The sequence below is a fragment of the Filicampus tigris genome, chromosome 16, assembly GCF_054856515.1.
Source record: "Filicampus tigris isolate MCC_2025a chromosome 16, RoL_Ftig_1.0, whole genome shotgun sequence".
Lineage (NCBI taxonomy): Eukaryota > Metazoa > Chordata > Actinopteri > Syngnathiformes > Syngnathidae > Filicampus > Filicampus tigris.
In genome coordinates, this window is record NC_141232.1 from 11,674,181 (window position 1) to 11,778,782 (window position 104,602).

Genomic DNA, 104,602 nt, shown 5'->3' on the forward strand with positions numbered 1-104,602 from the left:
AACAGAGTCATGTCGGCTCAACATCCATATTTCTATTGTAAAGCTTTGTACTATTCTGAGCTAATCTGTTTTATTTATGTTTTACACGACTTGCCAACTTCATTGGAATTGGAGTTTGTACTTACAATTTTATAAAAAAAATAAAATAATCAACAAAAGAAGCATCCATCCACAACAGTAGTGTTGGCTCAGCATCCATATTTCCATTGTAAAGGTTTGGACTATTTTGAGCTGTGTAAAAATGATCACTTTTTCCCAATTTGTAATGTTCGACAATTTGTATAAAAAGCGATTTTCTTCTAACACTCATACATCAGTTGACACAACCCAATTACGCGACCTACCGCCCCACACCCCGACAACTCCCACACCCGGCACCCCCTCCCCATCCCCAACCTAATTTGGCCATTTATCAGTGGTTTTGAATAGGCATTTGGAGGTCCAATCAGATTTGAGGGCTGGCCGGGATTTCAACACATGCCTCCATCTCATCTCTCTCCTCTGACTAAAGCTGAAGCAGCAGTGAAGTTGAGGGCACTTTTGTGTGTAACATACCAGAAACATCAGCCTCAGCCAAAAGCAGGTGAGCGATTCATACTGTGTAAATAATAAATGCATAATACAATATGTAAATACGTACTTGAGTAAATTTGAAAAATTCCTCATCATTTGAAAAATCTGAATTTTTACTTCACACGCACACACACACACAAAAGTTTAGATAGTTGTGGGCTTGGTGTATGAATGAGTAATAATTGTATATTTTAATGAGTAATAATTGTATATTTTAACAATGTGTTGTTGTGGGAAAAATTCTATTCTAGCGCTGTAAATTTATTAACCAACTGTCAAACTGAGTAAAAATACATATTGCAGTTTATTATAATTCTCCTTAAACTTGTACCAGGACTTGAAATATTTTGTCGTGACAAACACTCGCCAGCCAGACACCGGGTGTACTTGTGTCTGCGCAATGTTGTTGGTTTGATCACTTCCTTTCAATGAAGGGCCACGGATGCTTTGCGTTGAGCAACATCTGGTGCTGTTATATTCCCACACATCAGCTCACAGTTGTAACTAACTATGCGTCACCGTGTCAGACTGAGTCACGTTTGGGGGAAATGAACTTCAAAGAAGGTAACGTTTTGTTCCAACTACTCGACTTCACACGTCATTTCTCGGATCCGGCTTCCTTCCTCCAGCGCACGTCTAAAGCCGGCGTGAGCCGGTTTATTGCTTCTTAACTGGAGCAAACCTGTTTATTTCCTAGACCCGCCTTAAGTGGAATGGCCCCTTTGCAGAGTTACGTAAAGGCATCCGCCATATTCAATGTGGCAACTCTGCCCGTAAATTGCAAGTCAGTGGACTGAACAATGAACTTTATAAAGCGACAAAGTGTACAAAGTTAATGCCTCTCATTCACCAACTCAGATGCACACTGCCATATATGGGAAAGACACCAAAAAATATGTCTAACTTTCAATCTCAAAAAGTATACTCATATATTTCAGTATTCGTTGAATACTTTGGTCGCTGTAAATACAACATAAAACGTTCTTTTTGGTGTTGTTAATATGAATATTTATTCTGTGTCTCTAATACCCAGATCCTGAAATGTAGACTTCATTGAAAATGACAATTTTCTCAAAAATTTGCATAACCATTTGTACCAGCATACCTGAGTGTACATAAACATTCACCAGCACTAAATGACAGCGCGCGTCTTCTACAAATGCGAATTAGTGCACTCGTAAAGGCTAGTCGCGTGAATAAGCTTTTCTTTTGCCCTGTAGATTCTACTCTATATATGTATTTAACCATCTGCACATACATAGAATATTATTATTTCCGGAAAAGAAACCGAGGACTTAAAAAAAAAAACACTATACCATATTCAAAGGAAATATAGCAACTAATGAGACCAATACAGAATTGCAGGGGGTTTATAACCATATCACATATTGAGATAATGGGAAAAGCCGTAATCCTTCAAAATTGCACGTCGCATGAGTAAGGTCTTGCGTGCTTCTCTGAGCTGCACGCAACCGCTTTCTGAGCTCTGCGCGTTCATGACGGAGATGTTTGCGCGTCCGCGTTTGAATACCAGCTCGAGCCGGTAAAGAGCTGCCAAAACAGGCAGGAGTACATTCACTGCCTGCCAGACCGGCGACTAGAGGTGCGGACGAGAAGATGCTAAAGTCTCCGCATTTGTCATTTACGCCAAATCGTTGAATATCGGTTCATGTCTCACCTGGAGCGACAAGTAACCTCGTTCGGAATGAGATGTTTTATAGGCATGCTCGAGTGCGACTCCTCATCATTACTGAGTAGAGCCGCAAAGCAATGAGGAAGAATCTGTGTTAGTCCCACCAGCAGGCTCTGTTCAAGCGCTATTCTCCTCCGGTCACCTCACTTTCCGGTAAGTAATAAGTTATCTTCGCGACTGCAGTTGTTAGATGCTTCTGGTCTCAGCCGGCTGCTATCTCACCGCGGACCGCTTTGTTACTAGTGTTCGTGTGGATGTATTTTGTCTATTACATAGATACAACGTATAAGAGCAGAGAGCACGGTACACACCGGCGCCCGCGTCGAGGTTTATGATTTGTGGGTGCAAAATGAAGGTACATATCCGAATATCTGTCATTCAATAACAGCAGAGGACAGTAAGTGCCGAAGGCTGGTTCGAGTCATCCTGTATAGCCTGCATTCATGGTCAGAAACCCCTGGGATGCCGCACACTTGCATCACCATTCCCCCCTGCACTGCGGATGTCCTGACCACATGGCACACATTGCTTTAATGGCCGCATTGGCAAAACATAACTACATGAAATATCAAATAAATTTAAAAAATATATAAATACACGAAATTAAAAAAAAGACTAATGATCTTGTGGAAGCATATTCTGCGTACAAATCCTGCCACGACACCCACTATGTGGTATGCATCACAGTACATCCATGACCAAAAAATGGCTTGCTTTAGCAGACAGAGATAGATAGACAAGACAGATAGGGAAATTTACCACAACCTAGTAAACTATTTTTCCTGCCCATCTATCTTCTGCCTTCAATGTAGCTTTAAAGAGAAAGTCAAGTAAAAACATTTTCAATGTATTTTCTATGCGCCCCTGCTAGTCAAAACACAGTATTCTGATTAATATTCCATTTATGGAATATGAATTAAGCAATGAATAAATAAAGAAATAAATCCACCTCAGTATTCTGATTAATATTCCATTTATGGAATATGAATTAAGCAAAAAATAAATAAATCCATCTGTGTTTACCCATTTCTGTTGACTGAAAATGATCACACAGTGCCAAAGGCAGCCTGTGATACGGCTCAACTGTATTCTGGGTTTGGTCATGTGATTTTCGCAAGCTGAGTCTTTAGGCCGTGTGATGTCATTTTCAGTCGACAGCAAGCGGCAGTACAAAGCAAAATGGCCGCCCCATGAGATGGGTGGATTTTTCTGCTTGAGTCATATTCCACAAACTCAATATTAATCAGAATATTGGGTCTGGACTGGTGGGGGCACATAGAACATATTGTAAATGAATGTTTTTGCTTGACTTCCACTTTAAGATAGCTGCTTGGATTTTGGCCCCCTAGTGTTGGTCACAGTTGATGTAAAAATAAAACATCGTCATGGTAGTAGATTCCATTCACCACGTCGATGACATTCTTCAGATCTTGGCAGTGATGGGCAGATTAGTTTCCAGTTAACTCCCTGTTCCATTCACAACAGTTGGAAAATGAATGAACGGAAAAACTCTAAACACATCAATTACCGTACCAGATAAATGGGTATCATAATGTGATACTTTGAGGTTCCCAAAAAAGCAATGGATGGCTCAAATGAGCATAGGTCTTTTCCACAAGATTTTTAAGACGTACATTTTAAGTTTCCTGGGAACATCTTTTAATGGGTAAAATGTTATTGCGGTTTATCGATCAATTGTAAACTGATTTGTCCCCAACCCAAAAATAAACTTTAGCTTCTCTTCAAATGAGCAGTGTATCTTTTGTGAGCTAATTCAGGCAAGGAACAAAGAAGGAGAGGAACGGGTGAAGATTTGAAATGACTGTAACAGAGGTGTATTATTAGCCACATGGAGTTAAATTCCCTTAAGTCAAATTGATTTGACCAAACTTTAATGCATCACCAGCCTACACTTGATAAAATGTTGTATTTAGATATAGGTGCCTTGTAGAGTAATTTGTGCTAGCTACTGCCTCTCAGTCATGCTCTCAGTTTAGCTTCCCAAGGTAAACCTTCAGTCATTAACAATCAAAACGTTCCGTACTTTGGCACACAATAGTTAAAGTTGAACGCTACCCTGTTTTGGATACTATGATGCTATCTGGGGACATCTTTGTAGAATAGCTTAATGAAGCACTGCTGAGCACGGAAGACATTTGGCTTTAATGTGACATTTTCAGCCAGTTTTTCCACACACATTTCCACAATGTTGTCCTGTGTATTGCAAATATGCTTTAGTGCCCCATGATTGTCTTGTGGGGCAAGGAAACAAATTGCTCGATTTAATCAGTATTAATTAATACGTCAATATTCAAAGCTGATACCATCAATTGGTGTTGATCAGATGTTACATTGGTTAGCCAAGGCTCACTTTAGTCTTGTCCCATGATGGTCCAGAGAAAATAGCTAAGTTGTGTTTTTATTTGAAAAATTGTTTCTTTTCTCGTTGCAGTCATGGAGGGTTCGAATTCCCGTGGTTGCCTGGGGGCAAATGTGTACCCAGAGGTGCCTGAAGGTGGCTGGGGCTGGGCTGTAGCTTTCGCCTTCTTCATGGTGGAGATCTGCACCTACGGGACCCTCAAGAGCCTGGGGATCTTTCTCCAGGATTTGATGGAGGAGTTTCAGGAGAGTAACAGTCGGGTGTCATGGGTCATCTCCATCTGCGTCTTCATCTTCACTTTTACCGGTGAGTTATTTGTGGGTGGAATGCTTTGTTGCTCTCTTCTGGCATTTAAATGGAATTCATCAAAAATCCAAAGTCTGTTTAGGTCTATCATGATGAAACAGCAACTGGATGTTTATAAAATGTATCAAAATGTCTGTTTACAAATCATTAGTAACTTAGTACATAAATGCTGATTAGTTTCGTTGTTATAGTTATCGTCATTATCGTTGTAGTGACTCATACATTTGGTAGAATTTTGTCAAGTTGTCGTAGTGAACGCAACATATGCTAGTCAAAGTATTAAATGTAGAAATCTCCATAGCAGCGCCTCTGAGGATGCCGTCAGCCTCCGATCTTGTAGCAGTCAGTTGCTGTTGGAACGAAACAGCAACCTCCAATTCGGTCATCGTCATCTAATTCGCAAGCTTGGGAATTTTGTGACCGAAGGTTTCGGACGAGATAGGAAGGTGCTAAGCCGTGCGGTATTTTGTAGGTAACCAGCAAAACCTTGAAATCGCATCTCAACTGGACTGGGAGCCAATGCAAATTGGCTAATATCGGAGTAATATTATCGACCTTTCCCGTCCTTGTCAAGAGTCTTGCTGCGGCATTTTGGACTAAATGCAGACTTTTAATACTAAACATGGGAAGACCAGAGAGCAAAACGTTACAATAATCAAGGCGAGACGTAACAAACGCGTGGATTAAAATTTCTGCATCACTATTCGACAGAATTGGATGAATTTTAGCAATATTACGGCGATGGAAAAATGCAGTTCTAGTAATATTCTTAATGTGCATTTGAAAAGACAGAGTTCATGGTTAATTTGCATTTATTTTATTGTAAGCCTAATTTATAAAACCAAAACATTTGATGCATGTATAATAAATATGATCTTGTTTACTGTAATACGGATTAATTTATTGCTTGTGTTTGTTATTGCATGGGAAGAGGATCTTGAAAAGATGCGGTGCCGGAATGTTTATACACTGAAAAAAATTATGGTTGAATTTACTTAATTTTATTTTGTCAAGCGGCTGCACAAAATAAAGTCCTGTGACCAGAGACATTTTTAAGTAGACTATACATCTGCTTGGTAGATTATATTTCATGCAACCACTAGAACAAATCAAATTCAGTAAATTCAACAAACTTTTTTCAGCGTACTTTTCATAACTGCAATCAAAACGAAACAGAACAAGAGTTTTTTAAAGTGTGAGGATAAAAACATATTTCAAAAAGTAGGCTGAAAAAATAAACAATCCAGTAAAGTACAGATACTTCAGTAAAACAACGAATTATTTGTAGTTTGTTACTTGACAACCCTTGAAACAAAATCGTTCTTTTGATCTCAAGCACTATGAAGGTAATTGTCAATTCAGTCACCGTGCTGTTTCTTACCCGCAGCCCCCCTGTCCACCATGTTGAGCAACCGCTTTGGCCATCGCACCATCGTAATGATGGGGGGCTTCCTCGTCAGCTTGGGTACCATCACCTCCGCTTTCACCAAATCCATCAACGAGATGTACATCACCATTGGCGTGGTCTCAGGTAATTCATCTGAGCCTCTTTCCTTTGCAGCCATCCCTGCATCCAGCTGTGTCTTCTGTTTGTCCGTCCCGCCATGTGACATTTGCAGAATGAAGGCTGTACTGTTGCAGACATGTCTTGTCAAGTGGCTGCACAAAATAAACCTTGTTTATTTTGAACCAAAAGGGACTTTTAGCAGGGTCAACAGCCAAATGCGTTTCTTCCAGAACTGTCCTGTGAAGGTGTACTTAAGTGTCTATGAAAGGCGGACGCAACTTCTGCTGAAAATTATGACACGAAACATTTTCAGATGTAATACATGGACTGCATGAAAGTAATAGATTCAAAATTCCTTTGTAGATGATGAGATAATTGGTGAAATGAGATGTGGATGTGAACTTTTTTTTTTTTTTTTTTTGACAGAAAGCACTGCTAGCTCTCCCACCCTGACTGCCGTGTCTACCTTTTAACTGACCACAACTAACTCGACCATCCCTTTTCTCTTCTCTCCCCGTCTCTTTTTTTTTTTTTTGTCTTTACATGCCTTTATTTTTCAGCTGCTGTACTAAAGCTGAACCCTCACAAGCAACCCACCAGCTCCGACACAGGAGTGACCTGACCCCCTGACCTTTGACCCAACCCTCTAGCCATGCTGTGTTCCTACCATGCGGGCCAGAGGCTGTCATGTCCCCTTTTTCTTGTCTCCTGTTTGTTTACAGGCTTTGGCTACTGCCTTACCTTCCTCCCAACTGTCACAATTCTTGCCCAGTACTTCTCCAGGCGGCGAGCCCTCGTCACCGCTGCTGCTTCTTCCGGAGAATCTTTCGCCATCTTTGCATTTGCCCCAGGTGAGCATTCAGTGAATCATTGCTTTCAGATGCTAAGACAGAAACGATTTTGTCAATAATATTGACATTTGTATGTCTGTTCTTTCTGAAATAATTCTAATTGAGACTGCGACCATCATGGTGGCATACGCGACCTTGTTATCTGGTCGCGTTCGTGCAAGTACATATATTTTAATGCTTCCTTCCTGCACTGTATTGTGATTAAAATCCACCCTCTTTTATAGTATCATAAAGTTTCCACATTGTGCCTACGCCGACCAGATCCATTCATGCAACAATTTGGTGGTTAATGTCGGCATATGTGCACACATCCGCACTGTTTCGCGCATCCCCGGTGATGAACACGCTGCATGCAAGCACATTTACAGTAGAATCCAAATGGGGACACCTCGTGAAAGTGAAAATAAACAGAGATCCTGTGTTTTTGGTAACGTTGGACTGGAATAGCAACATATCTTCCCTTACAAGCACTCCTCAAAACCGCTGTGTTTTGCTGGTCCACGTGTGGTCGTGGCATTTATCTTATATACGTTGAGTCCACACGACTGAAGACCAAGGTTATTCTAGTTTACAAAAATGAATGAAATGACTAAGGCTAAAACAGGAATACAAAATAAAATATAAAACTAGCTATAATTCTAGCAAAATATCCTTTGTTTTTTGCCTTTGATAATTTCGTACATGAGCTTTTAGCGTTGATTTTACATGTATTTATTTCTGTATTACTTTAAAGCCGAACTGTCGTTCATTACACAATATGATTTGAAAAACAAAATAAAAACAAATTAACAGAAATAAAAACTATTATAACAATGTTAAAGATTGGTGAGAAAATCGCCTCAATCAACCTCCGCCCTCTACGTATAATTTATGACACTGACGTCCCCACAAAATGACTGTGAGATTGTCTCTGTCCACACTCTTGTGAATGAAAGACCGTCCAATATACTGTTTGGCCACATTGAGGTTGAACACGCATGCATAAGGTAGCGCGTGTTTCTGTATATAATGCTAATGCTAATGAAAAAATATCACAGAATCACTAATAGTAGGCTTGTGTTTAGAATTTGTTGTATGGTGAGAAATTTGGTAGCACCTGTGCTACCAGTGGAAAAGTTTGGAGTGAGGGTGTTTTCTTACGCATTATAATCTGCACGGTGCAATAGTTGATAGCATATCTGCCTCACAGCCAGCAGGAAACACTCCAGCTACTCTGAATCATGAATTTCTAGCATGCCATTGCTTTCATAGACAAAAGGATGGAGAGTGACCAGCTAGACAACACCCATCCCAAAACGAAAGAGAAAATGTCCATAGATGGGAAATTCAGGTCCAGAAAGTAAAAACCCTGCCACAGTTTGTCTTGAGCCGCAGGTGCTTCTAATCAACTTAGCTCATTTACCTGCCAGTTGAGTAGAAGCACCTGTGGCGAAAGCCAAACTGTGGCAGGGTTTTTACTTTCTGCACCTGGACTTTATTTCCCATCTTTGAAAATGTCCATTTTTGAATATGAATGCTTGACTCGATAGTCACGTACTAAACTCGAACTTGGATTGTGTCCTCACAGCCTTCATGAAGCTGAAGCAGCACATTGGGTGGCGGCACTGTCTCGTTGTCCTCGGGATTTTTCAGTCTTGTATTATCGGTTGTGGCCTTCTTCTTCGTCCAATCATCATCCAGCCAGAGCTTGAAAATGAGGACAATGAAGTGGTCAAGCAACTCCCCGTGGAACAACTGCAGGAGGTTTATGATCTAGAAAATGAACAAACCAGAACCTCCATCAGTTCGGGAGTTTCCCAGCGCTCCGAAGACTCAGGGGTCATTTCCCTTTCTGCCTCGAATGTGGATTTAGGGGTCGCAGGAGCGGAAATGAAGGTAGAGTGGGAGCTGCAGGACCGAGAAGGCCAGGAAGTGCCATTGTCCCCGCCTCCCTCCCCATCGAAGTTGTATTCTGAGCCAAAAGTGTCAGGCCCTCCCGTACCACCCCGATCCAAACTGCTGGACTTCTCCGTCCTGAAAGACGGTGCCTTCATTTGCTACTCGCTCTTCGGCCTCTTCGCCACTCTGGGCTTTTTCGCTCCTCAGCTCTACATCATTGAACTGAGTAAAAGCCACGGCGTGGAGCCCAACACGGCGTCCTATATGCTTTCCGTGATGGCGGTGGCTGAGATCTTTGGCCGTCTGTCCATCGGGGTGGTGCTGAACAAAGTCACTTGCAGAAAGACTCTGGTGTTGCTGTGGTGCGTCGTTTTTTTGTGCCTGGTGCTGGTGGCCTTCACCGTCGTATGGGACTTCTGGGGCCTGGTGGTCTGCTGTGCCATCTACGGCTACTTCCTGGGCACGGTGGGCTCCACGCACATCCCCATGCTGGCCGAGGAGGACGTGGTGGGCATTGACAAAATGGCGACATCTGTGGGAGTGTACGTCTTTATTCAGAGCTTCGCTGGACTCGCCGGGCCACCTCTAGGAGGTATAACCTTTGTTTTTTTTTGTCAGATCGCAATTGACCTTCATCGCTTGGCTGTATTTCCATCCTAAAATGTTCCTTTCCCTCCAGGTGCGTTGGTGGATATCACAGATGATTACGGTGCGGCTTTCTACTCCTGTGCTGTCGGGATGGGGCTCAGCGCCATCTGTCTCGCTCTGGTTGGTCCAGTCAAGTCTGGCCTGTGCCAGAAACAGAAAGGCGTACTTGTGGAGGAGGGGGAGAAAAGTTTGCAGGACAACGACCCGCCAGAATTTTTGGAGGTGGACTTGGCGGTGGAGGACAGCCCCATCAAGAAGCCTAAATCTGGAGACAACGCTTGTATAATATGAGCCCAGAAGAGCCTGGGCAGATTAAAAAAACAACAACAAATCCGACACGCAGCCGGAGGCCGCCACATTTCCATCACCTATCCACAGCTGCTGCTCGTTTCCAAACTCAGGTGTCGTTGACTCCGACAAGCTTGAAGCTCACAGACCAAAGACAACCATGCCGAGCACGTGGTTTAAAATCTTGGTGGACTCTTAACACATCTCCATGACTGCTCATATACAATTTTCACAAGCTTCTGTAGCTCCCACCAGAACAATTCCATTTTATTTATACAGCGCGAAATCACCGCCGAAGTTGTCTCAGGGGGCGGGTCAAAAGCCACACTCCTCACACATCAAGAGACCACCTCAACCCCGCACGAGCGAGCACGAAGCAAGACTTCAATTGTTAAGGCATGCAACCTGTCTGCATGTGTGATCAGCGAGACTCAGTTGTCGGCGCAGAAAAGACTGAAGAATAAAACCGCGCATCAGGTCTTGTACTATTTTAGCTACCTGAGTGCACATGATGCAATGAGAAGAAAAAAAAAGAAGGTCAGATGAAATGTCATCTATACACACAGCCTGACTGACTTCTCTGTGTTAAATGTGTTACACTTCTTCAATCACAGCAATATTGCATCACTTAATTGTTGACTGAATCAGGGAGCTCCTGCTCGTCTTTGAACTCGTTTTAGGTGATCCTGAAGGCAGCGTGTTCACTTCAAGATTTCGCACGAGCCTTACAAACGTCATCACCTTAGTTCTTGTTGTTTTTGCTAAAAGTCATTGATTTTTATCTTGTTGTTCTGACTATTTATTGCCATGAGAATGACCTTGTTACACAACAGCATGTGTGTTGGAAAAGCGATGATGAAGACAGTGGACCCCTGCAAATACTCGTAGTTCGGGACCAGCGGATCCACTTTTTTTTCCCGCAGTATTAAAAAAACAAACAAAAAAAAAAACATTGTTTGGGCAACTCCGTTTTTTGTAGAATTGGGATATTTTTAATGCGTTTCAAAGGCTGTCAATTAGACTCCGATTTTCACTATTCATGGACTGACCCGGTCTCTATCCCCCACAAATAGCGGGGGTCCACTGCAATGTAGATCGAAATGCTCTGGTACATGCGGAACGAGGTGGGCACGCATGTTGTCTTATGCAAAAGTGTGAAGGAAGTGTCTGCCAGGATAAAGACGATGCCCCTCCTTTCTCATGGCAGTCTCATATGAAGTTCACACCCTCACTTGAAGTTTAGTCCACAAACCCTTCTTTAGTCGCTGTTTACCTTTTATTTATACTGTTTCAAGTGATCATTTGTTCATTTTTAGCGCCAGTCCTTTTTAAACACTTGACAGCCAGCTGCCTGTTATGTATTGATTTCATTGTATTTTAGTTTTTTTTTTTTTTTTAAATAAAAACAAGGCAAAAGTTGAGAATTTCATGGATGGTGGGTTTTTTTCTGTTTTTATTTTTTGATCCAGGGCTGCCTAAACGCAGGGACAAAAGGGGGCAAGGCCCCTTAAACAGCTTGCACACTCAAATCCGTACAAGCTTCCTCAACTTTCTTTTTAATTCTAATGAATTACATCATATTCTGTGTTTTTATTAAATTTATCAAAGCAACGACCAATCATGACTCAGATTCAGAAAAGAGGTCAGCCGTGTTTGGTTGTTGCGAGCAGTTGTGATGTCATTTTCAGTCGACAGAAGACAAAATGGCTGCCCCCAGAGATGGCTAAAACCGAATGAATTGACACTTATTCCACAAATGCAATATTTATCAGGATGCCCTGTTTCAACTAGTGGGCTTGCATAGAACATATTGTTGAAAAAAAAGTTTGTGTTCACTTCTGCTTTAGGTACATACATTATTACTATTTTTTCCTGATTAAAGTACACATTAAAGAAATTGTTTTAGGGGGGAAGGCTGGAAAGGATTAACGGCACTTAAATTGATTTCAATGGTAAAAAATGATTTGAGATACAAGAGTTTTGAGTGGCGATCTTAAGGCACAACTGTATTCAACATCAAAGTAATTTGATCTTAATCCATTTTAGCTCCACTGATTCAAAACTGAGTTCAAGATGTGGACTCGTAACAAACAACAAGCGACAAGAGGACGACGTTGTAAAGTCATGACACGGTATCACATATACAGTAGCCTTTTTGTTTGCTGGTCTACATGGATTCCTAATTTAGGGCAGCGGTTGATTTCTCAATAAATCCTACATTTATAATTATTAGACTAAATGGAATAGTGATTAAAATCAATTATTTTTGGAACAGCATTGGACGATGTTGCATCCCTCACATCCACCACAAGCTCCAAACACGAATTATTGCACAAATGATACCATCTCAAAGGTTTGTTTACAAACCCAAATGATCATCATTCATGGTGGAACGGTATTTCGACTTCAAATAACTTCAAAAAAGATGGGCCCTTTATCTTAATATTATATTGTACAACATTTGGAGGCAATCACTACAATCAAGTAATATTTGTAACTTTCCATGATATTTTTGCAACTCTCAGCAGGTATTTTGACCCACTCTTCATGAGCAAACTGCTCCAGTTGTCTCAGATTTGAAGGATGCTTTCTCCAGACGGAATGTTTCAAATCCTTTCACAGATGTTCATGAGGATTTAGATCAGGGCTCATGGAAGGCCACTTCAGAATAGTGAAATGTTTTGCAACATCAAGTGTGGAAATTATTTTAATCTTTTTTTTTCTTTTTCTCACCAATGGTGTCCTGCTTGGTTGTTTCCCACGAAGTCCACTTTGGCTCTAACAACGGATGGTGAGTTCTGACACTGATGTACCTTAACCTAAGAGTTCACCTTTAATTTCTTTGGAGGTTGTTCTGGCATTTTTTTCTTGGAGTTCATATTGTCCATTTCTCCAATTTGTCATCAATTTTCCTCTTGCGGCAATGTCCAAGAAGGTTGGCTACAGACCCGTGGATCTTAAATTTCTGAATAATACTGCATGTGCAACTGTAGTCTTTACCATTAGTCATTTTTTTTAAGCCTTCACCATTATGTGGTGTATAGAATTTTCTTCCTAATTTCCTGAGACAACTATCTCCTTCACTTCCTCTGGTCCATGTTTAGTGTGGTACACACCATGTCACCAAACAGCAGCGACTCCCGTTTAAGAAGGGAGACTGACTGATTACAAGTATGAAGACACCTGTGATGCTAATTAGAGAACACACATTGGTAGACCATTTCTTTCAGGTATAATTATTTTTTTTAATGATCTTTTCCAGTAGTTCCGTACTTTTTGTCTAGTACTAATTCATGAGTTTGTTGTTGTTTAATAATTCTGTTGAATGACAATTTAAAAGCAGTCTGATTTTCATGTGTTAATTGTACATTTTCATTTATTATTACTTTTGTCACATTCAAGTTATTTCTGTGACCACTGTAAGTTTTTATTTCATTAAAAGAGGTACGAAACATTTTGCCCATGTGTGTAACTGTAGTTCCTGATAGCAGAGAGGGCTTTAATTGAAAATATTTTTGGTTTGTTTTTACAGTCTCGGAAATGAGTCAGCTGCTTCAGTGAATGCCTCTTTCACCATCTCTCGTCTTGGAAGGACTTGCTTCACAATTAAACGTAAGATGTAGTTTCAAGATATTTTGTTTCTATTTTATTTCGTTAATGTAAATGTTTAGCGTTATTGCGATAGTTTTCCATCAATCCAGCTATGTCAGCGATTTCGGCCGTGAAGCCACGTAACTGACCTCGGCCGTGAGTGCGCGTGCACGTGGGCCGACGTCAGGATACGAAGCGGAAATCAAGGCACTAAACCTGAGGACGCGTCTTTTATGTTGCCTCTTCGCTGTCATTTGTGTGCTGCATGCGTCCTTGAGTGAGAACAATTAAAGTAAACGATCGCGCAGCAGTCACATGCAGCATCGGCCCCGTCAGAAGGATGCCCTTAATAACTATTAGTGGAAACGCTGCGTTATTCGGTACAAACATATGCTTGAGTTTCTACTGAGACAAGCTAGCAGGCGCAAGAAGTCCACGTTTCCACGGCAACGAGACGCCAAACGATTCAGCGCATCAGTGCGAGGGCCTTTCAAAATGAATTCTAAGTAAGAAAACTAGACCAACAACTTGGCGTGGACTCTCCTGTGGTGATTTGAGGAGCAATTGCATGTTTTGTTTTGGTTTAGGTTTTTTTTTGCACTTCTGTTGGGATTAAAAAGAGACGTATAGCGTCATTATTCCAATTGATGCTAAATGAGCTCGACCTAGCGAACGTCGGAAAAGTTGATGTGCTGGGTTTTGTTTCCATCTCTACTAGAAATCCCAAAGATCTTAAGAGTACCGACGTTCAACCGGCGAAATCTGGCAAGTACATCAGTTGATACGAGTTTAGTGCACGTCAGGCCAGAACATCCCGTGCGTGTGTTACCTTCAAGGACACCCTTCATCCAGTGGAAAAATGCAGTTTCCACCTTAAATTACTTGATAGGTAGCAATATTTTCAATCAACTGTTTGTCATAAATTTGCATATGTGTATGTGTGTGTTTTAATGTCGCAGGTGGGAAAAAAGGATACCATGGAATAAAAGGCCAGATATCCCAAATCCCTGGACTGTCCCCAGTTATCAGCACAGTCAGTCAGGTGGCGAAGATTGGGAAAAGGGTTGGAGTTCTTGACACTGATTCGGAATACGTCAAGCTTGCAAAACAAGGGGGCCACAAGGGTACTGACATCTTGCTGAATTACACACTTTAGGATCATATACTAGTCTGTGTGCACTATATTGCCTTTGTTGGACTATTAAAGTTGTTTCAACTAATACTGCACTTTTGACCTACTAGCAACACGACAAGGACAAACAAGACACGACAAATGTGTCACTGTATTAATACATAATAGTGCTGTCAAAACGCTAATTTTCAAAAAACTAACCGCAAAATTTTCCATAATTAATCGCGATTAATCTTGTTTTTCAACTACCAATTATTTACAAAGCTTGGAACTGATATTTACTTGAGTAAAATCTTGGAATATGGAAAACATTTGAAAGTATATTTTGGTTCAAAGACTGTTCTAATAGATTTCTTTGAACCTTGAATATGATTCTTTTCCTGTAAAATACAATTGCTGAACAATACACCAAAGACGTACAACTAATATGGTATTTGAATTTGGCTTTGCAAAGTGCGCAAATTATTTTGAATTTCTCCAATGAGCCATCGAGCACCGTTTTAAAGTGAAACTACGTAAAAGTCTGTTTTAGCGACAGCAACTCTCTAAGTTTGGCTACAAAGACAATAGAATAGAGGGAAGCTATAACTCAAGTTATTTTTTTAATGCGTTATAAAATTCAAATTAATCTCCATAGTTAACGCTTTAACTTTGACAGCCCTAATAGATAGATAGATAGATATCGATGTTTTTTAGGCTGAGATGAATTTGGCTTTTTACACATATGCTTACATCCTCCTGTCTTTGCAGGACTTCTGTACTTTGATGAAGCATGTGCCAACAACAAGCCCGACTCATTCGACTCTGCAGATACACTCTTGGACGGTCCAATAGAAGCTCTTGGTAACCAAAGGTGCATGTTGACACTTAAAAATACTTTCAAGCACCATTAATGACCCTGTTCATTTTGGGTATGATCTTTTAATATCAATATCTTACTGTGTTTTTACCAATAGTGTCATTTGCACAAAAGAGAGGAAAAGCCCGAGAGCTTCCTCACAAAGGCCACTACCTCCTTTTTGGACAGACAATATGTCTGCATGGGAGCGGGATGATGGCAGCCCTCGCAAGGAGAAGGTAAATATCATTGCACACACCATTAAGTTACTAATATAGAATATCAATGAAGTAAATATACTAGTCCCAAATGTCTTGAGGTATGCTGACATTTCACATGATGTCATTTTTGAGGCAGTTGGATGACAAAAGATGGCCTGATCAAACTAATACATTTGCAATTGTCCATATTGACAAAGTCAAATCTCCATCAGATATCAAGCATATTTTTGAATTTTTTTTTTTATAAATAAGTGGTCGTGCCATGCTGATAAGACACCTGAAGTCAAAAGACAAATTATTTGAACATAAGCAGGTTCCACAAATAATTTTAAATGTGTGCATTTTTAATGAATCACACCATCCCTTTGTCCTCCTAAAAACAAGTAACATTTTCTCACTCTGTATTGATATTGTTTGCACCACAAAAGCTCGTGTTTCAACCGGGCTGTATTAAGTGTCTTTCTCCCTCTATAATATTGTCATGCATTTTACATTGACTAACAATCCCTGCACCCATGTAGAGACTAGGGAAAAAAACAAAGGATGGAGACGACCATGACCCAATACAATAAACAGTCCTTACAATGAGCTATTAAGACATTGTGACTTCATGTTTTGCAGAAAAAAGTTCCTGACAAACAGTTGGTGCAATGGCAGACGTCCAGTCCAGAAAATACAGGAAGCAAATTCAGGAGGACGTAAGTATTTTTTTTTTGCTCACAAGAGGGCGCTGTTGCACCGTAACAGTGAATTCATTGTTCCAAGAACAGAGCGGTGACAAAGACAGTGTGCCCCAGTGCTCAAAAATTCACATAATATGATGGTTCTAACTTCGTAATATATTTGTTCCCACAGTGTATCTATCAAGAAAACCTCTCCCGTCAACATGTCAAAGCTGTTGAGTTTTGGTTACGTCGACGAGGACAAAAAAACACCGGCAAGTGAGACTGAGTCAAATGCAACATAATCGCCTGACTCACTCACAATTTAAAGTCTTTTTAATAATGTAAAGGCATTTATTTTTTATCATGTTGCTTTTTCGTGTGCATCTGACTCACAGATTTAATAAAAAGACTTGAAACCAAACTGAAGTAATTTTGTGAAGGAAAAAAAAAACGCGCTGTAAATCTAAACTACAATAAACGCGCAGAGCAGGAGTGTCCAACTCATTTTTGTCACGGGCCACATTGTTAGTATATACAGTAGATTTCCAGTAGACAACATACAATTGTTCAACTATTGTTCAAGCTACTGTAAGAACGTAACAAGAAAATGCTTGCAATATCTCAACATTAATATTTATTACAAATGACAATTTGAAATTTTGATGGATTTTTAGCAAGCCCGGAAGATGCTTGATTTTACTTTTTTTTTTTTTTTCAGTAGATGTAACTGGTAGTAGCTTGTGGTAATTGGTTTCATTCGAGAGTGATCTGTGCAATCGCACTATTAACAGTCTGTAGCAATAGCAGCAACGAGTGGCAAGTAAAGAGTTTACACACACACACACAAAAAACAACAATTGGGTTTTAATAAGGAGCAAAATGGTGAAACAGCATAAGTTAGACTGTACAATGAAAGGTTGTCTATTTGAAAAAAAATCAGCCAGGAGGAGAAATGTATTACAATTATTTGATATATGAGGACATCAAACTGCCGGTATGACATTTTAGAAAAAGTACAAAAGATTTATGATAATCAGAATCTGCAAAAAAGAGGCACTAAACATGAGCAGGTTACATTTCTATGATGACACTGTCACTGACATGAAAAGACTAATCAGATCTTACACTTGCTCTCAATGGCTGAAAAACAAAACAGAGCATCTTCACTTTAAGCCAGAATAACAAAATCCCTAAACAGATTTGGAAAACGTGTTTTGATTACTGTTTGTGATGGACTGTATTGGACTAGGGATGGGCATAATAGTTAAGAATTATGTTGATTATAAGGAACTGATTTACACCTTGAAGCAGTGGAGACAAAAAAAATGTCTTAACTGAGGTACTAAGTACAAAGCGTTTATGATGGCATGCACATTAATATGAACAGTACTTTTTTTTTTTTTTTTCCCCCCTGTACATTTATGCTTAATTTTCCCCCAAATTAATCAAGGAAAACTAATCAAATACCCTTTCCTAGTTTTTATTAGACCAGTTTTATAGCACAGTAGTTCCTTCATTGTCCTATATAAGAAATGTAAACATGTATGAATGTGTTTAAATGTTCAAATCCTGCAAAATTTTTACCAAAGATGACATTCCAATAAAAAGTGACAGTCCAAGCAAGCGTTACAAACAGTACATGTGGCTTTTTAAGACATGTGAGCAGTTTCTCATAAAATTCCAATTTAAAATCTTGCTTCCAACCATTTTGACCACTTCAATCTTTTAATCATGTCTTCTTGGCCACGTTGTACAGTCGAGCGCATTATTTTCCCAGCTATTTTTATTTCCTCATGGAACCTCACTGGTTGAAAACAATTTTGTACTTCACCTAACATGCATAGCACTCAACAACAACTACTCAAGTGAACAAATGGAATGGACGAAAGCGGATCCCTGAATTCTAAATCATTTGCAAGAAATTCTTTCACATGTAACGCATAGACGATTTGGAGTTACTTGACAGTGTGCAGCCACATTTTGTGATGCGTAGATGCAAATTCTAAGTGTTAAAAAGGTGTTACTTATCTCATTGTGACTTTGTGCTGTCATGCATGTTAATTAGCCCTTGTCACTAAATACGATTATTTGGATGAGAGAATGATGACAACACAGACACTGACGCAGTATGATGAATTTTTAACGGTAAAACAGCGGAACCTTGGCACACAATGAAATATATAGTAAGACATGTCACTTCAAATCCTAACATTACTGTTAATGACTCATCATCATAATCATCAAGTGGCACCTAAAAACTAAACTTCAGGTGCCAACATTTGTTAAGAAATGACAAAACAGACATATTTACAATGTGGATGGCTGTTTGGGCTTATAGAAAAGTAGGCAGCGAGAGAAGAAAAAAAAAAATGATCAGACATAAGATGCTCATTTGTAATATACATCCTGGCTTTAAGCCTTATGTTTGCAACTTCGGATGCATGGAAGGGAATAAAGACTTTAGAGCTCAAATTTAAAATGATCAGAAAAAATATAAAATCAATGCCAGCCCCTCTGCAATATGACTGAATTTTTAAATAATTATTTCTTCACACAAGACTACTTGACCACTTCTCAGTACCAATACAACACAATGTTCCAAGATGCATCTTGGAATCTTCAACATTCACGCAGGGATTGGATTTACGTTTCGCCCAAGTTTAGTTGGGGAGTACAAACTGACATTATTGACCTGTTAACCCTAAATTTAAAATAATGCACATTATCTTGATCACATTAATAGTTTTGATCACAACCTTAAGTCACAGTGGAACCTCCAAATTTCGAAATCAACCAAAATGCATTAAAAGTTGCACATTAAAACTTGATCGGTTAATCAAGCTTTTATCATGGTGCAAGTTTCACTTGGGCTGGATTTTTGACATTTGACTTTTTTTCAAACTGACCCAAGCTGCAGACTTTAGGTTTGAGTGTTCACATCTGATGTGGAAACTTCACATTCATCCAGTTGAAGAACACACAGGGCTCGCTTTAATCTCGCGTCTAGCTCCCTTTCCTCTTCACAAGTTTAAGGCCAAAGTAGATGGAAAAAAAAAAAAAAAAACATTTTTGAAAAGGTCAGAGTTTGAAAAGCTAAAATTGAGCTCATCATCTATTAAGGAACAAGAGCCAGAGATGCAACTCAAGCTATGTTTACCTTTGTATTATAGACAGCCCAGAAAAGCGGGCCTTGGTCCTCCAACGTCATGTCATTGGTCCCTAAAAAAAAGTAACCGGTATCTCAATGCATGACATGAGACATGCTAGCTTCCAAGTCTGATGTGCATATTAAGTGGCCGGTAATCCAGATCTTAATAACGGGTGACTGCATGTGAAAAGGAGGCATAAGTACGGTTGGCTTCAAATCAGAATTAAGTGGTTCACAAAGTGCCCTGAGAAACAGCAAATCAGGAAAAAAAAAAAAATCTGCACTGGACAGTTTGACAAAGTGGTTGTGTCTGTGCTGTTTCAACAGTCCCCCGAACCCATCCCACTTCCACAGCCCAACAGCAGTTAGAAAACCAAAAGTGTAAACCCTATAAAATATAAGTTAACGAAAAATGCATAGGTACATATATGTGTTTGGTGTTAGGGCAAGGAACTAAATGAATTAAAAACTACGCTACAGATGACAATGACAGTGTGTGGTATGTATGTAGGCCCTCTTCGTTCCTGTACACTAAAAATCTTCAGGCCAGCCCCTGTGATGCAATCAAGTGCCGTCTGAAAGCAGATAAAAACGCATCATGGAAAAAATGTGGCTTTGAAAAGGCAAGCGAGACCTGGGGGACGGAGGCCCTTCGGCGGCCCGAATAGCAACGCCGAGCGGAAACGCGGCCGCCCCGTTGCGCGCCCTTTCAACAGTGCTCAAAGCAGCATAGGAACAAAAAGCACAGAGTGAGAATTGGCGCCACTCAGGAGGAAAGTAAGGCGATCCATCGGAGAGCGGCGATTGGGTGGGGGGCTAGAGGTCATTTACAGTGGTTTGAAGAGTACATAGAGGCAAAATGGCAGCTGTTAGAAGTCACAGTGAATATGCTGAACAAGGCAAAGAGGAAGCAAAAAGGGGGAATGTTGGTAGTAGTGGTGGCTTCGATTCAGTCTATAAGAAAGGGGCGGGGGGGCAATGTCATGAAAGGAGGCTGGATGGGCGAAGGACAACAATGTCTGTTCTCCTTACAGGCTGAAGGGCGCGGTAAGGAAGACGGCACCTTAAAAGCCCCACATTTGTCTGTCTTCCTCTGGTCCATGTTAAGTGTGGCACACCCGCATCTCCTCCTCCACCTCCCCTCACTGCAGCATCAGCTGCTTGAGGTTGTCATGCAGGATGGTGTCCTTAACGTCGCGGAAGACCAGGCGGATGTTCTCAGTGTTGATAGCGGTGGTGAAATGGTGGTATAAAGGCTTCTGCTGCTGCTCTCGCCGCTTTTTGCGAAAACACTCCACCAAGAAGGCCTGGACATCCGCCAGGCTTTTGGGGTCGCCCGAGAACTCGCCAAAGTAGTCTTTGATGGAGACCTGCTTCACCTTTTCCTCCAGCAGGTCCGTCTTGTTCAAGAACAAGATGATGGAGACGTTGTTGAACACTCGGTTGTTGACGATGGTCTCAAAGATGTTGAGGGATTCGCTCAGTCGATTGGTTTGCCTGTCTTCCATCAAAACCTGGAGATGCAAGCGTGCGTAATTGCGTATATGGTTATTGAGGCCGACGGTTATTGCGATGATCTTGCTGCGTCACAGGGGCGGGCATTTCATTTTGCGCGCAGTCCACAGCCCTATCCATTGGCGGTTTTACGGGGTGGCAGCTGCCACCTTTTCCTTCAGCAAATGTTTTGCCACCCCGTTGGCAATGAATCTTTCAATGTTTTCATGAACAGTAAAAATATCGATTAGGACTTGCGTGTTCATGCATCACACTTTTGATTGGAACAAACTCTTTTGACATGTGCGGATTGACCAAATGTGCCAGAAATAGTAGTAGAAGAAGAAGCCGGAGTGACTTCTGTGTCAACAAAACATCACTCTGTTCATTTCTCCTTTAAACGTTAGCTTTGTTTTGCGTATTTTTCCCGTTTGCGCTGTTATGTGGAGTTAACACTTCGTGATGGAGTTTCAAATGTACCAGTTCAGCCTTGTGCCCGCCATGACTTTTGCTAGCTCTGCTTCTGCTAGCTTCCGGGAATAACAGAAAAGCATATAATAACGTCACAGACATGCGCGGTAAAGACGGTTTGTTGCGAAATTTCGGAAAATACGCGTTTTCATGCGCGCTGATCGGATTATCAATCGACATGAACCACCCCTCTCGTTGAGGATAAAATCTTGATCGGAATGGGCTCGATCGGGTTAGAATATTCCGAATGGGGTGTGTACATGAAGCATTTTTATTCCGATCAGGTTTTTAATCTGAATAAATGTGTCCATGTAAACGTAGCCAGTATTGCCTGCAATTTCAGTTGCACCATCATGTATAAACATGTTTATGATTCTACAAAACAACAACTGTGACTGTTTTACAATTTCTGATGTCAAAAAGTGCAATTGGCATGCTGATTAGAGATTTTGGGGGATTTTTTTTTTTTTTTTCAAAATTAAACATTGCATTGTTTTCAGTGTCTCTATCTGAGACAACCTCAACACTTTTTGAAATAACGCTGATTAACATTCTCATGTTTTATGACATCTCTACTCGAAATATTTGCATACATCCCGCGGGAAAAAATAGCCAACAACAGCAATCGAGTAATTTAGAGACAAGTAGTGAGTGATCATGGTTTGCTAATCTCATTTTGCAAGAAATGATAGATGCTGACTTTACATGAGCAACAGCACATTTCATGCTCAGCTTCATTCGGTAATTTGGTATTGATTCAAAATGTGACCAAAGTGTGAAATGTTGGCCAATGGCTAATTAAGATTGATTTATTTTAGGTTACTGTTAGGAGTAAAATAAGCAGAAATGAAGACACACAGATAGACTCTTGATACATATATACACATATGGCGTCAAAAGCCAACATATACTGTACAGTTTGATGCAACATGTGACCCAGACTGGAGCCAAGTGTCAATCCATTATCTCAGTACACATATTTAGTGCTTATTTTTAGAAAATGGCGGGTTGATTCCATCCAGTTAGACATCAGGAAAAGGACTGAATGTTTTTGCTTAGATTTAACTTAACAGTAAACCAGGAACGGGCTGTAAATTAGCATGCATCCTGTAAATTAGCATGCATCCTTTGCCGTAGCCTTTTGTGTCGACTTTTTATGTGACTTGTTCTCTGAAACTGGGCAAAGCTGTGAGAATGCACCCTTGAATTTTAATGCCTCGTGGGATATTTCTGGTTCATTTGAGTTAAGATATATTGGAACCTCTGAATTGGGTTGTTGAACGTGAGTTCAACTGCAGTTCATCAGACCGTCTATTTTCTATCTGGATACCAACTCTCCCGTTCAGGGCTGCGGGGAGTTGGAGCCTAGCCCAGCTGACGAGAAACAGGCAGGAATGGATAAATGTGGCATTTGCATTCATTTCAAATGGGAAAGATGATTTGAGATACAAGTGGTTTGAGTTACGAGCGTGGTCAATTGAACTTATGTCTCAATGCACCGCAGTCATTTGTTTTTGTCTCTTAACAATAGTTAACTCCTTTTTAAACCCGACAGTTGATAATGACCAAGGTTAAAGATTTTGATGCTGAGCTTGACTCTGGAACATATTTCAAATTTTTTAAATTGGTTTCAAAATACACACAAATTGAAGTTTGACCAGCATCCCATAGTCAACAAAAGAACTGCGAAGATCACTCACCTGATCATATTCAGAGGAGGAGACAAGGAAAAGGATGGAAGTGACTGAGTCGAAGCATTCAAACCAGCGCCGCCGCTCTGAACGCTGACCACCTACATCCACCATTTTGAAAGGCACATTTTTAATCTCAAAGTCGTACTCGTGGATGCCCTTGGTGGGCTTTCGGGCCAAGAGGATGTCCTGCTGGCTGGGGAGGTAGTCCTGAAAGGAGAAAATGACATTTACATTTCCGTGTCCGTCAAGTTTCATCGGTGATGGGCAAGAATATTCCAAGGGAAATGATTGGAGAGCTGTGCAGTCTGGATAAAAGTGGTGCCTTCACTTCTTATATTACTTTGTTGATGTCCCCATTTAAAACTCAGCATTCCTAAAATACCACAGAGCATAAACAAATGACGGGCCTTAGGAGAGTGCGTGTGAGTATCATTGCATTCCAGACATCATTGGCACAGATCATACTGATGTGCAGTGTATTTATGTGAGCCACAATCCAATTAAACATTCAATTTTGCTTTCAAAACCCACTTTCAGTGCATCTCAACATCCGCTGGTCAAAATAAGTCGCCATTCTATTATGGAAACCGTGGTTGGAGCTTCTGATGAGCCCTCTCTCCACCTCCACCAGTAACCTGCGACAATGGGATATTTTGGATGGAGCCCATGGTTGTGATGCACCACATACCGGTAAGGGATTGTCTGCTCTGATCCACTGGATCGAAATCGAGTCTGATCCAGGCCAAAATGACTGGATTGGTATCAGATCGTTTTAGAGCTAGTCCGATCCAATCTATAAACCCAAACTATATCATAATCCTCGATTTTACTTTACGCGATTTGCTAGCAGGCGTCTACGTTTTCGTCACACTGCACTATAACTACTTCCTGCTTCCGTGACTAAGAATCATGGGAAATGTAGTTCTATTATACTGACGCAACCTACGTGTAGTTGCGCGGTGAACAAAAGCAAGTGTGACACGGGGCGCTGCCCACTATTTCATGTCCGGTCGGAACCTAGCATAAAAGTGCTAAATCTAACAAATGAACATACGGTACAATTATAATAAACTATTAAACACATGCTTTACAAAGAGAATGCACCTTATAACCCAGTGCATAGGGATGGATAATGATATGATTTTAACAATACTACTAGTTTGTTATATTAGTAAGGTACATCAACATGAATATTATTGTGAAGAAGCCACATACAGGTCAAAATAACCAAGTGGGCGTCTTCGAGTAAGGCCCATGTGGCAATGACTACATGACACCGGTGCGCGTATCAGTCTGAAATGTTCCCACACATTCATCACTTTGTCTTTTTTGACTCATTTTTTTTTCCCGATCCATCAACCACTTGCCAAGTCAACTTTTCAATATCTATGTGTGAGGCAAATATGAAAATGCAAAATGCCAATACAGCTCAGGTTTTATTTATTTATTTTGGATGCTCTGTATACATTTTCCATGCAGGGGGGTGAGAATAGTGCACGATTGTGCATTCGCATAGCTTAGAAGGAACATTGTGTGGTTAGCCACCCCTTTTCCACTGCTTCTTACTGATGTTTACATTTTTGCCATGGTATCGTTTCAGATCACTGAAACAAGTGAGTGCTTGCTGAAGTTATCATTTAAGTTCATGTTCAACTGGTCATAAATCAGAAACAGTTACCAACAAGAAACCTAAATTATTTGATGAGCCAGTGATGGGAGGGAGTGATTATTAATCAAAGATGAAGCAACATTTCCAAGTCAGCATCTTGAATTGCTGTTCTTTCTGACTAATTGTCTTTGTACATTTCCATCATGTGGTCTTGCTTTGACACAATGCAGCTTTTCTGGATTTCATTGCATGTGACATCCTATTTACAGTATTATTTTTAGCACCACCACATAATAGTTTCCAAGAAGGTGAAGTACAACTAGATGGTGACAGAATTAGTCAGAATCGCACAGTAGGGCAACATTATGCTTATCTATTTTGTGATACCAGGCGAGGCAGCAATTTTCCTTATATGTGACTTGCTGCTCAGTGTTTTTTAATTGAATATAGTACCACTTTTTACAGTTTTCTTGTTATGTTGAAATGTCACTACAGAACAATATGTGCAATGACTCATGCAATCACTAATGATTATGGTAAAATTAATGTAATTTAACAGACAATTGACCTATAACAACCTCAGAAATTATCGACAAAGAGTAATCAAGAAAGCTTAATCTTCTTTACTTGAGGTTATTTGTCACATGACCACAACCACACTTTGTGTACTTGACTTAAAAGCTAAAAGCATTTGTTATGCACTTCCATTTGGTTGATACAGATCACAAGTGCGTTTTTCTTCTAACATTATCATTCTATTTTTAAGGACGTGTGTCAGTGTATACTTAGGACTGCACTAGCAAGTGGCATTCATTTGAGAGACTTTCGAGACTTACCGACTGGCCGAGCTTTTCCAAATTGTCCAGGAAATACCTGACCGACTCCCCCTGGGACGGAGGGAAAAAGAGTGGGCGTGAATAAGCAATTGTCTTTCCTGAACATCTTCACAATTTCCCAATGATTTTATATTTCCAATTTTAGCCTGTGCTGAGGGCTCAAATACTGTGAATTTGAACATGATCCAATTAATCATACATGAAAAAAAAAGCAATTAGCGGCAATACCAATTGTGGTTTTCATGTTAGCAACATTATTATGTCCTGCACGGTGGAGGGAAGAGGGGGATTTGCAGCGATGAGTCCCAACTAGGAACAGCTAAGGAGTTAGCTGGTGGTGCTCATAATGTTAGCAGCAACAAAGTTCACAAGGCTCCAACAGGGCACAACATGCTGAGCGGACCTTTTTTAAAAATAAATAAATAAATAAATAAATAAATAATGATATGCCATATGAATAAAACGTAAATTTGGGCAAGTTACCAATTGGAATTCTCTGCGACGGTCATAGGCATTCTGGATTCCCTGGTCAGTCCAGAGGGCCCGAATCGATGGCAGGTAATGCTGAAAAACTTTGGGTTGCACCATACCATGGCCGTGGGCCATCATAGACCGGGTGTCAAACGCCATCAACATATCCCCATGACGCTGATTGGACAAGTTGCCCCATGGGATGTGAAGCTTCTCTCGAGCATCCACTAAGACTCGAATACCTGGAATGAGAAAACACTTGACTAATTCTTAAGATGAAATTTAGCATCGCGTCCAATGACAAGTACTGTAGCAAAAATCAGCGTATAACTGATGCCCATTAAAAATGCACTGGGAAAAAAAAAAACGTACAGTGTAACTTGTTCTCGCACTGCATAACCATCATTTGCTCCGTGCATAACACAATGCTGCAAACTGAAAACTATTTGTATCCTTCTGTGGCTAGGGAAGCTGCATTAAGTATGTGGAAGTTCTGCCTCCACATCCGCAATCAGCCTATCACAAATGACTGACATGCAGCCTAAAAGAAGATAGAAGAAAATAGTTGCGTTTCAGAGTACGAAAGTCCTGTTTGTTAACAACAGCATATGGATGTAAATCCTTAGCAATAAAAGTAGCGTATACTGAATTAGTTTCACCCTAAGAGTAGTTTTGAAAATAATTTTTCTAGTGTTCAATGGTTATCGGCAACAAAAAGTTCACAAGGCTCCAACAAGGCACAACAAACTAAAAACTGTGCGAGGTTGATATATTTATTTATTATTATTCAAATGTCTCCTTTAAATGTGGTATCTGTGTGTCAGCAGTGAATCAGACAACTTAGTGCAAAAAGAGATACTACCAAATTCATGATGGAGACTGACATTAAGTTTCCTATTATTTGGTGTAAACATCATCAACTGTGTCATTTCCCCTTCACGCTGAGCGGGCCTTTCCACCCTCTCAAATAACACTTCTCTATTTGCTCTTTTTCACAGTTAAGTAAGTTACTTTTACCAAACAACTGACTGTGTAAATGGGAAGAAATGTAACTGTCAATTATGTGCCTTGAGCTTCCAACCTATTGAAATTCACTTCTAGAACAATTTTGCAGAATTTCCTTAATTTTAACCTTTTGTCAAGAACATTATAGCGGGACCCGTTACCGTAGTATATTTTATTATACTGTATATTACCGAGTATTTAACATTAAAACATAAATAAATAACCGTGGACTAACCAACGGACAATGTGCGCACTGATGAATCAAAACGCATCCTCTGGTCAAATGATTTGAAAATGGCAGATCAACGGCAAGTGGCCAGATGTTACCTCGTCCGATTTCATGAAAGAAACTGAAGACAGACAAAATGATGTTGATGACGATGAGGTGCCACTGCCACGTGTAGTGGCAGGTGGCGTTTTTTCATTTTTGAAATGGGCGGATGTCACCTACACTGTAACATGTGTGCATATTTATCTTAGAATCATATAGTGTATCATAGATCTTTGTTGTTTATTGTAATAAATATGAATTGCTTTTGATTGTTGACAAATATATTAGAAAAGCACCTTGAAAAAAGAATTTCATCTTTGCAATAATATTGAGGTTTTGGAGTGGGGGGTTAATCGGCGATTAGATTATTTTTCAAAACGTAACGCCCCCTTCCTTTTTTGTTTGTTCTGCATGCAATACGTTTTTTTAACTGATGATATGAATGCAATAACTGATTTACAACGGTTCCATCTTTATCTAAGAATCGATTATTTATCCCACCCCTAATGATGAGCTACACCACTCAAAGTCAGTAGTCCAGTTGTAGATTAATGTCCATGTTGACGTGTGGTGATAGTTTCAGTAAACATACGTCATTGTGTTAATGATGATGTCATGTTATCTGTCCGCATGGATAGGTTTTACGACACCCATCGTCACGTACAAATCACGTATAACATAACAGAGATAGAGGACACCGTTTTATTGTGGAGATCTTCAATTGCACGGGCTCAGGTCACGACAGGTTCCCCCCACCCCGAACCCACCGAGGAGACGAACACAAATAACATGGGCGTTTCTTGCTAGCTCGTCCAGCAAAGCCGAGAACAGAGAGTGGCCCCGGTCATCTCAACGTGCAGTTAGCATAGCTTCCAACTTCACCATCTGTGTTTACACGCGAAATCGACTACAACGTGTGGCAAACAGACCAACAACAACTCGGGAGAGGTCAAATGTATTGGCGTAGTCTTACCTTTAATAACATTGCTATAAATAGTGGCTCTGAATTCTTCTTTGGCCCTCTGATCGAAGTCCTGCCCATGAATAATGCGCATCTGCTTAAGGAAAGTAGACTTGCCGCTCTCGCCTGCTCCAAGTAAGAGGATTTTAACTAGCCTTTTAACGTATGTCTTATCTCGAATAAGACACTTATCGATCTCTTTAGATTTCCGCAGCTGCTCTGCCTCGCCGCTGGTGAGGAGACAGTTTGGGAAACAGACAGATAAAACAGAGCGGGACGGCAGAAAGTCCGCCATCTTTGAAACAACTTCATCGATGCACACAACGAGGAAGACTGAGCGCAGCCAAAGCGACTGCCACTGCTGCATTCAGCGCCATCGGAATCCCCATACTCACCCACAAACCTTCAATGTAACTAGGATTTTTTAATGCCACTTATGCTTTGGATTTTTTTGTCTGTTTTACTTCCATATAAAATCCACAAAAATAAAATCATATGACAAAAACTGAGTTACCGTACTCTTAATTCAGGGATTCTCAACTGGTGGGTCACGAATACTTAGTAAAAGAAAAAAAAACATGTATTCAGATTTTATTTCAGAACAGACTTGAGATGTATCAACAGCATCAAGAAACTTGTGCTCTATCTAGCACTAGTGACTGTAAAAAAAAATACAGTGTAATAGATATAATAATATAATAAATACAGCCTTTGTCTGGCGGACGTCATAGCAATATGCTTTTGGCGTTATGTCAAACTAATTTGAAACTGCGTTTAAAATGTAACATACTGTGCATGTATTTTCAACGGGTATTTTTTTTACATAAAAAATTATTTATTGTTCTTAACTTCTATATAATGGGTCGCAACAATGGGAAGATGTGGGGTGAACCATGAATTTGGTAAAGTAAGTAACAATCAGCCGGACCATGACCACAATCCACCAAATAATTCATCTGTCATGTAATATCAAGGACAAAATATTGTGTTACTGTAATTGGCTTCATGCATTACGTCTGACATGGAAGATTTAAGAGACATGAAAAGCACCCCTGGTCTTTTTAGATTGCACCACCATTTTTGGTTCTAATTTTAACGATAACGTTCGTTAATGAGTGTTTTGTGGCATACATCTCTATACATAGCCACCAAAAAAAGACTCACATCAGGTTTCTCTTGGTGTCTACACATTTCATAGAAGACCTGTTGCGACAGGCTGGAGGGATGAAGAGGCTTTCTGCGGTTAATTGGTGGCTAAATCCTCCCTTCCCTTCTGCCTAACAATCGCCACGCAGGACCAGTGTGTTAACGTCTACTACATGCATACACTTAAAGGCAACTTTCCTAATTATTGTTGTTCATTATTGTTCCTCATTGTTTTCAAGGAACGTGTTTTTCTTCAACGACAAATATGACAATCAGAACAGCCCGTCCAGACCGAGTACAGCATTTTCGACGTCTGCATTGTCTCAAAAAGGTAAGTGTTTGGCATAATTAATTTAATCAATTGTATGGTGCGTTGGTGCTTATTTAGCGTATAAAATGTGCTTTTTTTTCTCCAAAGTCATTGTTTTTATTTCATTATTTTTAATGTTTTTATTTCATTATTTTCAATAATTTAACAAAATTACTATGAATCTACAAAACAACAAATTAACTTCATAGTGAATGAACCAATAAAATATTAAATAGCCTTCACTGTATTAATCCAGAACTCAGATGTGAAATATTTTCCAGTCGTGCCTCAAAATAAGAGATCCCTTTTTTTTGTCGAAATATATTTGTGGTTGTGCTCTGAAATATTACCTTTATATGAAATGGTGTCATTTACAGTTGGATGCCATTGTGGTTGAGATGCAGGACCCGAAAAGTGGTCTTAAAGGCTCCGAACAGAAACTCAACGTCACCACCATTCCACATGTCATTGCTGGTAAGACACCAAAAGTCCAATCTTAATAAAAAACCTTTGAAAACACGTCTAAATGTGGCATAAAAACCCTCGTGTTATTGTTGTAGTCTTTTCTTGTCAGTATAATTTTCGTCTCATAAAATTATATTGACAAAATGAAAAGGTGTTACATAGAATTGAATACAAAATACAACGAAATGAAAGAACTATTATTGGGCAGCATAACCTATAGAGTGACATATCTATGAATTAATAGACAGCTGCAGGGCCTGTTTGATCATCATCAACATTTGCGTTCACATCTGTCGAAGAAGTGGAAAAATCTTTTAATAACTGCAATTATGGGGGAATAAAATATGTGATCTACCTTTCATGTATTCTAAGATGAGAGTGAGCACAAGCTGTCACGACTGTCCAAGCTCCTAGCACAGGCTATATAAGGAAGGCCTCAATTGGATGAGATCTAGACACTTCTTTAGAAGCCAAACTGGGATTTTAATCTGGCCAAAGATCAGGGGGGAAAAGGTCAACCTCGTCACACGTCACAGCCACACATTGTTATCCAAAAAGAATGGATTTAGTCCCTCCTATCGATAAAACAATTTTAACACGCAACAAAGTAAAAACGTTCGCTTTCTGTATTTTTGCATTATTGCTGCATTCTAGCTATACAGTACACCTTCCCCACTGCTCGTGAGCCAGTTCTTAGGTTTTAAGTGTACCTTCTCCAAACTGCATTTTCAGTTCCGCCTTTCTTGGGAATTTTGTATCAATCGATTTGAGATTTCATTAATGTTCAAGATAAGCCAGACCACACAATAAGCAATTTTCATTTATTATTATTATTCATTTAATTATTCATTTATCTTCAGTTCTTGTTTGGCATTATTTTCAGTATTATTTTCTTCTTCGCCAATTCAGCTGCATTTTATGACTCAACTTTTTTCCGACAAAGACTGTGTTTCTCTGAGTTCAGTCTATTTGCTGTTTGTTTCGTATTTTGGCTATTAACTGTCTCCACACAGGTACAGACATCATTGCCTGGATTGCAAACAAGATGAAGATCACCGTAGAAGGTGCTTGTAATGAAAAGACTGTCGGTAGCCCTTTGCAATTCCACCTGGCAGTTTTACCTGAAGGAAAGGTGCACCAAAGTAAATTTGATGCTGCACTTGAACCATTTGGAGTATCAGCATAGTTTTGGTCTCTTTTTGAAGATAACACTTTGAATTTTTCTTCTCATCTGTCAGAATCTTTTTAAGTGCTACTGGCACCGAATTATGGACGTTTGAATACATAGAAGGCCGTGGGTCGTCCGTGGGTCGGCCTTCTTTTATGCATTCAAACTTCCACAATTCAGTGCCAGTTGCACTTAAAAAGATTCTGACAGTTGAGGATATGCCGATACTCCAAATGGTTCAAATACAGCATCAAATTTACTTTGGTACACCTTTAGTTCAGGTAAAACTGCCAGGTGGAATTGCAAAGGGTTTTTAAAAAAAAAGGGTTGCCATATCCACCTCACATCGATATTTGTCACCCCGCTGTTTGTCTTGTAGAAGCCCAGGCCTTTGGCACCATGTTAGTGGCCTATGGTTACATCTATGCTCTGCAGAACCACAAGAAGCTGGTCATGTGCAATGACAGCAGTCTTTACCGGTTCCAGGTAAACATGCGGCTCAAGATACTCGACCAAGTTGCTCATGTTCAAAATCCTTGTCAGTTGACAAATGGACACAAAAAGAGATTGGAGTGCACTGAGGTTGGTGTGCTTGTAAAACAGTATGTGGGTGGAAATGTAGACTGGGTTTATTGTTTTCCAACATGAAGGAATAAGCAAGCATGCCGAAATAGGCCATTAGGAAATACTTTAATGAATGAAACCGGTCGAATTGAAGAGGAGCGTTTTATTACCCGGCTTTGTTCAGCATTGGTGTCAGTGCTGAGAGTATTGCCCCGCAGGCTAAAATTGATTCATAGCGAGGACAATTCCAATTTAGAGGTGCCCAATGAGCCTCTGCCAGCCTAACATTCGCTGCTCCATTTATGATATTTGGAAATGTGTTATGGTTCGTGGAGTATTTGTATGTTGTCTAAAAAAAATACATACAGGTAGTGTGTATTTTTCAGTTATCGTTCGCTAATTTAACAGACATAAAGCTGTTAAAATGCGTCCACCTGTTGCCGGTTCAGCTCTATCTGTTCTGTTAGGATGACCCCCATTCTGCAAAGCTGCGTCAAATCATTTTCTTCTTCTTCTCAATACCAGCCATTGTGCCATGTTATCAAAGCGGCAACAACAACAGTCAAAAATAAATTTTTTTACTTTTTACTTTTGTACTTCAGTACATTTATCTTTTAAATAAGTACATGAGTTGAATCAGTCCTCCTACTTTTACCAGACAGGCATCTGTACCGCTATGTAAGTACAGCGCAAGAGTACATTTGCTCCAAATGTCTTTAACCCGTCGCCAGTCGGCTTGAACCAGTTTGAGCATAGCTAAATAAGATGAACGGAAATAAGAGCCAAAGTTGGCTAAAGTTAAAATAATTACACCCATTACATGTATACAAGCGACTTCTAATGTATGCAACCGAGCATGTCAACATACTGACTGACAGCCATCTCATTTGATTCTCAATGCTTACCATTCTAGACTCCATACTTTTGGCCTACGCAGAAATGGGTTGCAGATGACACTGACTACGGTGGGTGAACTCTGTACTTTACATTGAAAATATTCAGTAGCTCATTGAGTGGCTTGACTTAAGTAACCGAAATACAACTACCTGATGTTACCTATATGTTCTAATCCAGATCAATACAAGCAGTTGTTGAAAATATGTTCTCATTATTTCTCGGCTTTTAGCCATTTACCTGGCAAAGAGAAACATCCGCAAGAAAGGCATGTTGGAACCCTATGAACAGGTACCGAAAGCAACTTTATTATATAAGTGCACTGATTCCAATAATTACAAAGTGGCCACTTGGATTTAAGGACAAACTGTAACCAAGTGACACAACTCAGCTTCTGGTCTGTTGTTCTTGACTTTGTTATTATTGTAATGGGTCACTACACAGAGGTGACTTTTTTAACTCCTGCATCCATTTTCAAAACAGGCACATTATAACCGCTTGCATCAATGGCTATACCACAAGTGGGACTTTATCGTGATGCAGGCCACTGAGCAATACAAGTATGTGATTCCATCTTCCAACTTATTTTCACTGTTTGGTTCAATTTGTTCAAAGACAAATATGAACCCTATTTTCATGATATTTTTAAATCAGAGACGCACGTCAGCTTTTCTAGATTTTTTTTTCTCTAATTCCTAATCTGCTCTTTGTTTCTCGAGCACATCAGGTTTTAATTAAAAAACATGAATGTAATATAATGGTGTATTCAGTAATATTTATGAATTAAGGGTTATTAGGGTCTTCAACAGGCGGAATGTTTTTTCTGAAACGTCATAGCTGTAAATTACAACGCATGGTAAAAATTCATATTGTGCAAGCTTTTAATGGTCAAACTCAAAACCCCAAAATGAAAAGATCTGAAAAACCTGATGTGCTCGAAAAAAAGTTATTACATTTTTCATATCAGTGTCCAAAATACATTTAGAAACACTTAAAACATCTCTGATTAATATTTGCCGTTGACCAGTGTTATCAACTATTGACGGCCTGTGTGGCCACTGTAACACTGCCACCTGTTTGTTTTATATATGTTAGGGCTGGTAGAGAGAGAAAGAAGCCAGATCGGGTTGTGTTTGATTGCCAGGAAAGAGCTTACTGGATCGTGAACAGGCCACCGGTCAGTGTCTATATGTGTGTTTTGTATAAAAAAAATTAAAAAAAAACAGCATGAGTGACAGATCATTTTACAGAAAGCTTTTTTTTTTTTTTTTTTTGACAAATGTTTTCCAATCGATGTGTCCAGCGTCGTACTCATAGTGCTTTGGATGTTGGGCCGGACCGCCTTATTGATCCCAACACAGATGAGGTAACAGGTCAGTTTTCACTCACTCACTCACTCACTCACTCACTCACTCACTCACTCACTCACTCACTTTCGAGTTTACAGTTAATTGCAAAAATGCGGAAAAAAAAGACTTGTGTGTTTTCCTCCATTACTGTTGCTAACGCATTTTCACACAAGTGACCCTTTTCTGCTCACACTAATTCATTCACTTTGTTTTGTCCCTCTCTTTTCTTCCAGGTTTCCTTTCATAATGATGACGGGTGTGAGAGTTTTCTGTGTTAACTATACAGTTGTGTGAATTCCCATCTATGTAAATACCAGATCACATAGGGAAATGCAGTCAATAGAATTCCATGCCTGTCAACCCCGGGGTGTTCTGAATCTTACGGGAGTTGTAATTTGCCCTTACATATCTGTATATAATCTTACACATTATATATGATTTTTTAATGGCTGCTGTCACGTGAATGGAAATCTGCGATGTGCAGAGTACATGTTTGAAAAGGTGTTTCCACCTGTACAAATGACGCCGAAAGTGTACAACTTGAGAAGTATGGAATTCCAAATCATTCTTCTTAAATGTTCTTACAGTAGTTTAGTGATCACAAAATGTGTTATTGCTCAACACCCTGCATCAGTTAGTTGTCTGTGTACCAATTCAAGTCACGTTTTCCCTTTGTCATATAACAAATGAATTTGTCTTTCAGAAAATCACATTTGACCAATACAGACGCATGGTAAGTATTAAGCTGTGGGTATTTACAAAAAAAAAAATAAGAAAAATGCCGTTATATTCTGTCCCAAGAGATCATTGAAGACAAACCCTCATTTTCAGTGATGTCAAAAGGAATTAGGACATAAAAAAACAAACAATAGAGCAAATGTTATTATAAACAGATTCAAAAGCTAAATATTTCTCAGTCATTTTACTGTATTGAAATGGTACATGGTGACAGTTGTGTTGAGTTTGAGTGTCTCTTGAAGAGTATTCCAGTATCACTTGTCTGCGGATAACAGATCACTTCATATCCTGAAGTTTTGTGTCTACATTATAATTGTACAAACGCTAAATTCAATTTTGTCTTTTATTCTAGAATATGTTCTACCAACAAGCCATCATGAGGTCAAAAGTCAAATCTAGTGTGTCGCTTGGAGCGTAAGTTCTTGAAGAATTAATTATACTTGGATATTTCAAGTTTTAATTACCTACCACCATTAACATCATCAGGGGACAGATTAGTTTATCCTCACAATAGAACGGGTACCATAATATTTTAAATTGGATCAGTTTAGAAACATCTATACAAAATATACTTTTGTAAATGTACATTTTACTCATCTCCTAATAATTTGTCTTAACAGATTGGTCAAGTACATTACAACCTACAAAAACCATGATCCCTTTCTGGCACCCTGCTTACCCAGCAACCCCTGGCAGACTGACAATGACTCATATTGGAATCTCAATATGAGAAGGTGAGAGCATCACAGCATATCTTATGTGATACATGCTACATTATGTAAAAAAAAAAAAAAAAAAAAAAAAAAAAAAAAAAAAGGGTATAAGGCACGTTTTTGCAAACAGGGTTGATGTACCGACAAAAATGCGAGTGGAGCGTTGGTCCTTCAGCTTGTTTGAGTTACTGACTGATCTGCGAGGCAGGGACGACTTCAAGATCTTCCTCAAGAAAGAGTTTAGCGGTATGTTATTACGGACCATTTCCTTAACCCTTTCATGCATAGTGGTCACTAAGTGGACAGCTATTTAAAAGTTGCTTTCGCCTATATTACCGGTAATTAATCTACATTTTTAAAAATATGTTTAACCCTTTCATGCATTCATTATGATTTAATGTTATTATTAAAAATATAATTATATTTTTTAGTTTAATTAATATAGGCGAAAGCAACTTTTAAATAGCTGTCCAGTGTCCACTGTAGTGACCACTTTGCATGAAAGGGTTAATATTGGTTTATGTGAGTGTTTTCCAGTTACTTGATGACTCCTCATTCGCAGTGGTTTCTATGGAGCACTTTTGCTAGCATTTTAATACTTTATTAAATTGTATATTGTAATAGTGGATTATATTAATTCTGCTTATTCTAGGAGAGAATTTAGCCTTCTGGGAAGCAGCCGAGGAGCTGAAGTGGGGAACTGCAGCTTCCATGTCAAGTAAAGCTGAGACCATCTTCAAGTAAGCCAAAAAAAAAAAACCACACATTTTGGAAGACATGAGAATATATTGAAGTCACATGCCAAGCAAGTTTAAGAAAAATGGAAAAAGTTTGTTCTGATAGGACTGTAAAACTTCCTAATGAGTTTCAAATTAATACTCCAGCAATTAAATTGTTTAAAAACAAATGTGAGAAACGTAGATTACTCTAAAGTGAAAATAAATGTCTTCTAAATTTGAGTGATTAAAAAAAAATCTCCAACTACCGGTATATCAAATTAGGCTTAAAAATTGTGAAAAATCAAGCCTTTTTCTCTGCTCTCAAACACTGTGGGCATGCATGTGCTGAAACCGTAATCCTCAACTGTCAATCAAATACAGTCACGTCTAGCACCTTTCTCATGTCTACCCATCGCAACATGTCAGAGCCATAAAAATATATCTGAAAGCCTCGGTGGCTGGACTATATCCCAACATGTCATCGCAGGGATTTTTGTGCTCATGCAGTTCTCAGTGCATTTATTTGGGAAACGCCCTTTTTAAAATGTGCCACGCTGCCCCGGCTTGCTCGGATCTGAGAAAATACCAAAACTTAAGTCTCGCCCTCCCCTGCGCAGATTTACACCAAAGAAAAATGATCAGTCGCTTTTTCATTGATTGCCAATTGGGAATGGAAAGACCTAATAACCCACAGATTCATCACTGAAGTGGCATTTTCATCTGGATTATTATATTTCAGGACCTTTCTGGCCCCCGGCGCTCCCCGCTGGATCAACATTGATGGCAGGACTATGGGTCTGACTGTGAAAGGCCTGGACCATCCTCACCGCTATGTGCTGGAGGCTGCGCAGACACACGTCTTCTTGCTCATGAAAAAGGTGACCACATCGTTTGTGTCCTTATGGCTGCATGTAGTGTTCCAAATACAATGCACTTTTGTTAAGCGTTCATCATGCATTGAGATATTTGACTTGTAATGTTTTTTAAAATTTTTCAAAACAAATTTTCGATTGCACGTAACCATACCTATGCACATGTCAGAGCAGCATTGCACTTGTGAACCTGAATGCATTAAAGTCTATTGCAAATGAATAGAAAAAATATCACAAATGATGTTACTGTTTGTTGCATGCTCACTGCTTACCACTCTTCAGACGTGTAGCCAATTTTTGCAACATGCAAGTCCAAAAATTTGACACATTAAACACATCTCTACGTAATGCAATGCAGTTGTACCACTTCTACCAACCGACACAATAAACTCCAATATATATTTTTTGTCTTGGATGTCATTAGTTTTTTGGTTTTCTTTGTCACGGGCCACTTATCTCATGCGCTATCTTTCATATAGGACACTTTTTTCCGTTATCTCAAGTCACCAGTGTACAAGGACATCCAGAAGAAGGCATTGAACCCGGAGCTTCATAACTTCAGGTTAGTGAATGGAGTAACCACATTGTGTAGCATTAATAATAATATAATAGAATAATAAAGTCAGTTACATTTGGTTACAATAATCCTGTTTCTATTTCAATGTAGTCCAGCCCAGTTAGATCAAAATGCTCAGAACCGAAGCCCAGGTATCCATCCCATCATCCTTTGGAAGCAAGAAGAGGAGGAAAAGGCAAAAGCTGCTGCTGCCTCTGCCCCCGTCGACGTCAAGGCCATGATGAGTAAAATCGACAGAAAGAAATAAACAAAAAAAAATACTTTTGTGTTGGCAAATGGTGTACTAGCACACTGAGTACATAAATAATTTCTTTTAAGTAATTGTGACATTTTTTGTAATTGCACTAGTTGCCTATTTAGTGGAACCTGCAGGTTCAGCAGCAACAAATCCATTTGGTGTTGTTGAGATTAATTACACTACAAAATATACAGGTAGTCCCAAAATTATTATTCATATCCTGGCTAAATTTGAGTCAACAAACTACTTTGTTTGGTGAATATCTACAATGGGAAAAGTGGCAAAATACTGCATTAAGAGATATTCATTTAAAAAAAAAAACCTACTTATCAGGTTTAACATATTGAACCCCCGTCGCAAAAATGAGTAATTAAAAAAAAAAAACAATGAAAATGGCAAATATTTGTATTTAAGATCTGGATTCCTTATTTAAAACACTAATCAAAATTGTGTCCGGTATGAATAGTTCTGTGCTTATCTTGTGATGGTAGACAGTATCCTACGTTGGAACACTGTGAAATTGCCATCAAAATGTTATCAATTGTCCGTCTTGATGCTTAAAGATACAATATATATATTCTTTACAGTGCAATACAGTCAAATTGCAATATATGTTCAGTTTTGTGGTGCATTGAAGCTCCAAAATTGTAAAAATTGTATAAAACTTGATCTCTATCGGTGAAGTAGAGGAAAAAGACCACCGTCCTGTTTATATTTGTATGAATGTATTAGAAACGCCAACATTAAATATAACACATTGTCATTCCATTTGGTGTCAATTTTATTTAGTATACAGTCCTGCCTCATTTTGCTGTGGACATATGTGATGATCTGCTTAGTTGAATGTTGAGCTCCTTAGACAGCTTCCCCCATCAGTGAATTGACACTGAGCTGAGCAAAGCACTTAGTGTATGCAAGCAGTAAGTACAAGTTGGAGTCTTAAGACTCAAGAGGCTTGTTGCAGCTCGCCAACATTAAAAAGGGAGGAGCATGTTTCCAATCCAACAGCTAAAAGCATTGTCTCTCTCTGTTTTTTTTTTTTAAACAAAAACCCGGGATTGTAGTCGATATAAACGCAATAATTTTGAATCTTGTAGAAAACTATCTAAGTTCAGTTGAAAAATTCAAACGACACAAAAAGGAAATATTTCATGATTTTATTTTATTTTTAATATCACTTTGATAATTCAGCTATTAAATCCCCAAATTCCTCATCTCAAGAGATTTTATATTACATAAGAAACAAAAATAATTTTACTGCAGAAATTTGGTAGGAAATGGCCTTCTGCACAATTTTTGTGTGTTAAACATAACATGTTTTAGGGTGAAGCTTTAGTTCATAAAACCTATGGCAAGAACTCAGTTGTTGGAATGGCCAGAATTTTCCAGCAGTTAACTTCAAATGATGAATCTACTTAATTACATTTCATTAAAAATATACATTTTTAGCTGTATAAAAAGGCAGTAGCGACAAGGGTGCATTCTTAGACTTGTAGTATTAGTTGTAGGTGTAGCGTTGGCTGCTAGGCTTTTATGGAAGTAAAGACCGTGGGGTCAAATACTTAAAAAAAATTTAAATTAAAAAAACTACGCTACAAAACGATAATTTAATTCATTAGCCTTAGTAATACACACTTTGCATTTGTGTTTTAGGGATGCAAAATGAAATCAAAATGCAAAATCAAACAAACACTCTCAAAGTGGTGTTAGGGTGAATTTCCAAACGCACCCCTAATTGGCCAATAAAGATGATTCTGATTCTGAGAATAGAGGTTTTGTAAAATATTATTTTGTCATGCCAGACAACCAACTGAGTTTAAATAGAGATTGAGAGGTTGTGTCTTCTTCTTCTGCCATCTGTCGGAAGAGGCTGCCTGGCCGGAAGCTTTCCTGACTGTCTGCTGACGAGGATGGAATAGGCTGCGAGAGGGAGCAAAAAACATCTCATTGAAATGAAAATCAAATCTAATCCCGATTGCTGCCTTCCCATTCTAACTGCAGCAAAGTGAGCAGCTTTGCTGTTGCAAAATGCATCATAAATGCACTGGACTTGAAGAATTCCAAATGTACCGTATAGCTACACAAGCACAACAACAAAAATCTATGAGAGTCAACTGTGAACATGGCAACACCAATTAACTGTACAAGACCCACGATGTGTTTTGGATTGGATGAAAACATTTGATTTTGATACAATGTTTTTTGTAAACCAGTGGTTGATTATGTGTGGCTGCAGATCATGATAGCCTCGAGTTTGCCAACACATGGAGCTAATTGACGAGCACGGAACGATTAATAATAACAAAGCATAACAGCATTCCTTAGTTTCCATTCATCTAATCACAATTAATTTTGAATTAATTGCATGATGAAACGCTGCAAATGCACCAAAGGAAAACAGCCCCTTGACTAACACTACAGCCAAACAAGCACGCAGACTTGAAGCCACACTGATGAACTTGCCTGGCTGTCTCGCGCTCAAAATGTCTGGGAAAGTTGAACAGACCACATTTAAGCGGGATTAAACACAACAATGAAACAATGGCCAAAAATGAAGCCAAACCATAAGTGACAATGTTCCACAGTGTGCTCAGTTCAACTGACAGAGCAGAGCTGTTACTCACCAACTGGTGTGGTTCACTGGAGCATTTGATGACCGACTTTGATTTACGCGTATCAGACATGCTGAGAGGCAACAACCCGAACCTGTGGAGGGCAAACCGATGGGAAATTGGGTACAGTGCCACAGGCTGATCATCTCCATACAACAGCAACATTATTGCATCAATTGATTCAAAAGGAGGCCCAACCAAGTATTGAGTACAGACATACTTTTAAGATGCCTAAATTGTGTTAAAAAAAAACATCCTTTTTAAGGAATCGGTCTTATGAGATTTTTTTTTCTGAGATAACGGATTTTAGACTTTCATTATCTGTAAGCCATGGTCATCAAAATGACAAGAAATACAAGCTTGAAATATTTCCCTCTAAAGTTGTGCTTACAAGTTTACATACATACAATGATCAATAAATTTGAATATTTTAATTTCACAGTGTCAGCGGAAGTTTCTTGTCAGCACTCTTTAGGGACTCTGTTTTTGAAATTGATACTCATTGCAGGTCTATGTTCATATGACTCAGACCTGATTTGAGTGTTGGCCAGTGGAAGGATGTTGTAAGGCTCCTGAGTGGTGACGCTGCTGCTCCGCGGGGCAAATTGCTTCTCCGAGCCAGTCACCAGCCCAAACAGCACCTGAAAACAAACATTCCATGTACAGGACATGAGGAAACAAATGCCAGTAAAGGTGAAGTCAACACGAGCATTTTTTTTTCACGAATATGTTCTATGCAAGCCCACTAGTTGAAACAAGGCATTCTGATAAATATTGCGTTTGTGGAATAAGAGTTAATCCTCCCGTTTTTAGCCATCTCAGGGGGCGGCCATTTTGTCACTTCTGCTGAATGAAAATGACATCACCACTGCTCAGGGCTCAGGTAACAGCCAATCACCTTTAAGTCGACCTTTTGCTATGTTTATTGATGAAAGTACAGTACCGATGTTCTCTGGGACAGACGACTGAGGTTTGCATTCAATGGCGGTGTGAACACATCCAGGTCAAAAGGGTCAATGTGGCTCTCTAGCCAATCACAGACTTCTTCCATCCTGAAAGACAACACAGATTTGAGATCCTTTTTGGATTGATGAAATTCTACTAGTGCCACTGGATAGTGAAGAATAAATTATTGTGATTATGAAATATGAAAAGGGCTTTGACAATGTGCATTTTTGAAAAGTCAGGGTTAAAATGGACAGAAACCCCAGCGGATGATATTGACGTCGATGTTGCCTTTGACATCTACTCTAGTATGTTACCTGTGGTCTTGGTGGGACTTGGAGGTCTTGCCTTCTTCCATATTGGTAGACAAAGTGGTGTTAAGATAACGGAGGTCAAACATCATCTGCAACGCTCTGTTTTGAGTCATTGGAAATGCCCCTTCCTGAAAGGAAACACCCACTTCGTCATGAATGACTTAATTCAGCTTCTAATTCCAGCGTCATCATTTTGAGAACTTTGTGGGAGTGAGTCACCCTGGGTTCTCTCTGAGTGAGGCTTTTGTAGTGCTGCAAGGCTTGATCCAGACAGGCTTGCAGAAGCTCCTGCAGGGTGGGTTGCGGCAGTGCATGACCACCCACCCTGTTCACCTCAACACACAGGTCGAAGAGCAGCGACTGGACGAACAAAGACGGCTGCGGAAGGTGTAAACGTCAGAATCTTAACTTACTTAAAATCTCTTCAATGGCCTCAAATGAAACTGAAGGCGAAGCTGAACGGCCGACCTGGACAGGAAGACGGATTTTGGATGTAACACTGCTCCCTGACTCTGCCTCCTCTTGGATCTCGAGATCTTCCCAGTTTGTTGCATTTATCAAGATGGCGCCAGCGGAATCTGCATGAAGAGCTGTTCGAAACTTCTCCAGCAACCTCTGAAAAGTCACAGGATGGCAGTCAAATCCCAATTCCACAATTTAAAACAATCGGCTAGGAAAAGCTATGAAAACTTTAATTCAACTGTGCTATATTACACCAACAAGTGTTTTTAAAACTCATTCACTGCCAAAAACGTTTTTAGATGTCTTTTCACAGTCCAGCCATTCAATCCCAGGAACCTTTTTTTTTTTTTTTCAAACGTTAGGGTAAAAGAGGGTCTGAAAATGTCTGTCAGTTAATGAGTTAATATTTAAGTCTTGTCATTTAGCTAGTGGTAACATCTGCTATGATGTAGTCCAGTTTGACACCACAACAACCACGTTGTGTCTGGTCCGTTACTGTCTTCATGAGGATGCAGAAGTACACATTACTGCAGTGAAGTAAATTTGAGCTCCTACGGCACATTTGTGCCATTAAACTTTCGTTCAATGCTGCCTATCGTCACACTTTTAAAAAAATATTTATTTTTTTAGCCCTAATGCACCATTCTGTTTCCTTCTAAACTCCAGCCCCGCTAGACAATTTAATTTTGGGTAGGCTGTTCACAAAATCAGTCAAATGACAAACAACAAATCAATAACTAATCTACAGTATTGGTTCATTCATCATACCTCTAATGTAAGCATTAAAGAACTAAACACATCTATAAAAGATCATTTTTGGCATGTGCTGACTTTTGAGAGAGTAGAGCTCCAGATGCGGTAGGCTTCCATGCTGCAATTGAGAAGCTCCTCCTTCAGTTGTGCCCACTTGGCCTGAGCAGCGCTGACTTGGGGGGCCACCTTTCCTCTGCCCAATTTCTTGCTCTGCCTCGGAGTCAATTTGGCCGTGGCCTCGCACCCGCTCTGTTGTCCCAAAATGCAGTGTTTCAGATTGGGACACAGTTCCCCCATGGACTGACACAGCCTCGCCATGAAAAGGACTGAATTGAGGCTGGCTGGGCTGGGATCTGGCGGAACTGTAGCCAATTCCGAACGGACGGCAGAGAGAATGTGGCGAACGCAGGCCAGGCAGCCATCTCGTAGAGCCTCCTGCACCGCTGGCGTGTCTGTGAAGCGGTTGAAGGAGGATGCTGACGAGCCCTCAGTCGTTCCTGATGATGGGCTTGGAACTGATGTGGAGTCAGAGCCTGTAGAAAGAAAAAAAAAAAAGATATTTAAAAGTTTGCAGCATCAAGAAAAATGTGTTTGCGTTGATTTCCGCTTTAAAAAAAAATAGAAGGACTGATTTTCAGCCACACACCTGCATCCCTGGACGGAAGGTAGTGCTGCAAGTCATCAAGCCGTGCTTTCAGCTTGGCGTCCATGAAAGCGCAAAAATTTTGAACGCAGGGCGTCAGGGCCTTGGTCTTCATGGCCAGACCACTTCTTTGCTGTTGCTCTCCTCTCTGTGCGACACTGACCCAACCCGCATCACTCGGCAGGTCCCCTGGCGACTCCGACCACAAATAGGAAGACACGTCTATTTCATACTGGGCCTCCCGGCTATTGGTGGTCTGTCCCTCGAGATCCTTCACAGCGGAGGTGAGGAGCTTCACTGAGCTCATTGAGATGTCTTCCGTTTCTTCTTTGGTGATAGCCTTGCGGATCATCAATCCATACAATGAAATTCCACATCCATTTTGGTCCACACTTTTATTATTATGAATGCCAACCTGCAAGCGTTGAAGGAAGAGCCGCTGAAGGAAGTCATCCCAAATGGCCAAGCGGCGCTCCAGCAGCCGCTGGCACACCGTGTTCCAGTGCTGATTGATGGAGTCGGCGGAGAGGAGGTCCCAGACAGCGTCTCGAATGGCTGCCAGTCCCTTCAGGCTCTTCACATAGACCAGAAGGCTACCAACACCATGGCAGATGTCCTCCTTACATCTGAAAGAAAATGTAGTGCTTTATGTCGAGATGCATATTCCCCCTTTTTATTGCTTATGTTTTGTTGTGACAAATTTGACCGACTGATGCTTACGTATCAATCCACTGCTGTAAGGTGTCCCGCAGCTGCTCTCTCTGGATTGGCTGCGCCAGGGTGCGAAGTGTCGGCTGGAACTCCGTGACAGAGAGGGGCAGGTACTTGAAACAGCTTCCTGTACTTGTGTCTTCCTGAAGCACGTTTTTACCTTTAGCTGAGGAGGGAGACAGACTTGCGGTAGCCGTGTACCAATTCAGGGATTCATCATTCAGCATTTGTATTTGAAGGCAGGTGACATCAGAAACTTAGCGTGATGGCTTTCCCAATTAAATGGCTGCGGGTTTCTTTTTTTGCAGGATGCCCTGCCTACCAAAGTTAATAAAATCGTGCCCACCTGAGCAATTGCTTTTTTAAATGACGATGTGATGTCCCACTTCTGAATTTTTTTTCTTAAAAAAAAATAAATAAATAAATAAATAAATTTAAAAAATTAAAAAATGACAAGTTTCCCAATTTGATTTTTGGTGTTAAAAAAATTGAATATAGACAGACAAAAAGAATAGACATCTAAATAAGATAAATACTGTGCCTGGAAATAAAAGCCAAAATGTTGGATATTCACAATATAGAAACTTAAGTGATCATCTAGACTTCAAGGCCATGATTGATATTTAGTACCTGCGGATGCAGAGGAGGTAACATTTTCCAGGATGGAAAAGAGCAGACCACAGCTTAGGTTTGTTTCCCCAGGCATGGGCCCCCCCTCAGGGTGCATGTAGAAAACAGCATACGCTTGGAACAAAGTGGTCACCAACAGTTCCACTAGGCTGCACACTTGAGCCTTAATACCGGCACCTGACAAAATAAAGATTAAGTAAATAGACATATTTTGAAGCATATACATAGGATGGATCACAAGTCTTTAAATTGCAACATTCCTAGCTAATTCTAATTCTGCTAATTTTTGCCAGCCCGTCAAAAGGGTTTTATATATTGTTATTTAGCAATAAGTTAGCGATTTTCAGGAATGAAGCTAAAACAAACGTGTTGTATTTAAACATACAAAGTATGTAATTATTTTTGTTGTGTTTTTAGTTTGACAGTAAACTTCAACTGAGTGTGAATAAATAGCTTAAAGCACATTCAGGGAGTGCAGACGTCTCAGGCTTTCAACTGCAAGGAACGAAGGTACATTCATGGTGCTTTTAGGAACCTGAATTTCCATACACACTGCGCCATGTGGCATATTAATCGTTTTTCCTCAATTACAGTCTGATATTTTTGTGATCGTGAGAATCCAAACCTGAAATCACAATTTAATTTTAAAATATGATTTGAACATTTGAGCGTCATGTACAGTATTTTGTGTTCAATTATAGTACTGTGTTTGTCCTTAACATTCATGGCACTTAATTTTTCACACCATGGCATTCTCCCAACGTTTTTTTCCACTAACCCTTTAACCAGCTAAGCTAACCCTTTATACCGTGAAGATTTCGTACCATGAGATCGATATTGTTGCATGCCTAGGTTTTAGCCATAGTAAGAGGGAAACATGCTGTTTACATACAGTATGTTATACTACCATGTTGAGGCTGATCGAGCAACTGATGGATGGAGGCCTTCCGCGCCAACAAGAAATCAGCGAGTGCCTGGCGTGGGGAGCTATCCTCCAGCAGCATGGTGGACAGGAGGGCCTCGGCAATGGCCTGGTCAGACACTGCCCGACCCCGCAGCAGAGACTTGCTGTCTAAAAGAATGGTGGACCTGGAAGAAGAAGAAAAAAAAAATCACAACTTGGCTTATTCATAATAGTTATATGGCAAAAAAATATTTGCAGTCTCATGAATTCACCTTGGTTAGATACGTGTATTCATTTGTGGATATTTGACCAACAAAGCAAACTATTTATCGGTGTAAATGTTGGCCTGTTTTGACAAAAGCATTCCTATTTTTCTCTGTGAGGCAGGGCTACGGCATCTTGGTTGCCAAGGAAGTACAGGTATGTCAAAGCGACACATCTAGACTGAGAGACAAACTCTGGACATCAGGGTGGAGCTAGATTTAGAAAGACGACATTACAAGAGTGTCCCCTCTGCATTTCAAATTATCTGGAAGCCATTTTTAAAGGTAATGACTTAAGATAAGTTTGAAATGATACTGAACATTTTTGGTAGATCATAGTTTGTGTATTTTTACAGTATAAACTAGAACTAGAGGCAATTATAAACCTTTTTAGTGGTTATTATTACATTGGGCAACTCTAGTGCAAATTAGCCTTTGTGTCAGAATAAAGGTAAATGATCAAGCACCTGAAGTGACCAGTTGTGGCTACTTGGCGGACAAGGATAGGGAAGCGGGCTAGGGCAGGACTATAATGACCCCCTGTGGCAGATTCCAACTGAAGAAGACTGTGCAGACGGCAACACAGCAGGTAGAGACGAGTCGCCTGAAGGTATTGGGAGGCTTCCATGGCACTCCAGATGCGCTCGGGAATCTCCAAGAGGAGCTTGATCTGAGAGGCCATGGTGTAGAAATTGTCCTGCCACTGCCTCTATTAGACAAAGACACATATATGTATGGATGGATTTGAAAGCATAGTTAGAGTGGTTTCAACCTTTTTCATTTTTCTCAAGTCTTGTTATTTGTCCAAACTTCACTGCACAATAACGGATGTTCAATTGCATATTAAATGCTTAGCTAGCAGAAAACCTCCCAAGCAAGTAAAACATGTAGTTGCTCCACTAATGATGGGATAAAACGCTGCATGCGAAGTGCCAAAGGGAGATATATCGACTGGCGAAGATTTTGTTTGGTTGTTTATGATTACATTTTTAACATTAGTTTGATTTTTTATGTACACTTTGTTGTACACGGTTGAGGACAAAATTATTAGCCCCCCTATGAAAATGGAAGTTTCTTCAAGATTTCCCCAAGTAGATTTTTTTAACAGAGCAATGAATTGGAACTGGAAATATTGAGAAGGTGAAAGGAAAAATGTGTTGCTCTGTTTTAACGTACTTGGGAAATACTTTAAAAACAATGACAATGACTTGAATGCTTTTATTTTTCGCTTTGTTTTACTGTGCTTTCTGCAGCCAGGTTGGCATTGCAAATTATAATCGGTTCTCAATGTCCTATACCTAAATAAATACAGGTTAATAAATGAGTCGTTCTACTAGTGCTGAATAGTCTCACTACAAAAAAAAAACAGCGCACTAGTACTTGCATAAGTATGATGCTCAGTTTGCCATGACAAGGTTACAGGAGCTGAGAATGACGACTAGGTTGATAGAGATGTTTTATGGCATACTCTTTTTGTGTCAGTTTCAATTCTGTCAGAATGTGTTCGTTTCTAAATGAAGTTACTCAATGTTTGTGTGCAGCAAATAAAAAACAGGGGAACACTAGGTCCGGTTCACCTCTGGAGTGCGGCTGTTGACGCAGGCTTTGCCTTGTTTTAGTCGGTGGCAATACTGATACATGTCCTGGATGGATTGGACAACACTGGCTGAGCTCTGCCTCATCTCTCCGATGGTGTCTGCGGCGTCAATCAGGTCCCGGTAGCGCTCCCCCACCATTTGCCTCAGTTCCTCCTTCTTCTGCTCGATCTCGCCGCGGACTTTCCGCTCTATGCCGCGGATATCCTCGGTGCTGTAGCGCTCGAACAGGACCACCGGGTCTTTGATCTCCGATATCCGAAGAGACGACGCCGGTTCATCAGTCATGGCTCCTCCAAAACAACTTCACACAGCTACGGGGAAATCTAACCCGGAAAATGAAAAACGCACACGTCCGCTCCCTACGTCAGCAAGGTTGTAGCCATTCATAATTTTTAAGTCCTTGTGATCTAGTAGAACGTCATCAGTCCCAGCCCGAGTACTGTTCTTATTGAAAGTACGAAAAAAACAAGAATGCACTGAATGCCCGGATGTTGTTTTGGCTGCTAGTGCTAGCTTAAACCAAGGACGCACGGGTTAGATACTTGTGAAGGCTTGGCTCGGAAAATATCCCAAGATGCATTCCGTGCCTGTATCACGGAAATACGTCAGAGTCTTTGAGATGTGAAGTTGTGAACACGTACACAACACGGACTTGAGAATAACATTTAAAAATATATATCCAACTATTACGTATATCTCACGTTTTGTTGATATTGATAACAAGTGTTCTTTTTGTAGAGCTGAACCTGAAAAAAACACAGGCTAACATAATTTACAAGATTGTAAACATATATTTATCTCTATGTTTTTACATTAAAATAGTTATTCTAAATAACTTATTTGGTGAAATGCTTTGAAGATAAGACATGTCTTTATTTATATAAATCAAATAAATTATGAAAAAAAGTTTGCTAGGTCAAAATACGGATTCAGTCATATAGTTTACATTCGCTTCGGACACTTTGAGAATGAAGCAGGGACTGTATGTCTTTGTACAATATTATGGAGTGCTATTTTTCTTCATTAAGTATACATTACAACATTTTCTGTTGTTTTTGAGGGTGAAACTGGAACGGATTATTGGCATTTCCTTTCATTTCAATTAGAAAGGATTTACAGGAGTTACTAGTGTGGTCATGGAACAAATTCAGTTCGGACCTCAGGCACCACTGTATCCTATTTCGCCTGTTCATCAAATAATAGACACCTGTATTTCAGAATATTTTTTATATGCGGCGCTGTAGCGCCCTCTGTTGACGCCACTTATGCGGCATCAGTGCTGAGGTCTTGGCAAGTGACTCCCGCAAAATGGCGAACACGTTGACCTGATACGGCCAGTTGACGAGTACCGTATTTAGTATACGTCTATGGGCCAACCAGCTCGTTGAATTGAGGCGTCGCCTACGGTTATTTCTTGCTCGGATTCCATTTTTAATTTATTTATCACTGTTGCTATTAAGTACAATTAATTGCTTAGAGCAGTAGATGCACTGTTTAAACATGTTATATAAAGGAGGGAATATTGACCTAACGTAATTTTTTTGCGCCCAACGTCGCACCTATATAAAATTATTGAAAGAATTGCCTGGCTTTTCTCCCACGCCTGCTCTGCAATAGCATCCTCCAAACTAACTGCTGGTTAAAGATTTACTGCTCTAATTTCTTTAAGGCAGCAGAGGTGGAGCTTATTGTGTCAAACAGGTGAATCAGGTAACTTTAAACACGGAAGGAAATAAAACAAAACAAACCACAGCTACCGGTAAGCAGATCTTCTATTAATAATGATTCCTTTATTTGTATATATTGAAACTTCAAGTATATTACGATGAGTTCAATTATTTCATGACCGTGGTTGAGTGGTTCCGTTGAGCAAGTAGCGATCCACAAATGAACCGCGACTATAGTAGTTACTACTGTTACATATCTATCAAATACCGCATATACGATGTAGAGACGCTTTCTCTAGTCTAGAATAGTCCCAAAGCCCGTGATCATAAATTGAGTTTGTTTTAAATATGTGGATGCAATCTCCCTCCAAAAGTCTTGCAACCGCGAGGTCAGGTCCTTTAGTTTTTGTAGACTGAAAACATTTGGGTTTGACATAAAAGGTGATTGAGACAAAGGATCACCATTTCATACAGGCTTTGCTGGCGTTTCCTGGTCCACTGTCCACTTTGGATTTATTACAGAACAAATCAAATTCTAAAGACAGGGGCGCAGCCATCATTTCAGAAGTGGGTGCGAGGGTCACATTTTCAAGCATAGTTGTTGTAGGAGTTGTCTCAAGGCATCATCAAACACAAATTCAGTAAAACGTCATTTTTGCTAGCAAGCTTTGTCACAGAATGGGAAGAAAACGAGGAGATTTTAATTTAAAACAAATTCTTTAAAAAAAGTAATGGTGTTCAAACTGCTATGAAAACTAGTTTCAAGTGTCCACGGATAAATGGCATGGAAAATACTTGTGGAACACAAACAGAAAATGCATGACTTGATCACAAATACAAGTGAAATGTTACAATTGACCCCATGTCCCAGGTGATAGGACTGAAGGTGATAAGGTTGCCACTATCGAATAATTTTAGAATCGATTATTCCATTGATTAATTGAATGCTTGTGTCCCATGATGCAGATGTAAATAAATACCTGCAAAGGATGAACTGCTGCTCTTGTCTTCTAATCATCTTTGGATGTCAAACCCAAATGTTTTCAGTTTACAGCCGAATTATAGGAATTGGCCTCACTGTTCCAATACCTTTTGTGCAAATTGCATACCTGTACACTGCATTATATCTTAAAAATGACTACTAAACCATAATTGCATTGCATTGTGTTGCATGTCGCAATGTGTAAGAAGACATTTTCAGTGAGTGACAAGCACAAATGCCATTAGGCAGACTGCACTGTGTGCTCCACAGAGGAGGGTGAATGAAGTGAAACCATGAAAACTGACAATGATTTTCATACATATGCCTATTTTTGTTTGTTTGTAGCAAAGCAGTACCATGGGACAGAGCAACACCCAAGAAGACTTTGAGAGTCAGTTCAATGATGTGATTTCCAGACTGGAGTCCAAACAATTGTTCCAGTCTGAATGGGACATTGGATTTGTTATTGTCTTCTTAGTCTTCATTGGTGAGTGACGGTTTTAACTATTTTTTCGTATTCGCGGGCCAGCCTGGTGAATAGCAGGGTTTCACTGTATAGTTACCTTGTAATATCTCCATTCACCATGAGATGATAGACATGTCTTAGTTGTAACAATCCGTAAAAAAAAAAATGCTTCAAAAATAATAATTATATCTTATAGGACTACATTCAAGTGTGGTGGAAGCCATTCCCCCCCAAAAAAATTCTACCTCTCTGGCTGCACTGCAAAGTTTGAAATCCTGATGTGTTGTGTGTGGTGGCAGGTTTGGTTGTGTTGCTGGTCCTTCTGGTCCTCATACGCTGCTGTTGCTGTGATGAGAAGGTGAAAACACACTGAAAGCGCACGTTTTGGGTCTGTCTAACAGATGGTGGAAGAAATACAAGTTCGACCAATAGAAATGCAATGAAATGTTCACTTTCTAGTTCTGAAATTAGTATGTCTTCACACTGAATTACCGGTACACATTATGTGTGAAGGTATGGGTTATAAAAAAAGAAAGTGTGATAAAATGTGTTGTTGCTTTTTCTTTTCTATTCCAACAGCCTAAACGTCACAAAGTTGGAGTAGAGAACATGTGTTTGGAACCATGACAGCTGAACGAACAACACAACCTTGAGTTTGGATCAACTCTTGTGCTTAACATTTCAAAATATGCTTTATATTTAACACCCAATGAAGTCTTGACTTTTGCTTATTTTGTTCTAGTGATTTTCCAACCAATTATTGTACCTGCTGTGGTTTTGTCCAGTTAGCTTTTCATTTTTTTTCAGTTAGCTTTGATTGCACTTTATTGTGTTGAATAACATAGTTGATTCACGTTCTCTTAAATTATGTTTAATAAAATATAAAGGTACTAAACCTGAGTCCATTCTTCTTTAGTGTACTCCTTTGCATAGTTTATTTCTTTTTTTTTTTTTAGGAACAGGTGTAAGCAACAGTAGTGGCGCATGTTTAACTTTGTTTACAATTACAATTCCATTACATTGACACATTGCAAGCATTAAAATTCCATATTTCAAAATACAGTCTCTTTTTAAAACAAAAAGGTATGGACATTTGTAAATTTTAACAATCTTAGCTGTTAGGGCTCTACCCCAAAACAGTAGCTGTGATCAAAACAACACTCACATTTGGTTAGGTAATGAGACATGGACAATTTACGTATTTTTTTAATTTTTTTTTATTGCACAGACATTTTCTCATATAATCATTGCTCTCAAAGTAAATAACACTTACTGGAATGATTTTGTTCACAAAAGGCCATTATCTCAGAGGGCGTTTTGACACTGCAGGTTAGACAAAGGTGAAAATAAAGTTCTCCTGTTGATTTCTTTGACGGCATGGTTGTAGCTTTTGAACCCTTTCAAATATTTTATCAATGAAACCTATGAACTCCAATGTCCAAAGGGCCGCTGGGACAAAGGCCTATTGAATGAGTGTTTGATTCGCAGGGAATCAACAACATACGTGCAAAACATTTAAATAAATAAATATATGCATGGTTGATTAGCTTATTTGAACAACAGGAATGTGATGAATTACATCCAATCAGGCGATTAATAACAACAAAAAAAAGACACATTGATCTTAATGCTGTTTTTGTAATTATATTCACATACATGACCTTCACCACTAATCACGTTTTAAGATTAAAACTGACACACCAGTCACTCAGCACAGATATGCCCTCTAGTGTTGTGAAGGTTCGAAAGATTCTTTGTACAAGATCACAAAGTGTGCGTTTCACACAAAATCATGCATTGGTGGTGCATGTTGTAACAGTTAACGGTTGCACACATCTCGTGAGTCATTCCAGTTTTACTGCACACTTTGGTGTAAATGTAAAGCCGGACTGCGACTGCTGCCAAAGAACAATACACCACGGCAAAACTGCATGTGGTTTCATGAATGCAGTGAAAACACGGACAGAGGGCGACTTCAGCTTCCCCTTTGCCTGGTAGAACATGTCAACGAATGTTGCCAGAGTCCCAGTTTACACACAGACCCGTACAAATGAAAATAAAACAAGATTTACAACCATCCTGCGTGGCTGAGAAATTTTGGAAACATTCTGTTGGTCAGGTCAGTCTCATGGGAATTCAGGAGAACTGACCGGAATTTGGGGGTAATTGGTGCAAAAGTGACAGAATGTTTTTGTAGAAAATGAAAATAAGTAGTGTCTTGAAAAAAAACAAAACAAAAAAAAAAACGCAACATGACAGTAGTTGGGACTTCAGTACACTTGCTGTGTGTAGTGCATGCAGCGCGTATGGCCTTTCCATGAACAGTCGTGTGTTTTGTCAAAGGGATTGAGGGATGCGGACTGCAGGACAAAAAGTCAACCAAATCAACATGATATTTGTCCTTTGTGGGCCAAGATAATGCTGCAAAATATTTGTATGGGTTCCCTGTAATAGACTAACCTGCTTAATTTGTTTATTTATGACACCCATGAATTACTGTAAAATTCCCTTAATTCTCAAGGAAAGTTTGCTGCTTTGAAAATTCCCAGAATTTTGCAAGTGATGGAATACATGAACCCATATCTGTGAATGGAAAATTAACATTCCATAACATATTTCCCTTTGCACTATTTTCGCCTGAGTGCAGAGATCAGCGCTCACCACAAAAGACCGGAAAGAACCAGATGATAAATCGTCACAACACTGCTTGAACATAAAAAAAAAATAACTAAAACAAACAAACAAAAAAAGTGACCATACATTCATGGAGAGGTTTCAGTCATTCCTCTGAAATGCAAAACACACGAGAGGAATGTCGGTCCGCTGGAAAGCACAAAAGGGAAAAGGCAAACACGTCTGTCGCGTTTAACTGGCTCCCGACGACCATGCAACACTTGAAACAGAATGGCTGGCTTATAAATATCTACCAATAAATAAGAGTGTATCCTTCACACTTGTGTGGTTTGTTTGGATCAGATGTTGACTGTGAGGTGATTAGAAAGGTCTGTAGTTCCAGAAACTGGAGAAGACAGAAATCTGCAAGTACACCAGCACAATCTGTTAGTTAAACCTCTCTTATGCCCCATGAAAAGTTTTGAAGTGATTTATTTTGGTCTCATTATTATTATTTTTTTACATCACAGAAAAAGGCATTTGAACACTGGAGACTTTTTATATCCACTGCGGACAGACAGATGGAGTGGATATAAAGTCGACACACCCCTGTTCAAGTGCCAGGATTCTGTGATGTAAACAATGAGACCACGATAAATAATTATGGGATTTGGTGTGTAGACTTCTTATATGTACTGTGGTGAGACAGACAGAGCGTATGTGAGGTACAGCAGAACATGAAAAATTGAAGACATGTTTTTTTTAGCTGTAAAAATAACTAGCAAACGCTCTCAGCAAGAGACACGCACCTTGTCTTTGAGCTGCTGACAAAGCTGTAGCGAAATGGTGAAAAACACCAGCGTATCATTTAGCCAGGGGACGACACACTCCACCTTGTGCACATGGCTCACCTCAAACCGGTTGTTGTTGAGCTCACTGAGGAGGCGAGAAGCAACACCATAAAATCCATTCACAATTACATTACACAATACAGAGCAGTGCTCATAAACTTTGAACAATGCTTAAAGCGGAAAGTCAACCCAAACATATTTTTTTCAAGAATATGATCTATGCAAGCAAACTAGTTGAAACACAGCATTTTAGATTAATATTGCGCTTGTGGAATATGAGTTAAGCAGTAAAATCCACCCCTTTTTAGCCATCTCAGAGGGCAGCCATTTTGTCACTTCTGTCGACTGAAAATGACATCACAACTACTCAGGGCTCAGGTAAGGACCAATCACGGCTCAGCTTCAGAAAACAGGTCAGTCGTGATTGGTCGTTACCTGAGCCCTGAGTAGTTGTGATGTCATTTTCAGTCGACAGAAGTGACAAAATGGCCGCCCCCCTGAGATGACTAAAAAGGGGTGGATTACCTCTTATTCCACAAAAGCAATATTTATCAGAATGCCTTTTTTCAAGTAGTGGCTTTGCATAGAACATATTCTTGAAAAATATGTTTGGGTTGACTTCCCCCTTTAAAATAGTTGATCAGACACATGATGTAGCTGTAATTGTAATTTTTTCCCGCCCAACTGCCTATTGTACGCTACAGTTTAAAGACATTTGCATATTGCGTTGTTTGGTCCTCAATTTCTGTTGATGATCCAATTCCATCCTTCTCCAAAAATGAAAGTTTACTGTATTGCAACGTATTCCTTATTGGTACTTTGTGTACATTTCGGAGTACAGGATCTCCATATTTTCTTAAGCTTGCATTGCAAAGGAGAGAGGTGATCTTGGAGAAATGCCAAGGAGGAGGAGAATCTGCGGAAGCAGATATACCATCTTCTAGCCTGGCTCACCGTAGACTAGCCGAAAGGATCAAACTGGCCAAAGCAGACAGCCAGGGCAAGCTTTCTATGCCATCCCTTTAAGTATGCCTGAAGCCTTCCTGGGGGACAACAAATCATATATTCTGAAAACTACAGAGCAGGAGTTGCCAGATTTGATCAAGAGCAAGCTAAGTGACAGCCAAACAGAGAGTACATACCAAATCCTCCTGATTAAACTCCCTTAAAAAAATGTACAGCATCTAAAACCAAATGAAGCTATTTTTGGATTGGTGTTGTCTATTGTCTAAGTAATTTTGAACATCTTGCTCTCCACAAAATTAAAGTTAGTTCAACTGTATGCGACAATTTGACTTTCAGATTGTCTCATTGGGGTCGCCACAGCGAGTCCCTTTAATGATTTATTTGGCATAGTTCTTAAGATGGATACCCTTCCTGACAAAATTAACTATTTTTAAATCCGGGTTTAGTGAGGAATCGACTTGGATTCAAACCTGCACGAAAGACTGTCGCATGTACAACGACAACGGCAAAATTGATTGATGGAATTACTTGTTAGAAGACAACAGACAAACGGATACGTTTCATCTTACAACATGGCCCCGGGATTGTGCAACACAGAGCTTCCAGATGGCTTGAAATTCTATCAAGAAGCAAGAAAAAAAAAAATGACAATAACGTTACAGCTGACGCAACTTCATGCGGTAGAGTATTTAAATGCATCGTGTGCTCAAACCTTGGTGGTGTTGGGCGGCAGCACGTGAAGCTGGTAGACGGTGAGACACAATTTGCTTAGGTTGATGTAAAAATTCACCATCACGTCACCAGGCATGGGAGGAGTGAACATTTTCTGATGGACGGATATATCTTGTTAGGGGGTGTTTATCTTGTGCTCCTTTGCAAAGAATTGTACGTTGCAGAGTCAAACATAATAGTTAACACACTTATAATATTCCTCTCTATATTATAGCAGCCTCAATTTGCTAATTGCATTTCTGTCTGGCCACAATGAGGTATTAACTAGGAAGTTTACCCAAAATTATTTTTTTCAAGAATATGTTCTATGTAGGCCCATTAGTTGAAATGGGCATTCTGATGAATATTGCGTTTGTGGAATAAGAGTTAATCCCCCCGTTTTTAGTCATCTCAGGGTGCGGCCATTTTGTCACTTCTGTTGACTGAAAATGACATGACAGTTGCTCAGGGCTCAGGTAACGACCAATCACAGCTCACCTGTTTTCTGAAGCTAAACCATGATTGGTCATTACCTGAGCCCTGAGCAACTATGATGTCATTTCCAGTCGACAGCGGTGACAAAATGGCCGCCACCCGCGATGGCTAAAAAAACGGGTGGATTAACTCTTATATCACAATCATATCCTTGAAAAAAAATGTTTTGGTTGGAAGTGGAAACGGTTTGCACCATCAGTCCACTGGTAGCCAATTCAGGCAGTGTCATGGACGCTGGGGTGGTGAGGCGGTTTCGTGCACGCGTCAGCTGGAGCATCACAGCATCCATTAGCTACAACAACAACAACAGAAAGGTGAAATTAGCATCACAACACAATATTCTAATTCATGGCGATGCATTGTTATTAAGGGCAAACCTTGTTTACTTCTGCCCCTGTTTTGAAGTCATAGTTCTCATCATGGCTGCTTAACAACTGAAGAGCCTGAGTGACATGGTTTCGTGCATCCTGGATCTGATGCAGGGAAAGACACATGCAAAGATGGGAGAGGGATAAGGTGGCTGTAAATTTAGGGAGAATCTTTCCCTTCTGTCCCAGGAGCCAATTGCAGTCAATCCCGAGCTGACTTGGGACGAGAGGTGGAGGAGCCGTATTACGCCGAGAAAATCCTCGCAAAGACGGGGGGAGCATGCAAACTCCACAGAGGCAGGCCAGAGCTAACATAACTCTTGCCACCGTCTGGCAGAATGTTTTAACCTACTTTTTGTTCATATTTGCCTTTGGGCAAAAAAATATCTGGCTACTTATGCTTTACCGTCATTGGGTTTTAACTCAACCAGAGGTTGGCAGTTTTGTCATTTAATTGTTAGTGTTTTCCAACATATTTGGTTTGTTTTGAAAACCCCATTAATCACTGTAGTAATCATCCTGTGGAAGCAAGCTGTGGATGAATTATTTGGCTTGACATTGTCTATGCCTGCTATCAAGTATTTTGAAACCCAAAAAGTGTTGTTCCATCTTAGTCGGGGAGAGGCCAAAAAACGTTGGGGACCCGGTTAGGTGCTATGCAGCCCGCCAACTGTCGATGCTGTGTTATACAACCTTCAAACTATGTTGGGTTTGTTCCGGATGTATGCAAACGTCCTTACGCGAGTCTACAACACTTTGTATGTACTTTGACGATAATGCTGACTTTAGATAGTGCCTCAGGAGACGAACTACAGTATGAAACTGGATACTTGCAGCAAGTAAAGAAACCATAGCCATGAGCAGTGCTCTACGATGACTTATTAATGATAATTAAAACATCTAACATACAATCTTAGTATTTTTCCACAAACGAGGCTGCAATTGATTACCATTTGTCTGGTTGCTTGACCATGTTTTTCAACCTGTTTATTCAAGAGATATGAAGGACAATGTTATCAGAGCTGTTACACTTTCAAATGATTAGCGAAATCATTCAAATATAAAGAGATTAACCACTTGTAAGTAAGCAAACATTTTTTTATGATATACTGCAAATCCTAATTGATTGAACGGCCAAATCACATGTAAAGGTACATCTCAAACTATTGTGGAAAACCTTTTTTTTCATGTAGTTCAATGCAGAAAAGTGAAGCCCAATAAATCAATTTCACACAGATTAAAATATTTCATGATTTTACAATTTTGATAACTGTAACTTGCAGCTAACCAAAACCCAAAATTTTCTCCCTCCAGCAACGTGACTTAAAAAAAAAAATATTTTTTTTAAGAAAAAACAAATAGAGTAGTAATAATACTATTAACAATTAAAAAATTGCACCCTATGACACACACAAATATTTTTCTTCACTGTCACATTATTCTCGTCAGTCAATTAACAGGTTCATTAAACTGTAGATTCTCTTTTGAAAAGACTCATATTTGATCAACAAAATATGACTTAATATTAATTGCGATTTGAGGAAATGTGATTTTTTTTTTTTTTTTTTTTTTAAACAAATACCTAAATTGTGCAACTTGCTTGGGAGGAAAAACATTGAAATAAAGTCACTTGAACAATGCAGTTTAATCAAGCCAGATATACCTGCTGTAATTTCCACTGCTTGTCCTCCCTGAACTGGAAGTGTAGCAATTGACTACTCTTTGCAACCTTCAGATTGATATCCTGTTTAAAGTAAAAACAAACACGGGAAACGTTCAGGCGAAACAAATGGTTCTTTCATTTTTACAGACAGATAACACAGAGCAGCTCAAACTCACCGCCTGAGTCAGAGCCTCTCCCTGTAGTGTCAGCACTCCTTTCACCTGATCCATGCTGTAAAACAACACTTTTTTTTTAGTTCAAAACCAAAGTGATAAATTGGTTCACGTGGAAGTCATGACCTAAATAGACAGCACTGAGTCATTACAATAAATGTTAGCTGGCCTTACGTTGAGCTGCCCAGGATGAAGTTTTCCTGTTTGAGCTGACTCTCCAGGCCAGGTGTCGGCATGGTGAAACGTCGTGAAGCCTCCTGTAAAGGAGCGAAACAAAATGCAGACATCAGGAGAGAGTCAGGGGATCAATATTGATTGCTGATGACTTTTGACCTGTGCAATGCACATCCATCCTAAAGTGTCAATAAAGTGATGGTTGACGTTTGACTTGTAATCCTGACCGTTATTGTAAAAACATTTTTACCGCTAATGCAATACCTTATTACATTATTGGGAATTTCTTACATTTTCAGGTGGGTCTTTAAACAATTCATCAATTATCAAAAATAATCAATTAAGTCATTAACTGCCAGACATTTTCGGACCCTATATTACCCTAACATTTGAAAAAAATACAAAAACATATACGTTACATAAATTCCTGGGATTGAATGGCTGGACTGTGAAAAGACAAGTAAATTCGTCAATGGCAGTGAATGCGTTAATTTGACAATTGAATAGTTGTCGATCAATCGTTGCACCTCAATTTTCCTAATTCAAGCAGTCAACATTGCTGGAAGCACAAGATGTACACTGTCACATTCTGACATTCGTGCATAAAAAACTGGCACATGCACCCTTATATGGGCAACACTGTAGTAAACAAAAAAAGATGGACAAGGACAATTGCCCTCTATGGCAAGAGTCTTGCGTCTAGACTAATGTGTGCCATGTGATTGGACTTGCCTGCAAAGCCTGAGTCAACTGGCCATCACTCACAAAGGTCTTTTAGAATTATGTTCTGAAAACAACAACACGATCTATGCATGAAGCTCACATGCTAATAAGACGTTTCTCTATGCTGGAGGAATTTCTCAAATATACATCATGATCATGTGAAACTGCGCCTGACGACTAATGGATGCCGTAAGCTGACAAATAAGCAGAGTAGCAAAGAAAGGAAAAAAATATATAATTCCTCATTGGTAGTAACTTGATGACTAATGACTAAGTTCCTGTGTTGAGTGCCTGTTTCACAACTTGTTTTTCTGCCTCATAGTCGAGAGGTCCTGTTTGAATCCGGCACATGGATTTATGTGTGAAGTTTGCATGCGGTCCCTGTGCTTGTATGATTTTTCCTCAGATGCCTCCCACATTCCAAAAACAAGCATGTTAAAGTAATTTAAAGAGTCTAAATCACCGGTGTCTACCTCTAGCTGGTGTGCCAGATCCGGCCCTGGACGTCATTTTGTGATGTACGCGAAAGCTTGATGGAAACTTTGCTTGACTTCAATTCAAAAAGTAGCACTCCTCCCTATCAGGTGTGCACACCTTTGCCTGATTGGGTAGACGTGAGATACACAAGTACAGTCACCCCACACAGTGGGTGTAAGTCTTACACAGCCCTGTTCAAATGACAGGATTTTGTCATGTAAAAAAAGTAGACCAAGAAAAACTATTTCAAAACTTTTTGTGGCCAATGGTTCAACTTTGGCTTCAAAATTTTGAAAAAAAAAAAAAAAAAACGTGGTGAAAATGTGTTTCAGTGTGATGAAACCAACGCTCAATTTTTTGGGGGCATATTGTTATTTCAAAACATAACACTTTTCATTACCCACAAAAAACACCATAACTACAGTGAAACATGGTGGTAGCAGCATCATGATTTTTTTCTTCAGCTTGAACTTGGGCGTTAGTCAATTATGACTAGTTCCAAATATCGGTCAGTGTTAGGCACAAAACCTCCGTGAGTGTGAGTCAACTAGCCTACTAGAATGTCTGAAAATTATTTTGGGTAATCAGAGGAACTTTAAATTGTGGCCGGTGCCAGCACGGTCCCTTAAAATTGCAATTTGAACAAACATTGTTAGCTTATCAACTCTTACCTTGAGGACATCCTGCAGCTGTTTAAGTACAGCATGTACTTCTTCTTTAAGAAGCCAGTTGAACTCCTCCTCCTGGTATAAATTGAATAAGACGAACAGCAAATGAGACGTTACAATGGAAAGTGACAGTATATTTTATTTGGACAGTGAGGCAGTCACACTAATGTGATTCAACAAAAAAACATGATACCGTCAATATTTGTCATCATTAACAATATCATAGAACATTGTTAGGGATGGATCTTTTTTTTTAATCTGCTTCGGTTTTCCTGTAACAGGATTTTGTGTCATCATGAACCCTTGACCTATTTTTGTCAAGGTCAGTGAGGGACAAACTTTCAAGCACCATTTGCACATTAGGCCTTATGGGTCTGCCTTTGTATTCTGAATATTTGAAGCAAAACTCTTTAGATGTTACAGAGATACTGCATTCTGAAGTTAATACACCACATAACTTGATCACACACTTGTTTGAAAAAAACTTAATTTTTCCTTTGAATTAGGCAATTGCATTATAAAAAAGGGGGCGATTTTATGAACTTCAAATTTGGATCTCTCTGGAGTGGCTTAATCAAATTTGACAGATGAGGTATATATATTTTTCTGTTAAATTGTGGTGCATTTTGATGAAAACATTTTAAATGTGATTTAATCATTTTGGAAAAAATGTCCAAGTCCCTACAAATGAGTCTGTCTCTGTCTGCATTTGCTAAATGCAACGTTCACGCTCGGGGGGAATAAAAACAGCACGTCACGAAATGTAATTGAATACATATTGCAGTTCGTCTCAACTAATCAGAGCCATTGCAGTTCTTTGCGCTGCAGAATAAAGGGTCGTGCGCATTCAAAAGGAACAGAGAGAAAGCGCAATGTAAATTCTCCTTAGTTTGTCATTTTGCTAAAAAAAAAAAAAAGTGTTAGTGATATTGTTCAGTAATATTTGACAAAAGTTACTCGCCATTATACAATAATCACATTTTTAAAGTGTTTTTTTTAAAAATATTACTTATACTCAAGTGATTATTTGGAGGAGTATTTCTTACATTTACTTGAGTCATATTATTAACAGAACTATTGAGTAGCTTTTTTGCTGCTTATCTCTTCTGACTGCATGTTACATTATGGTGTGCCGTTCTAACACTTCCATTACAGAGTGATGTTATCATTTATTTCTGATGTAATTACTGGAGGCGCCCGTGAAAGTGACAGAAGTAAGATAAAAATATTGTGTCTGTAAAAGCCCTGACTCGAGTTACTGGCCACTAGGAAGTGTGACATGTCACTTTTCACACTAGTTCCACGCTTAATCCCACGGATGTTAGGTTCGGTCGGGCCCGCCGCCAGCACAACCACAACACACAAGTGACAGTGCAAACTAGTGCAAAAAGCCTAAACAGCACCTGCATTCTATTGCGCTTTAGGACAGACCCGACTACATTCTAAACATGACCGTGCACAATTGCAGCAAATTTAACATTGCATCACTCATTTGGTCAAACGATTGCGAGTTTTTTGCATTTAACAAATCCAATGAATTGTAATGAGTGAAATAGCTAGCTTCATGCATTCGCTGCCTTGCAGACTGACAAGACACATCATTTTACCAGAACAGCTCTCTCCACTTGGCTGGCAGCCGTCATCTTGGGTAGTTCCGACAGAGATCTCTGAGGGTTGAGCATGATGAGCAGGGGGAAAAAATACCACTCCGATGAACACCTTAGTACGATCTTAACTGTCCCCCTAACGTGTACTGTATACGATTTCTTCCTAGCTTTAGCAGATGAGGTGCTGCCTTTACGGGCAGTGAGAATTCGAAATGGTCTGGGAGGGGGGCACCGTCACTGGAAAACTGACGCCTCTACACACAATGACAACAAATTACACGTGAGCCCCAGTAATGCACGTGTAAGTGTAAACATCACAACGTGACTTACTTTCAGTAAAATAGTTTTATTTTCAGTTTATATCTACATTTGAATTTGAACTAGATAACACGGTTTCCCCAACTTATTATAATCAGACAATCTCTGGACAAAGGTTGCCGTTTGAAAACTTACGATTCACAATAAATATACATCACATCGGAGAGACAATTCGATGAATCCGACAAGACGAAAAACAAGTTATTCTGGAAATTGCGGAGAACCCTGAATGCAACATATCACGGTCACACGTTCAGAATTAAGTGGCCCCGCCCATTGATCCTTATTAGGAAGACTTCCGCAGTCCACCAGTGAACATTATGCCTGTGCTGCAATTCGAAGGGTCCTGATGGAGAAATCAATCACGATGTCAGACCAGAGGCAGCCCGAGGCATAAACTTACTACGTGTGTGTTTAGTGCACAAGGAGGCAGCACTTTTTGGTTTTGGCTTTTTGTATGAATGTTTACTTGTATCTTATGTCAAAAACTAATACACATACCACAAGCATTCTTTGTTTTCAATCAAACAAGTTTTATTACTGTTCGTGTTAATGTAGTGACCCATCCCTGCATTCTCTTTTTACCACCTGTCCGCGACCCACCCATAATAAATCTGCGATCCACTTTTGGATCCCAAGGCAACCACTATTGGGTTTTTAGTCATCTGTAGTTATTTTCAGTTCTAAGTGCATCTCATAAAAGGACTCTGTACAATAAATCCTGTCTGTAGAATTCTTGAGTTACATATTCATGCTGAATCATTAAATGGTAACTGACTTGCAAAGAATGCGCACAGCAATACCTGTATAGTGCTGCTTCCTCATTTCAGGCTATATTCTCCCATTTGCCAGAAAGATTGTTACATTTTTAACAACCTGAACTTTGTGCAGTTTTCATACATGAGTGTTCTTCCATCTGACACACCCACCACATGAACGATGGGAATTAAACACCAAAAAGGAATGATTACCGTATTTTTCAGACTATAAGTTGCTCTGGAGTACAAGTCGCACCAGTTAAAAATTGCATCCGGAGGAAGAAAAAAAAACCACATGTAATTCTAGAGCACAAGCTGCATATATTTTCTTAGGGGGTGTAACAAAAACAGAGCCCAAAAACAGTAGACCTCGGACTGAAACCAAATATACCCTGTTCCCTAATCGCTTTGACAACGAACATGGCTTCTAAATTTCTGCATCAAATCCAACTATGTAAAAGATTTTTTTTTTAGTTTCAAAGGGCTTACCTTAAATAGATCCCACATCGTATTCCTGGTCAGTCATTGTGCCTTTTCGTCGTATAAATATTAAATTAAATTCCATGCCGTTCCAGAAGCCGTATGCTGAACTAGCGATATGTCACACTTGGTTGCCATTACTATTACTTCCTCCATTTCTTCTCTTTTTGTTGTTGGAAACTACTTTTGGTCTATTACCGCCACCCTCCCATTCAAGAAGAAGCATGGGAATGCCGCATGCGGTACTGCAGCAAAAGTATTTGCCAACCGCCAAAAGAAAGAATAAACCGAAATAATAAGAGGAAAAAGAAGAGGAAGACGATGAAGAGGATGATGACTGGGTGTTTCATCTAAAAATGTTTCACATGAAAAGTTAGTGAAAGTGTATTATTTCGTCACACTGTTGCCGTGGCGATGTGTTGTTTGCAAAGAAAAATGACGCCGTTTAAACCTGAGAGAAACCTTTTTAGAGCATATGTGTCAAACCGCGGTCCTCAAGGTCTGCTATCCCGCTGATTCAAACGATCAGGATAGTTATAAGACTCCTACGTAGCTTTGCGGTGATCTGATCATTATTTTTTGGGGGGGTGGGGGTTATTGTCCTACGTGCCAGTGCCCCAATGTGCAAGTATCCTAACGTGGCCAGGGTTGCGAGGTCCCTTTATAGCTGCTCGCAGCTCTAGTTACATTAAGATTTTTTTTTTTTTTTTTTTTTAGAGGTGATAAAAGTGAAGTCCAGTTCAAGAGCACTAGACCGACCAATGAATAAGAGCTCTGTATCCAAATGGTGTAAAAGACCACTATTTGAGGAAATAAAAGTAACACCAAAGAAAACAATACTTCTGTCAGTAATGAGGAGAGGATTTATTAAACAGCACAAAAGCCTTGATAATTTCACATGTACAAATCATAAATATCTCCAAAATCATCATAGGTCGCCGTCATTCTTAAAACTGTTTCCAAATTATTGGCATGTGACTTGATAAACCAGATTAAATATCAATTTACACATCTGCAGTATTAGGACAAAACATTGTTAGTAGCTTTGAAGAGTCAAAATAGTTTATGCCAGTATTTGAAGATATAAAACGTTTTGTACTCAAACCCATGGTTCTATTTACACTTTGCTTCTAAAATTTCCTCAAACTGTGCGTGTGGAACGTGAACATAAAACCCTCCATGTTGAAAACTTACTGAACTTGATAAGGAAGTCAACAACAACAAAAAAATCTTTACAATAATATGGTCTATGCGACCCCTTTAGTCTAAACACAATATTCTGATTAATACTACGTTTGTGGAATATGAATTCCCGGTAAGTACAAAAATCCATCTGTTTTTAATCCATCATACCCATTTTGCCACTTGCTGCCGACTGAAAATGACATCCGGTGCTCAAGGCTCGGGTAACAACCAATCACGGCTCACCTGTTCTTTGAGTTTGGTCATGTGACATTTGCAAGCTGAGCCCGTGAGATGCATAAAAAACAAGTGTCTTTTGCTGCTCAATTCATATTCCACAAACGCATTATTAATCAAAATACTGTGTTTAGACTAGTGTGGTCGCATAGACCTTATTGTAAAAACATTTGAGTTGACTTCCCCTTTAAGCATGTTCCTCAATTCTGACATTCACTGAGTGGCGAATGCTTGATAACATTTTGAACAAAATATTTTAGTGACAAGCCAACTTATTTTCAACCTTTTACAAACCCTGACAAGAACCCCAAATTCATTATGTTAGCAAGCATTCACCACTCAGTGAAATACAGGCTTAAACCTGATACTTTTGTGGGAAAAAACAAAACAAAACAGGGCGTTATGGAACTAAACATGATGTGTGTTGTTCTGCAAAAAGCGATAAGATATTCGAATGAAGTCCTTCTGCCATCTCTGATTTGTGCGGGATTATTAGCACATCTTTTTTTCTGTCTTTCCATCATTAGCAGTAACCACAACAATAGATTTTTATCAATGACTTAAGCATCTGGTTCCAGGCCCAGATCTACAAAATAACGAAATGTACCAAACTAGCGAGCTTCGGCAAGGTGTCTGCTTTAGGTAGGGTACCAGTGACTGAACAATGACGACGTTAAAACAATAATTTGCTGCTAAGAATATTTCATTTATTCTACAGCTTTCAGTCAGTGAAACGATTCTCAGTCATATAAAACTTTTTCATCAAGTTTTCCCTTTCATTTTTTCCCCCCCGAATGGTCCAATGATGCTTTGCAGAACATAGAACGTAGACCATCATTCCCCCTCAAACGACCACAAAAAAAACTCTCCTGGTTGACATTGGGGCCATCTCATTTAAAATACAACTCAAAAGTGGATTCCCCTCACTCCAGGATAATTAATATGTATAAAATAAAATAAAAGAAAAAAGAAATGAGAATTCCGAACTAAAAAATGAATCAAACGTGGAAATCTCAAGTCTTAATGAGAACATCGAATTCTAACTGCATTTTAAGGCTGTCGCCCATATCGTAGTCAGGAAATGCAATAACCCTCCATGTAAAAGCTTCAATTCTCTTTGTCAAATACAGAAATTTGCCCTTTACAAACTACAGAGAGGACCTCGCAAATAAATAAATCCAATGAAAGAGTTGAGGGAGTACTACTTTAAGGCAATGCAGTGGCATGTTTTCTGTTTCCCTCTTGGAATTTTAGATAAAGAAAAGAGTTGAAGTTGTAGACGACAAACTTAAATTAACTACTTCGCGCATAAAAATATTTGGGGTTACGCATTCACAAAATGACCGCAATGGCATATGGCTGTAACTGGACAACCTGCTCTTCAGTGGTTCGGGACACCTCCATCACACCCTCACAAACAATCTACTTTACTTTCACCACTAGTCTGATGTCAGAGGTCTGATAAGATGCCTCCACTTGCAGTAGTACAACCTTTGTTAGAGCAGTAATCACACATCTTCCCCTCAGTTAAGTCAGTGCAATGTTCAATGTTTCCTATAATGAAGAAATTGCAATCCCATCAGTGGTGGGCATATAACCAAGCCGGCGCAATAATGGAATAACTGCAACTGAAATAAAACTAGAATTAAAAATATAAAACTTGTTACATCAAAGGGAAGGGGGGGTAGAGGGGGGGGGGGGGGGGCAATTATCAATTATGAGGGATTAAAGACTGTGGTCCAGACAGTAAATCACACCTCAATCTAATGAATGTAGGCTCTGTAGACTGCAGAAATATCATTGTCTGACTGGTCCAGTGCCTTGGCCCTCTTGTACACCTGGAGGGAAAACAAAGATGAGTTTTTTTTTTTTTTTTTTTTTTAAGCACAAGGTCAGAACACACAAGAGGAACAATTCTAGAGTAGCTCCATGAAAATAAACCCCACACATTAAGACTCATTTCATGCATCTCTTCTCTTGCCTTGCAATTAATTGTTGTAAGTAAATAATAAAATGGTAACAGGCTGTGTCAATATTTTTTGGAATAAGCCTTGGGAAAGCACTGTGGGATATGGACACAATTTAATATCCCAACAGGTTATTTTCCACCCTGATAATATACACTGGGTACGGAAAGTATTCAGCGCCCTTGAAATTTTTCGCTTTCTGTGTCATTGCAGCCATTTGCCTAAATTCAAAAAGTTCATTTTATATTCCTCAATGTACACTCATCTTGACAGAAAAAAAATGAAATGTAGACAATTTAGCACATTTACAAAATGTAATAGTTTGGACACCTCTAACCCAGCAATTTATTTCTTTATCTTTTTAGGCAGAAAAAAAAAAGAGTAAACAAGAATACGGACAGAAAGAACAACAGACAACTGAAGTAAAAAGTACCTCATTGGCAGCTGCAGCCATCGGGGTCGGATGGTTGGCCATATCACCCATGGAGATGGCTAGCCTTAAATCCTTCTGAATGTGCTTCAAATAGTAGTCTGGCTTAAAGTTGCCTTGTAGGATATCTAGATAAGTCCAATAAGAAAAATCACAACCCAATATTGTTTAAATAAATGTCAATTGTCACGTACAGACACATTTCAGCACAAATATGCCATGTTTCAAGAATATGCAAAAACATGCTGTTGTCTTTAAACCCTCATGTACTTTACATACTTTGGCATTTCTGGTCCACAAAGGTGCTCGCCATCTGGCCCTGGCAGAGGATGTCCAGGAAGGTCTGTTGTGATTGGCCAGTAGCCTGGGCCAGAGTGAGTCCTTCTGCAATGGTGGCCATGAAGCTGCCCTGAACCATGTTGAGGATGAGCATCATTCTTGCTGCGTTCCCTGCTTCACCTTTTAAGTAAACATTAAAACAACAAAATATTAGAGAGAAAAAAAAATACACCCGATTCAAATTCTCTTTGCTGTTGTTAAAAATTAATTTTCTCCCACAATTGCATTGTGCTGGTGGAAAAAGTTTTTGAAAAGTTTAATCTTGGTCTCTTTTTGTTTTTAAATCACAAAAACCTGGCCTACTGGCATTTGACCAGGGTCGTGTATACTTTTAATAGCCACTGTTTCACCAAATTCTGTAAGCCGCAACTTCCCCCCCTTGCTCTTAATCTTTTTAAAAATGTATTTTCTATTTTATCAAAAGGTATTCTAATTAGTATCCTTATAGTATTTTTTTGAATTAATACACAAACCAAATTCAACATTGTTTCATATCATTGTTTTTTAATGAGGTTTTAAGTTTCTGCCGAGGTATAGCTTCAGTTCCAGTATTAAGATATTTTATGCAGGTATAGTATCAAAGTCAAAATTTTTGTATCGTGACAATCATCTCATCACGTGAGCAGTTGTACAGTGAATGTGGCGTATTTAGGTTTTAGTACAAAAAAATTACATCCACGCATTTAACTTTGACAAAAACAAAAAAAATTCAGATCAATATCGATCGATCCTCGAGGTTGCAGTTTTGGTATCGGGCCACCCCTACCTCTAACCCGCCTTTAGCATAGGTTACTCCTAACTATAATAATTGTTTACGCTTCTATTATTTTGTGGATGCATCTTACATACGAGTTAACGCCACAGACTGCATTTTATGATATATATCTCTAGCGGTCAAATTGACACAAAATGAACCTGAAGATGGTTGGCATCATTCCACCCTGCATACCCAAGAAGAAGGAAGTCTTGCCCATGGCCTGAAAGCAGCTGCTGCAGTCCTCATAAACCGTTCGGTCGCCGGCTGCCAAGATAACCAACATCCCGTCATTAGAGAGCTGCTGGCTCCCGGCCACTGGAGCCTCCAGGAAACGTCCACCCCGTGATGTGATCACCTGATAAAAAAAAAAAATGCAAGCAACAAATTAAATTAGACCATTTCAAAGGTAATATCACCTTTTGGGTTAGTGTGACTGTAAACCCAATGTACAATATTCTGTATATAAACACCAAGAGTTGAAACACCTGCGAGAGTTCTGTAATGGTCTCTGGGTCAACTGTACTCATCTCAACATAGCACTTGCCCGGCCTGATTCCTTGCAGCACTCCACTGGGACCCAAAACCAACTGGATCAAAACACACGAAGACAATTGTACTTGCGAAATCAAGACCATCATCATTCCAGGAAGACATTTGTTGTCAAACTCACATCTCGGGCAGCTTTTGGGTCAGAGACACAAGAGAATGTGATGTCACACATTGACGCCACTTCTGCAGGAGTCCGACCCAACCTGGCACCTTCTTGGATGAACAGGTCACACTGCAACACAATTTATAAGAAAAACAAAAAACAAAGCTACAGTTCCAAGCTGCTTCACCAAACACATTTTTAAATTGAAAATGAATTAGTTACTATGAGAATTATTTTAGCATTTATGATTTCAATTAATTTGCTTCTTCTCGCGCACTGAACGAAGGAGCATGTGCCACAAGAACTCTTTGTAGATGAGCTGGTGAATGGTCAGACCCACATTGAAAGGAAAATCTCATCGCTAGTAGTTTGGGTTTGAAATATATATTTTGTGACACCAGGAATTGTACGCATGAATAGTAATCAATTTGTTCTGTAATATTGTACCTTTTCTGCTGTGCGGTTCCAGACTGTGACCACATGACCCATTTTCAACAGGTTGGATACTATGCCGCTACCCATCAGTCCCAGACCAAGGAACCCTATCCTGGAGGTAAAAGAGAAGAAGAAAATTGGTCAAACGTTTGAAAGAAGCCATTGGTTAAAACTTTAAGTCCAAGGACCCTTTACAGGGGTGAAATTCTTTCAAGGACACAAATTATATTTTCTAGTTTAAGATCTCAGGTTTTGTGCACTAATTGGAGATACCAAACCGCACAAAGGGATGAAAACTCAAGTGTTGGAGAGGATTTATTGCCATTTGTGATGTGCCATTTGTGAATTCAAAGCATCATTTTGTTACATCATGATCTCATGAATTTAACTGTGCTCAAAACATTCCTCGCTGGCATTTTAGCGGGACAAAATCTCATCAGCCACATATAATCATGGAGTAATTGCAATTTCTATTTTTACATTGCATGTTTTATATAGCCCTCCATCCATTTCCTGTACCACTTATCAAGCGGAGCTTAACCTGGTGAGATTACAAATCAAATTTGCAAGTCATTTGGTTGATGAAATTTGGCACATCACGTAACACTGCAGTGAGGTTTGTTAATACCTTTTATCTGTTGGTGTGACGCTGCCATTGATGGCTGTGCTGTCTGCCGCTTGAATGGATGTTGACGCTGTGTCCTGCAAAATCAAAAGCCACACAAGCAGTCATTTTTAGAGTGACCGAACATTGGTTTCAAAACCAATAATAGATGTATCACTTTCAAAGTCTCTAAACAATACCTCTTCAATAATTTTTAGGCGCTTGCTTATCGGTTCCATGGACGAGGCAGGCTAAGAGAATAAAGGACAATACAGTCATGTATGAAGGGCTACACATATTTGACACAGCAGTAAAATAGTGTGGCTACAATCTATGCCGGGTTTCTAAAGAGCTGGACGGGTCGATTGACAAAAATGTGAACAATGTGTATAGTCTTACCTTCTCAGACTGGCTAAGCAAGAAGTGATGAAAATGTGGGTCATCCTTCACAGGCTGCAACAGAACAAGGGTTTAGTTGGAATGTGCGCTCTCTGAAATGTACCTGTAACTGGAGCACATACTCAGCACAATGCAGCATAATTAGGCAATAGTTGCTCTTCTGTGACATTTCATTAGGAATTGCCATTTTTGTTGACCGCAGAAAGCAGAATGCAACGTAAATACCAGAATATCCATCCATTTGAGTTATCGCGTGTCCTCATTTGGCTCACACCAAAAACAATTTAAAGTGACGTCTATGTAAACATTAGAGTCTATAATTAATTCAGTCAGCATGCTTGTTTTGGGAATACGGGATGAAGCATGAGTACCTGGAGAAACCTCATAAAGCCTTAGGAGAACATGAAAACCGCACACAAGAGGGCCTGAAGCACGATTCAAAGTGCTAACAACTATCCCACAACACACAGAATATTGCTGAGAAATACACGGAAAAGAACGTCAGCCAACAACAAATGGCATATAGAGGATTACGAATGTTTCAAAAGAAATTCTATTAACATTTTGGGGAGACAGAGACAGACTTTTGTTTAACATTGTGAGCAGGGGTGCACAGAAGCTTAAGTTGTCAGAGCTAGAAAACAACTGAGTTCAAAATGCAAGTCACTATGTGTGTGTACTTAAGTGGAAGCTCAAGAGTAAAATTTGCATGTATTTTGTTTGTGTTTTATATTTGTAATGTAAATATATTGTTGTTATTTTAGTTCTTTTAAGTTATGATGAAAGTTAAGGTTTGGTCGATGAATAAATGCAAAATTTTGAAATCAATTTATTAATTGTAATTTCGATATCAGTCCAAAATATTCAGGATTCATAATTAACATTTTCACGTTACTGTAGGCTAAGCTTGAAATACTGTAGCTCCTATTTAAATTTGTCTTCTTTAAAATATACAGTGTCAAAAATAAGTAGCCGGCATCTAGTGGCTGATACTATAATTATACCCTAAATAGACTAGCGTTAGTTATAACTATACCAAAAAAAATCTGCGAAATGGCAAGAACCGCAAACCTGGAATCCATGATCTACGGGGGTTTGCTGTTGGAGTTTGGTGAATGCACATGAAATTTGCAGGGTTTAGTACCCCCAATGAGATTATGAAGAACAAGTGTGGTGTCTTCTTTACGGACAAACTAAGCTAACTCTGGTGTGGTTAAAAGTAGGAATGCGTCAAAATGAAAATTCCCGGCCAGAACTGAGCTGAAATCTGAAAATCAGGAAAGCAAAGTCAAAAAACAAAAACACCTAAGAAATTCCAATGCCACAAAAAATTGAATAAAATAAAAATTCCTCGGTTGGAACTGCACTTTGCCAAAATTTTCTATGGATTTCTTTTCCTGCCAATGTGAAGAGTTTAAAAAAACAAAAAAAACAAACCGCACCAGGCCTCTTTTGTACGTGGATAAGTATCTGCTATGTATCTGATGTGACTACTGTCTGAAAGCTCAGGTGGTGTTTATCGGAGGACAGGCAAGAAATGTCATGCGAAATGCAAAGACGGTTGGAGTAGCAGAAAAAAAGTCAGTGGCGAAAAATATAGTTAATATACGGGCGTGTGTGGGGGGTGGTCAGTTCAAGCACAAAATCCTTGAAATTGTGCCACAAATGCATTAAACTGAGACCTATACACGCCACCAGATTTACTTCCGTAAAACACTGCCACATGACATCGTATTTAGTGAGCAAATGTGTCACTCGATGTAGTTTTGTGTACGTGTCACTTCACAGTTGCCTCCCTTTCACATTACAAGTCGCATTTGTAGGGTGAACACCTACATAAAAAGATCAGATTTAACATAGTAAAAGTAATTGGACAAAATGCCCTGCAGCGTCACCGTAGCCGAGCCTCTCCTTGGCGGCCATCCAATCTACTCACCCCAGACCAATGTCTGGCTGCCGCAGTGGTCGAATTTTGGCTGTGGGCTCATTTCCTCATGTCATAGCACCACCTCAGCTCAATTTGGCCAGCCGTTGGCAAATGCTTGCGTCACCACAACATCCAGTTTTGGCTGTGTTGTTTCAGTGGCGCAAGTCATTCAAACAAAAAATGAAAATGCACTTCTGTCCATTTTTGTTGACCAAAATTTCCAGACATTCCTCGTTAAAAAGGACACTTCACATTCATGTACAGTAACAACAAGCAGCTGTATGGGAATAGTTCTAATGAAAGCTTCCCGTTAACAGTCACAAATACAGTGATTTTGGAGGCAATTCCACGACAATACACTCATTTTACAGAAAAAAGGGCTCCCTTAACTTTAGCTGAAGCTAATCTGTGGGTTCAGCAGTTAATAAAAATACTACCGTCCTTACTAAATGAGAACATCAGATGGGAGAAAAAAATGGTCACCCAACTGTAGAAATTAGAGACTGAACAGTCCATGCTTTGAATGTTGAAAATACCATTGAGACCAAAAGAAATGATTCAAAAACAAAACTTTTTTTTATGTGCAGGCTCTGGAGTGAATTTGATATTTTCAAATGCAGCTACCCGTAGCGTGGTACGGTTTTATGTCAATGTTACGTCACAAATGCTGTCGAACAAGAAGAGGAATCTTTTAAACTATATTTTTGTCCATGGCCATAAACTGCTGAAGCCACATATTAGGTTCAACTAAACCCTCGAGCAGTGATTCTCAACTGGTGGGTCGAAACCTAAAAGCTGGTTGTGGATCCATTATGGGTGGGTCACACAAAAGTTAGAAAAAAATATATAGGGGTTTCTTGGTTTACGATGTAGAATATTCCTACTTCTTTTCTTTCTTCTTTTTCATACAAATACTGAACTTATTTTAATGATGATTACTATTGTGTTAGTGTGTGTTTAAAATATATACTATACCTCATTTCAAATTTTTTTTTTTTTTTAAACAATATATTTTCTGTATTCTTCTCAACTTATATAAAAGTGGGTCGAACCTTAGTGACAATAGGAAAATGTGTGTCCCAGGGTGACAACAGTTGAGAACCACAGCCCTAGAGCAGAGCTACAACCCATGCTTTAAAGATATTAAATGCTTGGTGGTTAAGTAAAATATTTTCTCAAACAACTGAAACAAATCAGCCATTTTAAAGCCTCGACACACTAAAATGTGTCCAAACCAAAAGGGGAACCAAACAGAATCAGTGGTCAAGTGCAAGCACCAAAAGGTCAGAAGGGAAAGGTCTGCATAGTTGTTCATTAAAGCCAAGGGTTAAGTAAAAGGTAGAAGAAGGGCAAGGCAAGGCAAGCTAGGTGGGAAGTAGGGGTGGGATGGGTTCACCTACACTGCTTTCCCATTTGAATCCAGGTGCAGCCCCCAGCCTCTCAATAGTGGACGGCTCAGGGTCAGAGTCAGTTAAGTCCTTTAAGGAGGAAAGAGACACACATTCACCTTAAAAACAGAGGGTGAATTTGCTGAGATTTCCAGGGGGATGCTGCCATCATCATACTTCACTGTAGGCATTGTGGCCTTTTGGTAATAAACAGTGTTGTGTTTGCATCAAGCATACCTTTTGGAATTATGGCCAGAAAGTTTAACCTTGGTTTCCACGAACCACAACAAATTAGCCCCATGTGTTCAGGACATTTCCAGTGTATTTTGCAAAACGTAACAGGGCTGGATGATTTTCTTTTTAAGATAATGCTTCCGTCTTGCCACCCAACCAGATAGCCCAGACATAAAGAATATATATGTATAAAAGAGATTCTTGTCCTGTCATGAAATTGTATGCATGTACATGTTATAGGTCACATAAATGGTGGTTGAAATGATTTATCCTGGTCTCTTTTTCTATCACAGAAAATTGGCGGTTGAACAGGGAAGTACCGGTATATAAACTATATCCACTGTACCTCTCGGTGCATCTGCTATGTACATTAAAGCAAAACATCTACAGTGTATGGAGGACGCGTAATGTGATTTATCAAATCTGAGATGAGCTGCGCTGACTGTTTGCATCTTTAAAATACTAGATCTGAGGCAGTGGCAAATCAGCACAGTGGTGGCAACGTATATAAAAGCTTTTAACATTACCAGCTTCCCCTAAATTATCAGTGTGATTGATTTATTATCTGTAACTCAGAAATGTTTAACTCTTTCACTTATACTTCAAGCTGTTTTTCTTTTTATTTAAATGGAAGTCAACCAAAATTCATCTTTATAACATGTCGTATGCGCCCCCACTAGTCTAAACACGGTATTTTGATTAATATTGTGATTGTGGAGCATGAATTAATAAACAGCCAAAATCCAGCTGATTTCGTCCATCTCAAAAGGCGGCCATTTTGGCTCAAGTAATGACCAACCACAGCTCAGCTGTTTTTTGATTTTGGTCCTTTGAAGATCGCAAGCTGAGACATTATTGGGCATTATCTGAGCCTCAAGCAAGTGGCAAAATGGCCGCTCCCTGAGATGCATAAAAACGGGTGGGTTTTGTTGCTTAAATTTTATTCCACCAACGCAATATTAATCAGAATGCCGTGTTAAGACTAGTGGGGGCGCATGCAACATATTGTAAATAAATATAATATAGTGGCCTTACAATCCAGCAAGTGGGTCAAAACTTTGTCTCAGGGGGCCGTTTGCGCCCCAGCGTTTGTTTTTTGCAGCACACGTCATACATTAAAATTTACAATTACAGTGGACCCTCCGCATACTCACCCACAGACTTGTGCATTTTATTTTCAATTTTTTCTTATTATTTTTGTAATTTGGTTCCGCCCCCATGAACATAATTACAGTATTAATAACATTATAAAAGGTAATTTGACCAAATGTTTTATTTTAGAGGTGTGCATCAAACTGACCCTTAACCCTTTCAGCCATATTTTTTGCACAATGCGCTAACGCAATTCATTGTACACTTCCTCGTCTATCTGTGCGCTAATTTCATCTATTTGCATAACTCCTTCCACAATGCACAGGAATTTCGTTATGCAGATGCTTGGGAGCACCTGGCTTCTGCGTCTGTTTGCGCGTGCAAACAAATTTCCGTCGTTTTTACACATGGACCACTTTAATTATAATAGACACATCATACCCAGCAACAGCACGCGTTGTTAGTGCGAAAACGCAATTCAGATCTGGCTATTTGGGATAGTAAATCAGGCCCCTACACAGGATGCCTATCTATGATGACGCCAAACAAATCAAAGAAAGTCACATTTTACTTACCATAGTGCAGTACAGTATATTTCTGTTTCTTATACTTTATCAAGGCAGCTGCCATATTGATGATGTAGCGAGCCGTTTACATTTCATATTAAAAGGAATGGACTATTGCAGAGGTCTGCATTATGTGAGTGTATTTGTGGTGTAAAGCTCAGTGTGGCTCCTCAATGAATTATTGACAGAACAGACATTTTTCTTGTCCTATTTTGTTTGTGTCTTACTGACCTTCTCAGAGGGGTCCCTCAAGGCACTGAGATCCTCATCATCCTCATCCAGTATTTTTAGAGGTTTTTTAGGAGCCTTCTTTCCCTTGGAGTCTCCTTTACCTTCAGAGTTCTTTAAAAAAAAAGAAAGATAATTCAGATTTTATTTACTGACATGCAGCTCAACATTAGACATTTTTACATATTAGAAATTGTAAACAGCAACAACAAAAATGATATGTTAGATGTAGCAGTGTGCACCACATTGGGAGATGCCTAAAAACAACCATGACTACTCTTGTGCTGCTTTTCCATTAACCTGGTTCCACATCAAGATGGCCTTGCTTGGCCCCAAGTGGTCGCCTTCCCATTAAACTTATTCGGGGCCGAGTGGGTGCAATGGAACCGCTGTGGGGACGCATGCACCGCTTACATGGTGAAATTCAGTTGAATGAGCGGTTTCCAGCCACAGAGAGGAGCCTCACCGTTCCCCTGGCGCGATGGTCATGGCCACCTCCTCAGAGATGGAGGCTTTGGGTGGTCGCTGGAGAGTTTCGGATGCCGAAGAATGAGGGATGACGAGCCGTTGACTCGGAGAGGCGGCTCAATGAATGAGACTGAGCTCTCCATTCAGAATGAATGAGCGCTGGCTGCGAGCTTTGCGTGCCGCTCACGAAATCACCATCGTACTATTTCATCCATGGTACATATGAAATTGTAAATATGGCTCAATGTTGATGTAAAAACAAAATATGTGTACTGTAGATATTGTATTTTTGTTTCAAAGGCTCTGTCTCACTGTCTTAAACCCGTAAAGCCAACATATCTGAAAGCTCCTGTGCATTTGATGGCTGTACTTTGCGACATCGCCATATCATGCAACGTCAATTCATATTTGAATCGCCGCAAACTCATTGGCCGAGACACACCACTTGGGAAATAGAGTGTGCACTGTGCAGCTCAGGTTCCAACATCTGCCCCCCGTGCCTGTTGTAATGGAAAACCAAAAGAGGCAGTGTGGTGTGGTGCCGGGCCAAGGGGAGTGGTGCTTGGGACTAATGGAACAGCGGCATTATGGATTAAAAAAATCTGATAATTACAATTTGTACTTCAGTTATAATTTTTTTAAAAACTTTTATCAGGGTTCACACTTACCGGTATATCTGTAGATGGCATAACACAAGAAAGTCCCAATATCTGGAACCACGTCATCTTGATTAACGGTTAAGGATCTAATACCATATGGAGTAATGGTTGAAAAGTACTTTATAAATATCCCGAGAAATGTAATCATTTGGTTATCACTCCTTGGTTTTCAAATCCGAATCTTGCATGCCTGAGATCCAAATTAATTTGATGCACTTTATTTTTGTAAATATTTTTCAACAAAATGATTTGCCATATCATGAGCCTACACTGTAAATTTCGTAAAATACATTTTACTCAAAAAAGACTATACTAGGTCCCAGTAGACAGTAAAGTATTCAGCGTAAAATTCTCAAAGTAAATTATGAGAATAGAGAAAATCAATATTTTACTCTCAAATATTCAGTGTAAAATTTACTTTGAGAATTTTACTCTGAACAGTTTACTCTCAAATTTTACACTGTTTAATAGGACCAAATACAGTCTTTTATAATGTTGATGCTTAGAATTTAGCTTAAACAGCGATCTTCACTCAGTTTTTAAGTTTTATCATAAAAGTCCCTCACCTGTTCTTTCCCCTTTAATTTTTTAAGGAAGTCTTCCACTGCATCAACAGCCTGCTGGAAGCGCTTGCCTTTGTTTATTTTGATCATCTCCTCTTTGTGAGCATGATAGGGCTTCAGCTGCTCCACTTTGATCCAAGCACTGAAAGAGAAAATCATTCAGATAATCATTGTCATTTGTTGAAGATGGAACAGAGAGCTCAGTCAGAATATATACCTATGTTTACTTACTGGTCTTCAGTTCCAAAGAATTTCACAAAATGGCATTTTTTGCCCCTTGGCTTTTTCAGATCCTTGGGCGGGCTTACAATCTATTGAAAATAAAAATAAAATATACATGTCTTGAAGACCAAAAGTTACATTTATCATTTGTTTTCAGTGAAGCCATAAATACATGCTTTTGCCATCTTTATTACTTACCTTTCCCGGCCATGGTGGATAGCGGCCAAGTTTCCCCCTGAAATTTAAACAAGTATTTAGCCACTGCTTATAACTTATGTACGGCAAGTAGAAAGTATAAAAAAATACTGCCGAGAAATCTAGTATTGTAATAAAATGTATATGTTTTAGGATGCTAGACGGAGCAAAAACATTAATATAAACTTGATTACTTTATTAGAACCAAAGGCTAGTTCAGACATGGTATAAAACTTACTGAATCAACAAGGTAAAAATGAACTCAAAATATTCTTTTTAAAGTGCGTTTGCTCACATTTAATTAAACGTTCGTCAGTTAATAAATAACCCATGATATTTAAATTATATTTGGTGAGAGTTGTGTTTGTTCACAAATACGACGTCAGATGTTTGAGGAATAAAATCCAACAATATTTTACTGAACAGTTCTCGGGTCAACTCCATGTTATTCTGCGTCAGTGTACCATTTTTTCCACAAGAAATATTCAAAACCAGCACTCCGTGTTGGAAATTGTATGAAGGGTTAACATTTAGCAACATAAAGACTCTTTGTTGTAAAATGTTCGGTTCTTTATGTCCCTTTTGTTCGCTGCTTTACTGTGCAAGCCCGCAACAGTGGTGGATCATTCGCGACGAGGAACGCAAACAAGTGACACCAGGCCCGCGTTGAGAGCAGCTGGATATACACATCCACAACAATCATCCATAGGTCACAACAAACTATGGGAAACACGAGCAAAATGTTAAATGTTCTGGATGGAGCAAGTCGGCGGATAATAGAGTTTCCCGTTTTCACACCTCCGTGCTAACCTAGATTTCCGCTGAAGCAAATGCGCTACTAAAGCTCGTCTTCGGGGCAGGAAATTACACAACACGCCAACTCCAATATAAACTTGAATGGATAGAGAGTGATTTGCGTGTTCAGAATAGTATCCACAAAGCTATATTTAATAGGGAAACAACTCCATTATCTGAACATCTGCTAGTTTTTCGCTAACGTTAGCAAGGAGCTAGCAACGAATGTTGAGTCAGCTTGGCTAACAATTTTGTTTTGGTTGTCCATCAAATAACCAACTAGCTAACACTTGAAGCATTTACAGGTAGTTAGTGCTTAATCATGTTCAATTTTGATACACTAAATAAAAGTAAATTAATGAATGCAGACACCATTGCGAGCAAACATCCATGTTTTGACATTTAAAGCATATCTCACCACACTAGATCGCCGATTCTCAGATGCACCGTCGCCATCTTGCAACTCTAATAAAACGTCGCAACGAATGAGAGGAAAAGACAACACTTCACACACCCACTAATCACGAAGCCAAGCCCCGCCTTTCTTGTCCACGCAGCACCCGCCATTGGCTGAGACGCATTCCACTCGTTTTCCAAATTTATTCTAATTTTTTTAGTTGAAGTCTGTTGACATTTTGTTTATAGTGGAATTGTACTGGGATGTCTAATGTTTGTACATATTTTGTTGTTGTTTTTTTGTTAATTTTGTTTCCATTAATTGTTCATTGTTAAATTGACAAAGAAAATGTTATGGAATTGTTAAATTGAATATTATGTCAATAACAAATAAATTTAAAAAATTCCACTCGTTTTCCGGTAGACGGTGTCATGTCACGTGCACAAAATAGAAAATAGGGAAACTTGGCTTGCACACTTGCAGTAAAAAGTAGATATAATTGTCTAAATACGGTGCAATGTTCGTAGCATTTGATATAATAAAAGCAACACGTTAAATAATATGATAAATGACAAAATGATGTCCTTAACATAACCAGGGGAGTTTAAAGCACTCACACTCTTAAAGACTTGAAAAAAATTAAAGTAGATTACTGATTCGACTGTAATTGGATTAACAAAAATGCTCTGAAATGTTCTTAAGTATAAAAGCATTTTTATTGGCATTTATGAACAATACGATAACATAGCACAACAAAAAAGGTGAGGGTTTTTTTGTGCTAGAGTTGGTTCAGGCCTCGATGCTACCCAATGTGTTGCACACCTTTGCTAACTTTATGTACCTCACCGAACTGCGAATACTCTCATCTAGTGTTTGCGCAAATAGCGAATGTTGGTTTGCCCTCTGGCTTCATAAAGGTTGCCAAGATGTTCCCAAACAGTTTTTACTTGTGGCAAACAGTTTTTCACAAAGAAATGAAACATGTTCAAAATAAATTTGTGACAAGCAAAACATCAGCATTCGCTACGTGCACAAACATCCACAAGCAGTCGTGGTTCAGTGAGATACGGGCTTTAGATAAAGCTGTGGATGGGGTATATCTTGTTTCTCCGAATCCGTTGAATCATCGCTGTTACTTGTTACAGCTCCTTGGTTCATGTTCCTCCATGTCTCTGCTGTCATTGCTGTGTTATTTGGCCTCATATTATCATAATATTTAACATAATGTATTAGATTACAGATTAGGCAGCGTACCAGTTACCGTGTGCCATATGTTTCACCTGAGCAACTGTGATGTCATTTTCAGTCGACAGAAAGTGGCAAAATGGCCGCCCCTGAGATGGCTAAAAATGGGAGGATTTTGCTGCTTAACTCATATTCCACAAGCATAATATTAATCAGAATTCCGTGTTTAGACTAGTGAAGGCGCAGGGAACATGTTGCAAAGAACGTTTTGGGGGTTGACTTCCCCTTTAAAGCGGAAGGATTCAGAAAACAGGTCAGCCGTGATTGGTCGTCGTAAGCAGTAGTGATGTCATTTTCAGTCGACACAAGACAAAATGGCCGCCCCCACAGATGGCTAAAAACGAGCGCATTTTACTACTTAATTTATATTCCAGAAACACAAAATTAATCAGAATGCCGTGTTTCAACTAGTGGGCCTACTGGGAACATATTCTTGAAAAAAATATGTTTGGGTTGACTTCCCCTTTAAGTATGTGATGATATAGGGTTGTGTAATAGGTTTTTAAAGACAATAGGATGGCTCCTCCAGCCAAAACTGCAGTGAGCCACCCAATATGTTCAATTAGGTTATGTTTAACTCATCTTTTTATTTCAACATGTTTGACAGTGATCTAGCGATTTAAAGGAGATGGAAAGTTAACATTCGTTGAGTTAATTTCACCATCACAACAACAGGAGTCTGCAGAAGTCGAGGATCTCCCTTTTCCTCTCCCTGCTGACTCCTTAATCTACAGTACTTTGTTACAGCTGTGGTTGTTTTTCAAAGTGCTTTATAAACAAAGGTGAGTTGAGTGTCTCAAATGGTATCCGCGGGCACTGTTAAACTATGAATGGTTCATTAAATCAAATATGGACCCCTTTGATCGCTTTGCGGATGCTTGGATAACTGTAGCAATTATTAACTCAACGGGTAATGCGCCATTCACACTAACATTACTTAAAACAAGCAGCTACCAAATTAATTATATTTCACTGCATGTGCTGGGCATCACTTTTTGGTTCTTTTCCAGTATAACATTTTTCTTTTCACATAACGGGTTTCTGTAAGTGCATAGCACAAAAATGAATTTGAGTTTATGAGACACTCTTGTATGTGGGGTTTTCTGCCTACTTATGCTAGCTCTAGATGCTCCCTCAGTCCAGACAAATATATACGTAGGTAAATGTCATGTCCACAAAGTATTGCCGTCACCCCTGTGGGACAACAGAATAGAAAATGAATAGCTGGATAGTGTTGCCGACCACTTGTGTGCTATAACATAAATACTCTGATCACAAATAAAAACAAGTTTTGATCAATTCTAATTACACACAAAAACACTTCTCAGTTTAACTGGACTTTTATTTAGGGATAGGCATAGTATACATTTTCTTTCCTGGAAAATCCCACAAATGATGGAAACATTCCTGTGTCCTAATGGATTGTATTTGAAAATCAAAGAAAAAAAGTTGTGTACCCTTGTACCCAGTGTAGTAAAATAAAGCTCAGCAACAGGCATTCTTCCAAGACCATACTTAATGGTAATTTAATTTGGTTATAACTGCATTTTCATTTTAATACCATAAAATGGAATATGAATAAGCAAATAGTGCATTTCGTAATAAAGGGGGGGATGCACCACAAAAGCAAAGTCAGGAGCTAGTAAAAGGCAAAAATCCTTTAAACAATCTAACAATAAAATCACATTTTGTTGCATGACACCTGCTTTTGTAGATGAATTTACTTGCTTTTTCCCGACACCATTGCACCAAACTCCTGGATGGTTAGTTGCTTGTTCATGTACTGTTGAAGGTGAAGATTTGTGATGTGCCCAAGACTCAAAGCATCATCAATAGAGAATTTTTTCCCTGATTTCCTGTCATGGAGTACAGATGACTCTCCCTTGGGGCCCTTGACTGTGATCTCCTCCCAGTCACATTCCTGGCTTTGCAGGTTGACAAACATCTTCCAGTCGATCAGCCCCAGTTTGAAGGCTTCCTCTGGTCGCATTTCTTTCCCTGTGTCTGGGTCAATAACAACAATAGACCTTCGCAGATGGCTCTCTCTTTGTTCTCTCTTCATTCTAACAGCTGACAGATTCTTTTGTAGCCTCTCTATCTCCTCATCCTTTTTTATGGTGATGCCTCTGAGCTCTGTAAGTTCTCTCTGTAGAGAGTCGAGCCTCAACTCCAGGTTCTTTCCATCCTCTCTTGGTGCAGACTCGGTGATAAGTTGGGTCTCTTTGCTGGTGATCTCAATCTCAGAACGGAGCTTGCGGATTTCATTCTGCAGTCTTTGGTTCTCGTGCTGCAAACGAGTACTTTCATCTCGAATGTAGTCCAGCTCCTTACTTGACTTGGTGTTGGAAAATTCAATCTCAGAGAGCCTGGAAGTGACAGTTATCATCTCTTGGTCGAGTTCTCTCTTTCTCCTTTTTTCCTCCTCCAGTGTCCTCTTGAGGTTCTCAATCTCAAGCTCAGCCTCAGGATCCTTCTCAACCTGGACCTTCTCGGTGCGAACAATTCTTTCTTTCACATCCATTTTCTCCAAGGTGACCTGCTGCTGGATCAGCGCATTCAGTTCTTTCTCAAGCAAGATGCGTTTATGCTTCTCTTCATCCAGCTGAAGTTTTAGAATAGAATGTTCCTTCTCTTGTTGGGGATCCTGCTGCAGGACTACCTTTTGTTTGACGGTCACCTTCTCACGATTTTCTTTGTCTCGCATCTCCAGCTCAGTAAGTCTGACCCGAAGCCTCTGGATTTCCAGTTCAGCTTCACGTCTTGCCCTACGTTCACGCTCAAGTTCCTCCAACTGCATTTCCAAGTCGGCCTTCAGTCTCTGCAGTTGATAGAGCTCTGCTTTCAGAGAATCCTTCTGTCTCTGCTCATTGTTAATGTTTTGTAAGAAAGTTTCACACTCTGATCGGAGTAGAGCATCCTCTTCCATCTTGACCACTTCCTGCTGAACAAATTTCTCGCGGACCTGAGACAGATCTATCTTCCTCAATCTGATCCTTTCTTCTTGGGATGACCTTTCCCTCTCAAGTTCGAGACGTTTCGACTGTTCATCAGCCAGTTTTCTTTTAAGGATCTCAACCTCCTCCTTAGTTTTGGGATCCTCTCTGTACTGCAGCACTTCATTGACAACCTCTTTAATCTGCACTTGAGGTTTCATTTCTTTCCATCTTTGAATTTCGTCATTCAGTTGGCGAATCTCCATCTCAGATTTCTCAGTCTGGTGAGTTTTGTCAACAATTTCATTGCGAAGTCTCTCAAGTTCTCTTTCAGTCTGTGGATCGGTCTTGTACTTGATGACCTCTTTAATCATCTCCTTGACCTCCACTAGAGGTCCCCTGTTCTTGAGCATGTTCAGCTCATCCTGCAAAGATCTAAACTGGATTTCTGCATCTTTATAGCGCCTCTGCTGTTCGACAAGTTCAAGTCGGAGATTGGCTACCTCGTTCTCAGCTTTGGGGTCAGGACGGACAATTTCCCGCATCTTCTCTTGGATCACAACCTTGGACTTCTCCTCCTCTAGACCAGCAATTTTTCTTTGGAGGTCAGTTTTTTCTCGTTGGGATGATCTCCGTTTGGTCTTCTCATCTTCATATTGCCTCCTAAGGTTTTCCACCTCCCTTTCCAAGGCAATGTCTTTCTCTACTTTAAGCACCTCCTTAATGGAAATCTTCTCCTCAGCCATTGATTTCTCCTTCTCCAGTCTACGGAGTTTCTCTTGAAGAAATTTCAATTCATCCTCCAATTGCTTCCTTCCGTCAGTTTCTTTTTGTCTCCTGTTCAAGAGAACTCTGTATTCTGTTTCGAGTTGAGGGTCATTTTGTACTTTTATCACCTCCTCTTCTTTGATAACTTCCTGCTCTTTATTCTTCTCCTCGGCCAGAATTGTCACCTGCTTTTGTATCTGAATAAGCTCATTATCTTTAAGCAACTTTTGCCTTCTGAGCTCGTCCAACTCTTCCCGAAGCTTGCGCATTTCCTCTTCCTGACCACGGTCTCTTTCAATTCTGAGAACCTCCTTCACCATGTATTGCTGCGCTCCTTCCTTGACCTCGGTCTCAAGACCACGCAGCTTCAATTTTAGTACCTCGAGGTCATTCTCCAGAACATGGGTAACCCGGCGTTCCTCTGAAAGCTTCTGTTGTACCTTGTACACTTCCTCGTCTAGCTGAGGATCGGGAACTTTTTTGATGAGCTCCTTCTTAACAATTGTATCCTGAGGCTTCTGTCCTTCTAGGACATATATCTCAGTCTGGATTATCTCAATTTCTTTCTCTAACTGCTCCCTCCTTTGGATCTCATCTTGTAACTGCTTCTTAATTCTCCACAGATCCCCTCCAGCATTAACTGACTGGACATTTGTAGAATGGATCAAAGGGATATCTGGTTGCTAAAGAAGAAAGTATAGAGTAATGTTTAATCCATGCTAAAAGTATTTATATTCATGATGATATTTATGTTAATTATCATGCAGAAATTCACCTGGTTGAGAAGGCTATGGGCGAACTCAAGATTTAGAAGTCTTTGCTTGTTCAGAGAATTCACCTCAGTATATTTGGACTCAATAGCAGCTTCCTGCAGAGGGAAAAATAAAATGTCATTGGAACAAATGCAGTATGAGGCCTTTTTGTGTGTACGTGAATGCATAGGCAAGTGTGTGCCACCACAAGCAAACAAGAAGCATCGTATTGGTACACACATTATTATTGAACTAGTAATATTTTCCATATGATTCTGGAGAACTCAAAGCTGATGTACTTGCAGGGAGCCAAAACTTATGTAATTTTTGGACAAATGAATTGAAATTGGATAATTTCCTGCAACACCCTAGATGATTTCTCACACCAAACTAGGGGTACCACGACATTCTGGTTGGGAATCACTGTTTTAACAACCATGCATTCATTAGTGTTTGATTGAACTAACACAAACTTTGGCAAGGTGCCCTACCTCTGCTTTGACTACCAGTGCAGGGGATTCCATTCGGCTCCGCTTGTACGTCTGAGGTACAAGTCCATCATCAAGGTCAAGTATGGATCTGAACTTCTCAGTTTCAGTCTCATAGTCCTACAAAGATCCATCGGTAAGGTTCAAACCATTACCATATTGTTTTTCATTTGCGTAAGCTATGACTGGTGTGAAAAAATCTCTTACTTTGATAGCTTGCTGGTAAAGTCGACCATTTTTGGAAAGATTGTTCAAGTCGGGTTCCTTTCTTGCAATGTCAGACAGCAAGTTCTGCAGACAAGGGAGTAGAATAGTAAGTCCTACTTGTACTGTTTGTAATCTTGTTCCACAGTGAAAAATGTGTTATCATAGTCAGGTTCAGTGGCAAATAGCGCTAACCCTCTGATTCTTAAGTTTGATCTCCAGTTGCTTTATGTCATCGGTTTCAGATGGCTCGTAGTTTGGAATACGAGCCAGCCAGTTGTTCATGTTGTTATAATCATTGCGATAATTATTGTGTGACATCTTAGCCCTCTGCAAACTTTGAGACCTGTGACATAGTGTAAAGAAGAGCAATAAACGGTATGGTTCGAAGGTTGAATTTCTGAATTGTCTTTCTCATTAGGACACTCTGACCTGGTGTCGAGCTGATTGTTCAGGATGTTGAAGCGCTTGTTTAGCTTCTGGACATCAGCTTCCTGCCTCTCAATGTCAGGACAATGCTCTTGGAATTTTATGGCCATTTGGTCAGCGCTGCCTTTGGCCAAACGCAGGTTCTGCTCAGTCTCGTTGACTACTGCCCTCTTGGATCTTAGATCTGAGGCAATATCCTGTCAGTGTAGACAAGGGACAATAGTTAGGTAGACAGCTATGTTGAGAAAAGAACAAAAAACAGACAAAAACCTTGGTTGGGAAATGATCAAAAAAATGAATAAATCATTGATAAAAAAAAAAATCATCTTTTTATAAAACATTTGCAAAATAGTAATTATTTATTTTACTTGTCCCATTACTTTCAACAACGAAATAATCTGCATGGATAAAGTACAGAACACTCTTTGTAGCACACAAGACATGGTAAAAATACAATAGGTAACACTGTATCTTTTGTCTCTCTCTTCCTGTTTTTTACACTATGGCACAGGTAATGTATCTGTCTTGTAAAATGGAAGATTAGTCTTTAATCTTACTGCAAGCTCGCGCTGAGCTTTCTCCAACGAGGACATGTCAGAAGGAGCAACATCCTCCCTGGCCAACCTGTTCTCATAGCCGGACAGCAAAGACTTTCCATTGTGAAGTGAAGCCTCCAGCTGGTTAGAATTCCTCATTCTAAAGGAAAGCAGGATTTAATGGTTAGCTTAGTGAAATTTCAAACAGGCTAAAAGAGGACTGAAAGGAACACAATCATATCAACAATGCTGCTGCAGTAGGTGAGATAGTGAGACATAATTAGTGTCAATAATTTAGTAAATAATTTTGTGTCGTACTTTTCCTGAGAGGACTGAAGAAGCTGCTCTAAGTAGTTGTACTTCCTGTTGACATCATCTGCTTTGTTATGAAGGTAAGGAGCACTGGGGCATGTTGAATTTGAGACCAAAAAGTTCTTTGCGTCTTGTACTTTGGAGGTCTTTTCTGGTTCGATTCTATGAACTGCAATGTCAATATCCTGGAAAAATGGACGAGTTTGTGGGTTAATAATTATTTAGAGGTAGAATGGCTAACAACAATTAAAGTCCTGTAATTACCCTCAAATCCTGCAGGCGGTCACCGCTATCCTGGAGCGGCTTCTTCAGCTCCAGTGGTGGGCGTATTCGAGCTTGAATGGCCCTCTCTTGTATGTCCAGGTCTCTGGAAACCTTATCCAGTCCAGCCATCAGCTGGCGACATTGTTGCTCCTGCTTGTCTGATGACAAGAGATTACACACAGACATGTTAAGAATGATTTTAGTTGTCATTTTCAGCGATGTAGAATGGATTGCATCATTTAGCGACATTCGGTGAAAATACTAGAAACATATCTGGTCTTATTATGATCTTATTAGCGATTGTATTCAACTGTTATCGGTGGTAGTTTTATTGGTCAGCATACGGTAAGTTGATTCTCAAATTACACGGCAATTTCTGTGAGATACATGATGGAACATGCAAAATAAGCATCAGCTTTACCTGCACCACCACTGGATTTTTTCAGCTCATCAAAGCGCTTCAACAGTGCCGCTTTGCTGTCTCCCATCTTGTGCCTGAGAGAACCTTGCTGCGCCGCCAGGCTGGTTACGCACAACATTGCAATGATTACGGCGTTATATCGTCAATCCAGGATGTGTTATGACTTTAAAACTATACCAACTCACTTGTCAGCGAGGGCCACTGCGTCAGCGTCTGTGGGGGGAATAATGAAACAGATGGCTGGAGCAGACACCTTTTGCCCAGCTGCGTCCTTTACGTCCCACTTGGGTCCATTGTTGCGAAGCAGACTGTATCTGCTCCCACGCACAATCGGGCCCTACACCATCCAAAAAATACATCATGCAATTCAAAGCAAAGCTTATGTATAATGTTAGGTCTTATTTTTAAAACTACATGATGTCAAAAATAGCTCTGCATTGAAGTGTCAAGACTAGAGTACTACAATGAATGTTCTGTTTCAGCCACATCTTAAAGTGGAAATTAACCCAAACATATTTTTTCAAGAATATATTCCCAGCAGGCCCACTAGTTGAAACACAGCATTCTGATTGAGTTTGTGGAATATGAGTTAAGCAGCAAAATCCACCCCTTTTTAGCCATCTCTAGCCACAAGAACTGTCAGTACCTCATCTGTGTCGAAATCGCACAGAGACTCAACGGGGAGAAGCTTTTGAGAGTTCTCTCTTCTGGCCTTCAGGGGCAAAACTTGAAGGCCACGCTTCTGAAGAGTCTTGACCCGCTCATCAAAGTGCTCCATGGCCTTGGATTGGTCCTATAGAGCCAAACAAATGACGCTTTCAGCCAAGATAATCATAACAGCTGAGAAGTCTTACAAGAAAAGCTTACATCCAGCTCTCTGATCAGAGCCTCCATCTGGTATACATCCTTGAACTCAGGGTTGTATTTCTGTTTGACCTCGGTGTCCAGTCGCTTCAACAGGTCCTGGGTGTCACGTGCCTCCTTCTGATACTAATCGCCCACACATGCACACGTTCTGTTACACGTTTGAATGTCTGCGTGTGCATGCTTTCGCGTGTAGTTAGAACCCAGTATAAACTTGTTTAAGTGCTCATATGCTATCAGTGTCTAACCTTGTGGTACTCGTCCATGTGTTTCAGGTGATTTTCCTCACAGATGAGCAGATTTAGGTACTCCTTCCAGTCAGCATGTACTGCCTCCATATGAGCCTGGGGAAAGAGTGTCAGTAATTATTTGAAAATGTCCTGTGATGATATTTTTGAAAACATAGGTACATGTGCACATAGGTACTTTAGATACTGGGGGTATATATTTTTAACCTCAGAACGTATTATTTTACATAACAAGACTACTATGAAAATATTATATTAACATCATAACACATTACATGGTCAATCATTATATTCAATTGTAATCGTTTTTAATATTATTATTGCTTTCGCTCAATGTCTCAAAGCCAGTGATGCGTGCGGAGTCTGTTTTTAATTTAATTTACCAAATGTTTTGTTCATGTACCAAAAAGAACTACAATGTCTATACCGTCTGTGGAGGAAAAAACAAAACCATGTAAGCGATACCTCAATAACATTTGCCCCTGGATGCTTTGATGCAATCAACTTTTCTCCATCTTCATTGAGCTTGGTGATTGTCGCCTCCTTGGATTCCAGACATTTGCTGATGAAGTTCTGTTGGGACAAGAGGGATGCTGACTATATTGATTGATCACGATATAGGCTCTGAAAATGGAAGAAAGACTTCTATTCATACTGTACTGTAGTTCGTTTTTGAAGGGGTTCTAGATAGATAGCTAGATAGCAAGATAGCTAGATAGCTAGCTAGCTAGATAGATACACAGATATCATAATCATATGATGATTTTGGAGGTACGAGGATTCCACCCGAGGCCAGCCTGACATCCAGGATTGGGAAATCATACTACCATACTAAATTCTCACTATTGTTGATAGTGTTTTCACTTCACTGTGTACCTCATACTGCCTCTGGCGGGCAGGGTAGTCTAAGTTGCTGTCACTCCAGTCATAGTTGATTCTCTCATCAGCCTGCTGGTCCATCCAGTAAAGCTCATTGGTGCAGCGTTGCATGTAGTCACGCAGGCTCAGCAGGTGGCGCTGGCGATCGCTGGAAAGGGCCTAGGGAGGGGGGAAATTTTAAATATGTTTACGCATGACATTACACGAGAGCAAGATAGTGTGGGACTTTAATTACCAGCAGTTTGTTGTACTTCATCTGGAGGCCGCTGACATATTCCTGGAGAAATACAGACAAAACATGTTGTTGTTTGCCTCTGGTTTACCAAAGAAAAAGCATTTGATGCTTTGCTTTGCCTCTCTTTGTACCTTTTCACCACCAGCAGAAATGTGTGGAGCCAAAGCCTCCACCTCACTATGGAAGATGTTGTGCTCCTCCACGTCATTCTCAACAGATGGTAGATCCTGGCCAAAACCCTTGTTGCTCAGATTGTCCTAGGAAACCACCAGATATATACAGTATAAGCAGACGTCTCACTTTACTCATGCATAGTGATGTACTGATTCAAAGTAATGATATCAACTTTATAAAAAACATAATAATATGCAATATTTATCGTAAACATCTCATACAAATCGAGGACAGATGTCAGAGCCCATTCATTTTGAGTTGCTGTCTTCTTACAGGTTTTCTCAGTTGCTTTGGCCCTGACATGTTCAGTGGCACACATATTCACTTTGGAGCGATGAACTAAGGATTTTGAGAAAGAACCTAGCTTTTGAAGGGGAGCCAGGATGTTTTTTTCTGTTTGTACGGATTGTTTTGGGAAAAGCACTTACAGTTTTGCAAATCTCGATTGTGATCTGAGAAATCCAAAGCGACTGAAAAAAACTGTAAAAACAAAACTGCTTGGCTACTTGATTGCTTTCACAAACGAAACCACCGCTGGATATGCATTATGCCGGTGTATATCGGACTTCCTACCAGTTTCTCATCCATCATGTTGCCCCAGTTGATGGTGGGCACCCCCTCAGTGCGGATGAGTTGGTAGATGCGGTCATGATCCTCTCTCAGTTTATTCACTCTCTCACGCAGCTGCTTCATGCTGTGGCCACACACACACACACATGCACGCACACATGGAAAAACTCATTTAGTCATTTAGGATCAGCATGAGGAAGGCGCAGTCTATTTCTTACTCTTGTTCTATCATCTCTGCCTGAGGATGCTGAAGGCGCTTGGCATTGACAGCATCTTCATCCAGGCCAACGAGCAGCGTCAGTGAATTGAGGAGTCGCTTGTTGGTGTCCTCCTGGTACAGTGGCTGCTTGCCCTCATTGATCTTACTTACATCCTGCAAGTATAAAGCAGGGTGAGAAAAACATACCGGCAATAAACTCCATGTGAAACACAATTCCGAGGGAAGTTTATTTTTCTCTCTCAAATGTACTGTTATAGGTTTTTTTTTCCACATTGCATATTCAGTGTGTGACCTCACCCACTCATCGAACTAAAATCAACACATGTTCTCGCCTCATTGGGATTTTCATATTCCCTTTATCAGATGTGAGGGATGTGAATCACATGACTCGAGTCAGTTTTATACAGGGGTGATCAAAAAAAGATTGTCTGTCTGCCCTAATTCTATGAGCTGTTAAAATGCGTGCAGAAAGTTTAACCTAATACAATTGATTAATGACCCAAAATATACAATTTGGAGTTCAAGCAAAATTTTGCTGGATTGTGTTTTTTTTTTTAAATGATCAGATTCATTATTAAGAATGGCTGTATTGAAAGATGTCTGACAACCTGTTAAGAATTCTGTACCTTGTTGAGGTTCTGTTCCACATCATAGATGTTCTTCTCCACTTTATCAGCATTCCTCTGCAGCTTCTCGATCAGAGCCGTCAATTCTGTTGAGTTAACACTCCTAAAAGAAAAAACAAGAAAACAAGTTACAACTATTACATAACTTCAAAAGTAGAGATGGACCGATATGTTTTTTTTTTCAGAGCCGATACCGCTACCGATTATTAGTAGTCAATGGGGCCGATTATTTGGAGCCCATATGAATTTTTCCATATAAAAAGAAAATATTGGCATCAAGATCTAAAAAAAAAAGAAAAAAAGAAAACTTTCTTGAAATGTCGTTAAGCATATGTTTATTTAACAATTGTTCATATTTGCATAATGTTGATTTTTATGTATTATCATTATTACTATACATTTTTGACAATATACATCTTTGTTAGAAAATTCTAACATAAAGTTCAGGGAGCACCCAGGGTTGTCAGCATGTCTTCAAAAGTTAAATGAGAACTTCAATGAAAACTTAAAAAATAGCTCCATATAGTTTTCTACAGTAAATGAAGTTCTCCAAAATTTCAAAATGACAGAAAAGATAAACTTTCACATATCTTTGTTTTGATTTCAACACAGTTTTAAATTGATTTATTATGTGCCATCAGATTTTTTTTTTTTTTTAAATTCAATGCCGATCGGTCTATCCCTATTCAATGATAGGACCAAATGTCTTTGCAGCATATACCAGCAAAAACTCTGTCATCAAAAAATTGTTTATTGTCATGGTGGTACAAGTGGCATAGACTTGAAAGGTACCTTGGTACTTTAAAATGTAACAACTCTTATTGATTTGCAATTGTTCTGTCTGTTTATATAAAATTAAGTTTGCTTTCATCTATAGACATTGATTTAATTCACAATCACTAGAGTTGAGTCTCTTGCACTAATATGCAAAACATAGTCAGAATGCCTTAAAACCGATGAGCCTCTCCTAATTAAGTTTGATTTCAACTAAAATACATAAATGAGCTACATCTTATATACCAACCCCCAACGCATACTCAATTCAGACCCACTGTGAGTGAGTTCCCCATGGACTTTCGCACACATTGCAATCATTGCAGTCAAAGTGATAGCACACGAGGTGTGTCTGCTCAGAGATAGGAAAGAAGCAAAAAACAGCTGGGCCAGTTTGCTGTCAAGTGTTGTGTTGCCTTCATCTTCACCTCATAGAAATAATTGAAGAAACCAGAAAACACATCAGTTATGCACTGTAACTTTGTAAGCAGCATTTGAGCTCAATGTGATTATTTTCAACCAGATCACCTCCGTTCCAATGAAACCAGAGCTTTTACTGAATAGCTGTGAATCATCCACTTGGTATTAATATCCCAGAGGACAAGAAGAATATCTTTAAATCTAGATATGGCTAATATCTTTAATATTTAATATTAAAACGACTTCATGTGAAAGGTAAAGACCAAACATTTCCCATTTATGCACAAATATGGCTCAATAGAGGTTGAGCTAGTTTCTTCAATCCTGAGATGTTGTTAGGTGCAAATAAATTAACAGAAAAAAAAATATGATCCAGATGTTTATGGAATCAGCGCCTTAGGTATGACTTGCATTATAGCAACAAGTAAATGGCTATGTAAGGTAACTTGGCATTCTGTGACAGTGCGTGTGTGTGTTTGACAGGTCATGTCTATGTCATTTTAAAACACTAGTTCACATTCATCTCCTCAGGCACAGCATAGCCACACCCACTCAGCCACAGCATTAAACAAACCTTACATAACTCCCGCTGGATGCATGCCGCACGGCCACTTTAATTCCAACCTCTTTCGGGATTTTTATACGAAACAAATCGAAAACAAGTTTGGACTGGCTTGTGGTCTAATGTCTGACAATCTAATTCCATCAGGTGATTTGTCTCCTTCAAACAAAAACCCACAATTGCAAACATGATATTCTCAGTGACGTTCTTAACCAACAGGTCCTTGTGTAAGCCAACATGTGACTTTTCTCCTTTGCGTGCCTTTATTATTATTTTTTTTTACATGCGGTCACATTGGACACACAAAAAAAGCAAGTGTAGTGAATATGCTTTCAAATGACAAACAGCAGGGTAGTGTGGTTTAGTTGGAACATTTGAAAGAAATGTCATGGTTTTCCTGCTTGTTTTTTTCTCTAAACATGTTGTCAAATATTTCCTTGGTTGCTCACTTGCACTAATTCAAAGTAGTGCTGGTTAGGGGAAATTCCTGGCACAAAAGCATTAGAAATATAACATTCAGATGTTTCCACAGAGAGGGGGGGGGCTAATTGGGAACAGAAGGCCTTACTATAGTCATAGTAGGTGTGGTTGTTGCTGTTGTCATTTGTTGTGATTGTCAGAGAAAATCCTTCAACTGGCGCCTGGTCTTCTTGTGCACTTGTTGGGAGGGACATCATACCTTATCTGTTAGTTAAATTTGCCAAAATTCTAAATTCAAGGGGTTATTCAATGCTTGGAACAGGTCTAAACTCGCATATAAACAGTTTGAGGCTTTTCTCAGTTTTCCTCTCGCTCTCTATATATATAATGTATATATATATTTCTGTTCAGCAACCAAATTTAAAAAAGCAGCAACAAATAAAAAATGGGCGGAGTTGCATCATGGAAATTCCTCCTTGTGGGTGGCAATGGCAGCTGGCCAATAGAGGGCGCTAGAGTGTCTATCCCACCACTCACTAAGAAAACAAATCAAGAAAAATGGATCTGAACTAAAATATATACAAATATTTATAAATACATACATTTTTTTAATTTTTGCTAAATTTTTACCTGGAGACTTGTTAAAAGTTGTACATGTGCAATCGCTCCTTTTCACTACAAGACATAGGAGCAAATGGGGCTCAGAAATCCTTAGCTCTAGGCACACATTACTATTGCGTTTGGTGTTAAATGCCATGCGAATATCGACTCGTCTGAAATGGCTAAAAATGACCGTGAATGACGTATGAATGACGTCTCATAATACCTCTGCAACTTGCTAGCTCACCCTAAAACTGCTCGGGTGACTTGGTGTGGTGTAATGTTGTCCACAGAGCTATATCAAGAGCCATGCAGACATCTACATATGGTTTATTATTGTCTGCAGAATTACATTGAAACATACAACTAGTATGCCTATTGCCTAGCATGCTTTACAGTTGTCTGATGATGTTTGCAGGCTGTGATACTTGTCACTGTGTATTTACTATTCATATGTATTTATTTATTGCTGGCGTTGGGCCAAAACTTTGTACCTCCAAAACTTAACATTTTTGGGTCTACTTTTACTTTTCAGGAGACCCAAAAATGTTAAGTTTGCTCAATCATTAGCATTGCATCGTGAAAGAGAGCAAGCCATTTTCAACATTTTAGATTGTCAATAATGTATAAAAATAACACCCAGGTGTGTGTGGACTGACCAATAGTATAGATTTTTGATCAAATATGAAATTCACCAAAATGTGACTTGAGGTTTTGGCCTTTGTTTGGCCTAATCTTTATATAATTGTAATATTATTGGTCCCCTTGAGTTTCGGTATCGGCCCTGAAAAAAGCATATCAGCCTATAATTTATTTATATATATATATATATATATATATATATATATATATATATATATATATATATATATATATATATATATATATATATATATATATATATATATTAGCAAATCATAAAATTTTAATGAAATTAAGGAACCACCTCATTGTTAGTACAAATTATGCAATGCTTTTTTTCTTTGATGACAGTCCGGTGAACTACCTGGAAAATATACTTCACTCACTTCTGTTATTTACAATGTTATTCTAGGGGGGGCCCCCAACACTCCCTAAAACCTGCCGAATGACGAGGAGCATGACGCTCAACTCTCGAACACATCTCCAAGCTGCTGAGAGACGGAGAGCAGGTCACTACAAATTCAAATACAAAGAGCCTTTTTGGGAGATGATGATAATAATAATAAATAATAATAATAATAACTTAAACACCGCAAATGAGTCAAGCAAAATGTCATCAAGGCTTGGTTCAGGAATACAGTACAGTATTGTGGGAGAGGCTGCAAGCATTTCCGTCCACATTGTGTTTCAAAGCAGGTACAGCTGAATACCTATCAAACCAGTTACTACAACTTTACAACAGTGCCACACCCTCACTTGAAAAGAGCACAAATCATGCAAACTAATAGGCAAGTATTTAACACTCACACCCACGTCTATGAGGGTGTTAACATTGTTCATGTTGTGTAAAATTCACATACCTGCATAAACTCATATTTTGGAAATATGACTAATATAAATTAAATCGGCGCATGTGTAAAGGTAAGTGTAGTCATTTGTAGCTCTATTAAGTGGGTAGTTTTCTGTGAAATAAGTTGACAGCACGGCGTAGTTACTTTGGATGAAAGATTACGGAAAGTCTGTCTTGTAACGCGCACACTAACTACAATGAGACACATTGTCAATTCAAACGGCAACTTACGTTTGCTTGACGGGGCTAACGATGGAACTTTTTTTACTCTTCTTCATGGTGACAGGTGGCCTGTCGGCAGCTTCCAATTAAACACCACTGCCAGAAAGTCAGCTCAACGTCGGATGTCTTCCGGAGTGTTGATCCACCGCTGCCCGCGTGTAAGTGGCGAGTGTCAGCTGTGTCCACACACCCTTCACTATGTCGACGCGTCCCCTCCCACACTTGCCCGACCAGCTACACTGCGCTCATTACCTGGAGAAGCCACTTTTTGACTTGACTTTTGTCGCTCCACACCTGTCTCGTTGACAGCCAGCAGCGAACAGGGCGGGGCTACATGAAGGCATTCAGGTATCTACAGCCAAAGGCGCCTGCGCGCGCGCGCACACGCACGTGCACAGCGTGCATTGCATTGCACTGGCTGAACTGGTCCAACTTGTCTTCAGTATGCATGTATGTGTGAACGCCAAGACACGAGGGCGTTATACATCAAGAATGTGACGTGCACTGTAATGCACATACTACAGAATGCGATTGACTCTTAAACGGGTACAATCGCTTCTTGCTGCTCAGTGCTCAGCATCTCCCGTCTGGAGATTGAAAGCTCTCTCCGTGCTTGCGTGGGTGTGCGTTTTCTCCGAGAACTCCTCCCCCCTTGCAAAAAACATAAATGGTTGGCTCGTTGAAGACTCCAAATTGTCAATCGATGTTAATGCAGTGGAATGGCCTACAAATACTGACAAAAAAATAAATAAAAAATGGTGGGTTGTTTTCCTTGCTAACTTGCTGGGTAGCTGTGGATTTTGAGCAGATTGGGTTACTTTTACCCAAAGGTTGGGTTAGCAGAATGGGTTGAAGATTGGATTTGGTCAGGCTGAAGAGCTGAAGCTGGTCGCCATTTTTACATAAACAAAAACAAACATATCATGTAAATGACTTGCTGTGGTGACCACTGACAGTGGAAAGTTGCTTCTTCTTATTAGAAAATTTGATACAATTTAAAAAATATTTTTATTAGGTATAATTGGGGCGGCACGGTGATCGACTGGTTAGCACGTCCGCCTCACAGTTCAGAGGTCGTGGGTTCGATCCCGGCCCCGGCCTCCCTGTGGGGAGTTTGCATGTTCTCCCCGTGCCTGTGTGGGTTTTCTCCGGGTACTCCGGTTTCCTCCCGCATTCCAAAAACATGCATGGTAAGTTGATTGGACTCTCTAAATTGCCCCTAGGTGTGATTGTGAGTGCGGATGTTTGTCTCTGTGTGCCCTGCGATTGGCTGGCAACCAATTCAGGGTGTCCCCCGACTACTGCCCGAAGACAGCTGGGATAGGCTCCAGACCGCCCCGCGACCCTTGTGAGGATAAGCGGTCGTGACAATGGATGGATGGAAGGTATAATTGGCCGGGCCGATTGTCGGCGCAGATATTCTTCATTTTGATGAATATCGGCATCGGCCTTTAAAGGGCCTTTTAATGTTCTTTTCCCCCTCCCATTAGCATTTGAATAAGAATACATGATTAATTACATGGGGGACATTTATTGCACAAGCCCACTGACAGTCTACAAGTTTTTTTCCACAAGTGGTGTTTTCCTCCAAAGCAGCTGTTAAAAAACATTTCCGGTTACCAATTATTACATCACCTTTATTCGAGCCAGTACAGCACTTGGCGTTTTGACAGTTTTTGTGCACTGTAATTGCCCTTTTATGTGTGAAGGTGCACTCACGGCTTACTGTGTACATCAATGCTTTTACCTTTTTTTGTTCCCAAAGTACACTGTTAATGTAGAGAGAAGAAAGCTCTCTTCTGGTCACCCCACAGATTTATGTCCATCAATTGCAGGGTTTCACTAATAGACCTAGCGGTGACCTAATCAGATGAGTGCTCAGATATTCAGAATTTCAGACAGACAGTAAGGACACATACAGTCAAACCAACGTGGCTTAAACTTCTAATAGATGAACCACAGATTGGATTTAGTTTGAGTTTTTCTTTGATCAGATATATCTGACCCCTTGCTAACCCAATTACGGCACATTCCAGGGTAGATAGCAAGGTGGGAGTCACTGATGAAAGGTAAGGATCAATACAGGGTATAATCCATAATTGGCTTAAACATTAACAGCATACCTAAGATTCCACATAAACAAGTAGACCCAAATGAGCAGGTATAAGTTGCAGGTGTAGACTGTTTAGTGTTAAAACAATTTTTATGGATGTAAATCTTTTTGCAATTTTGCTTTTGTGAAAAAAATTCCACTCCAATAGCCAACTTAATCAGATACCGTTTATGGGAACAAAGTCCAACAGCTAGAAAACAAATGTTTTTTCGGTTTCAATTCACATAATGCTAAGTACTACTTGGTTGTAATACAATGAAGGTCAACCTGGACATTGCCATTAGTTCATTTGTAACGACAGAACAAAACCCAGAAATGTTACGTTAAATTAACAAGTCAGTGTCTTGGTAGAAGGTAAATCAGTGTTTTCGTTTGTTTATATTGAATGTGTTTCTGTGATAGTGTTCTTCATTGTCGCCTTCTATCCATCCATCCATTATCGATACCGCTTATCGACCACCGTGCCGCCCTGTCGCCTTCTATTTATTGCCAATTTGATTTGGTACTTTATTACTGGGATTGGATTGTTTTTAGGAAATAGAAATTGTTTTTACATGTTGTGTTAAAATCCTTGAATTAAGTGTTCATTTGGACAGTTACACTCTATATTCCATGGAACCACGTGTGGTACTATAAACATAGGTCAGAATAGATGCTACAGGCTTTTATGATTAAGCGGTACAATCCCTCTGATTCCTCTCAAGGTGATGATAATAATGAACGTTAAATGTAATTTAAAAAGGGCTTTTATTAACCTGTTAACCGCTTTGAGTCTTTTTCATTATTTTCTGAACAACTCGCATGCTGTATATCAGTTGTTTTCGTAATTTACGAATGCAGCAGCATATGTTTTTCCTTCCAACCGTTGTGCAATTTCTGTTTGTGTCCGTCGCTTTCACTCCACTCTTGGCAACAATCAGAATGACTTAAAACTCCAACAATAGCTTTTTTTTTTTTTTTTTTTACAGAGCAAGTGAAAGAAACACTGCTTGTTTATGTAAGGGGAGAGAAAAAGAGCATTTGGGGGGAAACTTGGGGGTGGCGTTGTGCTGCTTGAAGACAAATGCAGGAAAAACGAATGGGTGGATCAAGGGGTGGGAGTATCCATATCCCAACAATTATGCTATCAATTGTAATATTTGTAAAGCAATTTTGGAAGAATGCACCCACCACCTCCCCTTTACACAGGCGAATAGGTTATATATGCATTATAAAAAACTGATAGAAGTTCCATCTGGATCAATGGTGTTAACAGTGCGTACATTACCACTACATAAAATAAAAGTAAATAAAAAAGTAATTAAAAGTGAGTTGAGTAATCATACCAAACAACACTCAAACTATTATAACCAAGATGATAAGATTTTGTTTCAGATAAAAGGACAACTTCCCACTCCCCTTTTCATTTCCCACGAGCCATGTCAAATTTAGGTAATTGAATGATTTTATATAGTTCATTGCAAATTCTTCGGGTTCTCACGGACCTCCCACTAGCATAGCCGACACACTTGACTCTTGTGTCCTCCAGTGTGGAATGCCGCTCACATAGGTGTGGCAGGTGGATACACAGTTGAATAGTTTCTTTAACATGCACATTCACAGAATAGCATGTGCGCTATTTAAGTTAAATGGATTCTCTTTGTATTTATGCTCCAAAGAGTCTCTTTTGGAACTACTGTATCAGCATGTTTTTTGGTGTACAGTATTTATTTATGTGCTGTGAGTATTTTCTTCCAAAGGTTTATGGCAAAGGTTTAATGCACAGTACAATGGCGCCTTGAGATAAAAGTGACCCAACTTCATTCAGAGTTTTTTTTTTTGCTTTGACTTGCAGGCCAACATTTTAGATAAAAGCGCTGTATGGTAAAGTAAATTCAGCCCACTTCACGATAAGTAGCACTTTGGCAGAGCGAGCAAATCTTCAAAAAATTGTTTTCAAGCTATTTAATGCCACTCCCAGTTAAAGTTTACTACCAAACAAAACATAAAACATAATAAACACATGTTGTGTATTTAAAACAATCACAAAAAGTTCTCTTTAAGTCTGCTAACTTTAGGCTAACACAAAATGGTAAAGGCCATAGATTGTCTAATGTCATAGCATCTATGTCATAGTGTTATAATACTGCAAGGATTGATATTTAAACACAAAGTGTGCAGCAACACATGTAAACAGCCAATGCAACAATACTCACAGGCAGATATTATTTATCCTCTGCGAAAAACTGCTAAGTCTACCGCTGAGAGCTGTGTCTTTTACAGATGTTAAGTGACTTTTTCATTGGCCTGCATGACTGTATTATGCTGCTGCCCAGTGTACAAGTCACACAAAACGGAAAGAATTAATTACGATGCATAAACGCTTTAAATATCTGTGTAAAGTCCAATATTTTGCATTGCTACTTTCCTTATTAAAAATACATTACAATTTTTGGGGTTGTTATTTTGGGAGGAAGCTGGAACAGATAAATGGTACTTCAATTCATTTGAGATGATTTGGGACGTGAAGTGTTTTGAGTTGCGAGCATGGTCAGGGAACTAATTGAATTTGTATCTGAAGGTAGCACTTTTAAATACGTAAAATCATAACACTTAATCAACTCGGGCTGAGCAAGGCCTTGTATCAAGAGCTGAGCTTATCATTGAAGTTGCCCCACAACTGAAAGCTAATGTCTCAGAAAATTACATGTCATATACGTGTTTGTGATAAGTGTTAAAGACGGGTGTAATCTCTAATCTGGAAGTCAAATCAGTACGGTACTATGACTGGAATGTTTGCCTGGATTGTTGGACTGGTTTGGCAGCATTCTGAGTGAGTAATCTACAGTAACTCATTTATCAGGGAAGCAAGCCCTTCACGGCACAACAGCTGAGCTTATTAAAACACAAATGAATTGCTGTGCATGCACTTAAAAGGAGTTTGAGTTCTCTGGTATTTAATTTGCTCTTCTCTCAGGCACCATACTTCTCATTTGTGCGCAAGTGCGACTTTTAGTGCACGCAAGTGTGACTTTAAGTGTCCTTGATCAAGACACAAAAAAAATCTTGATAAAAGTGCAGTTTGAAAGAATTATACAAAGGGGGCTCTATTTTCATAGACAAGCGCACGTGTGCTTAGCATCAAAACTGGTGCATCTACATTTTGGTGTTGGGGCAAGTCTAGTTTGCCATGTCAGGGAATTTGGTAGATGGCACTGCGCCATGGCACATTTCACAATTTGGTGACTGAAACTTAAAGATGGGCACTTGACCCTTTTTTGCCAGTCCGTCCTCTGTCCGCGACCTGGTTACCCTTCCGTCCTCGTCCCTACGTCCTTATTCCTAAAAATGATCGTCCTCTGACCCAGTCCGTCCTCGTCCTTTTGAAGCGCTTCCGTCCTTTCATTCCGTCGGCCCGTAGGACCCAGAGTTTACTAATAGAACAAATACAAGTAAAAAGGGGGACGTTTCAAATACAGACTACACATTTTAGTTTTCATGCTGGGGCTGTAGTTGGCGTTGTTAATTTGGACAAAAACACAAAATCTCCGTGTGCATGCTTGTCCTAGTAGGACTTATAGTCTTCTTGTGTAAACTGCCACCTGTCCAGTTTTTTCAAGAATTTGTATGACTATGTTTTGCAGCCCATCTGACATAGTCAACTTTAAGAGTGTTACTGACTGACTTGTGGGTGCCCTTGAAGATTCCGTGACCATCTTGAAATGCAATTATTGCTTCTGAAAATACACACTCGTGTGTGTCTATTGTTTGTGAAAGGGACATGCATCTGAATAGGACCAAGCCCAGTGTGTTCCCAACCTAATGACTACAAGAATACAATTGAACGACATGGTTGTGTTTACTGTGTCCCAATGAGCAGTTTTAATGTCTTATCTACAGGTTTCTACAAAATGATTTTTTTCAAGTGACCCAAAACACTGACAAAATATGCAGTCTCAATGGTTTAGGTCCCGTTTTTTTGTACATATTTTGTATGTGACACATATGCATTTCTATTTGTATTTTTATTTGATTATCAAACTTCACAAATGTACCATCACGTTTGAGACACAGGTCATAGTAACACAGCCAAGTAACTGAATGAAAATGCGATGAGGTGTCTCTGTTGCACCATTACTACACAAATGAATGAATGCAAGTATGGTCTTTGTTGGGCTTCCACATTCCCTTTGGAGGTGGGACCTCAGCAACTTTAAGGTGTGTGTAGCTGCATGTCGCTGAAGTTAATTAACCAAAGGAGGCGGGTTTAGAGTTGGTATGACAAGTATGGCGCACTGTTGCCAAGGGTGTTGGCATACGCCCTGAGTCTACGGTGAGTCTGGATGCTATGCTATGTTGCATTCCTTGACACTTAAGAGGTATCAACGACAACCACATTGCAAAAGTGCAGTGAATGTACTCAGCATAATGTAGAATTAAAGTTAATTAGTGCTCTGAATATACATTGCATCAAATCTGTCACATTGTTTGCATAATTCCACTTCACTTGAATGCTTGTTTTACAGAAGACCGAAAGCTTATCGACAGACTTGCTCCCGAAGAACGAGAAATGTGTTTTCAATTTAAAAAACAGCAGCTTGCCATTGTCTGACACAGGTTTGCAATTGAACGATTCAGGGTGTGGAAATTAGATTAGCGTGATCAAACTTTAGAACGTTTATCTAGATATAATTGTGCACTGATGGAGTGGGTGTGGCCGGTTAAAATCTGAAAGCACCAAATGTTCTGTAACTCTAAATAAATGAACAAAACACGACCTTCTCATGATGAAAGTCCACGGTTTACTCAAATGTTTCCAAGTGTGCTAAAAGATGTCCCACCCAAGTAGTTTTACTTGAAATAAATGCTTTCAAGCTTGACCTTTGTCCAAGTTTTCAAAGAACGTGTGGTGTACTTTATCTTGCAATGCAGGTGTTTCAAACTATAGTTTGCATTCAGCAAAAGTTAAACAATAACCATTTCATGTTCAAGAAGGAAGAAGTATTGATCTGCTTTATGTGTCTCATTGAATAGTCACATTCTTTTTAATGGCATCCTTGCCACTACATCTGAAAGCTGAGTGTTTGTGCTAATGCGAAAAAAAAACACAAAACAAAACACACCTTATGTAGGTATGTCATGTGAGATGTATGCAGAAGTGTTGATGGGCGTGCAGATTTGACCTTTCCCTATCATTTTTCCTAAAGTTGCTGGTTGCCCTCAGAAACAACAAAACTACTGCATCAATCACAGTAGTAAATTGGATTAAAAAAAAAAAAAACTGTACATCAATGTAAACAAATATGTAGTGTTGAGAGTGGGAGAGTGTTGAAAATACAAAACTGACCAGATGAGGGCAGCACATGTTCAGTCATTTGTCTTACTATATGAATAAAACATCCATCCATTATCCTCACAGAAAAAAAACATTGTGTACTGTATTTGAACAACAAAAAAAATCATAAAAAGCAAAAGAACTGCACACATTCCCTTTCACACATTTTGACAATCTATAGACCTCAATCGACCTACCATGCGTGTTTTTGAAATGTGGGTGCGTAACCGCATACCTGAATAAATCCCACACAAGAAAACCTGAGCTAAACACACATATTTGCATTTTAAGGTATTGGAAGCATAGCACATCAAGCAAGTTTGGAAAAAGCTAAAGCTAAACCCACAAGTTAATAAAGCTAACAGGCCTTGTCCACAAGAATCCAACACATGAATAATAAAATACATTATTATTCTTACAATCCCCCCTGTTTTTCTATAATATAAAGCTAAACCTACAAAGCTAACAAGCTTGATTATGAAAAATCCAACACATGAATAAT

At 39.5% G+C, this 104,602-nt stretch overlaps 9 protein-coding genes across 13 annotated transcripts; 4 read left to right on the forward strand and 5 right to left on the reverse strand.

Annotated features, from left to right (window-relative positions):
- The first annotated feature begins 461 nt into the window (after nt 1–461).
- On the forward strand, nt 462–11,548 carry slc16a6b (solute carrier family 16 member 6b). 2 transcript variants are annotated; one of them, XM_086055883.1, is made up of 6 exons: nt 462–583; nt 4,719–4,952; nt 6,340–6,483; nt 7,182–7,310; nt 8,878–9,780; nt 9,868–11,548. In XM_086055883.1, exons 1-6 carry the CDS (start codon nt 478–480, stop codon nt 10,125–10,127), a joined length of 1,776 nt encoding a protein of 591 aa, XP_085912009.1. In that variant the 5' UTR covers nt 462–477; the 3' UTR covers nt 10,128–11,548. The 2 variants fall into 2 exon arrangements, with proteins under 2 accessions (XP_085912009.1, XP_085912010.1); XM_086055884.1 differs by lacking the exon at nt 462–583 and adding an exon at nt 1,961–2,419.
- Nucleotides 11,549–13,942: 2,394 nt separating this feature from the next.
- Nucleotides 13,943–16,992, forward strand: LOC147134743 (uncharacterized protein C7orf57-like). The gene is made up of 7 exons (XM_086055885.1): nt 13,943–14,221; nt 14,434–14,480; nt 14,675–14,839; nt 15,598–15,700; nt 15,804–15,924; nt 16,528–16,604; nt 16,762–16,992. Exons 1-7 carry the CDS (start codon nt 14,106–14,108, stop codon nt 16,871–16,873), a joined length of 741 nt encoding a protein of 246 aa, XP_085912011.1. The 5' UTR covers nt 13,943–14,105; the 3' UTR covers nt 16,874–16,992.
- A 423-nt stretch (nt 16,993–17,415) lies between these two features.
- Nucleotides 17,416–28,913, reverse strand: gna13b (guanine nucleotide binding protein (G protein), alpha 13b). Its single transcript, XM_086055956.1, has 5 exons — nt 28,544–28,913; nt 26,307–26,536; nt 25,824–25,874; nt 23,385–23,585; nt 17,416–21,233 (listed from the first exon to the last, which is right to left on the reverse strand). Exons 1-5 carry the CDS (start codon nt 28,896–28,898, stop codon nt 20,862–20,864), a joined length of 1,209 nt encoding a protein of 402 aa, XP_085912082.1. The 5' UTR covers nt 28,899–28,913; the 3' UTR covers nt 17,416–20,861.
- A 770-nt stretch (nt 28,914–29,683) lies between these two features.
- rgs9a (regulator of G protein signaling 9a) lies at nt 29,684–39,052 on the forward strand. The gene is made up of 18 exons (XM_086054910.1): nt 29,684–29,831; nt 29,917–30,008; nt 30,365–30,461; nt 31,466–31,516; nt 32,000–32,106; nt 33,098–33,149; nt 33,311–33,369; nt 33,562–33,638; nt 34,174–34,255; nt 34,382–34,444; nt 35,131–35,160; nt 35,518–35,579; nt 35,786–35,899; nt 36,009–36,124; nt 36,531–36,618; nt 37,337–37,475; nt 37,949–38,031; nt 38,137–39,052. Exons 2-18 carry the CDS (start codon nt 29,943–29,945, stop codon nt 38,291–38,293), a joined length of 1,443 nt encoding a protein of 480 aa, XP_085911036.1. The 5' UTR covers nt 29,684–29,831; nt 29,917–29,942; the 3' UTR covers nt 38,294–39,052.
- A 375-nt stretch (nt 39,053–39,427) lies between these two features.
- On the reverse strand, nt 39,428–48,689 carry cog1 (component of oligomeric golgi complex 1). Of its 2 annotated transcripts, XM_086054909.1 has the most exons (16): nt 48,099–48,689; nt 46,989–47,230; nt 46,262–46,443; nt 45,355–45,531; nt 44,734–44,890; nt 44,429–44,639; nt 44,017–44,353; nt 43,449–43,903; nt 42,624–42,770; nt 42,375–42,533; nt 42,159–42,283; nt 41,840–41,948; nt 41,428–41,537; nt 40,909–40,990; nt 40,748–40,771; nt 40,066–40,204 (listed from the first exon to the last, which is right to left on the reverse strand). In XM_086054909.1, exons 1-15 carry the CDS (start codon nt 48,402–48,404, stop codon nt 40,763–40,765), a joined length of 2,808 nt encoding a protein of 935 aa, XP_085911035.1. In that variant the 5' UTR covers nt 48,405–48,689; the 3' UTR covers nt 40,066–40,204; nt 40,748–40,762. The 2 variants fall into 2 exon arrangements, with proteins under 2 accessions (XP_085911034.1, XP_085911035.1); XM_086054908.1 differs by lacking the exon at nt 40,748–40,771 and having other exon boundaries at nt 39,428–40,204.
- smim22 (small integral membrane protein 22) lies at nt 48,093–52,129 on the forward strand. Of its 2 annotated transcripts, none has more exons than XM_086054913.1 (4): nt 48,093–48,491; nt 51,114–51,255; nt 51,534–51,592; nt 51,814–52,129. In XM_086054913.1, the coding sequence occupies exons 2-4, from the start codon at nt 51,126–51,128 to the stop codon at nt 51,859–51,861; spliced, it is 237 nt and encodes a 78-aa protein (XP_085911039.1). In that variant the 5' UTR covers nt 48,093–48,491; nt 51,114–51,125; the 3' UTR covers nt 51,862–52,129. The 2 variants fall into 2 exon arrangements, with proteins under 2 accessions (XP_085911039.1, XP_085911038.1); XM_086054912.1 differs by lacking the exon at nt 48,093–48,491 and adding an exon at nt 49,386–49,878.
- A 304-nt stretch (nt 52,130–52,433) lies between these two features.
- Nucleotides 52,434–63,002, reverse strand: rogdi (rogdi atypical leucine zipper). Its single transcript, XM_086054911.1, has 11 exons — nt 62,724–63,002; nt 61,120–61,191; nt 59,249–59,331; nt 59,078–59,132; nt 58,902–58,982; nt 57,248–57,343; nt 57,064–57,162; nt 56,377–56,490; nt 56,234–56,283; nt 54,657–54,783; nt 52,434–54,270 (listed from the first exon to the last, which is right to left on the reverse strand). The coding sequence occupies exons 1-11, from the start codon at nt 62,796–62,798 to the stop codon at nt 54,229–54,231; spliced, it is 894 nt and encodes a 297-aa protein (XP_085911037.1). The 5' UTR covers nt 62,799–63,002; the 3' UTR covers nt 52,434–54,228.
- Nucleotides 63,003–65,119: 2,117 nt separating this feature from the next.
- Nucleotides 65,120–80,124, reverse strand: glyr1 (glyoxylate reductase 1 homolog (Arabidopsis)). Of its 2 annotated transcripts, XM_086055662.1 has the most exons (16): nt 80,037–80,124; nt 78,827–78,863; nt 78,638–78,717; nt 78,410–78,548; nt 76,720–76,830; nt 74,609–74,686; nt 71,282–71,335; nt 71,083–71,133; nt 70,907–70,980; nt 70,291–70,390; nt 69,862–69,972; nt 69,677–69,778; nt 69,384–69,546; nt 68,375–68,554; nt 68,099–68,223; nt 65,120–67,536 (listed from the first exon to the last, which is right to left on the reverse strand). In XM_086055662.1, the coding sequence occupies exons 1-16, from the start codon at nt 80,072–80,074 to the stop codon at nt 67,462–67,464; spliced, it is 1,518 nt and encodes a 505-aa protein (XP_085911788.1). In that variant the 5' UTR covers nt 80,075–80,124; the 3' UTR covers nt 65,120–67,461. The 2 variants fall into 2 exon arrangements, with proteins under 2 accessions (XP_085911788.1, XP_085911789.1); XM_086055663.1 differs by lacking the exon at nt 74,609–74,686.
- Nucleotides 80,125–82,581: 2,457 nt separating this feature from the next.
- On the reverse strand, nt 82,582–96,945 carry ppl (periplakin). The gene is made up of 22 exons (XM_086055862.1): nt 96,683–96,945; nt 92,184–92,286; nt 91,556–91,710; nt 91,341–91,461; nt 90,725–90,850; nt 90,594–90,635; nt 90,356–90,517; nt 89,945–90,052; nt 89,480–89,575; nt 89,235–89,357; nt 89,014–89,160; nt 88,553–88,704; nt 88,368–88,468; nt 87,947–88,104; nt 87,689–87,867; nt 87,392–87,530; nt 86,838–87,031; nt 86,601–86,751; nt 86,409–86,492; nt 86,205–86,321; nt 85,737–85,829; nt 82,582–85,644 (listed from the first exon to the last, which is right to left on the reverse strand). Exons 1-22 carry the CDS (start codon nt 96,727–96,729, stop codon nt 82,981–82,983), a joined length of 5,262 nt encoding a protein of 1,753 aa, XP_085911988.1. The 5' UTR covers nt 96,730–96,945; the 3' UTR covers nt 82,582–82,980.
- Nucleotides 96,946–104,602: the final 7,657 nt, after the last annotated feature.

Bases quoted from the DNA above. Each gene is read 5' to 3' on its own strand.
- cog1 (XM_086054908.1), bottom strand. From the start codon at position 48,404: ATGACTGATGAACCGGCGTCGTCTCTTCGGATATCGGAGATCAAAGAC. The intron at 47,231-48,098 runs GTGAACCGGACC...TTTGTCTAATAG, and splicing joins TCAACAGCCGCACTCCAGAG to AGGCAGTGGCAGGACAATTT. The intron at 44,354-44,428 runs GTTGGCATTCAT...ATGATCCGCAAG, and splicing joins TCTTCCTTCAACGCTTGCAG to GCTATCACCAAAGAAGAAAC.
- smim22 (XM_086054913.1), top strand. From the start codon at position 51,126: ATGGGACAGAGCAACACCCAAGAAGACTTTGAGAGTCAGTTCAATGAT. The intron at 51,256-51,533 runs GTGAGTGACGGT...GTGTGGTGGCAG, and splicing joins TGTCTTCTTAGTCTTCATTG to GTTTGGTTGTGTTGCTGGTC. The intron at 51,593-51,813 runs GTGAAAACACAC...CTATTCCAACAG, and splicing joins GCTGTTGCTGTGATGAGAAG to CCTAAACGTCACAAAGTTGG.
- glyr1 (XM_086055662.1), bottom strand. From the start codon at position 80,074: ATGGCGACGGTGCATCTGAGAATCGGCGATCTAGTGTG. The intron at 71,134-71,281 runs GTAAGACTATAC...TTATTCTCTTAG, and splicing joins TGCTTAGCCAGTCTGAGAAG to CCTGCCTCGTCCATGGAACC. The intron at 68,224-68,374 runs GTATGTAAAGTA...GGACTTATCTAG, and splicing joins TGTGGACCAGAAATGCCAAA to ATATCCTACAAGGCAACTTT.
- gna13b (XM_086055956.1), bottom strand. From the start codon at position 28,898: ATGCAGCAGTGGCAGTCGCTTTGGCTGCGCTCAGTCTTCCTCGTTGTG. The intron at 26,537-28,543 runs GTAAGACTACGC...TTCTCATTCCAG, and splicing joins TTATAGCAATGTTATTAAAG to GTATTCGAGTCTTAGTGGAT. The intron at 23,586-25,823 runs GTAAGTCTCGAA...TTCTCCTTTCAG, and splicing joins TGGAAAAGCTCGGCCAGTCG to GACTACCTCCCCAGCCAGCA.
- ppl (XM_086055862.1), bottom strand. From the start codon at position 96,729: ATGAAGAAGAGTAAAAAAAGTTCCATCGTTAGCCCCGTCAAGCAAAC. The intron at 88,105-88,367 runs GTAAAGCTGATG...TCTTGTCATCAG, and splicing joins AAAATCCAGTGGTGGTGCAG to ACAAGCAGGAGCAACAATGT. The intron at 86,493-86,600 runs GTTAGCGCTATT...CCTTGTCTGCAG, and splicing joins TCAAACTTAAGAATCAGAGG to AACTTGCTGTCTGACATTGC.
- slc16a6b (XM_086055883.1), top strand. From the start codon at position 478: ATGCCTCCATCTCATCTCTCTCCTCTGACTAAAGCTGAAGCAGCAGTG. The intron at 6,484-7,181 runs GTAATTCATCTG...GTTTGTTTACAG, and splicing joins CACCATTGGCGTGGTCTCAG to GCTTTGGCTACTGCCTTACC. The intron at 9,781-9,867 runs GTATAACCTTTG...CTTTCCCTCCAG, and splicing joins CGCCGGGCCACCTCTAGGAG to GTGCGTTGGTGGATATCACA.
- LOC147134743 (XM_086055885.1), top strand. From the start codon at position 14,106: ATGCTTGAGTTTCTACTGAGACAAGCTAGCAGGCGCAAGAAGTCCACG. The intron at 15,701-15,803 runs GTGCATGTTGAC...TTTTACCAATAG, and splicing joins GAAGCTCTTGGTAACCAAAG to TGTCATTTGCACAAAAGAGA. The intron at 15,925-16,527 runs GTAAATATCATT...CATGTTTTGCAG, and splicing joins GCAGCCCTCGCAAGGAGAAG to AAAAAAGTTCCTGACAAACA.
- rogdi (XM_086054911.1), bottom strand. From the start codon at position 62,798: ATGCTCAACCCTCAGAGATCTCTGTCGGAACTACCCAAGATGACGGCT. The intron at 59,332-61,119 runs GTAAGAGTTGAT...GCTCCTTTACAG, and splicing joins AGCTGCAGGATGTCCTCAAG to GAGGCTTCACGACGTTTCAC. The intron at 57,163-57,247 runs GTTTGCCCTTAA...TTGTTGTTGTAG, and splicing joins CAGGGGCAGAAGTAAACAAG to CTAATGGATGCTGTGATGCT.
- rgs9a (XM_086054910.1), top strand. From the start codon at position 29,943: ATGACAATCAGAACAGCCCGTCCAGACCGAGTACAGCATTTTCGACGT. The intron at 30,462-31,465 runs GTAAGACACCAA...GTCTCCACACAG, and splicing joins CATTCCACATGTCATTGCTG to GTACAGACATCATTGCCTGG. The intron at 36,619-37,336 runs GTAAGCCAAAAA...ATTATATTTCAG, and splicing joins AAAGCTGAGACCATCTTCAA to GACCTTTCTGGCCCCCGGCG.